The sequence below is a fragment of the Mauremys reevesii genome, linkage group 8 (assembly GCF_016161935.1).
Source record: "Mauremys reevesii isolate NIE-2019 linkage group 8, ASM1616193v1, whole genome shotgun sequence".
Lineage (NCBI taxonomy): Eukaryota > Metazoa > Chordata > Testudines > Geoemydidae > Mauremys > Mauremys reevesii.
In genome coordinates this window covers 44,098,965-44,243,143 of record NC_052630.1, presented here as the reverse complement: position 1 = coordinate 44,243,143, position 144,179 = coordinate 44,098,965, and the positions used below count along the sequence as shown (strand labels likewise).

General features: G+C 46.3%; 2 protein-coding genes and 1 long non-coding RNA gene across 4 annotated transcripts in view; 1 reads left to right on the top strand and 2 right to left on the bottom strand.

Moving 5' to 3' along the window:
* The window catches only part of TNFSF18 (TNF superfamily member 18), a 12,575-nt gene extending 6,570 nt beyond the window's left edge, over positions 1 to 6,005 (bottom strand). The window contains exon 1 of the mRNA XM_039483412.1: positions 5,767 to 6,005. Within this exon, the coding sequence (XP_039339346.1) occupies positions 5,767 to 5,916 (150 nt within the window). The 5' untranslated portion in view covers positions 5,917 to 6,005. The remainder of the gene's footprint in view (positions 1 to 5,766) is intronic.
* A 51,587-nt stretch (positions 6,006 to 57,592) lies between these two features.
* Positions 57,593 to 73,257, bottom strand: TNFSF4 (TNF superfamily member 4). Of its 2 annotated transcripts, none has more exons than XM_039483267.1 (4): positions 73,046 to 73,257; positions 68,658 to 69,150; positions 60,641 to 60,677; positions 57,593 to 59,354 (listed from the first exon to the last, which is right to left on the bottom strand). In XM_039483267.1, exons 2-4 carry the CDS (start codon positions 68,823 to 68,825, stop codon positions 58,993 to 58,995), a joined length of 567 nt encoding a protein of 188 aa, XP_039339201.1. In that variant the 5' UTR covers positions 68,826 to 69,150; positions 73,046 to 73,257; the 3' UTR covers positions 57,593 to 58,992. The 2 variants fall into 2 exon arrangements, with proteins under 2 accessions (XP_039339201.1, XP_039339200.1); XM_039483266.1 differs by having other exon boundaries at positions 68,658 to 68,846.
* LOC120369693 lies at positions 72,912 to 113,763 on the top strand. Its single transcript, XR_005583342.1, has 2 exons — positions 72,912 to 74,787; positions 113,537 to 113,763. It is a non-coding gene; the product is annotated as an uncharacterized LOC120369693 (long non-coding RNA).
* Positions 113,764 to 144,179: the final 30,416 nt, after the last annotated feature.

Below are 144,179 nucleotides of genomic sequence, written 5' to 3'. Positions count from 1 at the left end.
GCAGTGGCAGGGACATCTGAGCCCTTTAAATCCCAGCTGCGGCCGGGAATCAAAGGGCTCTGGGCTGCCCGCAGCCCCAGGGAGCTCTGAGCCCTTTAAATCTCAGCTGCGGCCAGGATTCAAAGGGCTCGGGACTGAAGCTTTGAGCCCTTTAAATCCCCAGGCCAGCCACCGGAGCCGCGGCCAGGATTCAAAGGGCTCTGGGCTGCCTGCAGCGGCGGGCAGCCCAGACCCCTTTCAATCCCCGCCGTGGAAGTCGGTGCGGTCCAGCACAGCATACTGGCTCTTGCCGGTACGCCGTACCAGACCGGACTGGCTTACTTTCACCTCTGGCTAATACATAGCTGAGCCTTTCCTTCCATGCTGCCAGAGAAATGCCCACCATCCAGGGATAATTCTATTAACTGACTCAGCTGCCCAAAAGATTGGGGTGGTCAGAACACTTTAGCTCAAAACACACAGATGACACTTTGCCCTTCTCTAGCACCTTCCATTGAAGGCCTCAAAGCCCTGTGACTAATCCTCCCACCTCCTGGCTCTCTCCAGAGCTAAAGTGATTCATGTGAAGTCACCAGGGCTGGCCTTATGGGTGGGCGACATGGGCGACCAATCAGGGTGCCATGGTCAAGAGGGTGCCATGCCCAGGCAGGGTAAGAGGTGAATGCCTGCTGGCTGGGCTCTGCTCCCCAGTTGTGGGTGGTTTTGCTGGCACATGTGGTGTCCCGGCTCGGTGGAGGGGGCAGGCAGGGTGGGCCAGCTCCAGCCAGGGGAGAGGGGCTGAAATTGCAGGGTGTGTTGCTATAACTTGTGGCTGGGGAGGGTCTGCCCTGGGGGCAAGCTGCAGGAGCTCTGGTGGGCCTGGGGCAGTGCTCTGCAGGGCAGGCTTTGCCCTTGGGGCTGGGAGATCTGCTTCCACCTGCTTCTCCTGCAATCACTCTGGGCTGCCTGGCACAACCTGCCCACCAGGGTAGCCATTCATCCGCCCCTAATGCCCATGAAGCAGGGGCAGATGGGGCACGCCTGGGCTGGTGACGAACGCTCCTGGGGCTGCAGAGTGGTATCCGAAGTTGGGTGGCATTGAGAAGTGGAGGCAGTGGCGCTCCCTGGACGAGTTCCCAGCAGCCGAGCTGGATGCATGCCGGCCTGGGCTTCAATTTGTGCCTCACAGTGCTGCCATTCCCCCTGTGCTTCACATGGCCGCCAACCTGGCATTCTTACCACTGGTGCCAGAAGCTCAGGTGCTACAGCGAGCCAGCACTGAGGCTGCCCGTGCCATTTGCAGCGGTCTCTGCTGTAGGTGCACAGTCCCTACCGTGACTTACAAGCTTCTCCAGTAAACTTCAGGTGTGTGACTGGACTTTGTTTAAACTCAAAGGAAGTTCACCCAAGGCACCATTTTCCCTAAGGCCAGCCCTAGATGTCACAAATGACATCATCAGCGGGACTAGAACTCTGCCCTCTTGCCTCCTCCTTCATTTTGAGCTCTCAGCCATGCTTCGTCCCCAGGATTGCAAGAAGGGCATTTTATTCTTTCAGCTTGTGAAAGCGTTTGCAGATGGGAGCAGGAGGAGTACGCCCAGCTTACCCACTCTGTTAAGGACCAGATTGCAAACTCTTCACTCACATTGTCTTTAATGGAGCTACTCCTGTGAGTAATGGCTCGACACTGTGAGTAAGGGGCTCGCTATCTAGCCCTATATAACAAATCTGTACCAATGTTCACGCAATGGCAAATACCAAACTAGCAAACTTGTCCTACCCTTGCAGATGGATCAATTCAATCAGTTGGTCTTCCCCATCCCTAACTACAGTGCAAAGAAAAGCTTTTGTTTATTCAGACAATGCTCTCTCTGCAGTGGGAAAGAAAGGGGAAGGAGGTAGAACTCTTACGGGATGGGGTGTGCATTACTTTGCCAGTATCACGTGTAATTTACTGTCAGCGGTATGCAATTTTGAGCACAGTGCATGTCATGAGGCTCCTGTGTTATGCCTCCAAAATAGAATGGCAGGAAGGGGAAGAGGGAGAACTTAAAAGAAAAAAAAAGTTGCACCAAGATAATTTTTTCCCTAAATGCTTTGCAAATTTCTGTTCTGACAGGTTGTGCTCCTGTGAGGTGCTGAGCACCCTCTAGCCCCATGGGAATTGAGGGTGCTCTGCATTTTGAAGGAGTGATCAGCACCTTACAGGGTGGCTCCCTAGTGTAACTCATGATATACACCACCAGCCACAGTCATCATATTTCCTGGCAGTTTTTGATGCTGAGTATCTAAATAGGGAACTTCTTCCCCCATTCCTGGAGCTATAGCTGAAGACAGGCTGCAGCCCAGCTGGATACTGGAAACACAACATCCAGAGCAAGGGTTTGGATTCTCCAAGAGCGAGTGTTCACCTTTCAGGAAGGAAAGTAAAATTCCATTAAAAATATCAATGGGCTGTGCGGGGAGGGAAGGGGATCTTTAACCTTCACCTCCCACGCACAGAACACTGTGAAGAGAAGCTAGAGATGGAGGAGATCTCTTAGGCTACATTCAGTCTTGAGATAAGCACATGCAACTCCATTGACTTGAACTGGGCCCCTTGACCTCCCCAATGCCAGGGCAGGATTGTCTGCTCCACTGCTTTGTCCAGTCTAGTTGCAAATGTTTCAAGTGACATGTTTCATGCTATTCCACAGTGTCAGAGATCTCCCCAAAGGAAAGTTTCTTCTGATAGTCAACCTATTCCTTTGCTCAGTACCATCCTTTTCCTCCTAGCTATACATCTCTCTACCCTCTTCTACTGCCTTAAAAATTCCTCCCTCTCTTTGGTGTTTGAACCCTTTGGATATTGGCCGACAGTTGGCATGTGGCCCCTTAGTTGTTCTGTGGTCAAGCTATAAATACAAAGACAACTACATTACATAAATGTTAGGTTCAAAGTCAAGCACTGAAAAGTTAGGAAATACCAGATTTATGGTGCCTGTGCAACCTGTGCATTGAACAAGACAGGGGTCCTGTGGAAAAAGTAGTAATGTGATTGTGTAATTAAAGCTATCATAACACATGCATACAAGGGGCTGAATTAAAGCTGCAGCCAATAAGGTCAATTTTAGAAAATGCTCAGTGCATCCTGCAAGGTGCTGAGCATACTCTGCTGCCATGTGGGTGCAGTCATGCCACCACAGAACTAGTACAATGCAATAGAAAATTAGTGACTTCTATTGAGAGTGGAAGGTGTTAGCACTTTACACAATCAGGCTCTATGAGGTTGAGGCATGCTGAACCACAGGGCTGCCCAGAGGAGGGGGGAAGTGGGGCAATTTGCCCCAGGCCCCGGGCCCCGCAGGGGCCTCCACAAGAGTGGCTGAAGCTTCCCCCCTACCCCCGCCATCCTCCATCCCTCCGGCACCTCAGCACACACGTCCAGAGCTCCGGGCTGAGCGGCAGGAGCTCCGGTCCCACTGGAACTCACAGCCCTGCCCCCTTACCACGCAGCTCTGAGTGGGGAGGAGTTCAGGCCCAGCCGGAGGCACGCGGCTGCAGCGCTGTCCAGGACCACTCCTGGACACACGCGCTGAGGCTCCGGGAGAGGGGATAAGCGGCCGGGGCCGGAGGGGTTGGATAAGGGGCAGGGTGTCCCGGGCAGTCCTTTTACCTCTGTACTATAGTTACACTGTTGAGGTTTGCATCGATGTAGCTAATGCCCAGTCAGTGTTTCCATCACAATCAAGGTTTCAATGAGGGTGTTAATAGAATTTCTCTGCCTTGAAATTTGATATGAAAAGATACAGGGACTAGATAGCCATGGAGGTTGCTGGACTTGCCTTTTCATCTCTTGAGACCCAGGACCAGCTGGTGCGCAGGAGTGCGTTCTTGGGGGATTATTAATGTTGCAACAGAACCTAGAGAGCTCAGGTAAGATCAGGGCCCCATGATGCTAGGCACTGTACAGACACCCTGCCCCACAACACTTCTGATCTGAATGGACAAGACCAACAAAGAAAGATTTATTTCCATTTTAGAGATGGGGAACTGAGGCCTGGGCTATAAAATGATTTGCCTCAGGTGATACAGAAAGTCTGTGACAGGCAGAACTGAGCACACATCGCGCAAACTCCAAACCAGCTTCTTAACCTCAAAACCATGCTTTCTTTCTGGGGGCTCTCTGTTAATATTCCAAAGCTAAAACAAAGCTGAGGTGCTTTTCCCTGCCACTGCAGTCATTTACTCTCTCTCTGCATGTGATAAAGCATCGCTGCCAGAGATGACTCAACCCTGGGGCTCATAAAATACTTCTCCAGATCAAATACTTTGCTTGTGGAATGGAGCTGATTGGACCAAGCATTTGGAGTTTAAACAGAGCAACCCACCCAGTCCTAGGACCTAGAGCTGGTCAGAAATATTCCGGTGAAGTGTTTCTTTGAAGTTTAACATTTGTTGAAATACAAGTATTTTATGGAGTTGGTTTGGTTTCAGTTAAACCTGCCTGGTTTTCTGCCAGGTCACCTGCTTGGCTCCTAGCAATCCACCTGCTAGACTGGCTCAGAATCCAGGGCTCCATCCTCCCTATTGAAATCCTCTGCAAAATAGAATTTCCTTCTCCGCACAGCTCAACAAGGGACCGGGGTGGGTTGGATAAGGGGCAGGGAGTCCCAGGGAGAGTCAGGGTACAGGGAGGGGACAGAGGTTCGGGGCGGGCGGCGGTCAGGGGATGGGAAGGGGGATTGGATCATGGGCATTTGGGGGTCTGTCAGGACTCGGCGTGGGGTAGGGGTTGGGGCAATCAGGGGACAGGGAGCAGGGGGGGTTGGTGGGAGGAGTCTTGGGGGGGCAGTCAGGGGATAAGGTGCAGGATGGTTCGGGATTCGGAGGGGGGCAGTCAGGGATCAGGAAGTGGATGGGGGTTGGATTTTTTTTAAGCAGAATATTTTTATTGTTTCTTTAAACAATCAAACACAGCAAGCAGCAAATATTTGGCCACACACTTCTGAAACCCCAAACCATGTTCAGGTTTTGGCAGACTAATTTCAGCTTTTCAATTAAAGAAAACCACAACAAATTTTGAAGGAAAGCAGACATTGTCCGTGATTTTTTCTGCTTTTTAAAAAACCCTAGTTTTCGATCCAAAAAAAGTTTTGATGGAAAATATTTGTCCAACGCTTTTAATGAGCTTTAGTGCCTTTTAGCACTAGCTGATGCTGAGAACCACTGATACCTTGTAAAGGTGACTCGAAAAGAAGTTCTCTCAAAACTGGGTTTGTGCCAAGATGCGGAAGGTTTTTAAATGTTGTTTTTCCCAGGGCCGCCGGGGAGCGGGGGGCGGGGGGAGTGGGGCAGGGTCCCCCATGAGAATACAGTATTCTATAGTATTGCAACTTTTTTCTATGGAAGAAGCCCCCAATATTGCTTTGCCCCAGGCCTCCTGAATCCTCTGGGTGGCCCTGCTGAACCAATGGACTCCTAGTCTAGCCCTTCCTTTAATAGGTATTGCCAGATAATCATAAACAATAATAATGCACAACAACAGTGGGCATAGTAGGAGAGGACAGATGAGAAGAAAACACTGACTTTTTATCATTTTTAAATGAAAGCAATAGGAATGAAACAGTTTCCCAAAAGAAGCGGTTAAAGCGCTTGAGCAGTTGAAAGCAGTCCTGACAAAGCATTGGCTCCAAGAAGGAACAGAACTAAAGGTTGCAATTATCCAATTCTATTAAGATATCAGTCATAATGAAAATAATTAATACTAATATACTATACTCGCTGGCATTTTTGCGCTCTCCTTACCTGGCTATGACGGCACAGAAAGCAGACTATCAAAAGTGGAACCACAACCAGTATTAAAAGAGCCAAAGTGCAAAGGTTCATCCGATTGCATCCTGAATTGTTTGTGTCCTTGGGAATATTCCCATTCTGCAGGAAATTTGATGTTTCCATGTTGCTTAGCTCTCAAACTGCTAGAGATGAGACAGCTCAAAACCAAACAGCAGCAGCAACATTTAAAAAATACTGCAAGAATTCCTGAGTTCTTGACACCAAGAATGAGCAGCCCTGGACAGAATATATACACAGGGGATAAGATGGAAAAGGGAGGAGCTTATGCATGTGTTTCATCACTGTGTATCTGCAGAAAGCAATTAGCCAGCATTTCCTCATGAAACTGATGTAGACAATGGAACTCTCATTTGGCTCCAGGCCCAGAATGTGAAGGCGGCTTTGAAATGAAACTCAGCCAGCAAATTGCAAACACTTATGAAACCCCCCCCCCCAACATTTTCAGACAAGGAGCTAAGTTCACAAAGCTCTTCGAAAGAACAAGAGGAAGGGCAAGTTATGAAATGCACAAATCCCAGCATTTGCAATATATTGCACGGAGTCTGACTGTTTTTCTCTCCACAAGGATTTGTTTTACAAGAGAGAGTTTTGGTGTCTGGATTAAAATCGTTTCTCAATTCCAATGCTAAAAAACTGAATGGTATTGACAGAAAGCAGCTTTCCAGTACTCTGAGGGATTTATTATTTGTATAGTAAACACAGAACTAGTCGAGATTTCAAAGCAATGACAGAATATGAGCCACATTTCCAAAATTGGCCACCAAAATTGCACCCAAAAAGATTGGCAATTCACCTTTTGGAGCCACCAACCCTATATTATATTTTCATTTGAAAACAGTGACTTGTGCATGTAGTTCCCTGCTTTGCACACTGGAAAGGATCAAAAAAAGAAGAATGCAATTTAATTTCATACAGCTCCATTGCACCCATTTGAAAATTGTAAATTACTTTTGGTTTGCAGGACTTGAAGTTGATCAATTTATTTTTCAAATACATTTGCATTTTTACCCATTTCCAAACATTTTAAATTTTCAAACAGAAAAATTAAAACAAAAATATTCTACATTTTTGGTTTTTGAAAATGACAGGAAAAATATCATGTTAGTCATTTTTAAAAGGGAAAAAAGAAAGAAAAAAGGAAAAACAAGAAATGGGGTAGGGAAGAAAAGAAAGAAAAAAGAAAAGAAGGAAAAAGTGAAATGCACAAAATGAAAATAAATGTTAAAATATCAACCAATAGAATACAATTTGGTTTCCAGATTTTTAATAGAAGGAAAAGAATTGAGACTTTTTTATTTTAAAAAGCCATTTTTGACCAAAAAACCCCAATCATTTAAATAACTTCAACCAGCCCCATTGCACCCATTTTGCCAGTGTAACAGGGACACAGACAAATTTTATTCACACATTTTAGGCATCCACTTCTGCAATTCCCCCACCCCCTACCCCTCCCCTTTGCTACCACAGTGCATTCGGAAATGACAGCTACATAAAACAAAATACAGCAGAATCTCTCTGGTTTGCATTGATCTGGAGATTCATTGAAGATTATTCAAATTTGCAAAGTAGAGCAAGCCCTGCCCCCAAAAAATCAGCCAAAACAACAACCAAACAATCAAGGATGCTGCATTAAAACACACTTTGTGGGGCTATTTCTCATTTACAATAATTCCCTTTATACCACTTTGGCATCATAAACGGGACTTAAAATAAGTGTACGTGTAATTTACATTCATCTTAAGGTAGGGCGACCAGATGTCCCAATTTTATAGGGACAGTCTCGATATTTAGGGGGTTATCTTATATACGCCCCTATTACCCCCTACCCCGTCCCGATTTTCACACTTGCTGTCTGATCACCCTATCTTAAGGTCCCTTTGCACTGCCACAAAGAGTTGCCCAAATCTGGCCGAGTGCATTTTAAATAATTTGGAATATTACACTTTGTAACTCATGCTAGCAGTCCACTTTCTATTATAAATATGTATTGGATTGGTAGACTTCATGTGCACTTACTAGAAATGGGTCATTGCCACAGAAATTCAGCTCTAGCTTTCAAGCACCACTCAGTTTGTAGTTACTGTTTTATGGAAATGTCCTGTAGATTTTAACAAGGTTAAAAGCCATGAGAGTTCTATTGAGAAAAGGGTCTAAAGAAATTACTGTGAAACACCACAGAGTCTCCAGCTGTTACCTAATTTTTTCATATGTAAAAAATGCTCTTTAAGTATCACCTGCCTGATTCCCATAATGAGGACTTAAGTGATGGCATATGAACAGGCAGAGTAAATATAAATGTCTTTTACAATGTGATCCTCTCCTCATGTGATACTACAATAGATATAGTCCCACCCTGTTAATTAGCCGCCATTGATGGACCACCAATTTGCAGGTGTAATGAGCAGGAGGCTGCTTAATTCCTTTCCCAGTAGAGCTAAACCTTTGGAGGATGGAAAGGAAATAAGATAGAGACAATAGTCTGAGAGACTAACAGAACAGGGGAAAGAGAGAAAAGGAGAGGACCTGTCATACTTATGGCAGTTCCTGCTGAGAGGAGGGACCAGGGCCGCCCAGAGGGGGGGGGCAAAGGGGGCAATTTGCCCCGGGCCCCGGGCTCCGCAGGGGCCCCCAAGAGAAGAGCGGAGGCTCCCGCCTCCGCCCCTCTCCTGGAGCCTCAGCGCATCAAGCGCCGAGACTCCGGCCGAGCCCCTGAGCCCCGCCCCGAGCCGCATGGTGAGGAGGCGGGGCCGGGAGCTCCAACGGGGCCTGAGCCCCGCCCCGCTCAGAGCGGCGTGGGGAAGGGCCGGGCAGCTGCCTCCGCTCGGCGTGGGGTTCACAGCCCCGCCCCCTCACCACGCGGCTCTGAGCGGGACGGAGCTCAGGCCCCGCGGGCGACGCGCTCGGTAAGGGGCCGGGGCCGCGGCCGCGAGAAGCCGGGGCCGCTGCCGGCCTGGCGGGCGGGCGGGCGAAGCCGGGGCCGGGCGGCGGCCGCGGCCGGGCGGGCAGGCGGGAGCAGCCGGGGCCGGGGCCGCGGCCGGGCGGGCGAGGCCGGGGCCGCGGCCGGGGCCGGGGCCGGGGGGGAGAAGTGGGACCCGCCGCCGAAACACAGCCCGGTCTTCGGCGGCGGGGGACCCCTTCTGTTCCGGGACCCGCCGCTGAAGTGCTCCAAAGACTTCGGGGCACTTCGGCGGCGGGTCCCGGAACGGAAGGGCCCCCCGCCGCCGAAGACCCCGGGCCCCCGGAATTCTCTGGGCGGCCCTGGGAGGGACACTGATTTTCAGGGAAACAACTGAGAAAGTGAAGCAGTTATGAACTAAGTGAGGCTGTTGCAAGAATAGCACTAGCAACCTTTACACTTTTTAACATAGACTTTCACTACCAACGCTAGTGCCACTCCCCATACCTGTGGTTAGGTGACAGGAAGAGTAAAATGGTTGGATTTACAGGTGTTTGTTTCCCCACTTTCTTAAATAAACAGCACATAGTTTAAGCTGCCCCTCCGATAGTTGCTGAGTATCCATCCCAGAAGATGAGACGGGTGCTACCTTCCAAGATGCAGGACTAATGGATATAATTCCCCAAGCTAGGGATGTCAAGGTCACAAAGCCTTAATATGTGCCACAGACTATAGATAGGGCTTCACACTGGGCTGGGGGTCACCCTCTGGCCTATCAAACATTGGGATAGAGTGACCCATTAGTCCCTAGGGTTCCAACATGCCAGCTGAGATACCCTGTTAGCAACACAAAACACTGCCAGACCCCAGATCAGCCCCTTCAGTTCTGTCTCCACACTCTTAAGTTCGCCTCCCTTTTAACCTCCATCTCCAGTTCACAAAAAAAAGAACCAAGCAATCTTCATTTTGAACCAACGCAATGCAGAGTTCTCGTGAAATCACACCAGCTATGCCAGTGGACTTCTTAGTGGATTATATTGTCACAGTACCATTGAGTAGCTAATCAGAATGAATAAATATTTGCAACTTGCAAGAAAGTATTTTATTGTTTGCTGAATTATGTACAGTGACTCACTATTGAACCACCAGGCACAAAGTACAGTAGAATGACATTCACAGGATATAATGTACTAAAGAACATTTACAAGGAATCTAAAGATAAGTACACTAGCCGTGCCCCACCACACACTGAAAAAACACCGCGCGTTGGAAGAATGGTATTAATATTGCAAAGTCAGGTCAGGCACTCAAAAATTAAGGAATGCCAGAATTACAGATATTAATTAATTAAGCGCAGAGAGGTATTGTAGAGATAAATATTATTATACCCATTTTACTGGTGGGAAAACTGAGGCAGAGACTGAGTAGTTTGTCCAAAGTCATAGGATAAGTAAGTGAAAGAGGGAGAGACATAAGGGCTGAGCTCAAAAATTCTGATTCACTGTCTCCTTCTTTAAGTCACTAAACACATTCTCTCCCAAAATAGTTAGCATGGGCCATTTATTGTTTCTATTGACATGGTTATGTATCTGTATCATTGTGATATTGGACGATTTTGTAATGGTCTGTCCCTTTAAAGCCGCCCTACAACAGTAAACAGACCTGAACAAGTCTGTGAGCGTGAGTCACCAGAGCATGAATGTACAGTGTGTGGAGCAGGATGTGGGGAGTCTGCCAAACAAATAGCACTGGACTGTTCCTCTGTGCAGATGTGTTACTTCAAGACAGTCATAACAACAGAGAGAGTGACCACATGTGCAAGTGCCTCTGGGACAGAGTGAGCTGGTGGGATACGAATGGTGGACTGGAAGACTGCGTCAGCATGTGGGGTTGGCATGTATGGCAGGGCGTGGGCCGGAAAGAGTGGGAGCGGGTGGGGTGTGTGAATGTTAGGGGATTGCACATGTGCTGGGGGAAGTGAGTGGGGAAGTTCTGGGGAAGTGGGGGAGTGGATATGCATGTCGAGGAAGCAGATGTGCTCAAGAAAGTGGAGGGAGTAGATATAGGAGTGGAGGTGTGCTGTGAAATGCAGGTGAGAATGGAAGAAGCTTGGGAAAGCAGGTTGGGAAGGGAAGTTTTGTATGTGGGCTGGGGAATGTGTCAGCCTGCAGAGGAGGAGTCCTTTGTGGGCTGGCCTCACATCAGTGCCCGATAAACACAATGACCGCACAATGGTGAGCTTGGCACTTTGTACCTCAGAGAATGCCAGTGCATAAATACAGCTATGTGACTTTCACAGTCAGTAGAGGCTGCTGTGTAGTTTTGATTGCACGTTCATAAACTCCATTGTTATTCCCGCCTCTCTCCCATTGATCCATGGGTCTGCGTGTAGTAGTGCGTCACTCCAGAGGCAGTGGTGTTGTTTTGTTTTACTGGGGATTAATTTTGAAACTTGTGAATAATGAAGACTCCCTAGCAGCACTGAGTTAAAACTCAGTGTCAAAGACTGGACCAGGTTTTTCTCATGTAAACAAAAAGCAACTGTAGCTCCATTTTCTGTTTGTTTTCTTCCTCATTTCTTGGCACTTCTCAAAATAGCACCGAAAGCTAAATGGCTCCAGCTCTGGGAATATGATTGTGAGGTGAAGAATGAGACTGCCAGTGACTGGATGCTTTAGCTGTGCTAGGCCTTTCCCCTTTCATTACTTGTCTGTTCCCAAGGGAGGGAAATGAATTAATGCAAAACATGCCTATTAAGGAGGAAGGTTGGAACCCCCATGAGTAGGGTGACCAGATGTCCCAATTTTATAGGGACAGTCCCGATTTTTGGGTCTTTTTCTTATATAAGCTCCTATTAGCCCTCACCCCCGTCTCGATTTTTCACATTTGCTGTCTGGTCACCCTACCCATGAGCCAGCCTGGGAAGGAAGGAGGCATAAGATGAGATTTCTGTTAAGCAGCATCACAGATTTTTAGATGCCTAGGCAGAGTTTGACTTGTGTATTTGGGCAGGCAGAGGGCTTAACAAGTGTAGCTCTGACTTTTGAGTTTGCCAGTTATTAGTGGCACTTAAATTACAGTGTACTTGAAATCACAAATACAGTTTATATGTATTATTTAATCAGGCTTCATTTTTTGTTTTAATTTAATTATTTGACACATTTAGTAGCTACCACCAAAAAAAAAAAAAAAGCCCGAGAGCTTCCATGTAATTGTGAATCACGTCTCCCTGGTTTTAGAGATACATAAACAGTGTCTTAATATAGAAATACTGTCTTTATCTTAATGTAGATGCAATCTTCTTTCCCTTTGGTTAGGACCAGGAGTAGCTCAACTTTCCTTACAGAAGTAACCCTCCTGAAGTAAATGCCTGCTACTCCCTAAACATCACTCTAGTTAGTAGTTGTTATGTAACAGAAGTAATACACCAAGCCTGCTTCCCCTACAGAAAACTATTCACAAAATGTTCTCCAGTGAAATGCCTTTCTTTGAAGGGGAACTTTTTCCTGTCAAGCCAGTGAGGAATTGTTTTCTATCTGAATAAGCTAATTTACTTTTTCCTGCAGTCTTTAATATTTGGAAAATATGGTAATGAATGCATTTCAATTGATCAGTTTTTCCATGTGTAACCCTTCTGCCCATCTGAGTTGGCAGTGACAAGGACCAGGTTTAGTATCTAGGGGTTCCGTTTCAATAACACAATGCAAAACTGTCTCGAGCCCCCACCCAGTGACCTGGGACAATTGCATACCACCCCCTGGGTGTCTCTAAGAGGCAATACTTCCCCTCTCACAAGCTGAGTGTAGCAAAATCCTTTTAATAAAAAAGGGAAACAATGTGGCATTATGTTGGGGAAACACCACAAACAGGATTCATAACACAAACCATGAGCAAAAGACCCCCCCCCCCAGTTTGGCAGTGTCCTTTTCCCCTCAGGGTCTTAAGTTCAGCAACCCAAAAAATCACCCAAAAGTCCAACAACCCAAAAGTCTCTGTCCCTGGTCAGTGCAGTCCCAGAGTTCAAAAGTTTATCAGCAGAGTTTTACCTCCCAGCCAGGGGGTGCGGGGGCGGCACGCGGCAAGGCCAAATGCCCTGCCTCTCCATGGGGTTCTGCTGCAGCCTTCACCGTGAGCCGCTCCAGTTGTCCCACAAACTGCTCTGCTCCACCAGCTGTCCCGTGAGCTGTTCCAGTCATCCCACAAACTGATCTGCTCTACCAGCTGCTCAGCAACATATCTTCAACCCCCCCAGAACTCAGTGATTTCAGCTCTCAGTAATTTTAGCTCTTTAGTGATTTCAGCTTGTAGTAGGGGAGCCTCAGTGCTGGTGCACCACTGGCCCAAAGTGAATTCAACTGAGCAGCCTGTAACTAGACTCCAAAGGGAATTAAAGTTAGCTCTGATACTCTTAAGAGGAGAGGAAGAGAAAATGATAGTACAATTAGTATTTCAGGCCCACAAAGAGAGCCCATACCATCAGGTACAAATACCTGTCCTCCACCTCTTTCAATTCACTGGGTTGTGGAACCCATGTCCCTTGTCTAGCGAGTGCTACTTAGTTGATGGTGAGTCTCTCTGTCATAAAACAGTTTCTTTGTCCTTGATTCACACAATCAGAGTAACATCACTTTATTCTTCCTGTCCCAATAACAGAGAAACTGGGGATCCCACAGCAGCCAAAGTGACCATTTGGGCTCATGCTAGGCGGGGTGGGTGTGCCTATGCAAACAAGATCAGCCCCTGAAGTTCTTTTCGACAACTCACCACAATTCACCATCAGATGTCAGGGTAGAGCTCATCCTGTCTCTGCTTACATGTGCACACTTGCTATCTCTACATCCCCACCTACCCACCCACCCATCCTCATTTCAGAAATGCTGACATTGAACACAGATGACAGTTTAGGAATAACAGGTTCAAACCATCAAAGATCTTAATGACTAAGGCTCAGCACAGGACAAAGGGGTGTTGGTGAAATGGAAATATATTTTTTACTAATAGAGGTTTTTTGCATTGTTACCAAATGACAAAACGCGCCTTATTTTATTTTATCTGAAAGAGCACAGGGGAAAAATAATACTTTTTAGGTCAGTCCAAGTGAAGTTAGTTCATAGTTAAAAACCTTTCTTATTAGCTCACAGTTGATTTGATTAGGCTTTGGCAGGTGAGCCCTTCAAACTCCCAAAAGGGGTCTCTTTTTGTGGTCACAAGTTCACAACAGCCTCAGCGCAGAAACTAACACAGTCTTATGGGCCTCAATAGGCCTGGCCCTTCCAAACCTTCCCTAAGGATTGGCCCTCCTGTCCATTGGCTGGATCAAGAGGAAGGCCCTGAGCCAGTTTAAACCCCGGCTATTTATCCAAATAACCTTTCGTTGTCTGTTGGCTCCTGGAGAATTCAATTTGAACTAATATATGTGAGCATCTCCAGGGGGGCTTCAAAGGGCTGAGAACCAGAGGAATTACATTAGCATCTGCTATCAGAGGGGTAGCCGTGTTAGTCTGGATCTGTAAAAGCAGCAAAGAATCCTGTGGCATCTTATAGACTAACAGACGTTTTGCAGCATGAGCTTTCGTGGGTGAATAACCACTTCGTCGGATGCATCTGCCTCCTCCTAGAGGAGTGACAAGCAATTCCACAATAACAGGTACACACTTCCATTTGTAATACAATGGACCCCAAAGATATTAAGCCAAATTCAATAAGGTTTAATTTAATTCAATACAATTTATCTTAATTCCGTAAGGTTTGTCCAGGGTATGGCAGGCTAGCGTTGGTCTGTCACAATGAGTCGATGTGATAAATTTTGGATAGAGATCCAGATCCCAAGTCCAGGGACATTCATATGGAAGTGGAGTCGGGATTGGTTCAGGTCCATCTGCAGTTTGACATAGTCCACCGCTATCCCAGCATTGGCAATGGATGCTGAAAAGCAAGACTCCCCAGAATTTATCTATAAATATCTACCCAGTTCTGCTCAGAGAGACACTATGATTTCTCTGAAACATCTCGGAGGAAACAGGAGCCTGAAACGTATCTTAAAACAAGGTATATTTGATATTTCTGAGCCATTGGCTGGAACCTGCCATCTTGCTAGTCAAAGTACCCTTGCAAAGGTCATGTGTGACAATGGCTGGATGGGAAGTCAACATAATAGACTGCAAAGCAATCTTGCAAAGCCTGTCTTCATGTGTATTTATTTCTTCACTTATGTAAATACCTTACAATGTAGTGTGTGGAAAACACACCTTATAGGAGATTTAAAAGTTGCTCAATCTATTTAGCGCGTCTAATAGAAGGTTCTGAGACAACTAGATGATGGTCTACAATTACCTACATGGGGAGAAGATGGCTGATATTAGAGAGCTTTCTAATCTAGCAAAAGAAGAACAATAGTTGGAAGCTGGAGGGGCATGCTGGCAGCACAGGGCTAGGCAGGCTAGTGTGTGTCTGGCAGCTGCAGGTTTGTAAACGGTGCCCTCCTGCTGGGCTGCGCAGAGCAGGGCTGCTCCCACCACGCTGTGCCTCACTGCCTTCACTGTGGAGACTGACCATCCCGCCCGACCCTGCACCTTGCCCCATGGGGGCCCACAAATATGTTTAACAGAAAGTTAATCCAGGCCTGCCGTTGCTAGTTATAAATTACCCATACAGCACTTCCTATGCAATCCTAGTCTATTATTAAGGTGAAAGCACTACAGAGAAAACATATTTAAAACAATAAATGAACCAATATATGCAGCCTTTTTTTATGATGATTAAATCAGGATGGGAACTTTATATACTCTACTGCATCCTGCTAGGGTCTGATTCTCATTTACTCTCCACTTATGTCCTTTAACTGGTCTCATCTCCTCCTCTGTGGATCAGGCACAGACGGGGGACACATAATGCCTAGTGAACAGCGGGTGGCCTCTGCACGCAGCATTCTCCTAACCCCTTTTGATGCAAGGTAACAAACTGGAGAATTAGGCCATTTTACTGAAGTTTTCTGTCAGAATATGTGCAATTCCTCAGGCACAAATTGCAAACTGTTATTTCCAGCCATCTCTTCAGACAGCCTCTTTGTAAAAGAGTCTTAGGAACAGAAGTAATTTTCTTTTGTGGCCAACTAGAAAAAGCATCAGCCATGATTTGCCTATTCCAGTCCACATAATCAGTGTGCATGTTTTACCAGATCCAAGTGACTCACTACTACAGATGACATGTTGCAGGCATAGTTGCTGGCATGTTTAGAGTCGCTGCTGCATAGCTCTCATTGACTAACTTCCCTTTCTACAGAAAACTGGTCTAAATCTGGCCAACAAAACCTATTGTTTTCTCGATGCCTTTGTGCTGGTCATGTTGTTCAGGCACATCATTACAGATGCACTTGTTGGCATGTATGCCCCAAGTCTCACCCAACTTAACTTTTCTAAAGAAATAAGGGCAAAGCTTCTCATCCGCAGTATGATTTGGCCATCTGGTAAAAGTATATTGTATTATGGGCATAAGCTGGACTTAAATGTTGCGTAGGCCTTGAGCTAGCCATCTGCACAGGGGTGAATTTCACCTGAGCTGAATGTATATGGGCCATGGTGGAGATGACTTGACAGGGCTCCGTGTCTGAGTGCAGCTCTTCACGCTCCAGCTTAGTTTCTAGGCAACTGCGCCCAGGGCATTTCACTTTCAGAACTTGTAACTTTGTCCCTTTTGCAGAATGTTTGCTTGTGGGAAGGGGTGGGAGTGGGTTGACATATTTTCAAATGCTACAAGTGTCTGTAGGTTTGAGGGGATGGAAGAATCTTGAAAACTCTGCAGGGGGTTTCAACCCCAACTTGAAGCAGTAAAGGGAGAGAAGTGATTTGTTGCTAGGGTTCCTTTGAGAGACCCAGAACTTCGTCCATTCAAATCTAACCTGCTTGCAAAGTCCATGTCATTTCTATGTGTGTGCTTTTTCTTTTTCTCCAATGAAATGCTTTTTTTTCCTCTAAAAAGTAATGCCAACTGTCCAGCCCACATGAACTCCCCAACAATAACAAACCAATATTCATAGCCCCTGTGCCCATGTGAAGCCTATCATAAACTTTGGAGCCTCCCCTCCTAATGGAAGAGTTGGAAAGAAGCAGGAGTCGGAGTCTCCATAATGAATCACTGACAAGAGGGACTTCCCTGCAATGGAAAGAAAAGGAGATAATCAGAGATTTTTTTCCCAGCCAGCCAGAGTATTTGGTTCTTTCATTGGCCTGCTGGTGAGCGTCATAGTCACACTAAAAAGAATTCCTGGCTTTAATGGCTTCATCGATCTTTGTTTCTGTCAAAATATGTTACTAATTAGCCTCAATGCCATACCTTCACTCATACAGTCCCGGGATATTTAGGACAATATTTTCAAATGTGAGCGTATATAGTTAAGCACCTAAAGTGAATAGGAGCTGCTAGTATTTAATGCCTCTGGACATCACGCTGCATTTATGTAGGTGCCTACCTATTGATATAGATGCATAATTTTAGACACCCAGATATGAAAACTGTTATGGCTTTATTGCTATGTATGGAAGGTCTGAACCGAAACCCACTGAAATCAACGGGAATGTTACCATTGACTTCCATATGATTTGGATAGGGCCATGTAAAAGAGGAAGATTCTTCCAGATTTGCATCAGGGCTAACGAGCTCATGGACATCACAGGAAGTGGGACTGGTGCTACAATAGGTGGTACTCCTGCCTCTGAGTCAGTTCTGGACCACTTTACTGACTTTCAGATGACAGATTAAAACTGATATCCTGAGCATTTGTGGTCATTAAAATTCCCATGGTAATTTTTGCAAGAGCTGAGTGCTAACCTCAATGTAATGGCCAAATTCCAATCTGAGTAAATTCTGACTCCCTAAATTCCCCTTTGCAGTTTCACGTGGATACAGCATTCTTCTCTGGCCGTTCTAAGCTGTTATGTGGTTTCACTATATGCTACTGTTGGCAAAGCAGCTGTTTCATATATTCATAGATTTGAAGACAAGAAGGGACTGTTATGATTAGCTGGTCTGACTTTCTGCATAGCCCAGTCCAGAGAATTTCACCGAATGATTCCTGAACCAAACCCGGTAACACGTGGTTGGACTAGAATCTCTTTTAGAAAGATGTTCAGTCTCCATTTAAAACTTTCAAGTGATGGAGAATCCTCCCTGCCCCTAGGTGAGCTGCCCCAATGGTAAATTACCCTTCATGTTAAACACTTGCATCTTACTTCCATTTTGAATTTCCTAGCTTCAACTTCTAGAAACTGGATCTTGTTATGCCTGGAGTAGATCAGAGGTGGCTTCTGAAGTGGCTGCATTTCAGGGATGGAGAATCCTTGTATAATTAATAAAAATGTATTACTTTACATTTGTAAAATGCTTTGGGAGCATTTGGGCTGAAAGGTACCCTGTAAATACTAGGTGATAAAGATGGCAAAGGTTGTTGTTATACTGCATGAATGACTTAGGCCCTGATCCAGCAAAACAATAAGCACATATTTATAACCAACAGAATCTCTTAGCCGAAGACAGTTTTATGGTCACAAATGTAATTGCTTTGGAAATGTGCAGGAATTTTATTCCAGTGCATCACAAGATGTTTCTGTACTTTTAGTTTACAAAACCATTTAATTTACACACCTATTGTGTGCGGATTAAGTGGATTCAGTTTTGAGCATAAGCACATCACTTCTGAATTTGCCATTTTCATGATAGCAACATACTATCTGCTCCCTTGACTCAGATCTAGTCCATCAAATCCTGTATCCTCCCTCTAGTAGCAAGCAATAAATGGTGCTTGAATGCACCACAGTGCACTTTACCAGTTGTACACTTCTGTAACTAAAGTCGTGAAAAATTCCTTCCTGCAGATGATAGGCTTATGTCCTGAAACATGAGCTTTGGTTACCCTAATCAACTTGGTCACTATAAATGTTCGTTAGTGATCTTAAAGTTATGCCCTTTAAAATTCCAGCCTCAGGCCCCAGCAGCCTATGCACTGTGGAGAGAAGTATTTCCTTTGGTTCTTAATTCCCTGCCTTTCGATTTCATTGAATGTCCCCTTATTCACACGCTGTGAGACTTGAAGATCATGGGTTTGTAATTAGGACTCAAACGTGGCTGTTTCTGCTTCTGCCAGGCTTCCTACTGCTCAGGAGGATGTGAAACTCACTGTTATTTCTGCTCCCCACCCCCAAGCAGGCATGGGGAAGGTGGTATAGAACCTCCTGAGTGAGCCTTTTCTCGTTCTGCTACATGCAAGAACTCCAGCAGCCACCCTCTTCTCTCTAGTTATCTCAATACCTTTGATACTCACAGTCCCATAGTATCTGAATGGGACACCCTGGCACCCCAATATACACCACTCTCATGTAATTAGGGTATGTTTTGCACAAAGTATGCCTTGGGAGGTATCATTCTGAAAGTCTTGATCTGCTAGACATTAATATCTCGTTGGATTGTGTGTGTTATCATTGTATGTGTTACTGAAACATGTTGTGAGGTTGAAAGCACCCACAAGCAGCCTTTCTGGTACAACAGTAAAACGGTCAAACAATGTTAATGGCTTATTGAGGAAATGCACACAAGCACAAGGATTACCCCAGGAACTGCCTTCAACAGAAACCTCTCAGAGATAGCACTACACAATGGGAACTGCTTGAGCCAGGTCACAGCAAAAGAGCTTTCCAGCAAGTGGGAAGAAGATATAAAAGAGGGAAAATGACATCATGTGTGGACCTCACTCTCCCTACAGCAACACACCTGAAAACACCTGAGGAATAAAGACTGAACTGGGGGAAGTGATGGTCCCAGGCTAAAGGGATTTCTAGCCTGTGTATGAAAACCTGGGAAACCCAAGCTGCAAAGCCAAGGCAGCTTGTGCCTTAAGAATCAGCCAGCCCATTTATTACTCAGGGTGAGAATTTGCTAATTCATATCCTGCCTATCTAGTGTGTTAAGCTCAGTTTGCGGTTTTGTTTATTTACCAGGTAATCTGTTTTGATCTGGTTGTTATCACTTATAATCGATCCTTTTGTAATTAATAAACGTATTTTATGTTTTAATTCAAACCAGTGTGTGTTTGACTAAGGTGTCTGGGGAAAATCCCAGCTTGAAGTGTGCATGGTCCTCTTCACGTTGATGGAGAGGTGGACCAGGTATTAAACCCGTATGTTGGCTGGATTTGACAGGGCAGGACGGTGCTGCTCTGGGGTCCTAGGCTGGGAAGCTGGTGGTTAGAAAGCTGCATGCGTCCCTACCTGTGACTGTGAATGCTGGTGGAAGCGCAGGCTAGAGGGCTCTGCAACTTGTCATAGCAGCACACTGTGAGAGGGAGCCCAGGCTGGTGGGTCAGAGGGCTCAGTAGTATCCCAGTTCCAAGTGGCACCTGGGGGGAACCCATCACACTGAGCACCTCACAATCTTTGTATTGTATTTGTCCTCACAGTCCCCCTGGGAGGGAGGGCAGTGCTATTATCCCCATTGAACAGGTGGGACCCTGAGGCCCAGAGACCATACGTGACTTGCCCAAGGTCACCCAGGGAGTATGTGGTGGAGCAGGGAGTTAAATCCAGGACTTTAAAGACCTAGACTAGTGCTCTAACTGCTAGACCACCTTTCCTCTCCCTGCTGCTACAAGGAAGGTGTTTGAATCCAGCAGTGCTTATCTGCGTTCTGCTGCTAGGGAACAGGGACACTCAACCAGAACTCTGCTGTTGTGGGGTGATGAGGAGCCCCAGTCACACTCCTCTTCTCTGGCTGCTGTCTCTCCGGGTGTTTTATAAAATTTTCAATGGTCCAGAGGCTCAGCTGGTTTAAATTGGTGACACTCCATTCACTCCAGTAGGACTAGGTTGATTTACACCAGGTGAGGATCTGACCAAATAAAACATTTGAGACTTTCACAAACTCCTAGATTCTGCTGGGCTCTGGATAAATAATCCTAGTTCTTCCCATCTCTTGCCATGTCTTCAATGGCATCTCCTGGACAGCACCGGGGCTGAATGGCCTTTTATAACTGCATTTATAATGAGCTGGATTTTCTCCCCTTTGCGTCACTCAGGCAGCCCAGAGGAGCCAAAAATCTGTTCATAGCTGCCCAATTTCCCTGGGATCAGGGAACCGTCAGCTAGCATAACCCTGGCAGAGCCAGCTCAGACACCCACTACTGCCCAAACATGGGGGCATACTGAGGGAGGCAGGGGTGCTGCTGCTGGTGGGGTGGGGTAGGGTGCAGCTGCACTGCTCTGGTTCTTAGTTGGTGAGTGGTCCCATAACAGCAGCTGAGGAATCCGGAAGCCATAATTGCCCCTCCTGCTGTTCTCCTGTGTGGAGTAGATCTCAGCTCTACTACTAGTCTGAGCGAGTCTGGCCTCATGCTCGAACCCCCTCAGTTGACTTTCTCAGGAACATTTTGTACACTGGCTGTGCTTGTGGTGTCGAAGGGTCAGCGGTTCCAGGCTGCAGAACAGAGCAGTCCTGTCAGAGCTCTTCCCTCTGCTGCTGCCCCCTCTTAACACTAGAGATATATCAATTTAGTCAGATAATCCTACTCCTCCCCCTCTTCCTTCCCCCTGCCTTCCCCGCTGCCCCAAAGCACTGTAATCTCAGAGCTGATAGTCACCTTCCTCCTTTGTCTTTCCACACCATCTTCCTTTCCTGGTGCCCACTAAGGTGGTGATAGCAGATGTAAAATCGCGAATCATCACTTGATGCTCCCCCTCTGCTTTCCAGTACACCATATCATCTTCTCCTTCCTCCCCAAACCCAGTTCCCCCCCACTCTTTTTCCATGCGTTTGCCCTCTGTGATCCTAGATCTTAAAATTCCAAGGCCCAGATGCTCAGCTGGTGTCAATGGGTGTAGGTCCATTAAAGACAACACAGCACTTCTGATTCACGCAGCAGACCAGTGCAAACTCGGACAACAAAGCTACGCTGGATATAAGTGGTACCTAGGGCTTGTGCTGGCAATTTTTATAAAGAAGAATTTCACCCAGCGGTGAGCAAAGACACTACAAAGCGATGTCAGCATAGTTATGTCAGCTAGACATGGGAACACAATCTCATCCCCTCCCTGACAGCTTCACCAGCAAAATCCCTGGTGTAAACACAGCTATGCCTATAGAAGGGGCTCGTCTGTCGGCATAGCTAATGTCATTCAGGGAAGTGGTGTAGCTAAGCCGACAGAAAAACTCCATTTGGAGGCACACTCTGTGTCTGCACTGGGGGGTTGTGCTGGCGGCTGGTCTGTAGTGTAGATGTGGGTGCTGCAATCCCCTCCAGACCCCACTAGACAAAATCCCCCAATGCTTGCCCCTTCTTCCTAAGTTGAGAAGGATCTGAGCTGGAGTGGGCTGGCTTGCTAGGAGCCATCATGCTGCCTGCCCCTTCAACTAGTTTATGCAAAACCTACTCAGCCTGTCCTGAGTTACCTGCTCAAGGCTGGATCAAAATTCTCCCCACTCTCCCCTATTCCAGCTCCCAAGCCTCAGTTTAACACTGCCCCGAAGTGCAGCGACTTTCCCAGAGCTGAAAAGGAACTTGACAAAGGTAAATTAAACTATGCACAGCTCTTGGAGCTACCCTAAGCCCCAGTGTGTATGGGACAGGGCAGTGTTTTGAACCCGTAGCTGGAACAGGAGACCCTCCCTCCCCTTTAGGAAGAGAGCGTGGGCTCTGGCCTAGCAGGGGAGCCAGGAGCTGCTTTAATGTGGGAGCCAACTTGACATGTGTATGAAGCAGCATGAGGAGCCAAGGGGCAGGCAGCATGATGGCTCCTAGCAAGCCAGCCCACTCCAGCTCAGATCCTTCTCAACTTAGGAAGAAGGGGCAAGCATTGGGGGATTTTGTCTAGTGGGGTCTGGAGGGGATTGCAGCACCTAGCACGATGGTCCACAGGCATTACTGTAATAAATGAGATTGCTAATAAGCACCTGCAGCACAGTCTAACTGCACCCTGGCAATAATCAGTTATGTAATCACTGGTTACCTGGTAGATTCTGAGCATACTGAAGTGTACAAATTTCACACTGCTAGGCACACTCTTGCTATGTGGGTGTCATGTGACTAAAAGGCAAGTTCTTAAGGAATGGGTTTGCTTTACATTGTTTTTCATCCCTGGTACAAAATAAACATTAACAGGATGAAACTGTCCAGTCTGTTTTGTCTGCCTTGAGCTGTCTAGTCTGTTCTGAGCAGTGCAGATTTATGACAAGTATTATTCTCCAGTAAACATAGTTTTGGCTAGATGGTGTATGCGTGTCTCAGAGGGACAGACAATACTTTGAGTGTTGTGTGACATTCCCCTCTGGTGTTATCTAAGTCACTCCAATCCTTGACTCTGGGAGCCAGCCTTACCCTGCTCTGCTGTGAGAACAACCCTCCTCGCCCCCACCCAGGCTGTTCACGCACAGCCTCTGGCATGTAAGCTGCTCCCAGCTACTTGCAACCGAATGACACTAGCCAATATCTCCTGTCACAGACAACCCTAAGAACCTCCACCTTGCAGTTATGCCTGCTGGATGCTGCAAGCTTATATGAGTTTGTCAATTTAACAAAGAAATTGATATGTACCAGGCTTGTTATCCCAAGGGGAGTCTGACACACTTCAATCCAAACGCACTGCTTCAGATAGAACAAACAAACAGATTTATTAGCTATAAAGATAGATTTTAAGTGATTATAAGTCAAAGCATAACAAGTCAGATTTGGTCAAATGAAATAAAAGCAAAACACATTCTAAGCTGATCTTAACACTTCTAATGTCCTTAAAAACTTAGATGCGTCTCACCACAGGCTGGCTGGTTACTTTTCAATCAGGTTCTCCCCTTTGATCAGCATTTCTGTTGCTTGGTGGTGTGTCTGTAGATGTAGGTGGAAGAGAGAGAGCATGGCAAAATGTCTCTCCCTTTTATCATGTCCTTTCTTTCCTCTTGGCTTTTCCCCCACCCCTTCAGAGTCAGTATCGCAGTCCCAAACTGACCAAAGGAACGGGGGTGACTCCCTCGAGGGTCTAACAGATTCTTTTGTTGCTGCCTAAGCCAGTGTCCATGTTCCTGTGAAGCTGAGCTGGGTTTGTCCCATCCATGCCCTGACAAGGTGTGAACTGCCTCTCTGTTCTTGGAGAGTTTTTGCCTGGGCTTGCTTTAAGCCATATGGGCAGTATAATGCCATTTTCAGCCTCATAACTATATACATGAAATTATAACCTATAAGCTCACTATAACATCACTGTAACAATTACTATAACAACCATGCTCAGTGCATTATGTTCTTATGTCTGCATAGTGGACTGTTATGTCCACAGTATACACATAGAGAAGTTAGATAAAAACATCAAATACTTTTGCTGGAAGGTTGCAGTGTAACACAACTTTATTTCTTAGAATTCAGAATGATAAGAACCCCAAAACAGAGAGACACAAAACAGGCTGCTCCCTAAAACAGAGAGGCTCAGCTCATGCCACCTTGCTTCAGGCTGTCTGTTTGCAGAACTGATTGCTGCTAGGCCCACCCAGCTGCACATTACTCCTTGTTACTTTTATTATTGTCACCTAGGCCAAAAATAAACAGAAGAAATCATCAGTAAGCCAGATCCTCGGCCGGTGTAAATCTCTGTTCCGCTGTAGTCAATGGGCTAGATCTCCAGCTCGTATAAACTGGTGTCGCTCCACTGAACTCAATGGGACTTAAGCATGTGCTTAAAGTTATGCAGTTTCCTGGCTGACATAATTCCAGGTAACCCTGTTTGGGAGTGACAGGTATAGTAGCTCCAGTTCAATGTGGAGGCCATCTTAATTGTGGTTATGGGAATCTAGGAGAAGGTTTTTGGTCCATACAGAGCTGCTGACATTTTGGCCTTGCTAAAGTGGCTGCTATGTATTTCTCTGCCAATAATTTAATTTTATTAGTATGGAGGTGGGAGGTACACCTGCAGTTATGCATTTTCCAAAAATACATGGTGTACCATTTCCACCATACCTGGAGCATCTAACAGTTATGTCATACGCCCATAGGAACCAGCTGCTCCATCAGCTCGTCAATCCTAAAACCTTTACATTTTAAAGAACATGACAGCGAAGGCCTTGGGCCCTAATCTAGCCTAACTTTGTGCACAGGAGGCCTGATCCCAAGGTCATTGAAGTCAACTAGAAGATTCCCATTGACTTTAGTAGGCTTTGGGTCAGGTCCATGGGACTGCTCGTGGGCTTAAGAACATGGTTAGGTGCCTTCCTTGATTGCAACCACCTTCTTCCTACTGTGAGTGTCTCAGGCTACATATGTACAAGACATGTGGCAGAACTGCTTCTGCACTAAGAAATTCAGAATAGTTTGAAATGGAGGGAGGGGCTCCAGAAGGGCACTATGGGAACTGCCAAGGCATACAACTGGCCCTGAGTGTGAGCTGTGGCTCTGTGATTCTCTGGCACAGGCCTCACTCAGCCATGTGTTGTGGGTGGCACCTGCCAACTTGGCCTCTCACCTGCTTGCCGGCCAAACCAATTTAAGGGAGCACATTTTTACAAGGGTTTGGGGGAATGACTGGGATTTTCCAGTGGCCTGAGATCACTTGTGCATCCTGGGGGCGGAGAGAAGATGGGGCCAGACACTGCCTTATTTGGCCATTTTAGAAGAGCTTTCCATCACACAACAAGCACCCACTCAGCCTGACCTTTCCCCACCTGTTCCTGATTCTGCTAACTACCTCATATTGCAGCACTGTGAGCTGCAGGACATGAAGAAATCCCACACTGACCTTTCTCCTCCTACACAGGAGACGGGGAAAGAGGCAAAGCCCTCTCCAGACACTACCCTTTTAGACTTGATAGGGCACCATTTTCCTTTGGGAAAGCTGACAGAGCAACAGCTTTCTCATCATGTGGGGTCACTGGAATGAGCTTCAGCGTGAGTATTATATGGCCAATGGACTCAGATCAATTCAAAAAGCAATAATTGCAAAGATCAGTCCAAACCAGACCCTCTGATCTAACGTTCCCTACCCTCTCCCCTCCCTTGGGAAGCCCCCACCCACTTTGAGAAGCTTGGATTTGACTCTCTCAGTGCCAGCCTCTCACTTTACAAGGTGTAAAGTGGACCCCAGCAAACATGGATCCTACCCCTGAGCTGAATATAGATCAGGCCCATCTCTAACCATTTGGGAAACATCACCAGGCCATAAAGACTTAGAGTCACTTAGAAGAGGCCTATGTGGTCCCCCTAACCCCAAGATTGGATTACTGTCTATCCTTATCAAGACAGCCATGTTCCCAGGCCTCATCACAACATGGCCACATCCCAACCACATGCCACTGATTCTGTCTTTGTTCTGTTTTGGTGAGGTTTCTTCCTCTTATGGTTTCTCATCACTTGCAGCTTGGCTCCTGTTCATTGACATCATGGCAGAAAAGGGAAGAGGTGAGAAAAGGACACAGAAAATAAAGTGCTTAAATAGCACTCACCAGTCACAGTCTGCTCCAGCAAATGGGAGGCAAAAGAGAAGAAATGTGAGAACTGAACATGCAGGAAAGGGCGAAGTGCCTCCCACTGCCCCCTTCTCTCTCCTGCTGAAGAGAAACTGGCCAGCTCTATGGCTCGAAGTTTTCTCCCCCACCTTCCTAAAACTTACACTTCACCCCTCCTTGATACTGACTAATCCCAACCCACCACATTCTCAAACAAAAGCTGCAATAGGCATCAAAGGGTCATCTATGCAACCTAGGCCCTTTCCCCAAAGGCACATTACACCCTCCAGTGCCCCCCTGGGCTCCTCACTTATTTGAAATACCCCTGAGGAAAAATTGTCCCTCTACCTTCTCCCACCATGACACCCCCTTGCTCTATCTGTCCCAATGGGTCCCCCATGGGATGACCCCTTTCCATCTCCTCCAGTTGTGTCTTCTTTCTCTTACACTTTACCTCTCTTCTACCCAACAGGACTGACCTCTGTGGTTTTGTCTGCATTCCAGCAGCTCTTTTCCAGCTGCTCATCAGCCACAGCTCCCCTGCTCCCTACTGGCTGCCTCTCTCCCTTGGAGGAACCAGAACTAGGAGTGTCTGAGGCTGAGTGAAGCAGGGGAGTGGGCTGCTGAGATATTGCAACAGTGCTGGGACACTGGCTGGGATAGCCATCCCCTAGGAGGGGTTTATACACCAGGGGCTCATGGTTACAGGAGTGCTGGGAGGTATCAGGCATTTCATGCCATCATGCACTCAGGGCCTGATTCACCCCTGCTTTGCTCCAGTTTTATGTCAGTATAATGCCATTGAAATCACCCCCCTCACCCAGGACAAGATTTTCACATGTGCCTAGTGATTTTGGGTGGCCAACCTGGGCCTGATTTTCTGAAAGTTCCCTAAATTTCTGGGCGCTTTAGAAAATCTTGACTACAATGCACCTTTGCTGTGAACTGTCCCCTTGAACTCAGAATACCCAACAGGCGTTTTACCTGTGTGGAACGCTACTTTGAAGAATTTCACATGAGACCACATTGAAACCTCTGCACTCAACCAAGTGGGAGTTCACTATCTGAACCATAGAGTAACGACCAATGAAGGCAGCTTGGCTAGCCAATGAACTGCAGTCAGAGAGCTCAGGTATGTGGTGAGCTCTGCAATTTCAGCTCTTGGACAGCACCAGGTAAGACCACAAAACTCATTCAAGTAATACAAAGCTCCCTAATTAGTGTCCTAAATTCTGTCCCATGAGAATGGACTCCCAGCATTTCAGGCTAAATTATAGCTGTGTTAAGCGGGTGTCCTAGCAGGTGAAAATGAGGCTGCTGGATCAGGAGTTGCAGAGGGTTGAGAGAGAGTAAGCGAGGACTGGCCTGCCTTCCAAGGTCTGTGAGTGAGAGATCATTTTCCAGAACAGGTTGTAGATCATTGATGATGTGCTGAAGAGATTTTAGCTGGGAGCTGTACGTGATGACCAGTGGTGTTCTGAAATTTTCCTCGTTGGGCCTGTCCTGTAGTAGGTGACTTTGGGTACCCATCTCGCTCTGTCAATCTGTTTCCTCACTTCCCCGAGTAGGTATTGTAGTTTTAAGAATGCTTGATGTGCTCCAGCACATCAACAATCTACAACCTATCTGGGAAAATGATCCCTCACTTTCACAGGCCTTGGGAGACAAGCCAGTCCTCCCTTATAGACAGCCCCCCCAACCTCAAGCAAATACTCACCAGCAACTGCACACCACACCACAAACACACTAACCCAGGAACCAATCCCTGTAACAAACCCCGCTGCCCATTCTGTCCCCATAGCTACTCTAGTGACACTATCATAGGACCCAACCACATCAGCCACAACATCAGGGGCTCATTTATCTGCACATCTACTAATGTGATATATGCCATCATGTGCCAGCAATGTCCCTCTGCCATGTACATTGGCCAAATGGGACAGTCTCTATGTAAAAGAATAAATGGACACAAATCGGACCTCAAGAATGGTAACATACAAAAGCCAGTAGGAGAACACTTCAAATCTCCCTCGACATTCAACAACAGATTTAAAAGTAGCCATCCTTGAACAAAAAAACTTCAAAAAACAGACTTCAAAGAGAAACTGCAGAACTACAATTAATTTGCAAACTTAACACCATTAATTTGGGCTTGAATAGAAACTGAGAGTGGCTGGCTCACTACAAAAGCAATTTTCCCTCTCTTGTTATTGATGCCTCTTCCTCAATTATTGAGAGTGGACCACATCCACCCTGACTGAATTGGCCTTGTTATCACTGGTTCTCCACTTGTAAGGTAACTCCTTTTTCATGTGCCAGTATTTCTATATATGGTCATTTTCACTTCATGCATCTGAAGAGGTGGTTTTTTACCCACAAAAGCTTATGCCCAAATAAATCTGTTAGTCTTTAAGGTGCCACCAGACCAGGGGCGGCTCTAGACACCAGCGCGCCAAGCAGGCGCTTGGGGCGGCCGTTTCCCGGGGGGCGGCATTTGGCTCCGGTGGAGCTCCCGCAGGCATGCCCGCGGCAGGTCCACCGGAGCCCGGGACGAGCGGACCTGCCGCAGGCATGACTGCAGCGGGTCCCGTCTTCCTGCGGCTCCGGTTGAGCTCCCGCAGGCATGACTGCGGCAGGTCCGCTCGTCCCGGGCTCCGGTGGACCTGCCGCAGGCATGCCGGCAGGAGCTCAACCGGAGCCGCGGGAAGAAGGGACCCGCCGCGGGACCGGGGAAGGGCGGCGCAGCGCTCCGCGCTGCTTGGGGCAGCCTGATTTGTAGAGCCGCCCCTGCACCAGACTCCTCATTTTTGTGGATACAGACTAACATGGCTGCCCCTCTAATAATAAAAGTAAACCTTGTGAACCAAGTGTAGATGCTAGACACCCATGTATGGAATGATGAGACTATGTAGTTGGCTTTTTTAATTTAGCAAAGACCAACACCAAAATTCCTTTTTAATGTGAAATTAAAAAGTACACGTAGCCCTTCTGGAGGCATTTGGATTGATGCCAGTAAACACATAAAACACAATGCAACAGAAAGGTGAGAGACCAGTAGAGGGAAAAACAGAACTCTAATTTCATCCTGTTCAGCTGTTTCACTTTCCCTCCCTGCTGTTTTAAGAAAGCAAAGTGCTGTATGTTTACTGAGACTCTGGTATCTTCCTTCCCTCTTATATGGCTGGAAGAGTTCCCAGCTTAGCAGGAAATCAAAAGAATATCTGGAGTGTGGAAACTCTTGGCAGGGGTTCTCCCCTGCGCAGAAGCCAATACGCTTGCATCACCAGTTCCGTTTCAACAAAACCCTTCTTTATCTACTCATTTGCAAAGCCTCTTGAATCAGCATCCTCCCTTGCATCAGCAGCTGGCAGCAAGCCCTGCTCTGCCTCTTCTCTAGCCATAAAAGAGGAACTTTGGAACTTGAGTGGCACTGTTCCAAGTGTTTGAACTCCAGTGCCTGAATTCTGGCCTGGCCCGCCCAGGAGAAATCTGAGCTTGGGAAAAACCGCAGTGTTGTACTCCCTATTAACACAAGAACTAGGGGTCACCCAGTGGAATTAACTGGCAGCAGGTTTAAAATCGAATATCAGGAAGTACTTCACCCAACGCAGTCAAGCTGTGGAACTCCTTGCCAGGGGATGTTGTGAAGCAAAGACTGTAACAGGGTTCAAATGAGAATTAGAAAAGTTCTTGGAGCACAGGTCTGTCAATCCATGCAACCTTAACTTGGCCCCTGGAAGCATTCATTATGTTACAGTCTTTAATTACATGAGCACATACTATTTTTTTCCCCCCACAGGATCCCTCCCTCATTCAGTGCACGGTAGGCACTGCTCACTGTATGGGTAGCTATTCAGTGTTTTATTTTATCCTCCTTATTCGATGCATGAGTTCTTGCACTACTTGCTGCACACCATCCAAATCCTGTCCTGAACACAGAATTTTTAATTTACTCATGAACTTTTCCATCATCCTCTCTTAGTAGTGTCTTAGTTCTCTGCAAACATTAATAAATGTGAGTTGGTGTTATCTCCATTTTACATGCGGGGAAATGAAGCACAGAGATTAAAGCTAGAATTGCCAAAGGTGAACTGATTGAGCATGTTCAGAACACAGCTCCCATTGCCCTCAGTGGTAGTTGTGAGTGCTCAGCACTTCTGCAAATCAGATCTCAGAATCTCATGCAACAGACCCAGAAAATGAAGAACACACAGCAGCCAGCTGTGACAATGTGGAAGTGACTTGCCAAGCATCACATACAAATTCTATTGCAGAGACAGGGACAGAATCAAATTATCCAGGCCAGCATTCAACTGCCTTAACCCTGAGACAAGCCTCTCTTCCTGCTATTCTCTGCTTCATCATTCACTACATACCTTCTAAACTCTATAACAAATGAAGCAGGGGTCCTGTAGAAGACAGTCTCCTTCTCTACACAGCCCTGATTTATTCCCTAGCATTGTCCATCTTGTGACAGGGATCTGGTGGAAAAAAAACCTGTGATGCTGTAATTAAAGACAGTATCATAATGCATATACACAAAGGGGCCAAATTAAGATTGCACAGGTAGGAGCTGTAAAGGGAGGGAGCATGCTCAGTGCAGATGGAATCTTGGGAGTAACTAGCTGCTAAACTCTAACAAGTCTCTATTGAGCATGTGCGAACTGAAATTTCTCAGAGGTATATAACTTGCATAAATTTGGGCAGATTTTTAAGGAACAGCAAAAGGCACTTCCCTTACACCAGGGCAATGCCCTGCCAAATTTCAACTCCAGACTGAAAAGCATGGGTGCACTAGAGCTTCTCACAGAAACAGCTGTAAGAATATTTTTAACTTGGGCAAAACAATGTATTTATCTCTAATCTCATTCTTGGAAATAACAATCGTTTTAGCAGAAATTTTCCATAAAAGTTCAGCCTGAGGCAGACTCCCAGCAGTTTGCCAAAGTTATAAGTAACTGAAATGGGGTTCTCTGATGGAAAGTGTTGGGCAACCTTAACTCTAGGTGTTGCCACCTACATGTGTGTCTATATGCATAAATACTCCCAGGATACAGCTCATGTACACACAGAGAGAGCGTATACAACACATATGGGCAGATAAACAAATAGAGCAGTTCAACATAGTTACAAATGGCTAATTCACCTATTATTTATAGATAGCTTTCTAGTGGGGCCAAGAGGAGAAGACAAACCAAAAAGCTTGTAGTCTGTTACACGGGATTGTTGCACTATCCCAAGTGCCTCTGAAAACCGTTCTTGCTAACTTAGCAGCAGCTGCTGTAGTCTCTGTACAATACAGGTCGTTTTTATACAGAGGCTCATGAGCTGGCTCTGCTACCAAATACTTCATCATTCCTTGTAATGGGTCGTGTTGCTAGAGCTCCCTTTTCACGCTTAGCGGAGAGGTTTCAATACTACCGCTGGAGGGAGGGGGTATGGCTTGGGAAACCCTGCAATGGAAACTAGGCTGGGGATTGCCAGGGTCCTAGCAGGGAGAGTCCCCCACCCTCTGGTCCTTGGCCCCTCCTCCTTTAGCCCTTCTCCCCCCGGCAGAATTCCCTCCATAGGAACTATGCTGTCATTAGCTCCTTCTGCTCCTGCCTGGACTGTTCTTTCCCTTCTGCCCAACCCATGGCCCTTTGGAGGAAGGATCCATGGCTGAAGCCTTTTCTCCTCCCACAAACACTACACTCTCCTTTTCTCTGGCCCATAAAGCAGTGTTTCTTATATCTGAAACCTCTAAAATATATGCAGTTCTTTCACAAGAGCTGGCAGGCTGTAATGGAGCTCTTTAAAATCCTTTGCACCTTGGACTGGCTTACTCATAGTTTTTGCACCAATTACTAGCCACCAATAAAAACTGATTTAAGACACTCTTAACCCAGTTTATGATCATCCATATGAGGGAGTTACACCAGTTTAGTTTTTGCCAGTTTAAGCAACTTAGTTACATCAGTGTAAAAAACTGTTTGTCAGCAAGCCCTTGGGATTAAAAACTCTGGATACTATGGGAATGGTTGCCTGGAAATACACATTATTAGTGTGATCATAAAATATCTGGCCCCGTTTCTTGTGTTTTCTGCAAAGCTCCTCGCCTGGCTGTGAGTGGTAGAAAATTACAATGTTTAAGCAGCCCACCAAGCTAAACTCCAAACATCTTACAAGTCCTCCCTACACACAAAAGTTGTACCACTGTAACGATACTGGCAAAGTTCAAGCAGTACAACACCCCCAAGTTGGATGATCTTACACCAGTACAGGGTACATCTACACTGCAGTTAACCTGGGCTCTTACCCAGGTTTTAGTCCAAACTCCCTACCATGCACATAGAAAACCTCTGCTCCAGATTTGCAAGTGCTTTAAGCCCAGGCTAGCTGACCCAGCTGAGGGTGTGGATTAGAGCCCTGGCTCTCCTGTATCTTGGACTGGAACCCACTTTGTAGTGAGGATACAGGCAAAACCCCTCTCAAGTGCCAATAGTACTCCAAAGCCTTCCCACAATTCCCCCTGAAGTGCCGACAAGTTCTCCCATGATTGACTGGGAAAGAATCCCAGAGTGTCTTAGCACAGAGAACCCTGGGATATGCCCCCAGATACTCCTGGCTGAGTGCAGAAGCAGTAAGACACAGTAACGCTGGTCTGGCTTTGCAGTGGGGACACTCACACCAAGGATTGGCACCTGGTTTGCCTATCACCTGGTCTAACTATGCAGTTTAAACATAGCCATAAAGGTGCCTGATACCAGTATACTAACACTATACTGTTACCAAAACAAGATTGGGCTTTTCAATAAGTAGAGAGAGACCACAAGTACCCAAGTCTGATTGGTATTTACTAATCATCATCACAGTACATAACAGAAAAGCACTTACATTACCAAGTATGGGGTACCAAAGCTTGCAGCCAATGACAAATCTCACAGTGCTGTCTGGTTCAACTCTTTGCCTTCTGCTGAACTTTATTATAGGTACCTTGTTTATAGTTTTGCTTTAGGCTGGTTCCTCTTTTCATATGCAGCCTTATCCTTATTTTTAGCACATTTCCTAACTTCTCGTTGCATTTCATAAACTTCCAACTGCAAGATCAGTGCTGGGCACTTATTCATTGTTTATCCCAGGTATACATAGAGATACACATTTCCAATTAATACATTACATTTGTCAGCTTAGTATCTGTTAGTCTTGTGATCAGTATGTTTGGCGAAAAATCGCTTACTAAGCTAAACAACAGGGCATCATGTGAGATGTTATCTTGTGCAAACTGACATTTCTTGTGTCTTGCAATTATTTAACAGCATTTTTAAAGCTTCTTGGAAGTTTAGTTTACCAACAGGCCCAAGGCCTAAGATGAATTTGGCCTATCAACAGTTATTCCTGGATGGGAAGGGGAATAAGATATACTGGTATAAGACACTTTCATATTAGTATACCTGCTGCCAAACTACTTTTTATTTTTTTGGAGGGGGGCGGCACAGCAGGGAATCACCCTGTAGCAATGCAGTACTTACCCCTGCAGCACCTCCTGCTGGTCATCTTGGGAATTAGCTCTCCAAGCCATTGGAGCACCCTCTGCAGGCCAGTGTTTCACTACCACTTGCCCCCCCCATGTCCCTCCCAGACATGGTGCCCTATTATCTAGGGTGTAGCCCCCTGGCCATATACCCCTCAGTCTCAGGGCATCCCCTCCCCAGGAACCCCGACCCACTATCCTCACCTTGCCTGAGTCTGGGCTACTGCCAATCCTCATCTAGCCCCCACTCCCTGGGGCAGACTGCAGTGTATGAGCCACTCATCACTGGCAAGGAGGGTTTGGACCTGCTGCCTCCAGCTACCCATGGGCTGCCCCTGCAACCCAGTACCTAATAGGCTTTACCAGGCCTGCAGCTTTCCTAGGCCAGAGCTCCGCAGCTCCCTTGGCCTTTCCCCAGCCCTGATCCACTCCAGACACCTGGTTAAGCTCCCTGCAGCCAGGCCCTTCTCTCTCTGAACACAGAGGGAGACTGCCTGCTTGAGTGCCTGGCTCAAGCCTTTATAGGGCCAGCTGGGCCCTGATTGGGGCATGGCCCCTGCTTCCTCCCAATCAGCCCAGGCATCTTGCCCTTCCACAGCCCTCCTCCAGGGCTGTTTTAAACCCCTCCGGGCAGGAGCAGGTAACCACCCTGCTACACCCCCCCTTACCAACATAGTTATACTGGTACAAAAACTGTGTGTAGCCCAGGCCTGACTGTCCCTTTGTAGCTGTTATTTCCACGCGATGAGCTGTTCCATAGGTGGTTCTCCATCTTTACAGTGGGGATATTGGTACTTTCCTGCCTCACACAGGTGTGACGATGGAAAATACATTTTAAAAAAAGATGAGGTGCTCAGACTCTACAATATGGGGCCTGGGTTGTTTCAGAACTGGCACCTCTTTCTCGTACTCACCACAAAGAGGAGTTCCCACTCATCCTACCCAGCCTCAAACAGCTGTCCATATAAGATCGTACATCATGCCTGTCACTGCAGAACCTGAGCCCCTCCCAAGAAGTAAAGTCATTAAGTCTATCAATCTCTGTCTCTCTCTCTCTCTCTCCCCTTCTTCCTAGCAGATAGGAGTATGGGCTCTGGTTCAATTGTTGGGGTTGGTGTGAACCAAAGATACGCACTAGATTTGTCCCTGCAAAAGAACACCGGGGAAGCAGTTTGTGCATCTCCTATTCAGGAACAGTGGAAGCCCTTGCAGCCCACCAAGGACTAAGTTGCACCCTTGCTTCAGTCGTCCCTAAAGTGCTCTGTAGGGGTACAGAATCCCTGGGATGCAGGCTTACCCCAGCCACACCTCTTCCACTCCTGATCTGCCCAACCCTGCTTCTGGCTTTGCCCTCGGAATGTCCCCTGCGCCAGGGTTTCTGTGGACATGGCAGGGGTGATCTTGTACCTGAGCTTGGGGTATTTCCCAGGAGGTCTTTTGCCTGTGGGCTGACACACACCAGTGAATCTGGGTATCTAAGTTCTGACACAGGAAGATGACTAATGATTATTTTTATCCCTTATGTGGTGAACTCTGTAGACAGGGTGTCTGCTTATCTTATCTCACAACTAAGTAAACCAATACGGTGTCCCTAACCTTCTCTGCCTACCTTCTTCCCAACTGCTGTGCCACACACATCATACTGAACACATGGAGACAGATTCAATGGCCAAAGGAGCCTGCCTGCTTGAAATCTATGTATGCCATGTTGTCATAGCTGTGTCGGCCCCAGGATATTACAGAGACAAGGTGGGGGAGGGAATAACTTTTATTGAACCAATTTCTGTCAGTGAGAGAGACAAGCTTTCCAGTCTGGGAAAAGTAGTCTGAGTGTCACAGCTAAATACCAGGTCAAACAGATAGTTTAGCATAAGTAGTTTGTATATCTTATAAAGGACATTCAAGGAGAAGTGGCCTGTTAACACCCCTGTAGTTATAGGACAAAAAGGGAGGTTAGTGTGTTACAGATTGTTGTAATAAGTCATAAATCCAGTGTCTTTATTAAGACCATGATTTTTAGTGTCTAGCAAGTTATGAATGTCAGCTCCCAGCCTCCTTTTTTGAAAGTGCTGTGCAGGTCAGTTATAGAGGGATCACTCTGTGAAAAGTGTTCATGCCCAGGTGATGAAGTGTTTTGTCTTTTGTTATTTTTCTGTGTGGATTCATGTGAGAGCACAGCTATTGTCTGGTTTTGCCCACATAATTGTTACTGGGGAATTTAGGGGACTGGACGAGGTACACCACATGTGACAAGTATGAACTTTGCTAGACACTAAAAATCATGGTCTTAATAAAGACACTGGATTTATGGCTTATTCCAACAATCTGCAACACCCTAAGCCCCCTTGTGTTTTATGGCTATAGGGGTATTAAAGGGCCCTTCACATGAATGATGCCTTAAAATATGTGCTAACTATTTATGCTAAACAACCTGTTCGAGCCTGTATTTAGCTGTGACCCTCTGAATACCTTTCCCAGATCTGCAGAAGATCTCTGTGTAGCTCGAAAACATGTCTTTCTCACCAACAGAAGTTGATCCATTAAAAGATATTGCCTCCCCCAGCATGAAATCTAATCAGCTTCAAAAAACGAATTGAAAACAGTTTCAGGGGGAAAGTGGCTGACTATACAGGGAAAACTCAGAAACTGGCTTCACAAAGTGCAGTCAGCTGCCCAGAATAAATATGTGGATTTTCTTCTCTAATCTCTTCCAGTTTTCTTAATATTTAGTGTTTCTTGTAACAATTGTCAGGTAGGTAAAATATTCTCAGATGTCATTTTTCAAGTGCATAGTTTCCCTTAAAAGGGCAAGGGATATTTTTAGAACACGTGTTTGTGCCCATTTTTGGCATCTTTATGATAGTTAAAGAAGTTCATAGAGTGGAAGGCCAGAAGAAACCATTCTGATTTGCTTGTCTGGCCTCTGACATAACAGGCCAGAGGATTTCATTTAGTAATTCCTGCCTCCATCCCAATAAAACTGGTGGTTGAACTGCAGCATATCGATGGAGAGTTCTGAAAGATGTAGAGTTTTCCAAGTATTCTTTTTTCCTCGTTGTTTTGTACTTGGTAAATATCAGGAATGGCTGGTCTGGCCTTCTCTGATTTGGCGGAGAACTTCCTGGGTGTCTCGGAGATTGTGTATTGTGAGTTTTCATACTTCAGTTGAAGGGCTGAGGACAGTGAATCGTTAGCAACGACATCCTTCCTCCAAAATGGTGATTCGTTCTTGGAGTTACATTAAGAACATAAGAACATAAGAAAGGCCGTACCGGGTCAGACCAAAGGTCCATCTAGCCCAATATCTGTCTACCGACAGTGGCCAATGCCAGGTGCCCCTGAGGGAGTGAATCTAACAGGCAATGATCAAGTGATCTCTCTCCTGCCATCCATCTCCATCCTCTGACGAACAGAGGCTAGGGACACCATTCTTACCCATCCTGGCTAATAGCCATTTATGGACTTAGCCACCATGAATTTATCCAGTCCCCTTTTAAACATTGTTATAGTCCTAGCCTTCACAACCTCCTCAGGTAAGGAGTTCCACAAGTTGACTGTGCGCTGCGTGAAGAAGAACTTCCTTTTATTTGTTTTAAACCTGCTGCCTATTAATTTCATTTGGTGACCCCTAGTTCTTGTATTATGGGAATAAGTAAATAACTTTTCCTTATCCACTTTCTCAACATCACTCATGATTTTATATACCTCTATCATGTCCCCCCTTAGTCTTCTCTTTTCCAAACTGAAGAGTCCTAGCCTCTTTAATCTTTCCTCATATGGGACCCTCTAAACCCCTAATCATTTTAGTTGCTCTTTTCTGAACCTTTTCTAGTGCTAGAATATCTTTTTTGAGGTGAGGAGACCACATCTGTACACAGTATTCGAGGTGTGGGCGTACCATGGATTTATATAAGGGCAATAATATATTCTCAGTCTTATTCTCTATCCCCTTTTTAATGATTCCTAACATCCTGTTTGCTTTTTTGACCGCCTCTGCACACTGCGTGGACATCTTCAGAGAACTATCCATGAGAACTATCCATTGGACCCTGCTTTAGATGTGTGCGACATAAAAGCTCTCTGTATATCACTGAATTCATTTGCAAACACACATACAGGAGAACAATGTCATTCCCCGGTTCATGCAGCTGTTTCACTCTCATGCCTTTGCTTAGAGGAAGTGAGAGACAGATGTGGGCTCAGTGTCATGTAGCCTCTCTCCTCCCCATTTTCATAACTAGCAGAGATCTCAGTTTATCAGGATTCAGCAAAGAATCTGGGCTAGGAAACTTTGAGTGAGGTTCTTTCCCAGCTCAGTTGCTGTTGAACTTGTGTCACTAGCTGACATCCGGTGCCACCCTCTTTAATTATTAACAGTTTAGGAAACCTGTCCTGACAGCCTCCCCTGGCAATAAGCACTTTTACTATTATGGTTGTTAAAGTGAAACCTAACTGCTAAATTCAGCTAGCCAGCATGTTTCAGGCAGCCCCAATCTGTCAACAGGAAACATGGCTTTGGGATCGCAGAGCAGCATTATATGTTCCCTGGGGCTGGACGAAAGGAGAGGAGATGGAAGGCAGAAGGAGAGGAGGAGCAGACAGAAGGGATGTGTGTTTTACGTTGACTGCTAGCACATGAGATTGGTCTCTAGGATAGGCTGCAAACACTGCAACTTCTGGGCATTCCCAGAGGATGATGCAGTGTGGTCTATCTCTTACAGGACATCCCCAGGGGCAGGAAACCAAGTAAATCCCCAGCTACCACTGGTTCATTTGATGGCTTTGACAAGTCACTTAATGCCTCTGTGCTTCAGTTTCTGCAGCAATAGGAGCAATGCATGTAGAGCACTTGCTGCTCTGGGCTCCTCGCAGGCACCCCCAAACAAGGGGACAGATGGCGTTGGGGTTTCTAGCATCTAGCAGTGGGAGGAAAGGGTTGGTACCAGGAGGTGGGTCATGAAAAGAAATGAGGTGTGTGTGTGTTGGGGACTTTTTGCATTTCTCCACCTCCTTCAGGTTTCTTGTGGGTGAGAGAGAGGCAGTATAGCTGGAGCTCCCCCTCCCCCACCTCCCACCATGGGTTTAGTGGCACTCAGGATATGCAGCTCTAACTGTGGACATATGCACATGTTGCTTATCCAGTGCCTGGTGAAGTCAGTAGGAGTCTTCCATTGACATCAATGGGCTTTGGATCACACCCAAAGATTCTGCTCTGAAAAGTGACTGTCAGAGGGCATTGCGGGGCTCCATATCTACAGACCCTGAATGCTTTAAGATCAAAGCTGCTCAGTTTACAAGTCTGTAAGATTTATTTCCTACCTGCCCGCTGGCTTCTTTCTAGCTTATGCAACACAAACACTAAAGACTCTGCTATTGGTACTTTTTAACAATTCTGGCGATGACACATTCGCTAGTCTCAAATCCAGGTCACCAGAGTTGGCTCTGTTGTAAGAGTAAACAGTGGCATACGTGTATTTTGGTCTGTGTTGACTCTTCTCAAGAGTTCCCATGCATTTTGGTCAGTAAAGGAGGCAGTCCCAACTCGGAATACGCACAGGAGGGACGTCTGTTGAATAAGAAGGTGCCGCTTTTTTCAGAAGAGAAGCGCATTTTAAAAGAAGCTTGGTACATTCGGGCAGTCTCTGTTCAGAAGAAGCTCAGCACTGGAATAGGAGGAACATTTCAAATTCAAGTTTCCCGCAGCACCCATTGGCCAGGAACAGAGCTGTGGACAGTCAACATCAGCATCGTGTCTCATGGCCCCGCAGTCAGATTACCCTGATGGGCCGCATGCAGCCTGCCCGCTGCAGGTTGCCCGCCACTGGCATAAACTGTGTTGTCTCTCCAGCATTAATAGTCTTAGTAGGTACTTCTAAAATTGGCTTTGACAGTGACTGGCTTATAAGGTTTTCTGCATATTGATGCAGTCCAGAGGCTTAGTATTTTGCTGCCTTTTCACATAAGTTGTCAGAACTGGTTTGCTGATCAGTCTGGCAAACCAAGCTCCTCCACTTTTACTATATAAAAACTATATAAATCCATCCCACCTCTTGAATACTGCATGTAGTTCCGGTTGCCCCATCTCAAAGAAAGATAGATTGGAGGTGGAAAAGGTACAGAGAAGGGCAACTAAAATGATTAGGGGTATGGAACAGCTTCCATATGAGGAGAGATTAATAAGACTGGGATTTTTCATCTTGGAAAAGAGATGATGAAGAGGTGATATGATGGAGGTCTATAAAATCATGACTGGTGTAGAGAAAGTACATAAGGAAGTGTTATTTACTCCTTCTCATAACACAAGGACTAGGGGTCACCAAATGAAATTAATACACAGCTAGAGTGACCAGATGTCCCGATTTTATAGGGACAGTCCCAATTTTTGGGTCTTTTTCTTATATAGGCTCCTATTACCCTCCCCCATCCCGATTTTTCACATTTGCTGTCTGGTCACCCTATACACAGCAGTTTAAAAACAAACAAAAGGAAGTATTTTTTCACACGGTGCACAGTCAATCTGTGGAACTGTTTTACCAAGGGATGTTGTGAAGGACAAAACTATAACAGGGTTCAAAAAAGAACTAGATAAGTTAATGGAGGATAGGTCCCTCAATGGCTATTAGCAGGATGGACAGGGATGCAACATCATGGTCTGAGTGTCCCTAGCCTCTGTTTGCCAGAAGCTGGGGGTGGACAACAGGTGATGGCTTACTCAATAATTGCTCTGTTCTGTTCAATCCCTTTGAAGCACCTGGTATTGGCCACTATCAGAAGACAGGATACTGGGCTAGATGGACCATTGGTCTGACCCAGTACGGCTTTTCTTATGTAAAAAGTAATTATAATATGATAAAAATGTTGAATACAGAAACTCCCCAAGATAACGACCTCTCAAGATAACAACCATGGCAAATAATGCATTTTTAAAATCTTGGCCAATTAGGAAATGTATATTTATGTGTGTTTCCCAGTCACAAATCTAGCATTCTGGAGCAAAGTCAGTACAATGTAGTCCAATAAACAAATGTTCCTTTGACATGCCCCTCCCTTATTCCTCCACTGCACCCCACTCATCCTTGTCCTCGGTCAGTGTCCCGCCGCTGCTGCTTTCCCGGAAGGAAACAATTTTTTTACAGGCTGCCCCCTTTTCCCAGATCTTCATCCCTGTCCTCCTCCCGCTGCAACCCCTGCCCAGCCCGGGGCCCCCTCTCCCCTCAGCTCCCCCATTCCTTGCCCCTGGTGCCCCGTCCTTGCTCCAACTCCTAACGGGGGCAAGGGACCTTGCACAGCAGCATCCATGTCCTTCCTCCCAGCTCCAGCCTGGGCTAGAATAGCGGCCACGCTGTCCCTCCAAGTCCTGGGAGCATCAGGCAGCTTAACACTAGTGAGGGATATGCCCCTTCCAACAGCAGCTGCTGTCCCATCAAGTGTGCAGGCTTTAGGGGTCAGGGGGGCCTTAATACTGCTCCCCCACCTTTACTCATCCCTCACTGCTATAACAGGGAGAGCAGTAAAGAGCTATTGCATCACCAGCACTCACAAGTTTTCTTTAGCTGAAAGAGGTCACAGGACTTTGCAAAAAGAGAGAAGTGCCCGGTTTTCCCCTCAAAAGGATAATTACTAAAGGCAAAGTGGTAATATATTTTATGAGGGAGGCCGTGGAAAATTCAGTCCTCTACCCCATCTGTTCCTTGGCGTTGAACATTTAATAACTTTCAGGAGAGAGAGGAGGAAGCAGAGAAGAGGCGGGGGCAGGGCCTTGGGAAAGGGGGTGAAATCGGGGCATATCCCCTCCAGTCCCCTGCTGTGAACTGCTCAGGGCAGGGGGCTGGGAGCACCCCCACAATCCCAGCCCACATCCCCAGCCCTGACCCCTGCACCCCACTCACAAACTCCCAGCTCCCTGCCCTGACTCCTGCACCTCCACACGTACCCCATGTCCTGACTCCTGCACCCCCTCACACACTTCCAACCCCCAGTCCTGACTCCTGTATCCCCCACACACATAACCAGCCCCCACACCCCATGCCCTGGCTCCTGCACCCCCCCACATCCCCACGCCCACCCCTCGCACCAAATGGGAGCTGCCCCAGGTAAGTGCTCCACACCCCAACCTCCTGCCCCAACCCTGAGACCCCTCCCTCATTCTAGCTCCTAGCCAGACTCTGCACCCCAACCCCCAGCCTGCTCCTGCACCCTAACTCCCTCCCAGACCCTGCACCCCCACCCTCAGCTCAGTGCAGAGAGAGGCGAAGAGAATGGGCTAGAACCAGGGAGAAGGTAGGTACCCACCCTATGTGGGCAGGGGTGGGGGGGATCCTGTTTACCCCCTCCCCAGCCCTGCTGCGCTTGCAGTTTACTCCCAGCCCCTCCCTTGCTCCAACGAACAACCCTAGCTCCCGCCCCACTGTGTTTTTGCCCCCAGTCCCTGCCTTGCTCCAGTCAGCAGGGACTAAAAAATCCTCCCCCCATGCCCCACTGTGCTCATCTCACCCCTGGCCCCTCCCTCGCTCCAGCTGGGGACCAATTCTCCCCTCCACACACACACCATGCCCAGCTGTCAAGGTGGATAAAAATCAATGACTTTAAAAAAATTCAGATTTTTTAAATTTAAATAGTTTTTTCCCCTCAAAAATCCGAACTAAAGATAGTTTTAATTAAGATACATTATATCATGGAATAGGGATTATAAATTCTGATTCTATAGTATGAGACAATATATTCATGTAATGTTTAAGAAAAGTTTTGTATATGAGTCCAATAGTTCACGGCTTGTTATGCAGACAAAACTACACAGAATCGTTTCAGAGGGCAAGGCAAAGATGCCACATTTATTATGATAACAATTTGATCTATAACCAGTAGCTAATACCTTAGTACTTTTACACACACACACACACACACACACACACACACACACACACACACACACACACACACACACACATCAGCTGTTCTGCAGCTGCTGTATAGTTACCAGTCCTGAACATAGCTTGAGTCAGTCTTGATTTCGCAGCTTGGGTTCGTAGCTCGTGGCGGCTAATTGGCCAGGAAAGCCGGGCACATGGAAGGGCTGGGTCTGCCCTCCCATGTTGGCAGCAGAATGTTACCCTTCCAAGTCTTCCATCTCACCCATCCTTTTTGTAGGCTTTAGTTTGAATCCAGAGTCTATAGGCCTTGCTGTGTCACGCTGCCTCTGGGTTCGGTGTGATTGATCACCCGTCAGTTGCAGACGTGACTTTCAGCCTCGGACCTGTCTTTGATCTTCCTTCTATTGGACCTTTGTTCTTTTCTTTTTAGGGTGGACTCTTCTTACTTTGTTAGGGCTCTTGTCTGCATCTTCAGCCGTTGGTGTTTGAACTCTGTTTCATCAGGACAGGCTGGCGCTGGAAGTTGATTCCATCATAAACATAAACTGTTGAGCAATAGTCAACATGGTTTCTGTAAAGTGAAATCGTGTCTTACTAATCTATTAGTAAACATAAACTGTTGAGCAATAGTCAACATGGTTGCTGTAAAGGGAAATCGTGTCTTACTAATCTATTAGAGTTCTTTGAACGGGTCAACAAACATGTGGACAAGGGGGATCTGGTGGACATAGTGTACGTAGATTTCCAGAAAGCCTTTGACAAGGTCCCTCACCAAAGGCTCTTACGTAAATTAAGCAGTCATGGGATAAAAGGGAAGGTCCTTTCATGGATTGAGAACTGGTTAAAGGACAGGGAACAAAGGGTAGAAATTAATGGTAAATTCTCAGAATGGAGAGGGGTAACTAGTGGTGTTCCCCAAGGGTCAGTCCTAGGACCAATCCTATTCAATTTATTCATAAATGATCTGGAGAAAGGGGTAAACAGTGAGGTGGCAAAGTTTGCAGATGATACTAAATTTCTCAAGATAGTTAAGACCAAAGCAGATTGTGAAGAACTTCAAAAAGATCTCACAAAACTAAGTGATTGGGCAACAAAATGGCAAATGAAATTTAATGTGGATAAATGTAAAGTAATGCACATTGGAAAAAATAACCCCAACTATACATAGAACATGATGGGGGCTAATTTAGCTACAATGAGTCAGGAAAAAGATCTTGGAGTCATCGTGGATAGTTCTCTGAAGATGTCCACGCAGTGTGCAGAGGCGGTCAAAAAAGCAAACAGGATGTTAGGAATCATTAAAAAGGGGATAGAGGATAAGACTGAGAATATATTATTGCCCTTATATAAATCCATGGTACGCCCACATCTCGAATACTGTGTACAGATGTGGTCTCCTCACCTCAAAAAAGATATTCTAGCACTAGAAAAGGTTCAGAAAAGGGCAACTAAAATGATTAGGGGTTTGGAGAGGGTCCCATACGAGGAAAGATTAAGGAGGCTAGGACTCTTCAGCTTGGAAAAGAGAAGACTAAGGGGAGATATGATAGAGGTATATAAAATCATGAGTGATGTTGAGAAAGTGGATAAGGAAAAGTTATTTACTTATTCCCATAATACAAGAACTAGGGGTCACCAAATGAAATTAATAGGCAGCAGGTTTAAAACAAATAAAAGGAAGTTCTTCTTCATGCAGCACACAGTCAACTTGTGGAACTCCTTACCTGAGGAGGTTGTGAAGGCTAGGACTATAACAATGTTTAAAAGGGGACTGGATAAATTCATGGTGGCTAAGTCCATAAATGGCTATTAGCTAGGATGGGTAAGAATGGTATCCCTAGCCTCTGTTCGTCAGAGGATGGAGATGGATGGCAGGAGAGAGATCACTTGATCATTGCCTGTTAGGTTCACTCCCTCTGGGGCACCTGGCATTGGCCACTGTCGGTAGACAGATACTGGGCTAGATGGACCTTTGGTCTGACCCGGTACGGCCATTCTTATGTTCTTATGTTCTTATCCATACATACCTCATTCACGCATCCGAACTAAACTAATAAGATTACAGCAGGGTTTTGCAAAAATGAAGGTTGCAGCAAGCTTTTACAAAATTAAGTAAGTGTTGTAAAATGGAGTTTGACTTACAATATGGCAAACAGTGAACAGAAATAGACAAGTGTAGTGAATGGCAGTGAACAAAAGTTACAATGTAGGCAAGTGTAGTGAATGGCAAACAATGAACAGAAGTTACAATACTGAAACAGTGTAAGTCTCAGGCTAGGTCTACAGTGCTGGGGGACAGGGTGGGAGTCGACCTAAGATAGGCAACTTCAGCTACACTAATAGCATAGCTGAAGTCAGCGTATCTTAGGTCGATTTACCTGGCTGTGAGGACGGCTGCGAGTCGACCGCTGCCACTCCCCCGTCAACTCCGCCTCTGCCTCTCGTGCACGATGGAGTTCTGGAGTTGACGGCAGAGCGATTGGGGATCGAGTTTATAGCATCTACACTAGACGTTATAAATCGATCCCCAATAGATCAATCACTACCCGCCGGATCGGCGGGTGGTGTAGACATACCCTCAGTGATTTAAGTAGGAATTGGATTGACAGTGAAACTTACAAGGGCAACTGGCTGAACAGCTATGGCTCTTAACAAGCATCTTAATTGTCAATTAGCCCGTTATTGGGATAACCAGTTTTTTGAATGAATGTTTCATTCATAAAACTTTACTTATGAAGTTACATTAATAAAGTGAACAATTAAAAACAATTTCATTCATCAGTTCTACAGGCTTAGGGATCCAGTCTTATGGGATTCCACAGACTTCTGTATAGATTATTTAGCTTAATTCTTCTATCTCCCCATGGGACTCAGTGCTCAGTCTAGAAGATACCATCAGAGATGCTTAGTTTTGCAGTTCTCAAACTGTGGATTTATGTCTCCAGAGGTAACATGCTGGTTAACAGCAAAAATGTTTTAAAATAAATAAATAATATATAGCCGTGAGAAATAACAGACCTCAACTCTATTGTTCCTTTGCACATTTGTGTACACAGGATCAACCCCTTAGCTCTCTTTAAAAATGAAAAGTTTCAAAAAGTTCAATGAATAGAAGATTGTTGGGGGCAGAATAGATCTGGACAGGGAGAAGTCTGGAGATAAATGTGAGAAGTGAGGGACATGTTTTTTGTTAAAATATTATGTTTGCTGTTGAAGAAAAAAATCCAGAATACTTAACGTTGTTGTTTTAGTTAAATAAAACAATTTAAATGTCTTTCTGGTGATGTTCTCCTCCTAATACAGCCTGGCAAGAAAATCCTCCAAATATTAATGATTAACCTCTTGAACTGGAGATAGTTCACCTCCCAATGACTTCATAAATATCTGCTTTAATTACCTTTGGTAAATGAAATAACCAAACAATCATTCATTTTCTGATATAGCTATAAAACTCATCTGAAAAGTTTTCAAAATTAATCACAGTTTAAAAATGTATAGTGTGTACCTTCTAAAAATGAAACCTACGTCTCTGAGTTGTGAAGAATATGTTTTAAGGTTATAACAACCAACAAGAATGTTGAAATGTAGAAACCCATGATTAAATTGAGTCTTCCTAACTAGTGATTTAAATCAAATCCACCCTGCCCGCTGTGCTCTTGCCCCTGGCCTCTTCATTCCCCAGGGAGGCCCACAAATGTGTTTGGCACCGGGCCCACAAAAAGTTAATCCGGCCCTGTCTGAGAGTTGGTGTCTTGAGGTTCCACCCAGCTCTCAGTGATTTCAGCTCTCAGTGGGGGAACCTCACTGCTAGTGCGGGCTGGGCGGGGTCTTCCACAGAAACTCTGTCTTGCAGCAGATCTAAGCACTTAGACCTGATTATCAGTGATTTCAGCTCTAGCGGTTACCTAATAAAGCAAAAAAAAAAATACACCTCTCAGTGGAGCCTCATCAGCTCTTTAAACAGGGGAGGGGGCAGGTCAAATAACACCTGGGACTCATAGGCAGAGCCCACACCACGAAGCAAAAACACTTATCCCCACCCACCGTCTCTCTCTCTCTCTCTCTCCCCACTGGGCTCTGCCATCCAAACCCCTTGCTTAGCAAGTGCCGTTCAGCTGAGGGTGACCAGTGCTTAATTTGTAATGAAAGAAGTGCCAGGCTGAAGCAGGTTTTTTACTTTCATTACTGATGTGACAAGCCCAGAGGTGCCGGGGCTATGAACTGCCAAGCCTAGAGGTGCTGGGGCTCAGACTTGGCAAAAATTAAGCACTGAGGGTGACCCCTTCAATCAGAACAGGCTAAACACAGTTCTGCTGCCCTTTACTCATACAGTGAGGATAACAACATTTCATTATCCCTGCATTCAAGTGATTTGTAACCGAGCACCAGCCAAAATTGATCACTTGGGCTACACAGCTCTGTCTGCTGGATACCTAGACAGGATAGGAGTATTCATGTAAATATAGTCTGGTCCTGAAGCCTTTCCCTGCAGCCCCCCAGCTCATCACTAGCTGTCAGGGGAGAGCATCAGAGGGGTAGCCGTGTTAGTCTGGATCTGTAAAAGCAGCAAAGAATCCTGTGGCACCTTATAGACTAACAGACGTTTTGCAGCATGAGCTTTCCTGAGTGAATACCCACTTCGTCGGATGCAAGTGCCTTGCATCCGACGAAGTGGGTATTCACCCACGAAACCTCATGCTGCAAAACGTCTGTTAGTCTATAAGATGCCACAGGAGTCTTTGCTGCTTGTCAGGGGAGAGCTCATTCAGACCTTGTTTACAAATCATAATTTGAAATTATGATGTTGGCCAACATCGCCAAAATGAATGCACTTACATTGTCAGAAAATACAGCAGCTGTGTGAGGAAGCTAGTCTTTGTTCATACTTTTCAAACCTATTATGCTTTTTCAGGTACAAGTATTTTATCACATACTATATATGCTTTTGAAGTGTGTATTAATGTTTTGATTTCAATTCAAATTTCCAACCACTCACTACATTGGCAACACTGCATGTAACTATTTGACCACTGTGGGGGTGTTGGGGAAATTCAGGGGAGGTGTAGATGTAGGGAAATCCCTGGAATACGCCCCCAGTGACCCAGCAGCAGGAACTTCATAGGACACCGCTATGTGCTTGTGTGAGTAGAAGCACAGACATAAAGAGGGGACCATTTTCACTCCACTCCTTCCACCAGCCCCTGATGAACTGCATCAGACTGAATAGTGTGACTGTCCGGATGTAGGCAAGCTTTACACTGCACAGCTCTCTAGCACGTTCAGGGTCAGGTTCTCAACCGCTGTAAACTGAGCTGGCTGAGGCTCTGGCTCCTCATACAGAGAGAGGGAAACACCTTGCTAATACTGCCTTGGTCATGGCGTGAAATGAGTTAGCAGTGATACTGTTCAAACCTTCTTTCAAAGGTAAAGCAAACCCACCCCTTTGCACTGCCAGTAAAGCAGCAGGAATGTTGCTTATTTAAAGCCAACAATGTGAGTGATTGCTAAGAACACACAAGAAACCAGTTCCACCCTTGCTGGTTTTCCATTTGCTCCAAGACTTGACATGGATGAAAAACTCACTGAAACAGGGTGGTGATATAAAATTCCTCGAAGCTGGGGCATGTCCACTCTGAGAGCTAGCTGGAGGTTCTGCTATTGGTGGAGAGGGAGGCCCAGCATGAGCTTGTCTGCCATTTGCAGATGCAGAGCCTTCCCGTAGGGGAGGGAATTTTCCAGGTTGTGCATCAGGACCAATGCCTTGAGAGAGCCAAACAATGCCGTTATGTGCAGTGCAATGCTGTGGTTGCGGCTGCATTAGAGGAGGAGAGTGGGGTGGAAGAGGAAGGAACAGATACAGGAAATGGATGGGCTCCACACCATGCCTGGGGGAGCTCTGCTGAATCCCCAGCCCACAGACTGCATCCGCTGGTAAGTCCCTACAGAGGAAGCAGCAAACCCCACTCTATGAACCCAGCTGCAGTGGCTCGCTGGTGCGTAAGAGGACCGGGCTATGGCCCCATCTCCTCACAATCCCCTGTGGGTGTCTTGTTCCCTAGGGGGCACTAGGAGGATGTGGTGGTTTGGGGAAGTGCAGCAGCTGCAGTTGTATTGAGCTACATTGCAAGGGCACAATGTATCTTGCTTAGGTACTTGAATGGCCTCCATTCCCATAGTATGTGAGCACCTCCCACTCTGTGATGTATTTACAGCACCCCTGGGAGGCAGGGCAGGGCTAGCATCCTCCCTTGACAAAGGGGTAACTGAGGCACAGAGAGGCTTATCCAGGGTCACACAGGGAATCTGTGTCATAGCAGGGAGCTGAGCCCATGCTAGGTCCCAGGCTAAAACGTCAGTCACTGGACCCTCCCTCCTCTCAGTGCAAGAGCAGTAAAGTTTTCTGGCATTTTGCCCAAAGTTTGTGCCCCCCCCCCCAGAGCAGCCAGGCTCAATGTAGCACCTGGTCAGTGTTTAGCCGAACAGAGCCCTAGTGTTGCTGTGACTCATCTAAGATTCCTCCCAGTGGTGGTTGCTGAATTTCACCATAGAGCGTGCGGCTCATTGCCAGTATGTTTTGGAGGGCTGCATGGCCTCGCAGGGGAGAGGAAGTCGCACGGCTTGGACGTATAAAGAGCACTTCATTTTTACTGGCATAGAGATAAACCTTTGCAAAACACTCCTAGATTATCCAGGAGCTTCAGAAAGAAATCAAGCCATTTTAGCACAAAAATTATTGAAATGGAGCTAATTGTGCTTTACAACCTGCTACAGCTTAGTGGGAATCTTGGAACCAGGAGTAAAGTCTCACAACACTAAGGGCAAAGTGATTGCAGTATTTACATGTGTATGCAATATGAACCTGCTTCAAAAGCCATAGCAGTCAGTGGGAGTCCTTTCAATGGTCCAGTCCTTTATCGTGACTTCTGCAGAGCCACTACGGGGATCTGTATCCCTATTGAGCATGATTCTCTTGACTCAGAGGCTAGGTCGAAGATTCGCTTGAGGAGAGAAGTTCTTAGACCTTCAAATGATGTAGTTCAGCTTTCCTCTGGGGACTGTCCCTCTAGTTCGTCGCCAACCAGTGGGGATCTGCAGAAGGATGTCGGTGAAGGACAAGGCAAGGTTGCTTACTAAGTCATGGGATTTCCTGGAATATATTGGTTGAAATTTTCAAAGCCATCTAGGGGATGTAGGTGTCTCCCATGTCATGTCGCCCATTCATTTCAATGTAGTGTTAATTTGAATAGAAGGTTTTGTCTATAGGCCCTGGATGTCTTTGAAAATCTCAGCCATAGTCCCTGCAGATGCACTCTGATCTCTCCCCGCCTCCCTTCTCCCTTGGAACACATTAATAGTCATTTCCATGCAGGTGGAGAGGAGCTGAGTGATGATGGTGGTGGGCTGAGCCTTTTACGCCCTTGGTTCCTAGAATACTTGTGGGTGGGTGACATCAGCACACTGCTAGGGCTTTTTCACTCCTAGGAAAGAACCTCTGGCCCTGAGCCAAAGGCCTGGTGCATCTCTGCACAGTATGGGTCTCCAGAGGCAAACTTAATGAGCCCCAGTTACTTGGGGCCAGATTCGGACACCCTTACTCCTGTGAGGCACACCTTCCTCTGTTGGGGCTGCCTGTGCCATAAGCAACAAGAAATGCAGGAGACAGGCAGCACTGTAGGAAGGAGATCTATAGTGAGTGTGCTGAGAGGCCACTGTTACATCTGTGGGTCTGCTGCTTAGTGGGAGCAGCCTACACCAGGCTTGCTTGCCTCAGCCCGGGTGTCACACCAAACTAGGACCCACCTGACCCTCTCTCTCCAGTTCCACTCATCACACTACATCTCTCCCATTTTATAAACAAATTAATAACAAATAATGAACTAACTCTGAATGCCACAAAGCACCCACATGCCAGAGGCTACTAAAGTGGTGAATTAGCTACTGGGCCAATGGGGCCAGTGCTTTGGGGCTCCAGCCAATTGGTGGCCCTGGAAACATGGGCACCCCCCATACCCTGACCTTGCTCCGTAGCAGGAGTGCCAGGTGGGCGGAGCTGGGTAGGGAGGAACCCCTGCACCCCAACCCCACTCCCCGGCAGGAGCACCGGGCAGGCGGAGCCCCGGCCACCCCCTAGAGCTGGGCCCAGGAGCAAGGCCATGGCTCTGGGAGGGGGGGACATGGACAAGAGTAAGGGGGCTGAGGCTGGGCATGGGGCCACAGCTGGGGGCAAGCGTGGAGCCCTGGGTGCAGGGTCAGCAGCCAGGACCCTGGATATGGGGCCAGGAGCAAAGCCCCATGTAAAACCTAGTTCCTGCACCTACACAGAGCCACAGTGTGTGTGTGGGGTGGAATGGGGAAGCCTGTGGGTGGAAAGGGTGGGGCCACGGGGGGAAGGGGTGAAATGGGGGTGGGACTGAAGATGGAAGGGGTGGGGAGGGGCTCCCCACTTGCTCTTGCCCAGGCCCCACAAAGCCTCTGGTTACTAGCACTCAGCCTAGTCAGAGCCACTGCTCTATCATGGACTCAAGTAAACATGTCATTGCAGAGATAATGTGGTTTCTTCAGCAGGGAATTGGACATGGATCTCAGTACTATGTCTCTACCATCCATTTCTTCCTCTGGCAACCTGCATCCCTGCAGGGCTGGTCTCAGGATTAGTCTTTGTCTCGACACCTGTGGCACCTCAGCAGACTCACATTGGGTTGCTTCCTGTTTTCCCCACCAGGGCTGCCCAGAGGGAGGGTGGGGGCAAGTGGGGCAATTTGCCCCAGGCCCCTGGGCCCCGCAGGGGCCCCCACAAGAATATAGTATTCTATAGTATTGCAACTTTTTTTCTTATGGAAGGGGCCCCTGAAATTGCTTTGCCCTAGGCCCCCTGAATCCCATGGGTGGCCCTGTTCCCCACTGTGTCTGTTGGCTCACTGATGTCTGCAGTTTATCATAGCACTTTTCCCTCCTGAGCGGTGACCTCATATGAGCTGGGAGCCATTGTGTTACTCATGATTCATTGAGTCTACCCAGCCCAAAGACTCCGAGACTGTAAGATCAGAAGGGACCATTGTGATCATCTAGTCTAACCTCCTGCACATTGCAGGCCACAGAACCTCACCCACCCACTCTTGTAATAGGCCCCTAACCTCTGGCTGAGTTACTGAAGTCGTCAAATCATGATTTAAAGGCTTAAATTTACAGAGAATTCACAAATTCCTCTAGTTCAAACCAGCAAGTCACCTGTGCCTCATGCTGCAGAGGAAGGTGAAAATCCCCCGTAGTCTCTGCCAATCTGACCTGGGAAAATTCCTTCCCAACCCCAAATCTGGTGATCAGTTAGACCCTGAGCATGTGGACAAAACCCACCAACCAGAAACCTGAGAAAGAATTCTCTGTAGTAACTCAGAGTCCTCCCCATCTAGTGTCCCATCTCCGGTCGTTGGTGATACTTGCTAATAGCAGATATGGATGGGCCATATGCCAGTGTAGGCACTCCATAAACTTATCCAGTCTGGTCTTGAAACAAGTTCAATTTTTTGCCCCCACTACCCCCTAGGGAGGCTGTTCCAGAACATCGCTCCTGTCATGGTTAGACCCCTTTGTCAAATTTCAAGCCTAAACTTATTGATGGCCAGTTTATAGCCATATGTTCTTGTGCCAAACTGGCCCTTAACTTTCCTGTGTCTTTCCAATGGTATCAATTCACTCACATCTCTTGCGGGATACCCACTGCTGCAGTGACTTCGGTGGGATTATGTCTAGTGTTAAGTACTATTGTCAAGGTGTCACCCTCACTCTGAACTTTAGGGTACAGATGTGGGGACCTGCATGAGATAACCCCTAAGCTTATTTACCTGCTTAGATCTAGTTGCTGCCAGTACCAAATAGTTTAAACAAACATTTATGGGAGAGTCATTTGGAAACTCTGTCTTCTCCCCAAATATTTCCCCAGTCTTTATCCCCACTTTCCTGGCAGGATTGAGACTGGTTCACCTCCTACCAATTCCTGGTGAGCCCAGATCCAAAAAACCCTTGGATCTTAAAACAAGGAAAAATCAATCAGATTATTTAAAAGAAGACTTTTAATTAAAGGAAAAGGGTGAAAGGAATACCTCTGTGAGTGTAGCATGCAAGCTACTCTCACAGGCATCAGATTCAAAACACCCTCTGGGCAAAAACCTTAGTTACACATAGACACCCAGTTTGATTCTCCCTCTTATGCAAAATGAAGTCACAAAAGAAAATAAACATAATCTAATACATTCCTTCTCTAAACACTTACTACTTTTAAGAAATGTTAGATGGCTGATTCCTGGATCCTTCACTCCGGCACAAACTTTTCTGAGCAGACAAAAGACTGATTTCCCTAGACTCATAGAAGATTAGGGTTGGAAGGGACCTCAAAAGATCACACAGTCCAACCCACTGCTCAAAGCAGGACTAATCCCCAGACAGATTTTTACCCCAGTTCCCTAAATGGCCCCCTCAAAGACTGAACTCACAACCCTGGGTTTAGTAGGCCAATGCTCAAACCACCAAGCTATCCCTCCCTCTTTAAAAACATTTTGTCCCCCATTGGTTCCTCTGGTCAGGTGTCAGCTAGGCTTTGTGAACTTCTTAACCCTTTACAGGTAAAAGAGGAATTAACCCTTAATTGTCTGTTTATGTACTATGATTTGTGAATAAGGGCATCAGCCTTACTTACTCACTTCTTAGCACTCTACTTGTGAATAGATCTGAACATACCGCAGGCTGGAGCTGAACATCGCTTGTGCTCTAAGGCCTAGAAAGCCATTCACTCATTCTGGAGAGCACTTACTCCCACTAATGTCAATAGTGTTACTCATGGGAGTAAATGCTCACTCTTTATTTCCCCCTTCTGATGTTTTTCTTTGGCAAAGAGAGATGCCTGATCATCCTTGCAAGAATTCTTTCATGCTGGAATTCACAGATGGGTCCTTGCTATGTTATTGCTAAACTCCTCTATTCTGCATCCCAAGGTTTAACTGAGCAGCATTCAATGTTAATCTAGCTACCATCGGGGATATTTACTTTTAAATCATGGAATCCATAACTCCTACGACAGATTAAAAGCAAGCACCTTCCAGGCCCACTCCTGCTGCCATTGGAATCAATTATCGTAAATATAATTTGTATTATTTGGGAGAAAGCCGGTGACTCAAAGAATTGCCATGCTGGCCTGGATATTGTGGGTGGTTCATTTCAGAACCACGGCAGTCAGAGTTGGAAAAGGTGTAATAAATCGTTACATCCATCCACCCCCAGCCACCATAGGGTTATATCCTTTTACATCACATTAGACAATTCTCCCTTCAGATGCCTGAACATGGTTAGTAGGGATAGTCTTTAGTTGCCACTTGACTGTGTTATCTTGATTGGCTTCTGTTTACACTTGCTGGATTGATTACTCTTTACTAAATAGTCTTCGGCTCTCTCTCTTTTGCTAAGGGCTGCCCAAGGGCTATGACTCATGACCACCGATGAAATACAAGTGGCCCTTGAAAACCACAAACAACATCCACTGAGATTGGTAACAGTTTCTAGTAGAAAAGGAAATGACTTTTTAAAGGGCAAAGGCCATGTAAAGGGGAGATTAGAAATGGCTGGCTAATCAACCCCGACACAAGGCAAAAGCCCTTTTCTATTCCATTCCATTCTATATAGGTTCTTATACTGTGCACATCACTGTAGTATTTGGGCATCACCAGTCGTGCATTAAGTAATGTGACTAACATCTCCTCTGTTAGGAGATCTGTGCCCTGGAAATCTCGCTTGGAATGACTGACAGTACAACAGCAGATTTATTCAGAAGCTAATTTCAGGAACAATGGGAACAGATCAGGCTGCCATCAGTTTGCCCCTCTCAGACCCTGTGCTGTAGTCACTTCGGGGGAGGGGGTAGAGAGTACAACCTCTGATTATTAGTATTACTTATTATTAGTTGTATTACCATAGTGCCTTGGAGGCCCTCCCAACTGAGATTGTGCTAGGTGCTGTACAAACACAGAGTGAGAGCTAGATCCTGCCCTGCGGCGCTTAAAGTTGAAACAGACAAGGAAGATAAAGCGAGCGCTGTCCAAAGTCACCAAGGAGTCCATGGTAGAGCCAGCAATAAACCCAGATTTCCTCCATCCGAACCCAAAGCCTTAATCACAACCCCATCTTCCATCTCTCAGTCGTAACCGCCACCCAACTACAGGGCTCGTGCCAGACCGTAAGACAGCTGAGCTATACAGCTGGGGTAGATCTGTAAACCAGGGTCATTGTGGGAACTGTGATGGAAGAAGCTGATGCTGCTTGAAAATAGCAGCCCAGTCAACAGTTATTACTTGGTTGACTGTATCCTGGAAAGCAGCGGCTCGGAAAAGGACTTGGGGTAACAGTAGATAACAAGCTGACCATACACTACCAGTGCATTGCTGTGGCTAAGAGGTCTATGGCTACTGATGGATGCATAAGCAAGAGACTATAAAGTAGGAGTTGGGAGGTGATACCACCTCTATATACAGGGCTGACGAGATTGTTACTGGAATACTGTGTCCAGTTCTGGTGTCCACACTTCAGAAAGGATGTTGGCAAATCAGAAGAGGTTCAGAACCAATCTACAAGAGTGATGTGAGGTCTGGAAGTCTGCTGTACCCCCAGGGACACAAGAGGCACAAGCTATTTATCTTTCCAAAGAGATGGTTAAGAGTGACTTGATCGTGGTCTGGAAGTACCTGCATCAGGAGATGATTTCTAATTGTACAGGGCTCTTTAATTTTGCAAAGGCCTAACAAGAGCCAGTGGTTGGAATCTGGAGGTAGTTATATTACAGCTAGAAATAGGGTGCCTGTTTTTAATAGTGAGGGGAATTAGTCCACTGAACAGTTTAGCAAGGGATGTGATGGATCGTGAAATCTTTAACTCAAGATTGGATGTCTCTTTCTACAAAAGATACTCTAGCTCAACCGCAAGAATGCGGCTTAGTGCCAGAATTACTGAGTGACATTCTCTGGCCTGTGCAATGCGGGAGGTTAGGTTAGATGACCCTTTGGGCCTTAAAATTTATGAACCTATGAATTATTTGGGTGCAAATTCACATACAGGCCTGTGCACATTTGTTGATGCCTAGTTCACACAAATCCGCCCGTGCGTGCAGGCTGCAGCTGTGCCCACACGTATCGGTAGGAAACTGTGGTTTGCACACACTTGGGGACCCATGTTGGTGAAAAAGCATGTGTGGCCCAAGTTGTGGCCCTGTGTGAAAACATACAGCAGAATGAATATACTCCCCAGCATTGCTCCACCCAGGACCATTCACCTCTAATCCCCCCTCCCCCCAACAAAGGGAAATGCAGGCCAACTGGTGACAGAGGAATGTTTTATTATTTGTCAGTAATGGAAACACATTCTCACTTGGCCCAAGTTCTGAGGAAGGAGACAAGAGAAGATGCTCAGGTGGCTATTAGGCTGGCAGCGGACTCCAGGCACAGTGCAACTGGTACAGTATCTGTGAGGTGAAACAATGAGGAAAGCCACAATACCCCTCTGTCCTGCCCCTAGGCACCCTCTGCTATAAATCCTGAGAGATGAGGAGGGCAGCAGCTTCCTGGGGGTTCCACTGGGCTGCTTGTCTGGACAGCAGGAAGGCTGACGGGGGTTCTGAGAGTAGGAGACTCCTCACAGCTCAACAGGGGCATGAAGGTCTCCCCGCTCAGGTAACAAATGAAAAGTCTCCCTGGGGACTGAATGACTGACTAGCTAGCCAGCTGGTAGAGGTTAGCGCAGCTGAACCTGCCCAAGAGCTGCGCAGGAGAAAGGTCATTCTGCTTTGCTAGTGTATGTACTGGCCTAGTGCTTACTAGCCAGTGTCACCTGTAGGACAAAGGTGGTGAGAACTGCATTGTAAACCCAAGCTGAAAAAACGGACTCTTCTACACATGAACCTGCCCCGAGGATTTGGATTTGGTTGGCACCCTGTAGTGGCTGGGAGCTTTAGCAGTTCATAGAGCCATATGGCCTTTCATGATGGGAAGAGGGACAGAAAGCCTCACTGGGGCGGGGGTGAGGGTTGCAGGAGATGGGTCAGTGGAGGAGAGGATTGACTGAGGCTGGGTCAGTTCTACATTCACTGCAGTGCCTGTGTGCAGCATATACAGCACATCCCATACAAAAGCAATGGTAGGCAGATGTTATGGTTGCATAGCTAAGCACTCTAGTCAGTTGTACATGCAATCATAACTCTACCTCCTAACCCAACTGTATTATAATGCCTTCTCTAATTAAAAGATTGCATACTATTTCTCAGGTGATGCAATATATCCTATGTTTTTTCTACAAACTTAGATACATTGCCTACTCATAATATTCGCATCATTCTTTTTATATTTACACTACTCATTTGTCATTCCAGTCCCCTAAAATGTAGCAAAGCTTTTGAATGCCATTTAATGATTTGGAGGCCCTGTTCCCAGTACACTTATTGGGAAATCTGATCCAGCTCCCATTAGGCAGCTTTGAAAACCCAGCCTGTATCTTTATTGACGTAGAGGTTTTACAAGGTGCAGTCCTTTCTTCCTACAAAATGTATTTTAGTAGTTTTGTCAGCATCTATATACAGCAACCCAAACTTCCATTCAGGAGATGAAATTAACTTAGCTGCAAATTTAATTAGCATATATATACACACACCCTAGTTCATTTTCACTCTTGCTCTATATTGCTATACTTACATTGGGTAAGTCCAATCTAGTATATACTTTTCATGCAAATGAATTACACAAACTCTGTTGTCCGGCGTCCACAAAGCACTAGAAGATGTTACAAATGTGTATCTAAAGTTGTAGAAAATGTGTATGATATGCAGTATTATTTGAGAAATAGTATGAGATCAGATGTTTAAAGACTTTATTGTTATAGGTATACATGCAAAAGAGCTGGGTTCAGGTTGTGCATGTAACATTAACTGTGGCATTCCCTGATACTGTATATCAGTGATTAGCCGTACAGTCTTAACATTCTCTTAACAGCTGTTGCTTAAATGGAATTTCCTAGGGTGGGTTTGTTTGTTTTTTAATTAAGATGAAAGGTGGGGGAGAAGGTGCTCCGCTTGCCAGGACTTGAAAGTTCTCCTGGCTTGCAACTAAGGCAATAAATAGCATGTGTTCATTCCATAGCTGGAAATATTTGGCTCGACACCACGAGAATGCCCAGCCCTGCTCGACACCTTAGGAAATCTGCAGGATCTGCACAGCCACCAAGGTGCATCCTAGGCAGGCTTCCTCATGTGAATCAAGCCTGAAATATGTATTTGTTTTCACACTTTTGTGTCAGTTGCTCTGCAGACAAATTGTTCCTTCAAACCCACCATAAAGGAATTGTTTTGTATTTCTGTGCCAGGTTTCTGTATGTGTCCAAGTCACATACTACACTTAGCCCTGGAAAGATTGTCCTTGTCTTCCAAATTCACTACCTCTAAAGAGATTAGGGACCATGGGCCTATTAAAGTCAACAGCAGTCTACTTCTTGCCTTCAGTGGGTATGGGATCAGGCTCTGCATGAGTGTCTGAATAAATGACAGAGTCACTGAGGGCATATATCCAAATCTTTGTGTGTATTTGTGAGTAAATGTGCATATTAGAGATGGGCTCACCCTACCCAAGAACTTCAGGGGTGTGTGTGTGTGTGTGTGTGTGTGTGTGCACGTGCACATACGCACGTGTGCATATGACATATGGTGCCACTGAGTTTGCAGATTATTAGACACTGCCAGCATTTTAATTTGTCTCTTTCTTTTTAAAAAGCCATTTGTAACAGTCTCTCACTTGTCCATTCCAGCCTTCTTCTCTCACTTCCAAACACTTTTATTTTTTCATTTCCTGAGTCTTTCAGGGCACATTTATCTGGATCACCACAGGGGACACCTTGCCTGCCATCTCTTCATCTTTTCCTTCACAACGAGGCAAAGGTTGTGTGGTGGGTCCCTGGAGTCTCCAACTCGCCCAGGTGGCTTCAAGACAAACCAGGTCCCTTCTTGATTGAAGTGACTGTTTTCAGCAAATGTACACGGCATTTCAATTATATACAAATATTATCAAATAAATAGAGAATCCAGGATTCCTCTGACTCTGAGACAAGCACTGGTAATTTTCAGTGGCGTCCTCTTCATTCTTCTTGAGGACACTGTACATTTCTCCCATTTCAGCTAACAAAATAGCTGTGGTAAGCCCCAAAGAGAGGAACAGGACATGTGCTGTATAAAGACCATTTGCACATTGGCTTGTTTGCACTAGCCATGAGAACTCTCTCACTCAGACATACCACAAGCCCCTGAGAGGCGAGGCCATGGTAAGTTTTTTGAACATATACAGCCTATTGGACATAACCCTCCCATGAGTTTAGGTGCTGGGTTCCAATTCCCAGTTTTATTTGATTGCAGGGGCATTACTTTACATTTTATACGCGTCTGGTAAGCAGTCTGAGCGAGGAGTCAGTAAGAAGAGGCCCAGTGTCAAATCTTTGTAGTTGGCATCTCTGTTGGCCTCCAAGTAGACTTCATCCTTAAACCGCATCTCGGACACCGTCACCGAATCTATTACCTCTTCTGTGACCTTCACACACAAGATGGATGCATCGGACCGCTTGTACACCTTAAGGCTCAATGAGGCATTCCTCTGGGACACTGCCTTGATAGTTCCCTTCAGGGAAACCAGGTAGAAGCCATCACAGTAGATCGGGATGGAGAGGTTTCTGACGTTCATGGTGCCCCGATTCCAAGAGATATTGATGCGTTTCTCCTTGGGGACGTAATCTGGAGTGGAAGAAGCAAACAGAAACCCATGGAGATGTGAGTCCCTCAAACCGTCTTGGAAGAGGATGATTTTTTGTGGCTTGGGCATAGGAAGAAACAGAGTAGAGAAATCACAAAGGAAATAGGGAGAACTAGAAATGGGGTGGAATGAAGAGGGATGCAGAGTGGGAGGAAGGTCTAGGGCAAAGGCTCTGCAGCTTTGTTCTGTGGCACACAGACAACCGGCTTGGCACTGGCTCTTCTTGTTTCCACGTGAGAGGAACAGATCTGATGAAGGGGAGAGATGAAATGAAGCGCCTGAGAGTGGGAGGGAAGTGATGGGAGAGGACCACAAGATGCTCAGTAACACGATGGCCCTTTTCTTGGTCTGGCAGTGTAAAGGAGCCTTCCAAAGGGGTGTAAAATGGCCTCAGTGTGAATGAGAATCTTAGCCCTTCTCTGTGAAGGTGAGGTTCACACTGTGAAAATGTAGTAGCAGCAGTGAATATGGATATTACAGTAACATCCAGAGGGCCATGTGGGGATTGGGGCCCTAATGTGTAGGGCCCTGTACAAGCCTTGCCCTGATGTTCAAAAATCCCTGGTCTAGAGAGAGCAAAAGTGACAAGGGGAGCTAGAGAGTGCAGAAAAGTGAGCGGGGGAGCTGGAAAGGGTGGGGATGAATGTAATATATTTGAAGGACCAGGGAATGTAAAGCAGAGGAGTGCAAACCCCACATCCAAGGAAACTACTTCATTTGCATATTCATTTGCATAAATATTTTAAAGGCTAATAAAGGCACACAGCTTTATTGTCTCCTGTTTCTCTCTTCTGTGGCCAAGGATTGGCATTGCTGGCTTTTGGGATTCTAGTCCTGGAGTTCACCATTAAAGACCTGCCCCTGGACCATCATTCCACCACTGTCAATGGAAAAGCTCCCATTGACATCAGCCGCCTTTAGATCAGGCCCTGCCCTGCCCTGGAGAGGAAAACCCACGGCAGCAGTTCAGGACACTTACATGCTGCACTCAGCACTGAGAATCCCGCCATCTAAAGCGGTGTCTCACCTGAGCCAGATGGGTGACAGGAAGCAAGGAGACTGAGTCTCTGGGCACTCACCACTTATGTGGTAAAATGAGGCAGAGCCGGCGAAAAATGTCATTTATTTCCCACACACATTTTCTTCAATTTATTTTTGGTGAAATTTCCCACCATTTTATTTCTTTCCGGCTGGTGGGGGGGGATGTTTCAATGAGAAAATGAAATAGAAACTTGAAAAAAATCAGTTATAATAAACAAATACACACCTGTGGCTGCAACTTCGATCCACTGGGATTTTGGAGTCTGAAAAGCAACAAAACAAAAAAACAGATTAATAATCTCTACAAAGTCAGGGAGAACTTTCCAGATCTCCTTGCAGATGTGCGGTGAGGGGAGAAAGAGCTTTTCGCAGTGTTGTTTATGGCAAGTCTCACAATATTTGGTGTTTCTCTTAAACCCCAGCTCCTGGAATCCTGTGATTACATGAGAATCTTAGCTTTTGTGTTATTTTATTAAAAAAAAATAAGTTTCTAGCTCTCCAGGATGCAGGGGACATTCCCACCAGCAGCCAAGGAAGCCTGACCAGTCAGGCTGGGAGCTGTCCAGAACCCCAGCCCAGCCCCCCTTGATGTTCCTGCTATCCTGCAATGTGATGGAGTGCATGCTGACCCTTGCAGATGTAAGCAGCTCTGGGCATTGCACTCCCAGGCATTGTGCCTCTCCTTGGCTTCTGGCTCATAGCTGGATCTGCTGGGGTGTTTTCTGGCTAGAACCAAATTTAATTACACTAATAATGCTGAGCCCTCATTGACCACTGTTTCATCAGTGGATTTTAAAGTGCTTTACAAAGGAGGTCAGCATCATTATCCCAATTTTACAGATGGGGAAACTGAGGCACAGAGCAGGGAAGTGACTTGGGCTAAGGTCACCCAGCAAGCCAGTGACAGAGCCAGAAATAGAACCAAGGTATCCTGAGTCCCAGGCCAGTGCTCTGTCCACTAGGCCACACTCCCTCCCACACTGGGAGTATTTGCAAAAGAGTGAGCACACTCTCTCCTTCCCCAGGCCCAAGCGTTTCTACCCACAGCCCCATCAGAGCACAGAGGCTGGGGTACTGGGGAAACAACAAGCTTTTCCTGCCAAGAGCACCTGGGGTTGGTACAGTGCCTGAAAATTTTGTTCATTCAGCTCCCCTTCCACACACACAAACCTCAGCACAGCAGGAGGCGAGCAGGCCTCACAGCTCAGCTGGGACTAAACAGGCCATTTCACCCCAGTGGAGGCCAGCCAGGAGCTGTGTTTGAAAGCCACTGGCAGTGCCAGGTCTTGTTTCTGGTGTAGCCGGGGCCAGCAGGCCCTTGTCTCCAGCTGTGGAGGGAGCAGCTCCATTCTTGCTAACAGGACTGATTACCCCTTGGGTAGCTCCATTTCCCCACTGTGGCCCAGGATCCAGCCCGGCCCCAGCGCTATCCTGGAATCAGGGCCAGCGTTGGGGAGCCTTGTTTTCCTGCTGCTCTGGTGATGCTGCACCCACCGGAGGCTGCAGCTGCGATCTAGAAAGCAGCAGCACCCTGACACATGCAAATGCAACTGGTGCTTGCTGGTTTCATCATCTGGAGCAGTGGGTGTGGGTGTGAGTGTGAATGTGAGTCTCTTTCACTTTCATTTTCATTTCCTGGTAACTTCGCTCCCTGTGCCTCTCTCCTCCCAGCCACTGACTCCTCGCTCTTGTTTGCCCTCTTTCCCGTTGTGGGACAGCCCTTGCCTGAACAGCTGTATCCCAGGGCATGGTGGGCTGCCTGCAGAGAGCTGGAGTACCAGACCCTGCTGTTTGTGAGGGCAGGGAACACACAGATTTGATGTCAGCTCTTAGAAGCTTTTGCTTTTAAAATGTGGCCCCCGATCCTCTAGCTATCACTCATGCAAATCTTCAGTGCCGGAGTAAAGACTGCAGGATCTCCTCCTTGAATTATAATTTTTAAGACTACGCATTTTATTGTGATCCAAACCTCACTGAAGACGAGCAACGGTTTTGGACCTTTCAACTATTGTAATTTAAAAAGCATTTAGTTAATCTTTTAAAAGGACACTGTGGCTTAAAAGTAATAATGTAAAAAAAAACCAAAACAGTCTGTCCTTGTAATATTACTGCAGCTATGGATTACTACAGTGGAAAACATGTTAAAAGGTTGAATTTATTATTAGCCATTTGTGCTATTTGTTTGCTTCTGATAAGGCTTTCAGTCAAGACAGTTTCATGTTGATTCCTAGTCAGTTTCACTTTCAGCTCTGATGGGCAGGTTTTATAGATTGTAATATAAAATGATAACCTTGTGATAGGAGTTTTTTTAAGTAGCCTATAGAATAGTGAATTATTATTCCTGGTATGACATTCCATAAGATGGTTAAAAAAGAAGCAGCATGCCAACCCCAACATCCAAAAATCATGAGATTGGCTGAAAATTATTAGATTTTTAAAAATAATTAATTTTTATTTTCCTTCTGTTTTTCAGTTTTTAGGGTTCATATCTTTAGGCTTCCCCCCACAATCCTGAGAGCTAGAAATTTATTTTAAAAAAAAAAAAGAAAGAAAGCTGAACTACTCACATGATCACCGGACTCCAGCAGCTAGGGCTTTAAGAAAATTACCAAGTATCATGGAACTCGTGCTAAAATCATGAGTTGGCAATTATCAGATAGTTTCTATTAAATTATATGGGCCAGATCCTCAGCTAGTGTAAATTGGTGTAGCTCCATTGGTGTAACTTCAATGGCGCTACATCACTTTACACTCACTGAGGTGCTGGTCATATAGGTTTTTAGAGCTCTATCTATAGATGTCTGTTCCATTCCTATCTATCCCCATTGGTTTCATCCTTATTAAATCTGTAGGATATTTCAGTTGGGGAGGTTTTCCACACACTGATGAAATGTTGCAAATTTCCAACATTGTAGGTGACTGTTTAAATCCAAATAAATCCAAACTAAAAGCTGTTTTCATCAGAAGTTTAAATAATATTTTTTTAAATCCTTTGAAACATTCCTCATTATTGGGGCTGGTCAGACTATGCATTGTAAATAAATTATGGGATGAATTTAGCCCTTTCTCTTATTCACAGGCCATTTGAGACTCAGTAGATGTATTTGTGACCCTGCATTTGCCAAATGGCTTGGCTGAACAATTTTTAACCTCTGAGGGGCTTGCAAACTATTCCTCTTTGCTATTTGTTATTTGTGGCATGCGAGTCATCACCTCAGTCACACGGTGGTTCTGCTCCTTGACTGAATCACTGAAACTTTTGTAGAAAGGAGCACAACAAATACAGGTGGTGAATAGTAAATAACAAATCATGAGCAGCAAAGAGTTTTATTGCCATGAGTATGTTCATATGAGGGGGAATTCACCCCATGCACAGGGCAGAACAAAGCTCGTGCACCATCTCACTACATTGCTGCCATCCTCCCTTGTGTTTTATCACCAGGAGGAGCCACTTTACACTGCAATTGGCAGCCTCTTGGGCTGAGGTCCTTGTGCGGCTGGAACTACTCAGGGGAGGAAAGTTATCCAATTGCCTCAGGGCCTGCAGGATTGGGCACTAGTGTTAGACCAGAGGCAGTGGGGTGAAGCTAGATAAGGACACCAGCGATAAGATCACAGAGTCTTGACCTTGCACCATAGAAGTCAAAGAGAGTTTTGTCTCTGACTTCACTGGAAGGAGAATCAAGCCCTTAGGGGCTGAGCGCTCTGGCCCCAGACCTGCGAAGGACTTAAACATATGCTTGACTTCAAGTGTGTGAGTTTAGTACTCCCATTGAGTTCAGTGGGGTTTGGAACATGCCAATATGGAATGTGCACATCTTGATGGCCCAATAAAAAGTTCAGATAGATAGATTTATACTTTATATTAATTGACTTGGGCATTGCAAAACAAGTGAGCCAAACTCATTGTCAATGCAGTAGCATACCAATAAGACAGGCAAAACATCAGTATTATACATTATCATTTGAGATCTGCACCCCAAAGCTCAGACCCATCTTTGATCTTAACCACGGGGGACCCAAAGCTGCAGTCTCCTGACAGCCACAAGTCCTGGGAGTTTTGCCTGGTTAAAAAATGCAAGGTCAGGCTCAGGCTTGTATTTTTTTTTCACTTTACCCTTTCCTTGGGTTTTCTATGACAGGAACGGGCTGATCAGATGGAGGATGCACTGTGAGAACTCATTGATTTGTATGCATCTGATTGAGTCATTCTGATTTGTTATAGGAACAAATCATTCTGCTCACTCCAGGCACTTGGACAGTTGTCCAAAGAATTTAATACACAAGAAAATACACAACTAAAATTTCAATTTGAACTCCATGCCTGTGACAAAACCAAAGGGATCAACGTGGGGGAGAGATTGCTTCCTATAGCTGTGTGTACAGTCAGCTTGTATGCTGCAGCACTGGTCTCAGAGATATGAAGACGTCTGTTGATCCAACCTTGGGAGTTCGGGTGTGACACTGGCACCCTCTAGTGTTACTTAATACCAGTCTCTCATTGTTTCAAATCTAAGTGCCCGATCCCACAAACACTTAAGTACATGCATAGTTTTACTTGCATGAGTCGCCTTATTGACTTCAATGGGACGACTCACATGAGCACTTACACAATTAAGGATTGGGCCCCAAACATATTATTTTAAAGGGTTTCACTCAGTTGCTGATGTAGACTGAAATGTGATGGGATGCTTTCAGCTCGGGCACTATATTATTTTAATTCTACCTTATTTTATGTTTTACAAACTATGTGTGACATTAATATTTTACACCTGCATAGCCACATTCATCTCAGGCTCTCAAAGCACATTACAAACATTAATTACCCAACATTAAATTCTGAAAGGCTGGGGAGTGGGGATCCATGAGCCCATTTATAGAATCTGTAGGGACGCAATAAATAAATAAGCAGAAGCTAGCAATTCCTGACCCATTCTTTTTCTGTTTTGCCCATATGACTGTGTACAGAAAAGGATTTAAGGAGGCAGCACTCCATAACTATTGGCACCCAGTATGGTCACCTTGAGAAGTTGCTGTGTTACCAGTGCACCTCAGTTAAAGAATTCCATGCAGTAGTCACACAATAATTTAAGCCTGTTTAGAGTCCCCTAAATATTGCTTTCTATGAGACACTATGTAAGCAGATTCCCATGGACCTTTCATTGTGGTCATGTTTGTATTGTTTATTGTATTCATGGAGTAGCACTGCATGGCAGGTGTCCCCCTAGGAATGGTGTGTGTATCACACAAGGCAATCATAAACACACTGATTTTAAAGTAAGCAGGAACCATTATGATAATCTAACCTGCCGTCCTACATAAAACAAGCCATAGAACCATCCGTCCCCCCACTGATTCCTGTACCCAGCCTGATAAGGTGGTCGAGCTAGAGTGAGAGCTAATTAGAACTGGATCACATCATTTCATCACAGAATCATGGCTATTCTGTAACTCTGTCCTGTTCCTGGCTATGCTGAGCCCATGGGTAATGCCTCTACTTACTGTACTTACACCTCCCTCAGTACTGATATACATTAGCACAAGAGTGCTGCAACAAAGCTTCATGAGCAGGCTTTTAATGTGCAACACCGTGAAGGTCATTCGTCTGCCCAAATCGACCACCCTGGGAGCATCACAAGCATTGGCTGGATGCGTGGATCACAATGCCTGTGATCAGGTCTTTGGATTAGGTCTAGCCACATTGGTGCCGTCTCCAGGGGTAACCCCAGCGAGGATGGGAAGTCACAAGTATTGCAGGTGCAGAGATTCTGCCTGACTGCAGCATGCTTATCATTTGGAAATTACCCCTGAAGCTCATGCTTCAAGCACCAGAGCAGTGCACTATGAGGTAGGTGCTTTGGGCATTCCCAGCTGCACTGGTACAACCGCAGCTGAAAGGGGGACTGTGTGAATGGGTATGCACTAAACTACTGCAAGGATAAGCCGGACAACCAATATTTCATCCTTCTGTAGGGCTTGATCTAATGTCAATGGGAACACTCCCTTTGATTTCAACAGGTGTTGGATCAGACCCATAATATAGATGTGTCCTTGGGTTATGGAACATCCTTAGTAGCAAACCATCCTATAGGTCATGGACCATTTTGCTGGGGTGGAGGAACAGGGTGTGCATATTTCCTTTAAACAAAGCAGTAGGCTCTTACAAGCCAGCAGTCTAGAGCGCAGATCAGCTTTCAGTGAACACAGTCTAAATGTTTGTGTGGATGATGTAATATATTCCATGACTGTGTCACATTAATCAATGTAAGGTTATTCTGCAGTTGTTTGGACATTGAATCCAACAGCATAAAGGTACGCGATTGTACAATAACTATAAAATAGCAATCAAAACTATGGTTATCAGAAACACATGATCTCTTTCCTGCAATTAGGTTACATCTGGGCTCTCTGCCTCTGGCAAACATTATGCAGTCTTCCTGAGACAAGGCCCAGCTTCCTGGCTAGGCTCCAGCACAGTTCTTACTGCACCTGCCAGGCTGAGAATCTATTATAATCTTCTTCCTAATTTTCCCCAGCAGATTAAATCAGCGCATCTGTGTTGTGTTTCTGGGTGTTCTTAACTAGCTGCTGTGCAGTCACCTCCATGCAGAATTCAAAAGACCTGCTGGGTTCCTGGGCAATGCATGATGCTGTCTATACAGGAGACCATGATTATCTATTTAAAACAGTGGGACCTGTTTTTGTTTTTGTTTTTTAATTGTGCTCAGCGAGTGTGCATTTAAAATTCAAAGAGTCATCCAGCAACTTTGCCAAGGAACTGCCTCTTTAACAACTCATTCAAGTCTAGGTTCTGGTGAGGAATGGCAAGTCCAGGCATGCGCTATGTCTGCTGCACATTCACTGCTGTCTTGTTGTCATAAAGCTCACATGTGCCACGAGCACCAACCTTCTCAGTTTGTACTAAAATATTACAGAACTAAGAGGCGCTAAGAGGCAATGCCAGAATGACGTGTATTGTAATATATAATGCAATGCTGTTTCATTAGCTGAGCAAAATAAATTGCCTTTCCCAATTGCCCCAAAGTGGGAGACTCTCTTCAAGAGAGAGGGAGAGAATGGAGAAGAGAGGAGAGAGAAATCAACGATTCAGTTCACACATAGCATCTGCTGTGTGCAAAGGATGAAATGGGCTGGGAGAGATTTTTGATAGTCTCTGGTCTCTGTTAAATGACTCATAAATTCAGTGGAACTGTTTTTGACATGCACCTGGCATAGAAAAGATGGATTTCACTTCAGTAGCAAGAGATATCAAGCATTAAAGCCATTTTACCCAGAATGTGGTTTATAGATCTGGTTCATTTTACCTACAAAGTTAAGTGGGAGGAAAGAACAAACACTGTAAGGTGAAGCATAACATAGTGAACACAAGCACCTGGGGAACATGTGGGAGGAGAAGCAGCTACTGCATGATCTGCACTGAAATAACAACAAAAAAGTGCTGAGGACCCAGAGACTGTCAGCAATGAGAAACAAAGAAAATCTTTGCTACAACTTTCCCAAAAGCAGTCCCAGCAGCAGGCTAGTTCTTGTTTTGAGTTTGGAGTTTAGTTCAAAATAAAGGAAACTCTCTAAACACACATTTTCATTTATATCTATAATTACATCCAAGGCTTAATGTAAAGAACTTGATAGATGACTCCTGGGAACACAGAATTGTGTTCTACAGCTTTTGCAAAAGTTGCAACAAAACATTCTCTCTTTCTTATATAGCTATAGAGAATAGATTAAAGCAGTACATGAGACGTTTACAAATAGACAGAACCTGATTCTCCCACTGTTATGCCCGTTAAGCAGCAGTTATTCACCCAAGTAGTACAATGGAGTCGACTGTAACTACTCCCATGTGTAATTGATACTCAACATGAGTAAGGCCAGCACAATTGGGCCCATAACAATCAGCGAGGTAGTAATTCAATATATTTTTTTCATGTGACCAAAATTTACTCAGGGGAACCAAGTCGTTTGGTCCTTACTCGGGCAGAACTCCCAATGAGGCCAGTTTATTGACTCTGTCACTGGGCCAGCAATTTTGCATGCACCCGGCAGTCTGTAAGAACATACTTTGTGGTGGGTGGCGCAGAAAAAAGGGCTTATAGGTAGGCAAGAGTTAAGAATTGGGTTTTCTGCTTGCCACTATGCAAGGTGATGACCCTAAATGCTTTCTTTATACACAGAGCTTTACAGTGCGGAAGAAGGCAATGACGTTTATCATATGGTCTTACCGTAGGGGGATGCAGGAAACCAAGACCAAAGTAGACCAAGCAGGAGAGCAATACTATCCACTGGGCCACTGCAGACACCAGCTGCAGCCTGTTCCTTCTGACCTGTCTCCTCTCCAGCTCCAGCTGCTCTTCCAGCCTTTGGGCCTCCATCTCCAGCATCCCTTCCATCCCAGCCTCCCTGCCACCAACCTGCCAGCAGAATTGGATGAAAGAAAAAGCCCTCCCCTGCTTCTGCACAAAGGGCAAATCTCTCGAAGGGAATGAAGCAGAAGCAGTAGGTGTGTTGTCCCAAAATGAAATGAACAAAGTGTCTTCAGGAGTGGCTCAGGGTTTTATACACACACACAGAGCAGCAGCAGCAGGCGGGGAACTTCTTTGTGACTAATCTGAATTTCCCCTTTTCTTTCTTTCTTTTCTTTCTTTCTTTTTTTTTTTTTTTGGGTGAATGTGGGGGCTGATTTTGTGGCATCCCAGTTCGGTTTTGAGTAAGGACCTGTGAAAATGCATGTGTTTATGTCCTTAATCACTACATCTACAAGGTCTTTTGCTAGGTGATGATTCAAATGATCATCAACTTCAGCTAGCCCCTGCAGCCTTCTTCAGATAAAACTCCCATTCAGACCAATGGTAGTTTTGCAGGATTTACATCCCTGTTGCTTAGCAATACATACAACACTGGTGTAGCCCATCTGCTGCAGAGAGGAGAGGAATAAAAGGGGACATGAGTCAGGACAAAGGAAATATTTTCTGTACACCCGCTGCACAATTAGCCCGTGGAACTCACTGCCACAAGATACCACAGAGCCCAGGAGCTTAGTGGGATTATAAATGGGTGTTATGGATAATATGCATCCGTACATGCATCCGACGAAGTGGGTATTCACCCACGACAGCTCATGCTCCAAAATGTCTGTTAGTCTATAAGGTGCCACAAGACTCTTTGCTGCTTTTATGGATAATATGAACATCCAGAGTTAGAGTAGGTAACAAAAATAACCAAGAGTTTTGGGAGCAGCATAGACACCTCCTGCTTCAGGCCTAAGCCACCCACTATGGGCTGCTCTACACTGAACACTTACATCAGCATAGCTACGTTGTGTCGACCTAACCCCCAGTGTAGCCATTCTTCCGTAGCCCAAGCTACCACCTCTCGGGGAGGTGGATTAACTACAGCACTAGGAGAAGCCCTCCCATCACTGCAGCACTACAGCAGCACAGTTGTAAGTATTTTAAGTGTAGCCATACCCTAACTAATGGGGGTTGTGAAGATGTTTCCTTTGGGTACAGGCAATCCCATAGCTGCCTACTGCAAGGTTCTCACCCCTCCTCTGCAGCAGTTAGAGCTGGCCACGCCTGGAGCCAGGGTGCTGCGTTAGCTGGACCACAGGTCTGATGCAGTTCCTATGTATCTGTGCCCAAATGAGTGTGTTTAATCTCCCCTCCTCCAGTTTAGATCGCCAGCTTTCTGAGGCAGGGACTGTCTCTTTTGCTTATTTTAGCACCTTTTTGGGGGATCCTCCAAACTAACTCATCAATATTGGTTTTCATTTGAGGCACTGCATTTTCAGGCAGATTCTCAGCCATCAAATCAGTGTAACTCCACTGGAACCCATAGCTATTTGCAAGAACCGAGGATTTGGACCTAACACGATTGTACGAGCCTGTTTCAGGGATGAGCAGCCAAGGGGCTCCCCCCAGAATGGCCTCTGTTCACCTTTGTCTAGCCCCATGTGCCCAGGAGCACATGTGCTGCAAAAAAGGCAGAGAAAGAGGCGTCAGGCAGCTGTTCATGTGTTTTCCTAGTTCACCAAAGACACTTCCTCGTTAGCATAACCACAGGTGGGAGGCAGCTTGACCACCAGTCAAGCAAACTCACATGGAGATCCTTTTCCTGGAAGTGGTTAGACTGTGTTCCTGAAAAATAGTCTGGGGAGACTAAGAGCTACCACTAGTCCACAACAAAACAGCTATTTTCAGAAACAAAAAAAACCGACATGAAACCATGTCACTAGCACAGAACGTTTTCGGGTTTCTGTTAGTTCTTTTCGCTTGCGGAGTTCTGTGAAGCTTCATTCTCTCATTTTTTGCTTTATTCTGTGACGCTTCCCCTGGGCTTGCTGGTGCCCAAGCAAACAGTTGGCAGTGTCTTTCGTTCGGAGTCCAGGTGACAAGCCCAGGAAGCAAACAGAAACAGCCTCCTGGCTATAAAAGTATTTTGGGTAAATGGTGGGACAGTTTGGGGACGATCTCTGTGTCCATTTATAAATTCCGTTTTGTTTTGTGCATAGAAGTTATGATCGTAACCCTCAGCGTGGAGCAGAGTATCTGTTGTGTACCAAGAAAGGGCCCCTGAGTAGGCAGGCTACATTTGCGATGCTGAAACAGGCCCATAAAGGGGCCATCAACCCTGAATAGGTCTGCTCTGGTGGGGTTGCTATTGGCAGAGTCATTGACTTTGAACAACTCTCTGCCCAGCAACGGGCAGCAAGTTGGAGCATCGAAAATCCCCCAAGACAGAAAAGGTGTCAGATGCTGCTTTCAAAGATACGTACCCTGTAAGCAAAGGGAGCCAGGCCATTGCCAGGAACAGAGCACACTGACCAAACTGGGGACTTGCCAGAGCAGTGAGGACTCTGATGGAGGACTGTGTTCAGGCGGTTGTTGTTCCTTACAGATCTGTGGCTCCTCTGCTGGCTGATGAGATGTCTACACTGGCTCTGGAGGTGCAATTTCCAGTATGGTAGACATACTTCGATGGAACTAGTGTGCTAAAATGGCAGTGTAGCTTCAGCAGCCCGAGCAGCAGGCAGAGCTAGCTGCCCAAGTATCTACCTAAGGTCTCAGATGGGATTGTACTCGGGGTGGCTAGCCCCTCCCACTGCTCACACGGCCACGGCTACTCTGATATTTATAGCATACTAACTCAACAGAAGTGATACCTCAAGCTCCAGTGCAGACATACCCTAAGAATGAACTGGGTGCATTTAAGAAATGTCTTTGCTAAGCCTGTGTTCCTTGTGCTCCCCAAGGGTTAAACTCTGAACCAGAGCCATAAGCGCTGGAGCACCCATGAAAAAGAATTAGTGGGTGCTAAGCTGTTCCGCGGCATGCAGGAAGCACTGGGGAGAAAGGGGGAGGAGTGAAGATGGGGCGGGAAGAGGTGGGGTGGGGCCTTGGGCGAAGTGGTGGAGTGGGGGCAGGGCCTGGGGCTGAGCAGGGGTTGAGCACCCTTGGACAAATGAAGAAGCTGGCGCCTGTGACCAGAGCTTCCAGAGCAAGATGGAACTTTGGAGAACGTGCATAAGTGACTGGGGAAATATAGGAGGTTTCAGCTTCAGGGGCCAGGGCAGCTAGACTGCAGAGTCCCTCATCCCAGGAAGGGCACCAGACAAGAGCGCTGACCTGGGTGAGTGCTGTAGTGCTATCGTGCTAGAAGCCATGACTGAACTCAGGCCAGACCCATCTGGGTTGGAAGCACATGGGGGTCTAAGAGTTGGGTCCAATTACAGCAATCTGGTGACTGTCCACCAGGGGGACTCAGCCAGGTCTGTGACACAGGCAGGGTGCCCACAGTGCGCACCACATCTGGGGAAGAACAAGACACTGATGGGCACACCAGGAAGGATCCAACAGAGAACACAGCAGCATTGGTCCAGAGCAAACACATCCAGCATTGCTCACCAGGGTGCTGTGCACAACTAGCTCAGCCAGCAGATGCTATTGTAACACCGACAGACCCTGGTCATCAGTGGACGGGATCGAACCTGGGACCTCTAGAACTGAGTGCATGAGCCTCTACTGCATGAGCTAAAAGCCATATGGCTGTTAGCTAAGGTTGTAGAGCAGATTCATTTTATCTCTCTCTCTAAGTGGTCTGGGTGCCACTAGATGGGACAGAACACCACACCCAAAAGGTGTGTGGGTTACACTAGCAAGAGCATTTTGAAGAGACAGAAATTCACCCGCACGCAGCCATGTGTGAAGGTGCTGGCTGTGGAGATGCTGTGGCGGGTAAGGACTTCAGGGCATCTGCTGCTCCCACTGCTGCGGCTCCGAGGTGGACAGGACCCAGTCAGTCCTTCTTCCCTAAGAGGGCTGTGCCAAAGCTGTGTCTTGCTGTGTGGGAGATGGTTTGTGATGCCTGAGCTGGTGGGAAGACACCCCTCACACCGCAGACACATAGGCCTGTGATCAGACCACAGCTGCCTCTCACAGCACACTGGCTCAGCAGCAGCCGCCCTGACAGTCAAGGAGGAGAACAACAGCTGGCAGCAACTGGGAGCTATTACTGGGGAGTGGGTGGAGCCCTGATCCCAGTGGCTTTGTGGCTACAGGTAGCAGGGTCAGGGTCACAAAGGCAGTGCATGGCAGGGGGCTGGGACTCACACCTTGTCTTGCCCACTGACTCAGCCTTGTTGAGAATGCCTGGATAGGGACGGGGAATGATCTGTGGCCACTTCAGCTGGTCTTGCCCAGCTGTAAAAGAGTCATCTTGTTCCCAGATGAAGCAGGAGGTGGTGACCACATGCTAGCCTGGTTGTATGAGCATAGAGCTACCACTATGCAAGATTTCTGTGTCCAGAGATCTGCACAGGTGCAGTCAGACACCAACCTGCAGATGACCATCAACACAGAAGCAGTGTGACATCTCATGGCACTCTGATGAGGCCATAAAGCTTGGGATGACAGAGGGCTCAGCCAGGTTACACCCGCAGTCTGCCTCCTGGAGAAGAAACTGAGTCTAATGCAGACCACATGCCACCAGAAGGACATCACTGCGGTATTCCTGGTAGAGAACATGTTATCTCTGGTAACTGCCACATAAAAGCCATTAGAGGGAAAGCACATTTCCTTGTGGCCATGTACCTTGACCTCTGATTCAAATCCACCATGGGTTCCTCCCTCTCCCCTCCCGCCCCCCGCCCCGGAGCTAGGGAGGCAGACCTCAGCCAATTACAGCATCGGCTGACAGATCTGGGGGCTGAAGTATGGGCACCCAGCATTCCCAGAGATGGGGAAACCAGAGTATTGCCAACACAGCAGCAGAAGCAAAACGTCCTTGCTGGTGGTGTCAGGGACACTCTTGAGGACTATGGACTTGTCCCTTGTGCTTCTGAGGAGCCTGCTGCTGTGAATACATAGCGGATGGGTGCGGGATACGCCATGATCCCATGCTGATGGCTGCACCTCCATTTGTCTGCTCCACTGGCAGTTGAGGAGGCATAGGTCTGGCCAGCGCTGTATCAGCTGGAAGTGAACCACCCATCACGTACAGCTAGCAGTGTCTGCTCAGAGCCCTGTGCAGCACAGCCAGAGCAAGAGTGGCTGACAGGTACACCTGACCAAGTACACTGTGCCTGAGCAAGTGGCTATCAGCTGCCTTCCTGCTGAACAGCAGCCCATGGGTGAGGAAGAAGAGGAATGCATGTAGGGGGTACGTCAGAACCAGCTGGCTGAATCTACCACCTGTGCCCTCCATACTCTGCTGCCTACAGAGGAACCAGCATGCAGGCTAAAATTGTTCCCGTCAATGAGCGACTGCGGATTCAGTCAGTCAAAGGTATCAGACTTTTCATTGTTTCAATGAGGAACCAAAGACAGAGAGCAGGGCCGTGGTCAGCAATCTTCTCACCACTTGTCTGCCTTCCTGGAGCACCAGGCCATGCACTGCATCAGTAAAAAGAACAGGAGTACTTGAGGCATCTTAGAGACTAACTAATTTATTTGAGAGCTTGCATCAGTGATTTTCAACCTGTGGTCAGCAGATCCCAGAGTCCACAGACAATGTCTAAGATTTACAAAGGGGTCCACAGCTGCCTTTGAAATTTTTTAGGGGTCTGCAAATGAAAAAAGGTTGCAAACCACTGCACTATATCAAACACCTGCGCATGGGGGCGCTCTGCCTCTCACCCTTCTCCCTCTGTCTGTAGGGGTGGAACTACTTGCTGCTGTTGGGTTCTCTTTTGGAACAGTGGGAGTTGCCAAGGGAACCTTCAAATTCCATACTTAGCAGCACACATGTGGCTGTGGTCATGGTTCATTCATTGTTTGCTGTGTATCTGAACTGTTCAGCCTCTGCTTCCCCACTTTGGACCTTGTGCTGACCTCATTACTCACTGAGTGTTCCCAGGTAATGTGGGTGGAGGTGGGCGGGGGTGTATGTCTGAAATCAGTTTGTCATCTCTGTGCTTTCCCAAGTGTTTCACAAGCCAGGCTGATGTCAGTGCTTGTGGCACAGTAGTTGGGTACTCAGAGGCTGCACTTGGAGTGACGTATCTGGCATTATAGCAGTTAAAGGAAAGGGGATTGCTAATTTACCAGGGACCATTGTGGACAGGGGCAACTAACCTTGTGCTGTCCTTCCTAGTTTTAAAGGCTTTAATGTCCATATGCTGACTTGCCCATGAAATCCAGGAGTGACACAACAAAGCAGAGATGTTACAGCTTCAGCTAAGAACCAGGGGCTTGCACAGCTATGTTTATTTTCCCCCATGATTTTTGTTGCTGTGGTCCTGGCAGCGTGTCATGGCACAGGGCGGTCTCTTGTGTCTGTTGCATTGGTCATTGGCATTGAGATCATCTGGGGAGTGAGGCTGAGGTGAGGAGACGGGGGGTATGCCCACACTGGAGCTGGAAGGTGTAATTTCTAACTCGAGCAGACATACCCGTGCTAGCTGCAATCTAGCTCACATGCTAAAAATAGAGTGTAGCCGTGGCAGCATGAGGGAGGGGCTAGACAGCCCAAGTATGATCCCATCCAAGACCCTAAGTATGTACTCGGGTGATTAGATCCTCATGCCACTGTGGCTACACTGCTATTTTCAGCACTCTAGTTGCATCAGAGCTAGCAGGAGTATGGCTCATTGAGCTGGAAATGCAACTTCTAACTCTGATGGAGACATACCTTGTGAGGGAGGGTCCAGGAAGGGTTTGGAGAAAAGAGTCTTTTAGCATGTTTTTAAACACCACTTAGCACCTGGTGAAGACAAAGACAATGTTCTGCCATTTATTGCAATCGAGTGACATCTGGGACGAATTTACCCATGTACTTTGAAATAGTTTCGTCCCTTGTTTAAAGTCTGCTCATTGATGCTGTCACTGGTTTTGGACCTTATACAGTTCATTTCATTGGTTTATCTAAAGAATGTACGTTTCTGTTCACCTTTAATGCAGACATGTTTGAACTGAGAAAATTCTGAATCACAACAGACCCAATGTCCACCCAGCTCAATGTCCTGATGGTGGCCAGTGGCAAAACCTTAGAAAAGGTGTGAAATTTGCAGAGTACATTGAACTGTGCAGAGTTGTTATTAATCATATTTATTACTGTAGTGCCCAAGGACCAACTGAGAAGAGAGCCCCATGGTGCTCGGTGCTGTACAAACACAGTCGTAGGCAGTTCCTGCCCTGCATAACATCTAGGGAAGATTTTTTTCTTGACATTAAGCTGGCAGTTAGCTTATTCTCTGAAGCATGAAGATATAGTAGAGATGGCCTGGACCCAGCAGCCATGGAATGTGGGGGATGTTTGAAATCTGAACAGAAGCCTTGATTCATATTTTGCAAATACCCTCTGGGGCTGATTCTGATTTCAGCAGTGAATCACTAGTAGTAGCTCAGTTGACCTCAGTAGAGTGACAGCAACGTAAAAGCAATGGCAGTGAGGTCAGAATCAGGTCCCATATCCAAAACAAAATCTCTGACCTGAGCATACGAAATCCAAATCAGGATCCAGATCTGAGTTTTGCAGCTCCATTGCTCAGAGTAGTGATGCCATGAACATTTGAGTCTCATCAAGCATGCACATGAGTCCAGTCCCACTCTGAAGGGATTTTGATTTATACCAGAGCTGCCCAGAGGATTCAGGAAGCCTGAGGCAAAGCAATATTGGGGGCTCCTTCCATAGAAAAAAGTTGCAATACTATAGAATACTCTATTCTCATCGGGGCCCCTGTGGGGCCCTGGTTAAAATAAACATTTAAAAACCTTCCACAGCTCAGCACAAACCCAGTTTTGAGAAAACTTCTTTTCAAGTCACCTTTACAAGGTATCACTGGTTCTCAGCATCAGCTAGTGCTAAAAGACACTAAAGCTCATTAAAAGGGTTGGACAAATATTTTCCGCCAAAACTTTTTTTGGATCAAAAACTAGGGGTTTTTAAAAAGCAGAAAAAATCATGGATAAAGTCTGCTTTCCTTCAAAATTTGTTGTCATTTTTTTAATTGAAAAGCTGAAATTAGTCTGCCAAAACCTGAACATGATTTGGGGTTTCAGAAGTGTGTGGCCAAATATTGGTTGCTTGCTGTATTTGATTGTTTAAAGAAACAATAAAAAAAATTCTGCTTAAAAAAATCCAAAATTTTTGAACCACCTCAGCTTGTGACCGAAAGCCTGTGGCCATCCAATCAGAGATTTTTCCAGGTTTCTGATACTCTGCTGGCTTCCTTGACTCATATCTGTCTCCATAACTTTGGGTTCATTTAGGTTAGAACATAAGAACATAAGAATGGCCGTACTGGGTCAGACCAAAGGTCCATCCAGCCCAGTATCCTGTCTACTGACAGTGGCCAATGCCAAGTGTCCCAGAGGGAGTGAACCTAACAGGTAATGATCAAGTGATGTCTCTCCTGCCATCCATCTCCACCCTCTGAAAAACAGAAGCTAGGGACACCATTCCTTAACCATCCTGGCTAATAGCCATTAATGGACTTAACCTCCATGAATTTATCTGTTTCCTAGAGACTAGCTCCATGGGGTCCCTCACAAACTGGAGACGGTTACTGTGGGTTTGTCTTTAGTATAGCTTGTGTACATACTCCACGAACTGAGCATTTGAGCTTGTTCCAGAATCTGGGATGAGCCTATGTTGTGAAAACTGAAATGCTCAAAATAGCACATGCCTGTGAATGGACACAGGGTGCTAAAATTAAATTAACCCAGGGGGTCTCAAACTGGGAGTCGGGACCCCTCAGAGGGTCACAAAGTTATTACTGGGGGTCGCAAGCTGTCAGCCTCCACCTCAACCCCGCTTTGCCTCCAGCATTTATAATGGTGTTAAATATATAAAAAAGTGTTTTTAATTTATAGGGGGGGGTCGCACTCAGAGGTTTGCTATGTGAAAAGGGTCACCAGTACAAAAGTTTGATAACCACTGAATTAACCCCTCTGGAGCCTCGGGGAATGAAGGGGAGGGGAGTCTCCCTTGGTAGGGTTGGGAAGGAGGTAGGTGGTGTAAGACATTGCTCTTCTTATGTGATCCCTCCCCCATGGCTCTCTTGGCTCTATCACTGTTAATATAAAGTGGCTAATTTTAAATGAAGCTACCCTCCCCTGACAGGAATCTCCCTATGGCACTGAAATTAAATGTAGGGAAAAGGGACAAGATAACAGCTTGGCTCTTGGTGTTAAATAGCTGTCCTCAAGCCTCAAACTGCTGAATGAGCTTTACTGTAGGGAAGGCTGTGCCTCCCCAAACAGCCTGGCCCTGCCCCCTATCCACTTCCTGCCCCCCGACTGCCCCCCTCAGAATCCCGATCCATCCTGCACCTTGTCCCCTGACTGCCCCCCCGAGACCCCTTTCACCAACGCCCCCGCTCCCTGTCCCCTGACTGCCCCGACCCCTATCCACCCCGCCGCCAAGTCCTGACAAACCCCCGAATGCCCACAATCCAATCCCCCCTTCCCCATCCCCTGACCGCCGCCCCCCCGAACCTCTGCCCCCTCCCTGTTCCCTGACTGTCCCCGGGACTCCCTGCCCCTTATCTAACCCCCCCGGTCCCTTGTTGAGCTGTGTGGAGAAGGAAATTCTATTTTGCAGAGGATTTCAATAGGGAGGATGGAGCCCTGGATTCTGAGCCAGTCTGGCAGGTGGATTGCTAGGAGCCAAGCAGGTGACCTGGCAGAAAACCAGGCAGGTTTAATTGAAACCAAACCAACTCCACAAAACACTTGTATTTCAACAAATGCTAAACTTCAAAGAAACACTTCACCGGAATATTTCTGACCAGCTCTAGGTCCTAGGACTGGGTGGGTTGCTCTGTTTAAACTCCAAATGCTTGGTCCAATCTGCTCCATTCCACATGCCAAGTATTTGATCTGGAGAAGTATTTTATGAGCCCCAGGGTTGAGTCATCTTTGGCAGCGATGCTTTATCACATGCAGAGAGAGAGTAAATGTCTGCAGTGGCAGGGAAAAGCACCTCAGCTTTGTTTTAGCTTTGGAATATTAACAGAGAGCCCCCAGAAAGAAAGCATGGTTTTGTGGTTAAGAAGCTGGTTTGGAGTTTGCGCGATGTGTGCTCAGTTCTGCCTGTCACAGACTTTCTGTATCACCTGAGGCAAGTCATTTTATAGCCCAGGCCTCAGTTCCCCATCTCTAAAATGGAAATAAATCTTTCTTTGTTGGTCTTGTCCATTCAGATCAGAAGTGTTGTGGGGCAGGGTGTCTGTACAGTGCCTAGCATCATGGGGCTCTGATCTTACCTGAGCTCTCTAGGTTCTGTTGCAACATTAATAACCCCCAAGAACGCACTCCTGCGCACCAGCTGGTCCTGGGTCTCAAGAGATGAAAAGGCAAGTCCAGCAACCTCCATGGCTATCTAGTCCCTGTATCTTTTCATATCAAATTTCAAGGCAGAGAAATTCTATTAACACCCTTATTGAAACCTTGATTGTGATGGAAACACTGACTGGGCATTAGCTACATCGATGCAAACCTCAACAGTGTAACTATAGTACAGAGGTAAAAGGACTGCCCGGGACACCCTGCCCCTTATCCAACCCCTCTGGTCCCGTTTACCCCCTCTCCCGGAGCCTCAGCGTGTGCGTCCAGGAGCGGCCCTGGACAGCGCTGTGAGTTCCAGTGGGACTGGAGCTCCCACCGCTCAGCCCAGAGCTCGCAGCCCGCCCCCTTATCATGGGCTCTGTGCGGGGAGGAGCTCAGGCCCCGCCGGAGGCACACGGCTGCAGCGCTGTCCAGGGCCACTCCTGGACGTGTGCGCTGAGGTGCCAGAGGGATGGGGGATGGCAGGGGCGGGGGGGAGCCTCAGCCACTCTCGTGGGGGCCCCTGCGGGGCCCAGGCCTGGGGCAAATTGCCCCACTTGCCCCCCCCCCTCTGGGCGGCCCTGATTTATACAGATAGCACAATACCAAGAAATACAGTTCCCCAAAAAGATAATGATTCCTGATACAGTCCTGATTGTAATGTGCAAATACAACCCAACGTTACATTTATCCTCTATGCACCACAGCTTCATCTGTATACAGCCGTGAGCCACTGCCCCTCAAACCCATACCCCAGAGCTAAACACCCCACCCTCTGTACTATGGCGAAAAAGCAGGGCACTGGAGGCTTGAGATGTGGTCTCCTTCCCTCATCTCCAATTCTCTAAGACCCTCCCTGTTTGAGGGGAAGATTTGATGGAAGCCCCATGATGTCAATCCCATGTGTTTTCTTGGAGCTTTGACAACCTGATCCTCTGGTAGCTTGATCATTCTCTTCTTTATCCCCCTCCTCAGCACTGAAAGCATCTTTTTCAGAGGGAGGGGTAACGGCCAAAGCAAAAATTAATCCATGGTGTCATCAAAGATGCAACATCAGTGTCCAGACGGACAATCCTCATGCCCTGGTCCTGGTGAATCTGGGGCTGTTGGTGAATGAGCAGCATTTGTCTCACCAGCGCAAAAATACTCACAAGCAGGACAGTCAATGCAAAATAAGTATGAGAGAAAGGAGGAGAAACCCACCACAATATCAGGTTCTGCAGGTCTGGGCTCTGGAATGCATTAGCAGAAGCATGTGATTTCAGCATTGTGGTGAGCTAGCCCAAGATGACATGGAATTGCACTGTTGTGTGTCCAAGAATTGTCCTTGCTGCTTTATGGCTTGAAAGATCTATCATTTGGTGTCTGACAGCAAATAGGACATAGAACCACCACATCGCTAATTGACTAGCCATTGTCATTAGCAGCATAATCACAGACGCAGTTCCAATCCTCCTCTCTCTCTTTTCTAGGAGGCTGCACTAGAAAGAATTTTTCTTTATTTCCCCAAACCACAAAACTGTAGAGGTGCACAAAATGCTCCCAACTACATACTTCCTAACAGAGCTATGGAGCCAAAGGGCTCATATGCTCTGCCTGAAATAAATAACCAAAGGTTTTTAAAAGCCCCAGTCAATAAGCAACCCCACTGTTGGTAAATAACATTGTGTGACGAGTTCAGCAAACAGGGATCCTAACTTATTCAGCTAAGGACAAGTGGTGGTCACTAAGTGTTCTACTTTGGATGTCCTCAGCATGCAGTTGACCAGCCAGGAAAGAGGGAAAACATTCTGATTCAGACACTGATTTCAGATCTCTTCTGAAAAGAGATTTCACTTTTGTTAAGGATTTAGGGTTGACATTTCCAATTGCTTCTCTTGCAAAATAAACTCACCAGCCTCACTACACTGCAGGCCTTTGACTTCAATGGGGCCCTATTTCACCAACAGACTGCTGGGATTGGCACTAATCTGTTAAAATCAGGGGACTCCCTTAAAATGTGCGACCCAACTATATAACCTGCAGCCTTGCAAAGTGAAAATTTGTACTAGACCAGTGGTTCTCAAACTTTTGTACTGGTGACCCCTTTCACATAGCAAGCCTCTGAGTGTGACCCCTGTTATAAATTAAAAACACTTTTTTCTATGTTTAACACAATTATAAATGCTGGAGACAAAGTGGGGTGGAGGCTGACAGCTTGTGACCTCCCCAACACACATAATAACCTCGTGACCCCCTGAGGGGTCACGACCCCCAGTTTGAGAACACCTGTACTAGACTGTAGACATTACTGAGTTCCAGGACACTATGGGTGGAGTGAATGCAAGACTGTCTTTATTTCCTATTTACACAGACCTCCTTTCTATATGACAACCATGAACAGTGAGTCTAAACATTCACAACTAAACTTTCTGAAAAGGGAAGGGTGAGAACACATTCTGCATGAACAACATGTAACAGGAATGAAATAGGAACACAAAACAAGAAGAAACAGCCCCATGAAGGATGGGGTAGATGGCCCAAACCTTCAATTCTGCCCTTTTAAGCCATTTGGCCACTAGGCCTTTGACTTCCTTGAATTCTCAAGATCTTATGTAATCCTCCAGGAATGCAGGAGGCCATCCGTCTCCAGTCAATATCTGCTCTCAGGGAGAGGCTGTGGAGGACGTGCTGGTAATTCCCCATGGATGGGGGGCGAGGGGGTAGGGTGTTGTTCACAGGTTCAGTCTTGAAGTAGCAATCCAAGTGTATTGGCAGTCCACCTGGTGACGCAACAAGATGAAACCAGTTTCAATGGATGATTCCAACTGACACGCCACTACACTGCTCCTTTTTCTTGAGAATCTTTCACCCAAATGCGATTCAGAAATCTAAAGTATTTGATGCTATGGTCCCTATCAGAGTCCCTCTTCTGAGGGGTTTTATATTGATGTTCCTGTAGTCTGTAGTCTAGCCAACAAGGGTATAGTGGGAAGAAGGGGCAGTTGGGATAGTGGATCTCAACTTCCTTCCCATCAGAAATTCCAGAGTCCGGAATTTTGCACTGCTTGCATCCGAAGAAGTGGGTATTCACCCACGAAAGCTCATGCTGCAAAACGTCTGTTAGTCTATAAGGTGCCACAGGATTCTTTGCTGCTTCTATAGAGTCCGGAAGTCATGTGCTAGAGGTGTTGATTGGTATGCCCAACAGGGCGAGATGAGGAGCTGAGGATTTAGAAAGAAGATGTTTTATTGTCTTTACAGCATGTTCTGTTTCCCCATGATGCTGCAAGAACATTGGGTCGGATGTGACACGAGTGGAGCCACAGCTCTCTGCAAACCTCTTAGGGTTTGTCTACACTGCAATAAAAGACCCAGAGCCGGGAGGCTCAGAGCCTGAATCAATGACATGGGTTTCCAGGGCTCACAACTGCGGGAATCTGAATCCCAGCAAGGGGGAGAGTGTCAGACCCCAGGCTCCAGCCTGCTGTTTTTAGCCCTGTAGCTGCCACGGGTTTTTTACTGCAGTGCAGATGTATCTTTAAAGGTCTCAGAGGAGAGCTGAGGCCTATAGTCAGAGATGACTTGCTCTGGAATCCCGAAATGGGCAAAGCTGGGTTTTATCCTTTCCACCACTGCTCTTGGTGTGGTGGTGTGCAAACTGCCAACTTCAGTGAACCTTAAGAAATAATCCATCATCAGAAGACAGGTTGTATTATCCAGCTAGAAGAGATCAGGCCTGACTGCTGCCCTGTCTGGTAGAGCAGACGATAGGAATGGTTCTCATGTGAGCATGAGTAGCACACTTACCAACTCTTGGCTATGCCCAGGCCACCAGGCAGGTTAGCTGTCTCCCTGAATTTTGTAATGGCCTTGGGTCTCTCAGGCAGGGATGTTCTGTTGCACTGATGTAGAGATAATGAGGTTCGACCCCTTCAACAACCAACCTTGCTTTATGATAACAGCTCCCAGAAACCGCCCAGCATGGTTTAATAGAGGTTTCTGACTTTTCCTGATTTCTCCAGCTCTCTTTACAGTGAGTCATGACTCAGCTCAGTAATTCATCGGCCCCGTTTCTTTCTCAGTTCTCTCAGGCATTTTTCTGTGACTGGTAAAGCAGTAAGTACTGCATCTATTAAACCTGCCTTGAGCAGCCCCCCATTTGCTTTCTTGCTGAGTCTGGGATCAGGGCCTCTGGGATCAGGTTCTTCCCATAAGCAATCAAGAACTGAAACCTCATGAGTATCATTCAAAAACATTGCATCATAGATGATAACTGGCTTTTTTTAACCTAGACAAGCAACTAGCAATTTGTGGTCAGTTTCCATGTGAAATTTTGTGCCCACTAGAAAGTCTCTGAAACATTCCCATGCCCATGTAGTGGCTAGGGCTCCTTCTCTCTGTGCTTAGTGCTGTTCTGTATCAATGAGTGCTCATGGGGCATATACTACTGGGCGCCACCATGAAGGTGATTGATCCCGATTGAGCCCATCAGATGAGGCATCAGCTGAAAGTGGTGGTTTTATCTGACTTACATAGGGCCAAAACTGGTGGAGTGCTCAGTTCTTGCTTTGTTTCTCTGGATACCTGGCTCTGTTAAGTTCCCCAATACCAGACATTTTGTGGACTCATGAGATATCACAGTGGCTTTGACCTCTTTACTAGATGAGGTAGGAATTTTCCCACATGTGTCATCATGCCTATACTGTACTTCACTGTCACTCTGATGCTTCATTATCTGGGTTATCACTTTCACTTTCTCTGGATCTGGTCTTACCCCTACTCCATCAATGATCTAACCTATAAACTTGATTCTGTCTTTTGAGAATTCACACTTGTCATTAAGTGTTAGGCCTGCTTTCTCCAGTCTTTCCAGGACTGCAAAGAGACATTGGTCATGTTGGATTTGAGTTGATCCATTGATAAGGATATCATCCATTTGGCAGAGAGCCCCTTCCAAGTCCTCCAGGAATTGAGACATATTTCTTTGGAAGTGTTCCAAAAGAGATGATGTCACAGAATCATAGAATCTCAGGGTCGGAAGGGACCTCAGGAGGTCATCTAGTCCAACCCCCTGCTCAAAGCAGGACCAAACCCAACTAAATCATCCCAGCCAGGGCTTTGTCAAGCCTGACCTTAAAAACCTCTAAGGAAGGAGATTTCACCACCTCCCCAGGTAACCCATTCCAGTGCTTCACCACCCTCCTAGTGAAAAAGTTTTTCCTAATATCCAACCTAAACCTCCCCCACTGCAATTTGAGACCATTACTCCTTGTTCTGTCGTGGTACCACTGAGAACAGTCTAGATCCATCCTCTTTGGAACTCCCTTTCAGGTAGTTGAAAGCAGCTATCACCTCATTCTTCTCTTCTGCAGACTAAACAATCCCAGTTCCCTCAACCTCTCCTCATAAGTCATGTGCTCCAGCCCTCTAATCATTTTTGTTGCCCTTCGCTGGACTCTTTCCAATTTTTCCACATCCTTCATGTAGTGTAGGGGGACCAGACATCCCGATAAAATCGGGACTGTCCCAATATTTAGTTGTTTGTCCCATGTCCTGACCAATGTACGGTCGGGACGCCATTTGTCCTGATATTTTGGCTCTGGGCTGGAGGAGTACACTGGTGAGCACTCAGTTGGGGTCCCAGCAGTGCTTATTTGGGGTGGATCCCAGGAAACGGTGGAATGCAGGACCCTGCGGCCCCTAGGCACAGAGTGGCCAGGGGAGTCTCTGCGTGCTGCACCTACCACAAGCGCTGGCTCCACTGTGGCCAATGGAAGCTGCAGGCGGGGACAGGATGCAGACCCACTCTGGCTGCCCTGACCCTGGGGCGCTGCGTGCTACTCATGCTCCCAAGTAAGTCCCGCCTCCGCAGCTTCCAGCCAATGGCAGCTGGAGCCAGTGCTTGTGGCAGGCACAGCATGTGGAGTGGAGACCCCACTGGCTGCCGCTGACCTTAGGAGCTAGAGAAACCTGCCAGGTGCTTCCCAGTGAGTGGGAACCATCTCCCAGGGGCTGCAGCTGGGGCCCTGTGCCTGAAGGTGGGAACCGAGGCTGTGTGCTTGTGGCAGGGGCCAGGGCCATGTGCCCCCAACCCATGGCTTGCAGCAGTCTGGAGCGGGGCCGTGAGCTGCCCACCTGTGGCGGGGATGCAGCCAGAGCCAGGGCCCTGAACCCCCGACCCACAGTGGGGCTGTGCCCAGAGCCAGGGCCCTGTGCCCCCAACCTGTGGTGGGGCTGCGCTTGGAGCCGGGGCCCTATGACCCCGACGGGGCTGTGCCAGAGCCAGGGCCATGCACCCCTGACAGGCGACTTCCTCAGACTTTGTATCCCCCTTCCCCCATGGCTCCAGTGGGAGAGGGGGTGTGGGGGGGGTGATCCTGTGGCTGCTCCCCCCATCTGATCACCCTATTGTAATGTGGGGCCCAAAACTGGACACATACTCCAGATGTGGCCTCACCAGTGACGAATAGAGGGGAATTATCACGTCCCTCAATCTGCTGGCAAAACTCCTACTTATACAGCCCAAAATGCCATTAGCCTTCTTGGCAACAAGGGCACACTGTTGACTCATATCCAGCTTCTCGTTCACTGTAACCCCTAGGCCCTTTTCTGCAGAACTGCTGCCTAGCCATTCGGTCCCTAGTCTGTAGCAGTGTATGGGATTCTTCTGCCCTAAGTGCAGGACTCTGCACTTGTCCTTGTTGAACCTCATCAGGTTTCTTTTGGCCCAATCCTCTAATTTGTCTAAGTCACTCTGGATCCTACCCCTACCCTCCAGCGTATCTACGACTCCTCCCAGTTTAGTGTCATCTGCAAACTTGCTGAGGGTGCAGTCCATGCCATCCTCCAGATCATTAATGAAGATATTGAACAAAACCAGCCTCAGGACCGACCCTTGGGGCACTCGGCTTGATATCGGCTGCCAATTAGACATTGAGCTGTTGATCACTACCCGTTGAGCCTGATGATCTAGCCAACTTTCTATCCATCTTATAGTCCATTCATCCAGCCCATGCTTCTTTAACTTGCTGGCAAGAATACTGTGGGAGACCATATCAAAAGCTTTGCTAAAGTCAAGGAATAACATGTCCACTGCTTTCCCCTCATCCACAGAGCCAGTTATCTCACCATAGAAGGCAATTAGGTTAGTCAGGCATGACTTGCCCTTGGTGAATCCATGCTGACTGTTCCTGATCACTTTTCTCTCCTCAAAGTGCTTCAAAATTGATTCCTTGAGGACCTGCTCCATGATTTTTCCAGGGACTGAGGTGGGGCTGACTGGTCTGTAGTTCCCCGGATCCTCCTTCTTCCCTTTTTTAAAGATGGGCACCACATTAGCATTTTTCCAGTCATCCAGCAGCTCCTCCGATCGCCATGAGTTTCCTTTAGTACCCTTGGATGTAGCGCATCTGGCCCCATGGACTTGTGCTCGTCCAGCTTTTCTAAATAGTCCTGAACCACTTCTTTCTCCACAGAGGGCTGGTCACCTCTTCCGCATACTGTGCTGCCCAGTCAGGGGCGGCTCTACAAAGTAGGCTGCCCCAAGCAGCGCGGAGCGCTGCGCCGCCCTTCCCCAGTCCCGCGGCGGGTCCCCTCTTCCCGCGGCTCTGGCATCCTGGGGAGGGCGGCATTTGGCTCCGGTGGAGCTCCCGCCGGCATGCCTGCGGCAGGTCCACCGGAGCCCGGGACGAGCGGACCTGCCGCAGTCATGCCTGCGGGAGCTCAACCGGAGCCGCGGGAAGACGGGACCCGCCGCAGTCATGCCTGCGGCAGGTCCCGGGCTCCGGTGGACCTGCCGCAGGCATGCCGGCGGGAGCTCCACCGGAGCCAAATGCCGCCCTCCCCAGGATGCCGCCCCAAGCGGGCGCTTGGCCCGCTGGTGCCTAGAGCCGCCCCTGTGCCCAGTGCAGTAGTCTGGGAGCTGACCTTGCTTGTGAAGACAGGCAAAAAAAGCATTGAGTACATTAGCTTTTTCCACATCTTCTGTCACTAGGTTGCCTCCCCCATTCAGTAAGGGGCCCACACTTTCCCTGACCTTCTTGTTGCTAACGTACCTGTAGAAACTCTTCTTGTTACTCTTAACATCCCTTGCTAGCTGCAAATCCATTGTGATTTGGCCTTCCTGATTTCACTCCTGCATGCCTGAGCAATATTTTTATATTCCTCCCTGGTCATTTGTCCAAGCTTCCACTTCTTGTAAGCTTCTTTTTTGTGTTTAAGGTCAGCAAGGATTTCACTGTTAAGCCAAGCTGGTCGCCTGCCATATTTACTATTCTTTCTACACATCGTGATGGTTTGCTCCTGCAACTTCAATAAGGATTCTTTAAAATACCACCAGATCTCCTAGACTCCTTCCCCCCTCATGTTATTCTCCCAGGGGATCCTGCCCATTAGTTCCCTGAGGGAGTCAAAGTCTTCTTTTCTGAAGTACAGGGGTCTGTATTCCGCTGCTCTCCTTTCTTCCTTTTGTCAGGATCCTGAACTCAACCATCTCATGGTCCCTGCCTCCCATCCACTTTGGCTTCCCCCCTACTAATTCTGGTAGTCGATTGAAACAAAACCTTCCAAAGGGTGTGATGAAGTTCATCTGTAGTGGAGATTGTGTAGCAAGTGCCAGAACCCAGATGGGACATCCAATTTTGAGAAGACTTTTACTTCAACACATGGGAGTACTTGTCACTCTCTACAGATATCCTCATTGTGCTTGGTAAGGTCTACACAGATCCAAACCGTGTTGTTTGGTTTTGGGACCACTAGGACTGCACACCATTCAGCTAGGGTGTCTCTTCTGGAAATGACACCATCTTCTCCATGCAGCTGAGCTCTGTTTGCACCCTGGGCAGTGAAGGGACAGAGACATTCCTAGGTATCGACAGAGCAAATGGCTTTGCATTTGGTATGAGTTTAATGTGGTATTTCACCTCTAGTTTCTCCTGACTTGGAATAATTTGGTGAACCTCTTTCTGATCTTGGGTTCTAAGTCTATGGTGACTGGTTCTATCCTTATAACCAGGCCTAGGGCTGTGATTGCTAGGTGTCCAGGTAGAGCAGTGCATAGGCCATCTACAAAATAGAACTCTTGGGATGTAATCTCATCTACTATTTTTAGAGTGGCTACAAATTTTCCTTTCATGTTTAAGGGGACTATCCTGGGCCTTTCAATATCCTTTTTCCCTCTTGATGTGTTCCTGCTTTCATCCTTCTATAAGTAATTCTGGAATCACTATTACATCAGCATGTTTTGAAGTCTATTTTATATTTTCTGAAGATGATCATGGAGATCCATGGTAGTTCTTTTTGATCCTCTAATATAGCTGTAAGTTGTGCGATCCCAGTATTTTTAGGTCTTCCTTAAAGACAGATCTACTGTGCATATAGGCCAACATGCTGTCACACAATATCCTCTTTTTAGAGGTTTCCTGAATGTGGTGTCCCTTTCTGGACAAAGCAGCTTGCTGTGAGGTTTGTCGCACTGTGGGAATTCTTTCATGCTCTTGTATTCCTCTTCTTTACTCTATGTTAGCATAGCCCTCTCTGGGTCCCTTTGTGCTCGTTCTGACCTAGGTAGGAAATGTTTCTTGGCATCCGGAGATATTTTCCTCTCCTTGCCTGTGACTTCTACAGTGGGCGCCTCCTCAAAGTTATTCCTGAGAAGAGTCTATTGCTTCTTTATGCACTAAATTTGGAGGACTATATTCTTGGCTGTCTCTCAAGCAAGGTTAGGATCATTTTGGAGTCTTTATGATGGTTAGCTGTTCCTCAGCTCTACAATGAGCCTGGCTCTGATGAGTTCTTCACTCATCTCCCCATAGCCGCAGGGTTGGATTAGGTTATACAGGGCTGTTATGAAATCATTCATTGACACCCCCTTCTCACATTGGCAAAATGAAGTCATGCATGCTAAATCACATTGTGGCCTGGCATTAAAAACTCATCCAGTTCTACTTTAGCTGTATTGCACTGTTTCAAGTGAGGCTTCTGGAAAGGATAATGTCCTCCACTACAGGTCCAATTTATAAAGCAGGGTATTCACTTCTTTCACCTCTGATTGCTGATCTGAACCAGCTAGATGCCTGGCAGATCCTCTGGAAGCTGCTTACTGAGAGTGGCCGTTCCTCAGGGGGCCAGAAATCAAATTCTGCTGGGGATGGTATTTGGAGAAAGGCTAGGTCAGATGTAGCTATGTCCGCTGTTTTACCAGACTAGAAGATTGCCGCCTCATCCCCTTTTTCCTTTGTGTGGAGTGAGGTGGTGTGATTCCTTCAGGAAGCAACCTGGTGTTGCTGTGTGCCTCACCTGAGCTGCAGTGTCCTTACTTTCCTATCCTCATCCCCTGTTGTAGCCTAGATTCCCCATAGCAGTTCTCTCTTGGCTCGTGGCTAGTTCTGTGCAGATGTGTGGGTGCTCTGGCTGCGCTGGAGGGCTTTCTTGTCTGTTGTCCTTTCCCCATTTCCCTTTTTGCAGGGATATGCTCTGACCTGTGGGATCTATTCAGTCCCACACTGACTCCATATAAAAACATGAGAGGCCCAGGACACCATGGTTGGGGTGAATGCAATACAAGACTGTTTCTACTGCCTGTTTACACAGACCTTCCCTCCTTGCTTTGTGCCCCCTACTGGTCACCCTGAATAGTGGCCCTAAATGTTCACAACTAACACCACGTCGCCATCCATAATTTGGGCACAAAAGATTCCAAAACTAGACACAATGATGCCAAACAAGCCACTCACCCCAGGAGAGATGTCAAGCCCTAAGTGTGTGTAAGGGTAAGTTTGTTTTTTTTTAAAAATCCCATTAAATCGGCATTTGTGACTAATGGCTCATGAAAAATCTTAACCATATTATTTATTATTATTATTTGTACTGTGGTAGTACCTATATGCCCTCATCAGGGATCATGGCCCCCATTGTGCTAGGTGCTGTACATACATATAATGCAAAGATGGCTTCTGTTCCAAAGGGCATACAAGCATCTAAGCTACATGGTGAGAGCCAACAGGAGCCAACAGACAGAGGGAGTACAAAGTAGATGATTATGATCAGTGTAATAAGCAGCGGTTACCTCGCCTTTGTCTTGGAGGTGACGCCTTTGCTTTAGACTATATATTCATCTGTATCATTTGTAATGTGCTTTGGGATGGATGGAAGACACAATAGAAATAGATCATCACATATGCTGCCAATAAAAATAAGAAGGAACTGGTCACTGATCTAAGCTGATCAGGAATGTTAGCAATGACGTAGGAAAATAAATTTTTCTTGCCTAAGTAGGCAGATAAGGAAGTCAAAACACCACTGGCTGATGCCATTGTATGTTTGTCTTAAAGTTATTTAATCACTAATCTCCAACAGGCCTGCAGGGATTTCCTTGTGTTCTGCCGTTATTATAACAGCTCATTCTTTCCAGGGTGGCTGACTTGGTTCAGCCAAACCATGATGTCTGGAGTATGCACTGATGTGGCAGATTGCCATTTCCGTCACATTAATCTTGCAGTAATAACTCTAATTCTCTCTTCTTCAATATATCCATTACACAACAGGCTTTCATTCCAAGATCATACAACTTTGGAGTGGCACATACACTGTGTATGTATGATGTGGTGGTAGTGAAACTGCACACTTTTCTGTATGGATTCTATTGAAACACACTGTATAGAGCTGGCTACACATTTTTCATTGACATTTTTTTTTGGGGGGGGACATTAATTCCTTTTTGATTAAATGGATATTTTTGTCTAAAGATTTTCACTTTTATTCTATTTTTTTGGCAGGGTGTGTATGTTGTGATAAAAAAAGTTTTTGATTGTCAGCAGTTGAAAATCAAAGATTTGAAATGAGGGGGGGGGGTTAATCAGAAAAACAAAACTTGGTATTTTTCTATTGCCTAATTTTCAGGTTTTATATTTTTGATGACCCCTCCCCCCCAAAAAAAATCCCAAGAAGATTGGTGACAAAACCAAAATATTGTAATTAAAATTTTTCAAGGGGAGAAAAAATCATTTCCCGACCAGCAAGAATTCTGCACAGTTGAACCAAAAAGTAATGTGGGCCCAATTCTTGAGTGTGTTAAATTTGCCTTGTGCTGGCTTCTCCTGGCCAGCAGTGCTGAGGATGTGCCCAGGAGAAAGAAGATGTGGATGTGATGCAGCTGTGTCCCTGGCTACAGGAATGGTCACTCGAGGACAAGGGGTAGCTGGGATACAGTAGAGCAGTCTGTGACATTGTATGCCACGTTTTATGAAATATGCTAATGAGTGTAATATAATGTAACTGGAATATGCTTTTTGAAAGGTGTCATTACAAAGCTTATAATCTACAGAGTGTGTTCATCCTATTTATATGAATTCTTGTATCTAAAACTAGAAATATGAAGTATTACTCTGAGGGCCTATTGTAATTATGCAAAGTGTGGGCCATTAATGGTGGCTTAGGATCTTGATGGCTCCCATTGACTAGGACAATTGGTTGTGAATGGGTTTATTTACCTGCATGCCTTCCTGTGTACCTGACTTGGGTTATGAAGAATGAGGTCTTACAGTGCCATGTGACCATGTCACATGATACTGGAATCCATCTTAAACCTGGTGCTTTTCCATTTAGAAGGAGGGGTGGGGACCCAGAGAGACAAAGGATTCCCACCTTGTGCCAAAGCTATGAAAGGGGGTGGAGCAGGACAAAAGGGCTGCCAGTCATGAGAAGTCCCCTAGTTACCACCTGAGCTGGAACTAACAAGGATTGTACCAGGGGACAGGATTGGCCCCAGACTAAGAAGGAGTCTAGTCTGTGAAAGAAGCTTATTGGAACATCTCCAAGGGTGAGATTTACCTGTATACAGTTTCTTACATGTATTAGGCTTAGACTTGCGTATTTTGCTTTATTTTGCTTGGTAACTTACTTTGTTCTGTCTCTTATTATTTGAAACCACTTAAATCCTACTTTTTATACTTAATCAAATCACTTTTGTTTATTAATTAACCCACAGTAAGTGATTAATACCTGGGAGAGCAAACAGCATTGCATATCTCTCTATCAGTGTTATAGAGGGCAGACAATTTATGAGTTTACCCTGTATAAGCTTTATACAGAGTAAAACAGATTTATTTGGGGTTTGGATACCATTGGGAACTGGGTGTCCAGATGCTGGAGACAAGAGTACTTGCTGAGCTGTTTTCAGTTAGTCTGCAGCTTTGCGGGTGTGGTTCAGACCCTGGGTCTGTGTTGCAGCAGGCTAGTGTGTCTGGCTCAACAAGACTGGGTTCTGGAGTCCCAAGCTGACAGGGAAAATGGGCTCAAAGGTAGTTTCAGCACATCAGGTGACAGTGCCAAGGGGGTCTCTGTGACCAAACCCATCACACAGTCTGAATGCCATAGCCTGCTTTCACTGCATGTCAGGGAACAGGTTGTCACCAGTGGCACTGGCATCAGGGGAAGGTAGACATGGCTGTAGGCTACCTTTGCAACCTCCCTCTGGTCTTGCGCCAAGCACAGCTTAGTTGGACCATAGAATCTGCCCCATGTGTTTAAACTGGTGACGGAACCAGGTTTAAACCCTGCCCCTTACCTTGGGGAAAGCCATCCAGATAATAACTCTGCAGTTCAGGCCCCTGTGTAAATTACACTGCACTCTCTCCTGTATCCTTCAATGCACATCCTTGTATAGGGTAGCGTTTCATGTTATACTGCTATGCAGTCCCATAATGGAAAGAATTTCCTGCTGTGCAAAAATGGGAGTTAGTGGCAGGATATTAACAGAGTCATTTTGCAGTGGTGGAGATGGAATGGTCATTAAGGAATCAGGGCAGGGGTAGGGAATAGTTGCTCTGGGAGTTTATTATTGGAAAAATACCTGCCAGTTAATATGATCTGGTGCTCTCCAGAGAGAATGGAGATGAGCTCCAGCTGACACTGTACATTTTCATCCCCCTCTCCCATCTGTTTAGTCACCCCAAGGGAGAGTTTAACCTGCTTTGAAGACCTCATCTTGTGTGATTAAAACCCAACCCTTAACATGGTGCTCTCAGGATTCTGCTCTGTGCCTGACAGGGCCTGCTGAGCAAGTACATTTTCACTTTACAGATAGGAAACAAAGATGCAGAGGCAAAATCACTCCCCCAAGTTTACGGTCCAGGTCAGTGACAGAGCGCTGCTGGGCCCTAGTCCAGTGCCTTAATCAAAGACTGGCTTCCTTCTACAGTCCATTGCAGAGTTCTAGTGTTGTTCCATTTGCAGCCATTAAGGATGCTGATCAGTAGGAAAGAGAGCTAGAGTCACAGAGTTAAAAGCCAGAAGGGACCACCAGATCATCTAGGTTGATCGCCTGTACAGCACAGGCCACCAACATTGCCCAGTCCCTGCACACTAAACTCAACAACCAAAACGAGACCAAAATATTATAGCCCACAGGAGACTGGACTATTATGTACCCGAAACCCCTGTAATGGCAGGAAGTGAGATATAACTAGCTAATTCTGGCAAGTGAACCACACCCACACAATGCCAAGATAGGCAAGGGTGAAAGTAATATTACATTCTTACCGGTACTGGGGCCAGGCTACAGGGCCCCAGAAGAGGCAGGGCCTCGGGTGGAAGGGGTGGGGCTAGGGGGGGTCAGCCTCCCCCAGCCTGCCCATCCACGTTGCCTGGCCTGCACTGCCCGGGGCTCTGGCGGCGATTTAAAAGTGCCTGGGGCTGTTAGCCGGGAGCCCTGGGCCCTTTTAAATCACTGGCCCCAGGGCAGTGATGTTAAAGCACTGCCGTGGCAGCACTTTAAGGAGGTTCTTTTGCTGCAGCAGCACTTTAACGTCAGCTGGGTATGGGCTGGTACTGCCTTCTTACTGGTATGCTGTACTGGCCCATACCGACCCACTTTTACCCCTGAAGATAGGTGAAAAAAACCCTGAAAACACTGGCAATCTGACCTGGATGAAATTCCTTCCCGATCCCACCTGTGACGATCAGTGAGACCCTGAGCATGTGAGCAAGAACCATGCAGCCAAGCACCTGAAAAAGAGAATGCCCAGTGCCACCTCAGAGCCTTGGTCCTCCCTGGCCAGTGTCCCATCTCCAGCTCTGGCAGTCCCTGATGCTTCAGAGGAAGGCGATTTAAAAAAAAAAGACACAATACATGGGGAGCAGAGGAAGGGGGTGGAATCTCATTGTTACAGGCTGATAATGTAATTTAAAGTTGGCCATTGCTAAGCCATCTCTTCTTTAGGGTTGCACAAAGTGGGCCTACATAGGTTTGGGCATTTTTTTCTGTCATATAAATGTGCAGGTTGTTTGGTTTAGTGAGCTCTGAGAATTTGCAAAGGGAGCATTGTGGTTATATGACGAAAGCACAATAAAGTCATCTGACTCCAGCTAATTAGGCAACCATTTTGTAAAGATTTGATTCATATGCACTAATCAGTGTTATTGGCCTGTGATTTGCAGAGGAGAGAGATCTGTAATTGTTAGAGTGTCACATGATGAGAACATTAAATAGGCAGGAAACAGTTACTTTTAACTGTATCATTAAAAACTCCTCCCAGTGATGGAGTTGTAGAGAGCCTCATTCTCCATTCAGGGGCGGCTCTAGACATTTCGCCGCCCCAAGCACGGCGGCATGCCACGGGGGGCGCTCTGCCGGTCGCCGGTCCCGCAGTTCCGGTGGACCTCCCACAGGCTTGCCTGCGGAGGTTCCGCTGCTCCGGCAGCTCCACCGAAGCCGCGGGACCAGCGGACCCTCTGCAGGCAAGCCTCCGAAGGCAGCCTGCCTGCTGCCCTCCCGGCGACCGGCGGAGCGCCCCCTGCGTCATGACACCCCAAGCACGCGCTTGGCGTGCTGGGGCCTGGAGCCGCCCCGTCTCCATTACCTTTCTCTATATGCCGGGCAACATGACCAAATCAGAAGCCTTCACTCACTGGTGGCAGCATCTTACACTCACTCCCATAAATGACTTCACGTTGTGTGCGACAGTAGGCAGTCGAGCCCATAATCTTTAGTGGTGTATAGCATTCTGCAGGTAAAATGTCCAGTTCCCTTAGAGTCACAGCATTTAAGGTCAGAAGGAGCCACCAGATCCTCTGGCATATCACAGGTCACCAGCCCTACCCAGAACCTAAACAGAAACTAACCCCAACAACCAAAATGAGGCCAAAGTATTACAGCCCACAGAAGCCTAGACTATTACATGCCACAGGCAGAGAGTAGGAGGGACCAAGGTGCACCAAGTGCCCGTGGCCCCCACAATGGCAGAGAAAGGATTAAGTGAAATATACTCAGATAATGCTGGCAAGCAACCAATGCCCACACACTGGCGAGAAAGGCAAAACCCAAACACTCAGTTTGCTAATCTGACCTGGAGGGGAATTCCTTCCTGACCCCACATATAGCGATCAGTCCTGTCACTTTCCCATTATTTAATTGACTAATAACCTAATTTCTTATGTGTCCTTGGCTATCTCCATTTAATATTTCCTTCCGCTCTAGGAATCAGTGGAACCGATTGACTGATTTGAGAGGCTCTCTAGTTGAGTCACTTTTGTCTTCTTTCCCAGGATTGATCAACTTGATAAAAAGTTCCTGGTGTCTCTATCTCTTGAAGATTTTAACAACTATTCATCATCTGGTTTAATTGCAATATGGGCCTGTTTTGGGGGGGAGGGGTGTTTGCTCATAACCATTAAGCCAGTTCATCACCTGGTGTAAATCAGCATAGCTCCACTGATTCTGGGGATTTCTATTAGCTGAGGATCTGGCCCAAATGGTGAGATAATCTGCTAGCAAAGAAGATTTACAGTGCTTTTCCCAGTGCAAAATAGACACATGGGGTGGAATCCTGAACTCATTGAAGTCAGTGGCAAAACTCTGGCTGGCTTCAATGGAGCCAGGATTTCATCACTGGACCTCATCCACGCATACAGTTTTGCAGCGGCCAGTATTACCAGGGAGAGGAAAGTGACACCTGACCTTTGTCCTGCTCCTTATGAATACTATTTGGCTCACCCCCAGCAGGAGCCTTCACTGCCCTATCTCAGTCATCCTCTTCCAGCACCTCCTCCTCCGGCCAGCAAAACTCACACCCCTCTGTGCTCACGTCAGGGGATGCGTCCTGTAACCGCACTGAACTTTTATCTGGGAACTGTTGATCAATGAGCCACTTCATTGTTTCCTCTTTTTCCTCTATGAAATACCGCACTGGTCCCAATAACTGCTTTGCCACTGCTTTCCCCCACTTCATCCCTTCCTTGTAATTTTGTACTAACACTCTCTGCCCAGGGCAGAAACTGGGGGGGAGGTTTATTTTGTCTTTCATCAAGTGCCCTCAGAAAGTATGGGCTAGTAAATTAAATCTGGCACATAACCGATGTCTTAAAACAATGCCACTGGAGTGGTCTGGGTGGCAGACTCTGGGATAGAACTGGCTTTGTAGTTTTCTTTCAGTGCCTGCACACTGTCTGGCACATGGTGTACCACACATCAAACCAACATATACCCAGTTTGTTCCCATTAGCGGGGGCCATTTCCTTCAGTTACAATGAACTCTGACAGTAAACAGAGACCTTTAGCAGTCCAAAGACAGGGAGCACGTTCGTTTCTCTTAATCTTGCCCCAGGAACTGTTTATTTGTGCACCCCTTCAGAAATCATGGACTGCGCCACTCCTCTATTTCCGTTTCCAATATCATGTCCTTCACTTTGCTAGTCACACAACCGGGGAATGATCTGGCTGGTCATTTTCCACCACAGATAGTAAACACTGTGATGGTGACAAATGTCATATTAGCGCCCCAATTTTTTTGGTGTCGGGGGGAATAAGTTGGGAGGGTTTATAGTAAATGGAAAGAAAAGTGAAGGGTGAGGAGACATTGAAGGGAAGGGGGTGAGGGCGACAGGGCATGGGAGGGGAGGATGTTAAGAGGGCGGTGTGGAGTGAGGCTGAGGTGAACAGTCAGCAGGAGTGGGTGGGAGGGGACTGGAGCAAACAGCCCATCAGCACAGGGCACAGAATATGAGTTACTATCTTCTCTCAGGGTATGGCTACTCTATACGGCAGTCAGGAGGTGTGATTGCAGCTTATGTAGCTTATCTACCTGAGCTAGCTTCGGTTTTTTCAGATATGTGATTGATGGTTACTCCAGTTGGACCAAAGCTGGATCCAGTAACAATAGCAGTGAGCTGGAGCAGCATGGGCGGTAGCTAGCTGCTCAGGTATGTAACCAGGGTTCTGGACAGGAGACCAGACCGTGCCACTCTCCCTGCCCCCAGGGCTACACTGCTGTGACTACTCGAGCTAGTTTTGATCTAGCTATGTCTAGATCAAAGCTAGCTTGGGTGTGTGTACACTAGTTGCACTCAAACTTCCTGAATGCAGGGTAGACAAGCCCCCAGTGATCATTTCAGCTCTTAACCCAAGGGATATAAACACTGTGCACTTTCAGAGCTGAGCTGGTTGAGTTTCCTAGGTTCTTCTCGTTCAAGGAAGTGTGCACAGTTCACAGTCATTGCACAAGGATTTTTTATTTGCTTTAGGTTTGGGGCATGAACTGCCTTTGGCCCCGCTGTCTCTTTCTCATGCCACTTTTAGTAACTTGTGTAGAAGAAGAAATCAAGGCCGCATGTTTTTCTAAAATGTATGCTCCAGTTCAACCACAGCGACAGGACTTGAAACAGGAATTTATTATGCTTATGTTATGCAGTGGGTCAGAGTAGAGGATCTCGGGGGTCCCTTAACCCATCTAGGTGAATGGAAGTCTTTACATTGACATCAGTGGTCTTTGGATCAAGCCCTACATCATCTATTCTTGACTGTGAAGGTTCGCATTCTGCTATCTTCTCTGTGGACACTGCTATGTTTCTATCATTTTGAGCAGTGCATGCTCATTGTGCAGCATATCCAGCAGGTGTGATGCTGAGGCTGAGTGCTTCTTATAGTTACTTATTCGAATTACCATTAAAAGGTTGAAGGGAACTGAGTTACGCAAACCTCGCCTCCTTTTTCTTTGCTACTTCTCCTTCTGCCATAAATGACACCCATATACAAACTTTGAGATAAGAGGAGAATTCACAGGTTCACCACTAACTGGATTCATTGTTTCCTTGAAGAAAACCTTGAGTCCATGTGAAAAAACTGTCTGACTTGTGTTTAAAAATGCATCCCTCTGGGAAGAGATCTGTTTACCACTAAGCCAGTTTATCAACATACAAGTTTATGAGATTTCTGAATATGTCTACTAGAAGCCAAGCCAGGAGAGAAATCTGAGTAAATGATACAGCAAGGACCAAGTGGTGCCTCTTTAGAGGGATTGCCCTGAGAGAAGAGAAGGTGCATCATCTGAGTGGTTTTTGGCAACATGTACCTCAAGTTTTTGATGTGACGCAGTTGTTGGTATGCATGCATGGGTCAGAGTTAAGGTTGCTTGTCAGTTTTGATTTCTAATTTATCCTTACATGTGAATGTAGTGACTGAAAATAGAATATACGAGAGAAGTGATTTCTAAAGTTGTGAACCAACTTTAACACAAGATTTCCTGTAGTTTTGTATTTGTGTTATTTAGTAACAGATTCACAGAGTTTAAGGCAGAAACCATCAAGTCATCTAATCTGGCCTCAGGTACAACACAGACCATTATATTTCACCCAGTTACTCCTATATTGAGCGCAATAGCTTGTGTTTGAGTAAAGCCTAATTTGTGCTTGGCTAAAGGCTGTCTTCCGGAAAGCCAACCACTCAATCTGAAGACATCAAGCGATACAGCATCCACTATGGTTAATTCCCGTCACTGTTAGATAACTGCGCCTTACTTGAATTTGTCTGACTTCAGCTTCCAGCCACTGGTTCTTGTTACGCCTTTCTCTGTTATATTAAAGAGCCCTTGATACCCACTATTTTCTCGCTGGGAAGGTGCTTATCCGCTGTAATCAAGTCACCCCTCAGTCTTCTTTTTGCTAAACTAAACGGACTGAGCTCTTTAAGTCTCTCACTATCAGGCATTTTCTCCAGTCCTTGAATGATTTTTGTGGCTCTTTTCTGCACCCTTTCCATTTTTTCAACATCCTTCAGAAAATGTGAACACCAGAACTGGATGCGGTGTTTCAGTATCGGTCTCACCAATGCTGTACACAGAGATAAAATCACCTCCCGGCTCCTACCCACTGCTCCCCTGTTTATACAGCCAAGGATCGTACTAGCGGTTTTTGCCACAGCGTCGCCCTGGGAGCTCCTGTTGAATTGCTTGTCCACTGTGATGCCTGAATTCTTTTCAGAGGCACTGCTTGCCAGGAGACAGTCTCTCTGCTGCAGGACTGACCTGCATACTTTGCTCCTAGATGTATAACTTTGTATTTGACTGAATTAAAACAAATTTTGTTTGAACAGGTCCCGTTTACTAAGCAATCCAGATCACTCTGTATGACTCTCCTGCCCTTATCGTTGTTTGCTATTCTGCCAATCTTTGTGTAGGTCGTAAATTTTATCAGCCGTGATTTCATATTTACCTCTAGATCATTGATGAAAAATGTTAAACAGCATCAGGCCTAATAGAGATTCCGGCGGAACCCGACTAGAAATACCTCCCGTCAGAGATGATTCTTCGCGGACAATTAGTTTTTGAGATCTGTTAGCCAGCTCTCAATCCATTTGATGTGTGCTTTATATATATATATATATATATATATTGCATATTGCTAACTTTTTAATCAGAATATTGTGCAGTTCAAAGCCTAAGTGTATTACATCTACCCGGCTACCTTTATCAACCAAATTTATAATCTCATCAAAGACTAAAATCAGGTTTGTATGACAAGACCTATTTTCCATAAAACTATGTTGAATGGTGTTAATTCTATTCTTATCCTTTAACTCTTTATGAATTGAATAGCTTATCAGCTTTCCCATTATTTTGCTGACTGATTTCAGACAAATCAACCTATAGATTGCCGCGTCATCTTGCTTGGCCCTTTTGACTCTTGGCACCACACAATACTCTTTCAGTCTTCTGGAATTTTCCCATTATTACAAGATTTGTTGTAATAAAGGCAATACAGCTGTTATAGGACTCGTGAGTGCAGGGGTCTGCTGATTTTAAAATGTTTATCCCCAGTAGATGTTGTTTAATATCCTCCTCAGTTACTAATGGACTGGAAAGTACTTCATCCTCCTCCTGTAATACAAGTATCTTTCCAAACATGGAACAGAAATATTTATTGGCCCCTTTTGCCTTTTCTTCATCACCATTAACAGTTTTACCATCTCCAGCCAACAATGGCCCTATACTATTGTTAGGATTTATGTTGTTCCTAATATACTTAAAAACTCCTATTGTCCTTGGTCCTGCCCTCCATGGATTTTTCCCTGATGTCTTTAGCTTCTCATATCAATTTTCTATGCTTTATAACTTCTAATTATTATTGACTGCTAGGTGTTTCTCCTTTTTTCCATTTGTTCTATATTTCTTTTCTATTTCTCATTGCTGCCTTTACTTTGCCAGTGAATCAGGATGGGCTGTTGGCCAAAGCCATCCTCTCTTGATTGTGGAATCTTAAAAAACTCCCAATTTTCATTCAAATTTTTTCTGTCTGTTTTTCCTCCTGGTGAATTTCACTCATAATTTTCCTCAGCTTTGGAATATTAGCGCTTTTGAAGAACCAGATTTATATATTACTGGTCAGGACCGTCCTCTTCCCATATTGAACGTAATCAGGTTATGGTCTGTAGGCTACCACCAACTTCTAGTCCAGTGATCAGTTACTCTTTAGCCATTATAATGAGCTCCACAATCGAGTTACCTTCTCTGCTAGAAAATTATCACCTTTAGTTTTTACTAACTCTACAGATGTTTTACTACTGGCTGCATGAGACCTTTGGCCTGGCTACCAAACTGCAGTGCCCCATAACAACACAATTTTTGGTTCCACCCATTACAGACAGGTGCTTAAGGAGTAACTCACCCTGCTCTTTCGTTTGATTGACTATCTGTGACAGATGCCCTCAACAGAACCCCCTGCTGGGTTTCGTTAGTGCACATAATCCATATGCAGCACACTGAATGCATGTGCATGAATAGACATGAACAACATTAACACTCCAGGCTCACACCAGTTTTCTGGTGGAATTTCCCTGATCTCTTTTGTAGGGTGCAAATGAAGATTTCCTAACACAGTGAACACACTGACGCAGGTGTAAGGAGTGTAATGGAAGATTTTACTAAGAAAATACCCAGGGACTCAAACTGAACCTGAACCTGAAAACTGGGTCAGAGAGATTTTCTAAGTTGAACTGGAAATGAACCTGGACTGAAAACCTCTCAGTCGCATTGAACCCAAATTGGAAGCAAACACAAAAAACAAAACCAGTAACCAGTTCAAAACAACAGGTTCAATAATCAGGAGCTGAGGGAGGGTCTCTCTCTGCTCCAGCCCTACAGAGAGAAGGGCAGAGGCTACACTTCCCAGGAAGCGACTGGAGGAGATGAGAAGAGAGGGATTCTGGGATTGGTAGGTATCCTGTATGCCCATCCCCTCTCCAGCTCCTCCCTCCTCCCGCTTCCCACTGAGTGCTAGTGGCCAGTAACTCAGCCCTCAGCCCTGGTTGGTGAGGCAGGAGGAGTGAGGGTCACAGGCCCTTTGTTTGGGCTTGAGGCTGCTCTTCCACTGTGTTCCTGGCTTTTCCCTCTGGCACTGAAGGTTCCTTCCGGCTCCCACTCCACCAGCCATCCTGCACAGGCTCAGTTATTCTGCTTTGCTGGGGGAGGGGTGGTGCTGATGGAGGGAAGGGCCTGAAGGAAAGGGAGGGCTGAAAGAGAAAAGGAGTGACTCGGTGGGGGAGGGAAGGGGGCTGAAAGAAGGAGGAAGGAGGGACAGGGACTGATGAGGGAGGGAAGAGGGAGCAGTTCTGTAACAGTTCTTCTCTGACGAATAACCATCCCATTCCCCCATCATCTTCCTGGCTGGATGGGCCTAGAACTTCTCCCCTCTATCCACTAGGCCAGAAGAAAATTTTTCCAGAATAGGATTATTGCACATTGCTTGATATTTATATTTTAAGTTTTGCATTTCCATGGCATAGAATCTTTTACTAACATAGGCAAAGAAATAGTAGTGAATAGAAAACTTAGCCCTGTTGTTTTCCTTGTTTGGGGTTCCTTTATTTCAAAGTTAGGTGCTTAATTAATAACTTTCTCTTTCATTCTTAATCTTACAAGAATGCTGGGATGTTTTCAGTTGCCTTTAAATCTTTGATCTGATTGGCTTAAACAAGCCGAACCCACTGAACACAGCCCATTGCTCTGGCCATGTTGCTGGCCCAGGTGCTGAACCACTCCAGCCCCAAACTGAGGTTGTTCCTATCCAGTCCCTCATGTGTATCCTTGATAACCATCTCCACCAGGGAACATAGGCCCTACCCTCATTTCTCTTCCACTGCTCATCGTGATGCACTGGTGGTGTGACCATCATGCTACATGTTCAATGGGAAGACCAAAAAAACATACTATTCAATTATTATTTTCTTACAAGCTTCAAGCAACTGTGCTTGGGGGGGGCCAGTAGGCGGGGGAATGGATGTCAAAAAATCCTGCAAGGAAGTTCTTCTCATTTGACCCAGCCAAGAATATTTCTACTTGTAAAGTTGATGAGTGCAGGACTGTTATGACTGAAATACCTGCATCAATTTAGAGCAACAGATACAAAGACATCACCCAGATGAGTGTACTGTCCTTACTGTACTGTGGCTAACATGGTCAAATCTGTCAAGTGCATGATTGCAGATCAGGGAGAAGAGGAAAAAGAAGATGAAACTGGTGATGAGCGTGAAAAAGAAAAGGAAAATAATGAGGACTTTTGTGGAAAAGAGACTCCTGGAGATGTTACACAATAAGACCAGCTTCAGAAGAAACAGAATTAAACATGGTAAATACTAATGGTATTACTCTATGAGGAGTTCTCCATTCTGCTCATACCTTGCAACTTGCTGTTGCAGATGCTATTAAAGAATGCTCTGTGAACCATATAGTTGCAAAAGCATGTTTGGTTTGGCAAAGGCTTAGGAACCCAACAGTTATGGTGATTATGAAAAAGCTTAATTTTAAAAAGTGAATCCAAAATTGTCCAACTACATGGCAACTTAGAACTCAAGGATACTTGCAGGGTTATGGTGGCCACTTCTACAACCCAAGACATTTATATGAGTGATGAGAAATGGAAGGCCACTAAAAATATTATGGAGGCACTAATGCCTTCTAAATTAACAACAAAGGCACTTCAATCAGAAAAATTTACTCTGGGTGATTTTTACAAAGCCTGGCTAAAAGGCCAACTTGACACGTCAAAGGTGTCTTCTGCAGCTTTCATTGAAACACTGTTGGCCTCAATGAAAAACTGTAAGAAAATGTCACTGGACAATGATGCATTTTGATCCTGTATTTACCTTGACCCCAGGTACAAATGGCTTCTCTCATATGAGGACAAAGAAAGAAGTAAAATTCATCTAATTCAAATGTGGACTAATTGGGAATTACTAAAATCTGATATTCCAAATGTTGAACTGACTGATTTTTTCAGTCTGGATAGTCAGATAACAACCTTGAGTTCCTCTTCAAAGCATTTGAGAAGTCCAAGAAGCCAGAGACAAATTTTGGCTGAAGCAAGGTCAAAAAACATCATAGTCCCTTCCTATGTTATTTTTTTGATGAGCCTCATTTCAATAAAAGTGAAAATATTCTTCACTATTGGGAGCAGCAAAAAATAACAAGACCTGAGCTATATCAGTTGGCTAACATGTTTGCTGTTCCTGCTAGGCATGTCAGCACAGAAAAGAGATTTTTCTGGGCTGAAATTCATTTTTATCATCATAGCTGTCAAGTATGACTGACAGAGTTCTGGAGGATGTTATACTGGTGCATGTAAATAAACAATTTTTCTCCAGTGAAAGAAATATTTGTATTTGTATTCTTTTGGTAGGAGTTACAATGCAAGCATAAGAGTATGTGACATTAGTCTGCAAGAAATGTATCTGAACCAATTCAAACAGGTTACAAATGGTTGAACTGGTTACCAAACCATCCTTCTAAGTTAGTGTCTGAACCGGCACCAAACTGGAGAGTTAGGAAATACTGATGAACCTGAATTAGACCTGAACCAAAATTTTTAACAGTTTGACTCTTGTTTAAATAGTTACTTCTGGGAGAGATGGAAAAAAGCCATATTCAAATCCCTCTTTTGCCACCAATCAACAAGAAGATCAAACTTATTTTGGCCTTCTCTAGTGAAAGAAGACTTCTGGGGAATTTCCTCGTAGAAACCTAGTTTGCATAGTGACAGGATGCTCTGAAAATTCTCTCTATTTGCAGCCATAAATAATTTAAGACAGAGCTGAAATGGAGATGAACCATAGACTTCCCATTACATAGGTTGGATAGGGCTGTTGGGAAACTGAGCTCCCAATTTGCCATGGTAGTAATTGGGGAATATGGGCAGTCATTAAAGAAGCAAAAAACAACAACCTGTGCCTGCGATATCACCCCCTCCTGGGCAGATTGGACCTACTTCTGACAGAGAGCTGGATGCTCCATCTCTCTTACGCTTTAGCAGTCCTTGTATCGTTATCTTGGCTGTAAAGCTTTTACTGTGTTGAATTGAGTGCAGATGCACGTGACTCTAGGTTTGCAGAGTGCAGTGTGTTTCTCAGTGGGGGTGGGTGAGTATGCTTGCCTGGTTGAGTAAACGGGGTAGGTGGAGGTGCCTTGCGGGGAAGGAGGGTATAAAACCATGAGGAAGGTCCCAAAGGGCCAGGACAGAAACAAAAGGATCCCATAAATCAGGTGCAGTCCTGATTAAACACATTCCATGTTAGCCAAAATGCCTTCTCTGTCAGTATCCCATTCATTCGCATACTCTTTTAGGGCCTGATCCAAATCCCATGTAAAACTCCCATTGACCTCAATGGGCTTCAGATCTGGCTCTCAGGCCCAGAGCCTCAAAGCTGTTCAGGTGCCTAACTCCCAATGTGAAATCAAGGGTGCCTAAATACCTTTTAGGATGTGTACTTACAAAAGGAAAAAAATGCATAATGTCAATAGTCTGGTTCATCTTTAATAATCCAAATCCAGTAGGTAAATGTCTTGGCATAATCTTTAGAAGTTATGGTAAAAAAATCTAACCAAACACTTTATTGGGTAACTGTTCAATCCAACACAAAGCACTGGAGTCATTATCACTGTTGATACATGTGTTAAATATGAACTTGTATATGTTTCTGTTTCTACACTAAGAAACCGGAGGGACCCAAAGAAATGTTAGAAAACCAGTGATCATTTTTTAAAATTGGGTCATTTAAAAATATTTCTAAACTTTATATCTTAATTTAAATCACTTGAAGCTTTCCAAATAATTAAATCTGGGTCACATCAGTCAGAGCCATAATTTTAGAAAGGAAAATGTTTTTATTGCAATAAGTCTCACTTTACCTTCTATATGGAATTGCAATCAACACCTCCAGAATTTTGTTCTCCCTATGGACAGAACGTACTAGTGAATTTATATCTAGTGGAAGAACTGCTTAGATATTGTGCCTCATTCACTGCTTCTTTGGCCCTTGTGTAGTAATTTATACTTGCACAAAAAGGTGAAAAGCACCACCAATTCAGGCTGCTTTACACTCTTTTTTTGCACAAATGCAAATGACTAGACATGGGGTAGAAGGAAGTGGACAATCAAGCTTTATAAATGTATTTTTAACTTAAGTGCCATTTTAAAAATTATCATTATTTTCTTGTAGCACCTCATGTCCCTAGTCATGGACCTGAACCCTGTTGTGATAGGCATTGTACAAACACAGAACAAAAGTCAGACCCTACCCCAATGGGTTCCCAATCTCAGTACACATATTTCTAGGGCTATAGCCCAGAGTTCTTTTAATGAGCAGGTCAAATGAACTTTGTAATGTAATACTTTAATATAATTAGCATGTGAGATCTTTCTCTGCTTCTGTACAATTGTCCCATGTTTATAATGCAAATAGAGAAGCACCATTTGCCAGGTGTTGAGTGATGGGTGTTTGTGGGATGATTGTGTCTGATGGCTGGAGCAAGCCACCTTGAATATTCTCTGCCTGCGTGGGTGTAGATATAAATAGCTAGTTAGAGCTGCATATGAATATTTTCAACCCTTTTTCCTTTTATATCTAAAATGCAGAGGGAAATAAGCTCATATTGAGAACTGGGTATGACTAACTCAAAAGGTCTGGGGTTTTGTTCTTTCTTCTCTGTATTACATGTGATACAATTCACACTGTGTCGTGGTTTGAACTGTCCGGTGACTTGAATTCACTTTGTTTCCAGAGCGCAGCCAAAAGCAGTTCCAAGGAGTTGTTCATTTTCTTTTGAAAGCCTGAGGTTAGCTCTAACTCACGCTGGCTGCCACGAGCCATAAGGGGCTGCAATGACCGATTGTAGGTACATCCTGGCCATTGGGGAATAACAGAATCTACACCGGCCAGGGATTCCCGCCTTGCGCTGGGTTGATTCTTTCAGGATCAGCTATACCGGCTGCATAGCTAGAATCCATTAGAGGTACAACACAGAGGAGTCATGCTGCACCAGAGGAGCCAGCTTTTGTGCATCGTTCAAATCAGTGCCTGTGCTGTGCACACATAGCTCTTACTCATTTATAGTGGGCCCAATCCTGCAGCCCTCACTCCTGCCAAGAGTTCTTATACAAACCATCCTGTCGGGCCTGATTCCACTGGCACTAAGGCCCCTTTGGCACTGCAGAATGGCCTGATGTAAATAGAATTTACTCCCACTCTACAGCCCGTTACGCTGCTAAACTGATGTAAATGTCAATGTGAATCAGGCCCATTGAACCCAGCTGGGCCCAGGATTTCAGAATCGAGCCCTCTGCCTGTGGGTGTGCACAAAGACCTGTTTGCAAGCGCACGTCTTGTGGGCACTGCTCATTTCAGGGGCATGCTTTAGCCACAGCTCTACGGGCAAAGTATAAAACATACAAGAGAAAAATAAAGCACTCGGCATTAAATTGCCTGCCCCTCTGGCTCCTCCAGAAGACGTGGAAAGGCAGGTCTTCCCAGCACTGCCAGGACCTTTAGAGAGCCGAGTATGTGTCCATTGCCCTGCCTGCAGCTCCTTCCTATTCGTGAGGGTTTCAGCGCTAGCCCCTCTACCGATTGCTGCAATGCAGCATAGCATCGTACAGGGAGAGAGGGTGCTTCTCAGATAAACAGGTCCTAATCCATTGGGGGGTTTATGAGGTAAGGCCAAGACCTCAAAGTCGTCAGCCAGTGCAAAGCACAGAGAACATGTGTGACGTGCTCTCTGTGTGAAGCTCAGCTGAACACCAAAGCAGGCTTCAGCTTCTGGCTGGTCTCAGGATGTCACTTCACTTTACACTGGCATGTGTTCCTACAATCCAGGCCTGGTATCTATAGCATGGGCCCCAACCAAAACAAACAGGAGAACTCAGGTCTACCTCTGCTACCTGGGCATCCAGGTTCAGCTGAGCCTCTCAGAGTCTGTATACACAGCAACTAGCCACCTGTGGCTGGCCTGTGGCTGGCCTGTGCCAGCCAACTCAGGCTGTGGGCCAGTTTCATTGCTGTGTAGACTTATGAGCTCAGGCTGTAGGACCCTATGAGGTGGGAGTGTCCCAGAGCTCTGGCCTGAGCCTGGAGGTCTACACAGCAATGAAACAGCTCCGCAGCCCGAGCCCCATGAACCTGAGTCAGCTGGCACAGACCAGCCGCAGGTATTTCTTTGCTGCGTAGACAGACCCTAACAAGAGCCCTTCATTGTGAACCTGTGTCACAAACAGTGGTCACACCCACTCAGTCATAGGCACTGATAGCATCTTTGCCATCTCTTCTGGTTGGTTCCCCCCACTGAAGGTGCTGGAAGGAGGGATGCTGCTGCATCCCCTGGCTTGAAGAGGTTTCCATTATATCCAGGGTTTACAGTTTGGTTCAATGGCTCTCAGCACGCCCATTATACAAATTGTTTCAGCACCCCTGGCCCCTTCCCCCACTACTGCTCCCCAACGCTAAAGTCAACTCACCCTGAATCCCCACCCTTATGCAGGGCTGCCCAGTGAAATCTGGCCCAGGGTCTGTGACGGAGCGATTCTGGCGGGACCCAACTGAGAGTGCCAAATCAGGACCAATTGCTCAAACAGGGCAGTTACAGCCCTAGGCTGGGGTTTTTCCACCTCTAAGGCAAACCAAACCAGCCAGACAAAAAGGACTTTGGTCTCACCCCACTGGCTAACCACAAGTCACACAAGCAATTTCCTTAGACACTCCAGTCTCCCAGTATCACCACCAGTGCACTCGTCCTGGGGATGAATGGTTATGAAAACCAACACCCCAATAAAAGAAAAAGGTTCTCTCAATCCCAAAGGACCAAGCCCCAGACCCAGGTCAATATGCACATCAGATCTTACCCACAAATACGCTGTTGCCAATCCTTTAGAATCTAAAATCTAAAGGTTTATTTACAAAGGGAAAAAGGTAGAGAAGAGAGGTAGAATTGGTTAAATGGAATCAATTACATACAGTAATGGCAAAGTTCTTAGTTCAGGCTTGCAGCAGTGCTGGAGTAAACTGCAGGTTCAGATTAAGTCTCTGGAACATCCCCCGCTGGGATGGGTCCTCAGTCCCCGGTGTAGAGCTTCAGTTTGTAGCAAAGTTCCTCCAGAGGTCAGAAGCAGGATTGAAGACCAGATGGAGATGAGGCATTAGCCTTATATAGACTTTTCCAGGTGTAAGAATCCCTTTGTCTTCACTGTGGAAATTTACAGCAAAATGGAGCCTGGAGTCACATGGGCCAGTCCCTGCATACTTTGCTGAGTCACAAGGCGTGTCTGCCTTCTCTCCATGGGTCAATTGTGTAGCTGATGGCCTTTAATGGGCCATCAAGCCAGCTAGGCAGGGCTGACATCAGCTTGTCTGGGACACTTCCCAGAGGCAGAGCATAATACAGAATCTAGACATTACAGAGCCAATACTTATAACTTCAACTACAAAATGATACACAGACATACAGACAGCATAATCATAACCAGCAACCCAGAACCTGGTCTTAGACACCTTATATGACCCCCTTTACTTAGGATTTGGTGCCACTACAGGACCTTGGTTGCAACCCATGTTCTATATGGTCCCCATTTATATCAATAACGTCACACCCCCAACGCAAAATTGATGCAGGAAGGGATGACAAAACATCGCTGACTGCATCCCAAGAGCCCCCTTTCCTTGGGTCTGTCTCACTACAGCTAGTGTTGGGCTAGAGGCCGTACCAGTGTATAACCGAAATGGTTTATCAAAGTCATGTTCAATAACATGAATGGATCTCTTTACAAACTTAAGGTATAACTTGGTTAGCTTTTGCAGCATGGTTCCTGTATGTTTCATGTGATCTTGCCAAGAGCTAAAGAAAACAGCTACTTTATCCATACCAGCTTTGGCCAATGTTTTGAACCCAATTAACATTAAACCAATGTAGATATTGATGTTGTTCATAGTACAGGACTCTTGGCATTTAGCCATGAAAGCAATATGGTAGTGTGCCTTAGTTTCCCCTTTCATACAGCACATCAGGTCTGGAATGTATTTTCCCCTGTGAAAAGTTCCAACACTGTTTACATGCATTAACTGTGAAACATCAGTATAGCAAGGCCCTTTAACATAAAGTGTGTTTTCATGTATTCCTTTCAACATGTTTAAGGGATTTTCCAAAAGATTAGGCACATTGTACATTGTTACAGTTCTTGGCAATAGCAACACATTAGTTACAAAATTTAGCATTAGTAATAACAACAAATTCATTGCAAGTGTCCATTTACAATCATATTTGTCATGCCACACCCTTGGCTCGATACCATTGGAGATTGGGCATTTTAGGGTTAACCTGTGGCTTCCCTTTGCAAAATTGAGTCTTCTCTTTCCTTTTGGATTAAACCCTGATTTCTCTTGCTTAACCGAATTCACTGGCTGATGGGGTGGGCCCTCTGTGCTAACAGCTATTAGCGATTCTTTCTTCTCCCTGCCAGCCAAGTAATTTGCATTAACACAGACACTAGCTTTTAACTCTTTAGCTGCAGTAAACTGCTTGCACAGGCTACCATGAGGATTCCTTTCCCTAGGAGCTTTTCTAAGCAGCAATTCACCCCTCACAGAAATTCTGCCCTTCCCCTCTTCACCTAGAGCTCGCTCTAAAGGAACACTTCCCTGAGCAACCACAGATGCTTTCTGGGTCTCACCTACATTCAGAATAACCTGAGGCCCATCAGGCGGATTTCTACACAATCCCCTTTTAGGCACACCTACAGACTTTCTAGACAACAGGTTAGAAGCAGTCTCCTTCCCTTGGCCATGAACAAGTTTAGGAATCTTTTCCTTCTTGCTACAAGTTGTTAAACTGTCAGTAGGTAACACACTTAAATCACCTTCATGCTCTCCTTGTGCCCTGGCTAGGGTATTACCCTGATCAGACAGAGTTGCTGCACCCTTTTCCAACCACACATTAGCAACTGGCAAACTACAAGCACCAGAACTGTCTGGTCTTTGGGACCTTGCTATGACACTAACTGGATGCAACCTAGTTACAGTGCCATTCTCCCCAGCAGACACAAACTCAGGACTATTCCCTTCCTGGGCTTTAGCTGTATTTACAACCAACTCCGAGACAACTGAATCACCCTCAACCATCACAGGCTGACAAGCACCTTCTGTCTGCTCCACAGACACAGAAGAGCCGGAGACACATTCTCCTTCACCAGACACACAGCTTGGGATTACACTTCCCTTGTCCCAGCACACAGGGCTGTTCACAGACAACTGCTTGGAGACTGGGGTAGCTTCCTTCATAGGCAAGTCAATACTCCTGACAGAGACAGGCACATTCCCTCCACTGTCACATTTCTCCACACAGGAAACAGGTAAGGGATATGGACACTTATTTTCCACTATCCCTCCCTTCCCAAACTGCTGATTAGACAAAGCCACCAGCTCACAAGGCTGCCTAGGCTCCTTCAAACTTTCCCTACCAGGCACATTGCCTCTCCCAACAGATAAGCTGCTGCTCTTTTCACTACACTGAGCTACTTTTAGCAAATCACAGTTACCCATCTCAGGTTTACTTCTACAAGCTGCACTAGCCACCAATTCATTACCCATTACAAATTTACCCTCTCCTTCCTCAGTTAGGGATTTAACCTGAGAAACATTTTCCTCCCCAATGAGATCTTTCTGCTCTTGATCTAACTCCAGATTTCCTTCTGAGACATCAGACAGACATTCAGAAACTTCATTCCCAGAAATACTGCTTTTTTGCACAGACAAACCTTTGGAGCAACCCTCCTCAGGCAAATCATTGCCCACAATAGACACAGGTTTAAGATCATTCCTCTCCTGTGACTGGCTACCTGGACTGAACAAAGCTGTAACATTCTCCCCAATTAAAAGATCTTTAGGCAATAACTTCCTGACGCCAGCTATCACTTCATGCTGAGCCCCATTCCACTCAAGGTGGATTCTAGCTAAAGGCACACGGACAGTAAACTCACAGAGGATCACAACATTCACACTCTGATTTGGTAAATAATCTTCCTCTTTGACCAGATCTGCTTTAACAAGAGTGATGTTAGAAGCCATAATTTGCCCTAAACAGCTTTTACCATTGACTTTTACACACTCTATGAATTTTCCAATACCATTCCCATCCATAGCACTGGCACAATTTATGGGGCCACCCCCTACTGAACACACAGTAACAGCATTGACATAAAAGGTGGCATTGTTGGGGTACATTTGGTTACCCCCAGACAACTGCTCAGAGTTATACAACATACCAACATTGTTACAAACTGGACTTTCAAGAGGATACAGTCTCTGCTGTTCTTCCATTGCTTTTTTGACTTGAAGTTGGAGTCTAGCTGTCTCCTGTTGCATCTGTCGAGTTTTCTCCTCAGCAGCCAGTAACTCCAGACGCCTCTTACGAGCTTTTTCTTCCCTCTTAGCAACTTCTTTCTTTCTCTCATCAGCCTCTTTCTCCATTCGAATTTTTGCCAGTTCTTGCTCATAATCAAACTGCAGGCTGTCTCTCAAGGCTTGCAGTTTCCTTGCTTTTCCTGATGCTTTCTGTCTCATGGTCACTGATCTTTAACCAACCAAACTCTCAATCCCAAAGTTAAAATTTGGATAGCGTGGGGTTCTGACCCAAAGCTTAATTGACCTGGTTCTGTGGATCCTGCCGACTACGCCACTGTGACGGAGCGATTCTGGCGGGACCCAACTGAGAGTGCCAAATCAGGACCAATTGCTCAAACAGGGCAGTTACAGCCCTAGGCTGGGGTTTTTCCACCTCTAAGGCAAACCAAACCAGCCAGACAAAAGGACTTTGGTCTCACCCCACTGGCTAACCACAAGTCACACAAGCAATTTCCTTAGACACTCCAGTCTCCCAGTATCACCACCAGTGCACTCGTCCTGGGGATGAATGGTTATGAAAACCAACACCCCAATAAAAGAAAAAGGTTCTCTCAATCCCAAAGGACCAAGCCCCAGACCCAGGTCAATATGCACATCAGATCTTACCCACAAATACGCTGTTGCCAATCCTTTAGAATCTAAAATCTAAAGGTTTATTTACAAAGGGAAAAAGGTAGAGAAGAGAGGTAGAATTGGTTAAATGGAATCAATTACATACAGTAATGGCAAAGTTCTTAGTTCAGGCTTGCAGCAGTGCTGGAGTAAACTGCAGGTTCAGATTAAGTCTCTGGAACATCCCCCGCTGGGATGGGTCCTCAGTCCCCGGTGTAGAGCTTCAGTTTGTAGCAAAGTTCCTCCAGAGGTCAGAAGCAGGATTGAAGACCAGATGGAGATGAGGCATTAGCCTTATATAGACTTTTCCAGGTGTAAGAATCCCTTTGTCTTCACTGTGGAAATTTACAGCAAAATGGAGCCTGGAGTCACATGGGCCAGTCCCTGCATACTTTGCTGAGTCACAAGGCGTGTCTGCCTTCTCTCCATGGGTCAATTGTGTAGCTGATGGCCTTTAATGGGCCATCAAGCCAGCTAGGCAGGGCTGACATCAGCTTGTCTGGGACACTTCCCAGAGGCAGAGCATAATACAGAATCTAGACATTACAGAGCCAATACTTATAACTTCAACTACAAAATGATACACAGACATACAGACAGCATAATCATAACCAGCAACCCAGAACCTGGTCTTAGACACCTTATATGACCCCCTTTACTTAGGATTTGGTGCCACTACAGGACCTTGGTTGCAACCCATGTTCTATATGGTCCCCATTTATATCAATAACGTCACAGAGTCTCTATCCTTATTGTCAAGGTGCTCAATGGCTAAAAAGTCACCTGAAGCTCTGAGAAGAAGCCCGTGGTGGCCAGCCCTGCTCCGCTGAGCTCTGGAGAGTATAAGAACTGGAATAGACCAGAACAGACTGTAAGCCGTGAGGACACTTGCTCAACCAGGTGACCTTGAATGGAATGTCGACGTAAACTGCTTGCTGATCTCATGTGACTGGATTTCAAGTACAAATGTCACTAACTCTTTCTGTGGATTGAGAATGCAGCTGTTTTTTTTTCTGCAGATGTTTCCATGTCATAGGAATCATGACGATCTCCCCAAAACAGGAAATCATCATGATTTTCTTATAAAGTATGTATAGTCTTGGTGCTCCACGACCTCACTGGTATGTTATCTGGTTAAGAGCTTTCATTCATTCATTACCCATTAAGTATTCTCTTCCTCTTCCTTTTTGTGTGTGTGTAGTGTGGGGTTTTTTTTTTAATAATGGCCTCGGCATGGAATTTTGCATGAGTGTTATTCTTCAGTGTGTTTAATTATCAGCTTGTGAGAATGGATTTATCTTGAGTTCTCAGGTTTCTGAGTCACCATAAACAAAAAGCTCTTGTGATGCTTTTAACTGAAGACATTAAAAAAATCACAAATGCTTGCCACATTCCATCAGGGCTGTTACAGCTCAGTGACTGCAAAGGGAACTCTCAAGCTTCCAGCTGTTTTTTTTAAACACAGCTGCTCCCCACCGCTAGCCCTGTGCTAAATGGGTGGATTCTCCATCACTAACCATTTTAAAATCAAGATTGGCTGTTTTTCTTAAAGATCTGCTCTAGGAATTATTTTGGGGCAGTTCTCTGGCCTGTGTTATACAGGAGGTCAGACTAGTTGATCACATCAGCCTTGAAATCTATGAATGAATTATTCCATACCCTGGCCTGCTACTTCCCAAGCTCCCAAGCCCAAGGGATGGGTTGAGAACCATCAGCTGCCAGAGGCAGTTCAAACTAGAGATGCTGGCTGATCCTCTTGAAAGTTAAATGAACTATGTGTGGTTTTTGTAATCAATCCCATCTCACTCTGCTCCTCCAGATGCTGCCTTTGGACTCCGAGAGCCATGGGCAAGTTCTGAATTAGTCTGTTTGAATGTTACATAACCCTCAACCCTTTGAACTCTGGCTCTTTGACATCTGTGAGCCCAGCTGACTAGTTGCAATGGAACAAGTGTGCTTTATTCTGGTTAGGGATGAATACAGACCTAGCCTGTGAAGGATCTCATCCTCCAGCTGAGAGAGCCACGTGAACGAGTGAGCATGGGGGAGTTTGGCGGGTATGGGAATCAGACATCTAAATTAGACCACTAAAAGCCCCCATCATCTACTGAAAGAAAGGTTAGCCTTGGTCTTAGTCCACAGTCACAGGGCATAAGCTCCAGTGTAATGGTGGAGGTAAAGAGCCATCAGCAGATGAGGTGGGGGGGGGCTATCCCAGTTATTACAGGTGCAGAATGGACGACTACTTACCTTGTGGCCAAGAGGCATCTGTCTGCAGCTGGTGAAAGCAGCTCAGGGCCTCCAGGGCCTCTGCGTGGCATCCTGAGGCCAGAGTTGCTGAATTGGATATTAAGAGAAACAGAACAGCATATAGGGTAATTATTGAGCCGGCTCACCCTAGAACTGACTACCCCAATCCATCAGCTGAGGAAGTCAGTCACATGATGGAAGGGCATCTAGGTAGAATGGAGGGTCCTCCCCCACCCCCTTGGATGGCACCCACTGTTCTGGCCACGGCATGCACACAAAGAAGTTAGATAGCAATATAAATTCTCCTGTTAGAAGGCTGAAGCGTTACACGACTATATTTCTTAGAACTGAGAATGATAAGACACAAGAACCCCAAAACAGAGGGAGATAAAGCAGGCTGCTCCCTAAAGCAGCGAGACATAACTCATCCTGCCTCACTCCAGCCTACTGATTCTGATTGCACACTTCCCTACAGAGCTCCCTGCCAGCAAGCAGGACCAGGAAGCTCCTGAGAATTTAAAGAGATAGATCACAATTTTAACACAATTTTCAAAACACACCACACACACCTTCTGACTGGGATAAAGGAAACTGACAATTAATTCCTCATGCAGTAAAGAGGGCACTCCAGGGATGGGTTGTAGCTGAGTGATAAAGACAGGTTAGGGGACAGGATCATTAGAAAGTTTGATAGCAGATTATGGGGTGACAGCAAGAATACACCAAAAATATTATAATGCCATTACAAAACTCAATGGCACTGCCTCATCAGGAATACTGCATTCACTTCCAGTTGTCCTACCGCAAAAAAAGATCTGACAGAAATGGGGGATTCAGACACAGGCAAATGGCATCATCAGAGGCATGGTGAAACACCCATGGAAAGAGGATGAAAAGAAAGGAACTGGTTACTTTGGAGAGGAGATGAATAAGAGAGCAGGTGATAATTCTACACATAATAGCGAGTGGTGTAGCGAATGCAGATCAGAAGCTTCAATTCACCTTGTCTCATAATGTGGGTCTATGAAGCAGCACTGGAGAGGTGGCAAATTCAAAACTGACCAAAGCAAAGACCATTTCACACAAAGCACCATTAGTCTGTGGAACTCATTGCCACATAATATCATTAAAGCTGGGAGTTTAGCAGGGTTATTAAAAGGATTGGCCCTTTATATGGCTAATAAGAATATTCAGAGGTTACAAGTCATAATTAATTATAGAGGCTTGGAAGGGATCTAAACTCTCCTGTTGGAGGGGAAATACCAGCCTTTAACTCATAGGAAGTAATTTCCCACATGGAAAAATTATTGTGTAACTGCTACCATGGGCTTTCTTGTACCTTTTATTTTAAGCAGCTGGTAGGCATATGGAACAGCTTCTGTATGAGGAGAGATTAATAAAACTGGGACTTTTCAGCTTGGAAAAGAAATGACTAAGGGAGAATATGATTGAGATCTATAAAATCATGACTGGTGTGGAGAAAGTAAATAAGGAAGTGTTATTTACTCCTTCTGATAACACAAGAACTAGGCGTCACCAAGTGAAATTAATAGGCAGCAGGTTTAAAATATACAAAAGGATGTATTTCTTCACACAATGCACTCCTTGCCAGAGAATGTTGTGAAGGCCAAGACTATAACAGGGTTCAATAAAGAAATAGATAAATTCATGGAGGATAGATCCATCAATGGCTATTAGCCAGGCTGGGCAGGGATGATGTCCTTAGCCTCTGTTTGCCAGAAGCTGGGAATGGGCGACAGGAGGTGGATCACTCAATGATTGCCTGTTCTGTTCATTCCCTCTGGAGCACCTCACATTGGCCACTGTCGGTAGACAGGATACTGGGCTAGAGGGACCTTTGGTCTGACCCAGTATGGCTGTTCTTATGATACTGGTGGCCACTGTTTAGAGGCAAGACGCTGGACTAGAAGGACCCTGATCTGAATGGATATTCCTATGCAGAGCATTTCTGCTGCAGAGGACAAAAAGGGCACACAGGGATTCATTCCACCCTCCAGCCCTGCAGTCATTTGTTTCTGGGCAGCCCTCCCTCTGGCCCCTCTGGCCCAGTGCTATCTCCAAGACACTAGCTAAACAATTGCTCCTAGGCAGCATCCTCTAGGGGATCAGTCATAGTCTAAGTGCAAATGTGTGAATCCTGTTAAAAGATAAGGGTTTTCATGGAACTAGAACCCCGCCTGGGCTGTCTTTCAGCTTTGTGAGGCTCCAAGCAACACCGAGGCTGGCAGAGGTGGGTGACATTTGGCAGTCAGTTGCTCCATGGTGGTAGGGGTATGCCCACCTTAACAATTCGGATGGGCCTGAGATGTGCGTTTCTGAGTTTAGGGAGAATCCCAAAACATCCACTGGTTTTACTTCTGCTTCAGACCTGCTCTGGTTCCCTGGGGGACTCACACTGAGCTCACTATAAAAAAAACAATGCTGAACCTCTGGAATGTCCCTGCCAAAGGAGGATAACCTGTAACCTTTGTCCAGAGTCCACCTCATCCAGAAATGAGTATGAGCCACCGCCTCCATTCTCTCTGTACACTCAGTTCTAGATCAAGGGACAAAGGTGACCAGTTCTTCCTGGAATGTAAAATGACTCCGCTCCTTTGATAGTAACATTGAAACCTGAGGGGGATCATTAATGGACAAGAGAGAGACAAAAATTTCCACTAGACACCTGCCTCTCTCAACTGACCACAGCGTGAAGGCTCATGTGATTTCAGTACCATTTTGCTGGCTATTCTTACACATGGAAGTAGTCCCATTGAAGTCATTTGGACTTAATCACAAGGTGGATTAAATGCTTTTGTAAATCAAGTCTGTAAATTTTGCCATTGCTTTTCTGTGTGTGAATTTTCTGTGAGCAGGTTGCAACATTCTCCCTTGCATTCCCTGCTCAAAACTATTTGCAGTTTATTCCACAAATTTTGGTCAAAATTATTTGTAAGTGTTACATTCAAATAGAATGCTCCGAATTAGCAGTGATGGCAGAGGCTGGGCAGCTATAGTTTCTGCTCTCTGATTTATGGATGATTTATGTAACTAGCTAGCAAACTGGCATCAACTGCCAGTTGCATGTTTGACTGTAATATACACATGCCGCGTTCTACGCTGTGTTCGTTCCCATTAAGTGTGATTCATGAGTTTTACAATCCAATTTACAAATACAATTTATTTTGTGGCAAATATTCCAAGAACGCGAGCTAAACATTCACCACACGTGGCTCTTGTAACTGAAAACTGATCTGTGAAGGTGGAGCCCTGTTTCTACAGAGCCCCAATGGGCTCTGCTCATGTGGCTCAGCTGACAGGATCAGGGCCTTGTCCGTCATTTTTTATTGACCCCATGGTGATAAACTGAAATGTGGTCTGTGTACTTGTCTCTGCAAACCACCTCTTACAGTTTATCCATTGCTAAATGATTGTAAACCTACTCTTTCATATGTTCAATGACTGTTTCTGCATAAATATAAAACTATTTCCTTGTTTTAATCCATGAGTTTAAAATCCAGGATTGCCCACCCCGAACGTTTGAACATCATGAGGCAGGCCCCAAAAAATCATGAGACTGGTCCCCAAATCGGGGAGATTTTGTTAAAAAGACTTTATCGTGCCTCGTGGTCTGTCTTCTCCTTTCTGAACTCCCCCTGCCTGCCCTCAGTGTGTGACAGTGTCAGGGTTGCTGTCTCTCACACATGGACAATGAGGAACTGGAGTTGCTGCAGAACTCTCGCTAGAAAACCCAACTGAGATTGAAACTTTCAGTTTCTTTCCTAACCCAAAATCCCAATTAGCTAATGCTATGCCCCCCCAGCTGCATATCTGCCTGTCCCCAGCCAATCAAGTATAGAAGCATCTGTCCAACCCCATGTCATTTCTGTGCCCTTCATCCTCACATCAATTAATTTTGTGTCTCTCCAACTCTCACATCTGCCCCACCCTACAGAGCTACATCAATTCTGTACCCCAACCCCACCTCTGCTCCTCCTGCAGCTGCAGGGTCTTTTCACCTCCCTCCCCTCCTGTGAAAATGGTACTGCTTCTCCCGCGGCCCCCTCCCCTCATCAAAAACTTATGTTGGCTCCTGAGGGGAGCAGGTGAACACTCTGTCCTGGAGCACGTGGGAAAGGCTGCTGGGCAGGGTGGACAAGCATATGGCAAGACGAGCTCCAGCAGATGCCAAAATGCCCTCAGGAGGGTACACCAGGCCAGGCCATTCTTACAGTAAATTAGTTCATTTTAACCGTTAATGTTTTGACTTATTTTGCTCATTTAAAATGCTTTCGGCAGACATTTGCCAGTGTTGAAATGGAAGGTACTACTTCAATTTGAATTGTATTGCTGTCATATAACGAATACTGAACCTTATTGTTTCTGTAGATGTACAGGCAGTGTCTATACATTGTGTGGATGCAGCCCACATAACACATAGACAGCTGCAAATGCAGCCCACAGTGGTGAATAGATTGAGAACCACTGCTCTAGCACGTCACCTCGTGCCATGATCTAGGTCTCCAGCTGCCGAGGCCTGACCAGACTCAGGGCATGGCTGCCCCTTCCCCTTTCATGGTTGGTTTTCCCCCATCCAGGTGGTCTCAGGACAGTGTATGCTGTTTCCACTTGTCTCAATATGATGTGAAATTAAGTTCAGCTATCCTTGAGAATACATCCTAATAATTAATAGCCCATGGTTCAGCTATCAGAGCAGAATTCTTAAGACCCTATAGACGACTGCTGTTACTGCTTTGACCTATACCTGAAACAAGGCATGTCCGTCATTGCTTGGGAAGCAGCAGCATTGACTGCCCTCTGCTGGATGTTCAGGCTCCACTCAACCAGGCTCCACTCAACAACCAGCAACAAATCTTGCTACCTCCTGATTTGAATCAGATTCAGAGCAATGACCTAGAGATGAAACTCCAAAACCCCTTTACCGGGGCTGGGAGCCAGCCAGTCTCCCTGCTAGTCTCATATCGAGTGTTCGCTGTGCATGCACTTCCCTGACAATAGATAACAATCAGTTTCATTCTCAGAACTTCAACGATCCCGCCAAGGAAAGTGATCAACTGCAGCAATCTGCAACTGACCCATGGAGACTAAAATAAGAAACCATTTTCCTTTTACAGTACTCACGGGCCGACAACAGCCCAGGATGTATCTATATCTCCCTGTTGCTTTGACTCAACTAGGTCAACCGAACTCAGTAAATGAGTGAGGGTGAATCAAGTCCTTTCTTCATGGGGTTGGTGGTTGCTTTTGTTTAACCTGTAATGGTCGTCTTATCTGTTTGAGATTCCACCTGCCCTGGCTGGGGGGTGATTGCATATTCTGCTAATCTGAACTCTAGGAGCCATCCCAGCGATTTCTAAAGTACCCTGTCTCTGTGCTATCTAAGCCACCATCCAATCACTGATGATTTTCAAACTAGCCTGCTGAGTTTTTTTCCCATTTCCCAGACCTCATGCCCAAATCTCGCTCCCTGTTAGTGTTACATTTCCTCTGCTATTCTAAAACCATCACCTGTGCCCCAAGCTGCTGAGCAAAAATAAAAAACCAACCTGCCAATGTGCGGAGCAAAAACTGCCAGCCAATCAGATTGGAGCCAAAAGGCGAGCAGCACAACAGTGTGGCACTTCTTGGAAACTGGCACCCAGGATGACTGCCCTGTGTGCCCACCCCAGAATAAGCTCTGATGGCCAACTGTTGACTATCCCCTCCTTAACCTGTTCATTCTTGGATTTCTCTGCTGGGTGCCACTTAGTGCCCATTATGATATTTATTGAAATTTAATTGGTCTAAGCCCACCAACTTCTTTCAGATTCATGCTCTTCCTGTAGCTTGTGGTGTCAAAATACCTTACAGTATTTAGTGTCTGGGGGAAAATAATCCCAGAAAAGTTCAGCTGCTAACATAGAAGACTCATCTGAGTACTGACGGGATATCATGCAGTCATGACACTACAGCCCTGCGATACCATCAGTACTGGTATGACTAGTTTAGAATATAAGATGGAAAAAGAAAATACATCAGCCAGAAACACCCCACCCCTATGTTATTTTTTAGATAATTTGGGTGTCCTGGATGTACAAAGAGTTTGTCATGAATGGAATGAGGTGGTAATGACTCCCCCATATGGCTGGAAAGGTTGTTAGTAGGAATAATTCCATATCTTTCCTTGTCATGTATTTTTAACACCCTTCTCCTTTTGTCCAACCACCTTTGTTATCCATTTTGTTGGCAGTATGGGTTGGAAAGTTTCTTCTACCCTTTCCACCACTTCCAGGACCCCTAGCTATCATTTTTGGACAAGTGTATTTTTGGTACCATCGGACAATTTGAAAAAACAAACAAGACTTATTTTAAATGTTATTTAGTTCATCCTTACTGAAGGTATTAAAGCTAAATGAATAAATACAGATTTCATGCCGTTTGCTCATTTTAAGGAGAAAATATGCTTTTTATACCATTAGTAAATGGTTGTACAAAGTCTTAATGACACAGGAATAAAGAAGAATTGCAAATACCTATAATATAATATATATATATATATGCATGCATTTTCTTAATTTTTAGAACAAAAATTTTATGCAGTTAATATAATGCCAAATAAAATTGGTTAAACAATGGCGCAAAGGCTGCAAAGCATTAGCGAGCAAGAGAGAAAATATAACTTTAGATTTAGTTACATTGTACAAGAAACAATTGCTCTGTGGCCATCTTTCAGAGATGAACAAGAATGTTTTCAGAAAGCAGTGAGACGAGAAAAATATCTCCAGTTGATTTCCTTTAAGTTAGGTTGAGTGTATGTCTTGTACGAAAACATGCAGGGGCCAGAGGGAGGGCTGCCCAGAAATAAATGACATTCTGTGTTTTTTAAAACTTTCTTCGACATCTCTGAAAGGTGGCTGTAGAACAACTGTACATTGTAACTAACTCTGTGGTTATATTTTCTCTCTCTGCAAATACTTTGCAGCCTTCAGGCAATAGCTTAATAAACCTCATTTATAATGGTCTGGTAATAGTTTTGCTAAAAATGAAGAAAATGCATGATTTGCCCTTCTCCTTTATTCCTCTGTTACTAAGACTTAATACAAAATTTTAATCAATGTTAGAATTGTACTAACTGAATAAAAATTATATTTCCCTCTTAAAATTGGGAAAAGGCATGAAATCTATAGTTATTCATATAGTCTGAAAGCTTTCAGGAGCGATAAATTATGTAACTTTTCTTTTAAATCTCATTTTTTTTCTTCAAAGTCGCTGACAGCACCAAAAATGCACATGTCCAAAAAGATAGCTGGGGTCCTGAAAGGAGCGTAGAGAGTTAACGGGCTTTGAAACACATATGGCCAACTCACTGGACAAAACCAGGGTGCGACATGCTGCCCTGTGAAAAACACATGATGAGAAAAGGTATAGAGTTATTACTACTGTGGTTAACCCTCGAATTGCAAAGCATCTCAGATTTGGCATGAAATCCTGACCCGCTAAAGTCAATGGGAGTTTTGCAATTGACCTCAGGGGGTCCAGGATTTCACACAGAGATTTCAAGGCCAGAAAGCAGCATTACAATCATCTAATGTAACTCCCTGCATAATGCAGGTCAGGAATTTCCCCCAGTGCTTGCTGCATCAAGCCCATAACTTCTGGCTTGAGACACACAAGCCTCAAAATGTCAAGAGATGCAAATCCACCACATCGCTACATAAATTATTCCAGTGTTTCCTTACCCTCACAGTTAGGAACATAGGATTTTCCATGCTGGATCAGATCCAAGGTCCATCTACTCCAGTCTCCTCTCTCTGACAGTGGCCAGCCCCAGATGATTCAGAGAAGGTCTGAGAACCCTGTGGTTCATCTGACCCCCACATTAGGTCTCACCTTGGTAATTAGAGGTTGACCATGAAGTAGGAGATTTAATATTCCTTCCCAAATGTCTCTTATCATTAATTATAACTCTGGATCATCTTGATAGCCATGTAACAATCCAATCGCTTTTTGAATCTTGCTAATTTATTGGATTGATCTTAATCTCTTTTTAAGATTTTAATGATCTCTGTATGAGTAACAAACAGGCAAGAACCATGCTATCTCTGCCATCTTCATACCAAAGCCAGTGCTCCAGACATTACCCCAATGTGTCGGGTTGTGCAGCTAATACATAAAAAGAAGAGACCAAATGCATACTTTATGCACTGATCGGGAATAAGCTTTGCAGAGGATACCAAATGAGGAGGAGATGCTAATACCAGGAGGACAGAGAAATAATGCAAAAGGAGCTGTCGAGATCAGAAACTTAGATCAAAAATAACAACATGAGACTGAGCTGAAGGAATGCAAGCTAGTATATCAGTGGGTGACTCAAACCAGGGATAGTCAATGGGAGAGAGAAACTATGAAACCTAGTCATCAGTATTGCTGCAGCAGAGGTGGATGTGATAATGGGGAAGCAAATTAGGCATGAGTTTGTAATCCAATGTGGCCCCAATTCAGCAAGGTAATTAAACCTAAATTTTAAGTGCATGAGCAGTTTCACTGTCAACAGGGCTACTCTCACCCTTGCTGACTTGGGGCTCAGACAAGCAAAAGAGGCTAGTGCAGTTTTGGGCTGTTACCCAGAGGCTATACATGATGTGATAAAAACAGAGAATTTTTTACTCTTAAATAGCCCCAAAGTCACCCAATAGACCAGGCTAGGAATAGAACCAGTGTCCTGCATGACAGTTTAGTGCTCTATCCGTTAGGAAACACTACCTCCCTCTAAGGACAACACCTTTCTTGGCACCTTGTTAAAAAATTAAATAGGTATCGTTAGCAAAGAGGCCTAAGAGTCTATGAATATTTGAAACTAATAAATATGAAGAAAAGGGAGGAATTTATCTGGGGGGAGATGAGGAGTTAATGCTAGAAGTGATGGGATCACACCTGGAGAGGCTGCTCATCAAGAACTCGCTGAGACCTAGTTGCATTGGGTTGTTAGCTGCCACAGATTGTGAGAAAGCTAGGAAATCCCCTGGTATGGGCTCGACAAAATTAGAACATGGACTGTAGGGAGTAACTGCTGTGGTGGGGGAGGGGATCCTACCAGATCTTCCCCAGCTCTAACAGCAACAATTTCATGTCTCAAACAGATGCAATTTTTCAACTCATTCTATTATGTGTACAAGGCCCTTGAGCCTCTCCCTGCTTTCTCTGCCCAGGGGTTAAGCCTAAAGATTAGAGACTTATGGTTGCCAACTCTGACTGAAGCTATTCTGGGAGATTTCTTTCCCCAACATGACGTAGTGTCCTTTTCTTAAAATATCCTATTAAAATCTCCTGGATTGCTTTCAATAGTCACCGGGAGATCAATGCTGATTCCGGGAGACTCCAGGCCAGTCCTGGAGAGTTGGAAACCCTATAGAGACTAGATACTGGTGTCTAGTTCATTTGCGTCCAGCTGGATGACACTGGGCTTGCTTCCTTTGGGGGACATTTTTTGGAGTCTATGGAGGCTTACAGCCTTTTGGAGAGCTAATGAGGGTCTCCATTGGAAATGATGGGCAGTGCATTCAGGGGCTGGGCCTGTTTGGCTGCTGGTTTTAAAAAAGAATTATGTTATGGTAGGTAGGGCACAATTTATTTCTCCCCATTTCCATCTCAGTTTGCGTTCCCTGGTACCTCCGGGGGAGCTGAAGGGGAACTAGCTTTGCATGGTCGCCTATTTCTGAGGTGTTGCATTGGATTCAGGACAATGGGCCACATGCACCAATGTGGGGGCAGGAAGGTATAAATTACGCTGCTCTGTGGCAGCTAATTCCCCAACATGCTTTGCCCTGAGAGAGGGCAGAGGCGGGGCAGCTCCTATAGGGGTTTCACTCTAGGAGAGATGAGTTTATGGCCAGGATCTGCATCACGAGAGACTGCACTGATACAGCATTGACCTGGCCGTGCCCTCTTCCCACCCGCTTGTTGGGCTACACCTGCTGAGCCACTTGACACCACCAAGAGCCTGGGCAGAAGTCAGCACAACCTGAGGCTAGCTGCCAAACAAAGGGGCAACAGTCCCAGGGGCCTGCCCTGGCTGGGGAAAACCAGTCTGATGCAGAGGGAAAACTTCATATATAGGCCCTGGGAAAAAGGCCATTGAGCAATGTGGTAATTTGGTCCAGATGCACACCGGAAGGGAAATGAGCTTTGAAACAAGGGCATTTCACAGAGGGTGGGGGCAGGGCGAATCCCATTGTAGAAAGAAAACAGAGATGAGTCTGGGTCTAAAAAAAGACGCCCCAGCTTCCTAAAAGAATGTAAGGGCATAGAGTTTAAGGCCAGAGGAGACCACCAGGCCACCAGCACCACCCAGCCCCAGCACACTAAACCCAACAACCGAACTTAGACTGAAGGATTACAGCCCACAGGAGACTGGACTATTGTGTGTCCCAGGCAGAGAACAGGAGGGACTGAGGTGCACCAGTGCTTGAGGCCCTCGCAATGGCAGGGAAATGAGGAAGTGAGATAGACCCAGATAATCTTGGCAAGTGACACGCACCCACACTCTGCCGAGGAAGGCAAAAAAACCCCAAGGTCACAGCCAGTCAGACCTGGGGGAAATTCCTTCCTGACCCCACACGTGGTGAGCAGTTAGAACCTGAGCTTGTGAGCAAGAACCAGCCAGCCAAGCACCCAAGAGAAAGGATGCTCAGTGTCACCTCAGAGCCTGGCCCTCCCTGTCCAATGTCCCATCTCCATCCGTGGCCATCCTTGTGAGGAAGCTGGGTCAGTTCCCTTCCTGTAACACAAGGGGTCATGCCATCTATCTTAGCTTGTAGTGCCATGTACAATTACTCCAAGTACATGTGTAGGCTGTTTGGCATTATATCACCTGAAGCTGCACCTGCATGGTAATAAGCAGCTGGCACAGGTGGTGTATTGCACTCAGGTCCCATCTAAGCGTGGGAGAATTGTGGAATTCCATCCCCAACTCAATGAGGGCATGAGAAGGGGCTCTCAGAGAGATGAGGTGCATACAGAAAGGGGCCAGAGATGCAAACAGCCCCATAACTGTGACATGTATGATGTGGTTACTATTGGTTAAATATATTACCATTTATTCTGCTTATGCAACAATAGTTCCAGTTAAAAACAAAGGCCAAGATTTTCCAAACTGGGTACCTAAAGTCAGGTGCCTAAAAATCCTAATCCAGTTTTGAAAATCTCATTTTAAATCCATATATAGGCAGCTAAATAACCAGCCAGATTTTCAAAAGCACTGGGCACCAGCAGCTCCCCCTGATGTTATTTCTAAGGGGGAGGCAGTTGGATGCTGAATTGTCAGGCTTGCCACTAGCACTCGCAGAGCGTCTAGGTTCTCCGCTTATCAAAACCCTGTGCTGACTGAAAAGTGAGCATGCCAGCCGGCAGGGTGTGTGGTCATGTGTCCATTACATTACCCTGAGCCCCTTCCACCCCGTTGGCAGGATGTAGGCAGTTTCATTAGGACTGTAGCAGGAAGCCAGCCATAATGGGGCTGGGAAAGATTTTAGGCAGAAGCTCTACAGTGAATCAGAGAGAGAGAGAAGTGTTAGGTATATCCATGCTCTACTTTGACTCATAGAGTTCCTTGTTCAGGGTTGGAAGAAAGTGACTAATTCTTTGCATTGGTCCCCAGTGATTCCTGTTCTGGGTCAAGTGTGCCCCATTGAGAAAGAGAGTGTTAATAACAATCATGAGTTTTCTGCAAAAAGAATTCAAATTGTCCAATGCGCTCAAATGAGCGAAAGTTTCTTGGGCCTGGCACAGAGAGGCACTTTGTTAAGACAATATTTATTTAATAAAATCAACGGTGAAAAGCTATTAATTACGGCTGGGATTACCAAAGGAACTGAAGGGATTCAGACACCCGACTCCCTTTGACTTTCCAAACGCTCCAAGGCCCTTTTGAAAATCCCCTCCTGTATCAGGCCTATAGATTGCTATGATTTATTATTTGCCGTAGCAGCCTGAGACTGCAGCTCCATTGTGAGGGGCACTGTATATCCATAGAACACGAAGACAGCCCCTTCCCTAAAGACCTTCTCTCTCTAGTTGTAGGAGTCACCCAAGCCACATGTTCTTCAGTGCTTCTGCCTCGACCCTTCCCCAGCCCAGTCCTGCCTGGCTTCCTTCTAGAGGTTTAAAGAACCGGGTCAGGATTTTCCAAAGTGACCAGTGATTCTGGGTTCCCAACCTGAGACACCTTAGAGGGGCCTGATTTGGAGGAAGTGCTGAGCACTGGCCCTCCAAAAACTAGGCCTCATTAAGGAATCTCAAATTAGACACCTTAAATCCAAAGCACCCCAAATCACTAGCCCCTTTGGAAAGTCTTGGCTACCGTACATATATTCCCTTAACTGGAAATGCCATACTCATGCTCACTCTTTGACTTCCTGCTGTAATGCTTTCGGGAATAAAAACATCAAAGGTTTCTTCGGAAGCAAGCAGAAGTGATCAATGTTTCAGTGGGGATGTATTCAGATCATGAATCACAACAGGAAAATACTTGATTATCAGCCAAGCAGGGGTACAGGGAGTTTGCCTATTCCCTTAACAGGGCAGAAGATAGCTATTTATGTTGCTTTATACAGGATGGCCCTGATCTTGCATGGGGATCCACAAACACAGACTCTACTCCTGGGTGATGTACCATTGACTTGAGTTTTGGCTGCATAAGGACTCCATAGGAACCTTTATTGATGCTCAACCTGACTAGTTAAATACTTTACCCTGAATGCTAATGTGACATGTGAAATTATGGTGGCTTATTTTCCTGGAGAAGTCTATATATAAGTATAAGCAGCAAAGAGTCCTGTGGCACCTTATAGACTAACAGACGTTTTGCAGCATGAGCTTTCGTGGGTGAATACCCACTTCTTCACTGCTTGCATCCGAAGAAGTGGGTATTCACCCACGAAAGCTCATGCTGCAAAACGTCTGTTAGTCTATAAGGTGCCACAGGACTCTTTGCTGCTTCTACAGAACCAGACTAACACGGCTACCCCTCTGATATATATAAGTATATGGCTACACCCTCGCTGACTGCATTGGTAACCAGGCACTTCGTTGGCACCCATATAGATGTTCCAGCCACTTGAATATACAGGTGGGGGGAACAGTTGATTTTTTTTCTTATTATTTTTTTTTTTGGTTTGTTGGCAGTTCTGAAACAAATTGAGGGGAAAAATTGGTTTGGGTGAAGCCAAATCCAGAAAATGTTACACACTTTGGCATGACTTAAATGGGTGAGGGGTGGCAGGAGTCTCTCCCTTATAACCTTAGCCCAGTGGTTAGAGCATACAGCTGGGATGTGGGAGAGTGAGATTCGATTCCTCTCTCTGGCGGGTGGGAAGAAGGGATTTGAAGGCCACTTCACTGTCAGAACTGGCTCTAACTTTTTTGCCACCCCAAGCAAAACAAAAAAGCGCCATCCTGCCATAACACTCCCCTTTGCGAGCGCCGTGACGCCGAACCCCCCACCCCAGCACCACGCCGTGGAACCCCCCGCCGCCCCGAGCGCCATGCCACCGAAGCCTCCAGCCCCCCTAGCGCCACGCCGCCCAAACCCCTGCCCCCGAGCACCGCGCCGCCCAAGCTCCCCCCACCCCCACCGAGCGCCTCGCCACTGAAACACACACCCCCTCCGTGCGCTGCCCGGCCGAAACAAAAACAAACAAACAAAACAAACCCTCCAGTGCTGCCCCGCCAAAACAAAACAAAAAAACAAAAAAAAAAACCCTGAGCGCCGCCCCGCCTCAAGGTGCTGCCCCAAGCACGTGCTTGGTCGGCTGGTGCCTGGAGCCAGCCCTGTTCACTCTAGCATTCCCAGCATCCTCAAACACTCTGGGGAGGCAAGGAGATGTTGTTATTCCCTCTTGGCAGATGGGGAACTAACAGAGAAAAAACCAAGGGCCAGGCGCCTAGTTTCCATTGAAGTCAATGTGAGTTAGGTGCCTAAATACCTCTGAAGATCTGGGCCTACGTGACTAGTTCAGGGTTGCACAAGCAGTTTGTTGCACAGCTAGGAAATTAACCCAGACTTCCTGAGTCTTGAATCACAAAGCCATGCTTCTTCCTCCCTTACAGAAATATGTTTGTGGCGGGGGCTGGAGTGAAGGCAGGGATTCCTGTGCTATGTAACTTATGCCACATGATGCATATGCACTTTCACTGGGGAATATTGTTTGCTGTAGCCATGTCTATATGGTGTATGACCTTGGAGTAAACAACAAGATAGAATCTGCATAAATGCCATGACAACATGTGGCACAAACAACTATCTCTGTTCTTTGGGGATTTTACACGTTTCATTTCCTTCTGTTTTCCACGAAAGCAGGCATTATGGGAACCAACATAAGATTTGTTAAAGGGAGGTGAAACACACTGGCAGTGTTTGGAGCTGGATTACATGGAGGACAGGGCTCAGAGTTTGGGGTTCAGTATGGGCTAGGGTTCCATTCTGGATTCAGTGAGACTGAAATCTCATAATCTAGTTTCATTGACTTCCGCCCGAAATTGAGTAAATCTCACCAGACCAACTGTTCTTGAGAGGTTTAACCCACCATGGAACACATCTGACCCAGGTCTGGAAAAAGAGCCTGTTCTGCTTTTTGGATCACCCCTGGAACCTAAACGATAAGTGGGTAGAATTCAGAGCTGGGGATTCCACTCTGAACTCACCCTAACCCTCCAAAAATTGAGAAAGGGGACGGTCAGATTGGAAGTTCCACCTCCAGGTTAGGTCTATCTGTAATTAGGATCTGACTGATAAAATATGCCATGTTCATCACAATTACAGTCTGTTATGGGGTGAACCCCCAGCATGGGTGAGAAAGGATTACAGGCCAGTTTGGCACATTCACGCCATCTGGGCGGTAATTAGATTATCACTTGTCAATCAAAGAGGGCAGGACTAAAGAAGGATCAGGTAATAACTCAGACACCTGGGCTTTATTGATAGGATTCAGCAGTACTTCCATCTGGGGGAGAAGTCGCAGGGAGCAGCCAGGCTGGCTGGCTGAGGTTGGGCAGAACAGTGCATGAGAGCAGAGCTGCAGAAAGGCAGCGGAACCCCAGGAAAGCATTGAGCGCAGGGCCTAGAGGATAGTTTGGTTCTCTGGGACTTTGCATGACACTTAGACATTTTCTTGTTACCCTGGAAGGGGTCTGAAGTAGCTCCTTCTCAGCTAGAGGCCTGAGTGGTGCACAAAGACAGATGGCCTGAAGGGGGAGCTGTAGATGAAAAGCCCTGCAACCTCATGCCCAGACACAAGGGGGTGCTCTCAAGGGTGCGGCCCCACCACTGCAGAGTCCAAATGCAAAGATGACTTACATATACATCTATTAAGAACTGGATTTCATGAGAGCATCAAGAACAGTGAAAGTGACCTGTATGCAGTTTAGGAAGATACATCATTTATATCAGCCCCATCTGAGATGTCTAGTTCCTCTGTTGAGCTATTCTGCTGTCCGATGCTTGAATGCTACAGTTAGTCACTGAATGTAGTTCGCATTCAAGCTGGTAGGAAATTTTTTTACTAACCACGTCAATATGTCAAAATCCTGACTGTTCACATAACAGGTTTGGTTGCAGTGAATCTCCCAACCCAAAACAGTTTGGGCAGGGGGGGAGTTTAGAATTTCTTCAGGATTTGTTTTGGGACTTTCAAAATGAAAAATGACAATACAAAATGATAGACTTGTAGGACTGGAAGGAACCTCGAGGGGTCATCTAGTCCAGTCACCTTCACTTATGGTAAACAAAATTACTTTGTTTTAAAAATGTAAGTGAATTAGGCTGAAAAGCAAAATTGAAAGTTTCAAAATTATTGAACCAAAGCATTTCAATTGACCTAACACAAAAAAAATTGTTTTGTGAAAATCTGACCTTTTGTCCCAGTTTGGGACAGTAAATATATATTCAAAAACATTTCCTCCCCAGTTCTACTCTGCGTGCTGAGGTCAACTGAAGGAGGCCTGAGTTGAAAAGAGTTTGTGTGACAGGGAACTAGGGACAGGAACAGAAGCTCTGAAGGGAAAATCCCTAGGCACAGTAAGACAAAAATAATGTTTGCTCTGAGATGTCAGCTGTGTTGCTATTTCACTTAACAATCAAGGCAAACCCCTGAGGGGGAGGGGAGGGATATGTCCCGTGTGTTTATATGCTATAGCATGTTGGGACCTGCCTGTTTATAGATCCATACACAATGGCCAAGTTTTGCTGTCAGTTCCACTGGCATACAGCTTGAATGTCTTTACATCTTGCATGTAGCTGTGAGGCTGGCAGTACCTTTCTGTGGTGGGGTGATGATTCACCGGTGCGGTGCCTCCTGCTGGTTATCCCAGGAATTTGCTCTCCCAGTCCAGAGCTCCCTCTGCAGGCCAGTGTCTCACCTGCTATTGGCCCCCCGTGTCCCTCCCAGACCCCGGTGCCCTTTCTCTCAGGGTTCTGCCCTCTGCAGTACACCCACAGTTTCTGGGTCTCCCCACCCAGGGGAGCCCCCAACCTCCTATCCCCACCTTGCCTCAGTGACTACTGCCAGTCATCAACTAGCAGTCTGCAGTCTATAAACCACTCATCATCGGCAAGGGGGATTGGACCAGCTAACCTTGGCCTATTCCTAGGCCACCCCTCTGAAGCCCTAATACCTTTTTGTGTGCCCTTAACTTGGCCTGCAGCCTGGGGCTTTGCTAGGCTGGAGCTCCCCAGCTCCCGCTGCCCTTCCCCAGCCCTGCTCCACCTCAGGTACCCTGCTAGTACCTTTTGTGTGCCCTTAACTAGGCCGGTAGCCCGGGGTTTTGCTAGGCTGGAGCTCCCTTTGCCCTTCCCCAGCAGTGCTCCAACTTAGGTACCCTCCTCAGCTTCCCAGGCAACCAGGTCCTTCTCTCTCAGACAGCTAGAGAGAGTCTGTCTTTAGCTCCTGGCCCACTGCGCTCTTATAAGGGCCAGCTGGGCCCTGATTGAATTGGCCACTGCTGTGGCTGCTTCCTTAATCAGCCCAGCTTTTCCAGTTGCAGCCCTCTCTAGGGCTGATTTTAACCCCTATTTACTGGGGTGGGGCAGCTGCCCCACCATACTTCCCCAGACCTGAAGAAGCGCTCTATGTGGCTTGAAAGCTTGTCTCTCTCACCAACAGAAGTTGATCCAATAAAAGATATTAGGTCAGACTATATGATCATAATGGTCCCTTCTGACCTTAAAGTCTATGAGTCTATATTCCCTCCCACATCTTGTCTCCCTAATATCCTGGGACCAACACAGCTATAACAACACTGCATACATGTCTTTCCTGAAGTCAGTGGATTGGTGGAACTGAGAACACAATCTATCCCAGTGGCATAGCCAGGTTCTAACATCAGGGGGCATGAACACATAAAAAAGGCACCACACAACATATCAAATTACTAATTACATCCACTCCCTCCCACTTCCTGCCCCCCTCAGAATCCCCAACAGCCCCCTGCTCCTTGTCCCCTAACTGTCACCCAGGACCCCACCCCCTACCTAAGCCTACCTGCCCCTTGTCCCCTGACTGCCCCCTCCTGAGACCCCCCCCAACTGCCCCCACAGGACCCTACCTCCTACCTGTCCCCTGACTGCCCCGACACCCCTGCCCCCAGACAGACTGCCAGGACTCCCATGCCTATCCAACCACTCCCCACCCCCTGACAGGACCCCCAATATACACCAAGACACACCCCATAATCCAAAGTGTGTGGGGGGGAGCAAGGGACCACGCAGAGCTCCTGCCATTGAGGGTACATGGGTAGCTGTTTCTGCCCTTGCACCTGGCTTTAGTGTTTAGCCAGAAGCCTTTGGGAGCAGGCAGAGGGATACTGCTATCAAAGGCAGTGCTTGCTTTTTAGAGTCTGATCCAAACAGACTTAGCAGAGAACGCAACAATAGCTCTGCCTCTACCATCCCAGCACAGAGCCCATAAACAAGAGAGGCAGAGACGTGCTTAATACAGTGCATGGGGTGGGGAGGGAGTACAGACAAAGGGACGAGGCATGGAGAAAAACCGCAGAGAGGAGAGAAGGAGAAAGTGAGGAAGAAGGAGAAGCCAGGAGGCTGTGTCTCTGGAGGGAAGGCCCGGGGGAGGGGCGTTCGGATGCAGCATGTTAATGAGACCCTTGCAAACACAAGGGAAAGAAGCAGGGAAGGGATTGCAGAGGACAAGCAGGGCTACTCACTCAGTCTCCCCTGTGGGGCCCTGTGGGATTGGGTAGCAGGGCCCAGGAAATGAAAATCTCTTAACCACACAGAATTGTTAACTGCTCCCAAATCCTTTGCCATGGCTGCAAGCTTAGAAGAGCTTAAGCTGTGAGATGCATGATCCTCCTCAATAAATCTCTCTTGTGCGGTGCCTCAAGCAGGTTTTCAGTGTATGACCCAGACAAAAAGCCCAGCAGAGAAAGCTTGCAACTTTCCCAGCTCTTTCAGCAATGTTTGGGGCCTTTAAATCACTCCGGCTGCATCTTCCAAATGAAATGCATTAATAATACAGCTCAGGCAAGCAGGCTGGGTGCTGTGCAGGCTGCCTGGGCTATCTGATAGTACGTCACACTGAAGGCTGGCTTTTATATGCTTGTGTTTTGCTGTTGAGAGGATGTCTGGGCATCTTTCCACCTCCAGCCCCCAACCCATCTAACCCCCCCTTGCTCCCTGACTGCCCCAGCCCCTCTCCCCACCTCCAGAAAGTCCCCCTCCCCGAACCATCCAACCCTCCCCCTGCTCCCTGACTGGCCCCCGGGACTCCCCTTACTACCACGCAGCTCAAGCCACTGGCTGCCTCTGGAGCCAAAGTTAAACATGCTGCCAGCACACAACCCCTCCCCCACAGCGTGCTGAGGCAGCGGGAGGGGGGGGGAAGCGGGGGGGGGGCAGGGAGAGGTCTGGCTGCTGGAGGCCCAATGAGAGCCTCTCAATCAGGCCCAGGCGGCCAATCAGCAGTGCTGCACTCTGCATGGGGGGGAAGGGAACGGGGGAAAATCCTGGACCTTTCTACTTTATTACAAATTCCTACTAAGACGCCACTTTTGGAGAATGTGCTCAGTGGGGGAGCGGCCGCTCCCCCTGCTCCCCCCTAGCTACGCTCCTCCCTCAAGGTTTTGACATCAATCCTGTATTCCTGCAGCAAGGGTGATATTTGCACAATCACCCAGCCATGGTTTGTCCTTTGGAGGAAAGTACTAGGGGCAATGGTGAATACTCTTATGTTGACAGATCTTAATGGCTGTCATCGGTGGTGGTCTTAGACCTCAAGACAATCACAGACCCCATTACAGCCACTGGGTGTCAAACATTCTCTTCCAGGCTCAAGAGAAGGAGCAATCTGTTTCTTTAACAAAGAGAGATGCTGCATGCAAGTGAAGTTGAACAAGTAAAACTTTATTAAATCCTGTGGACTGCTCTGTCCCTGTGGCTGAGTTGTTTCCAGCCTGACTCCTCTTTTCCCCATTTCCTTGGTGTTCTCTCAATAACAGTCCCAGGGAACATGGACTCTCTGGCTTCAATTCTGTTGATCATGATATGCAATCAAGCCCTTTCGTGTGCATCTGTGCAACCTAGTGGTCTTCTCATTATGTCCCCAGTGACACGGGTGAAGCCACATTACTTTGAAGGGGCTAGGGTGAGAATTGTAACTGAGTGATTGTGGGGTTGTAACAGATGTAACTGTTTGGAATGTGGATGACATGCAAGAAAGAATAGAACCCAGCTTGCTTACTTTGCTCTGCTGGCTCTTCCAGGCTAAATGGTGTAAATGGTGTAGGCACTAAAGTGAGCTGATGTGACTCCTGTGAACAAAGAATCTACTGAGTCTGAAGGTGCCATTTTTCTATAGTCACTCGTCAAAGCAGAGCCATACTTGAAGCAGAGCCATATCTAGGGGGTGCTTTGTAATTCAGATCTGCATTTTGTACCAGAAACACCCCACAGCAGCTGTCCCAAGCAAACATGACAAAACCACATTTTGACAGGAAGAATCCCTTTCGAAGGCCTTTTCACAGTGGACGAAAGCAATGCACAGTGGGAGTTTGTATTCCCTCGCTCTTTCTAGGAGCTGGCTAAGGGTAAATATATGGTCGATAGTGCTGAAATTTCTTCGAAACACTGCCTGCTCTCTCAGCTATTGTTCATCTGCGAAAGTCGGTTCGTTATCACTTTTGTAAAGAGTTTATAGATATGAGAGAGCAGGAATATAGGGCAATAGTTCTTAAGATTTTCTCAATCCCCCTTCTTGTACAGCAAGATGATATTCAGCTCCTTCCAGCTGGATGGTATTTTTCCTTCTTCGAGATATCAACTGAATCTTAAAGCGAGGGCCCTCCAAAGTTTTTCGCTTCATGCAGAAATAATTTCTGACGTTATTCCATCTTTGTCTGGAGCTTTTTCCTTCTTCATCTGGCGTAGTGAGCTTCGGACTTCGCTGACTATTATTGGGGGGACGTGTTCTTCTGACTCTTGGAGCATTGGGAGAGGAACGTTGATTCTTGATTTGAACAGTTCTGTATAGAAGTCCTTGCAGACCTCCTCCATCCCTGCTCTGTGAATTACTGTCTCTCCATCCTTGTTCTTCAATGCTGTTATACTCAATCTATACTGCCCAATTCCCGCTTGCATGTCCTGAGGCTCTTGCATGTTTTAAGGAGCTTTTCTTTCCGGAAGTTCTCAAAGTCATCCTTCAGTTTTTGCCGTATAAGCTTGCACAGAATGGAGTACTCAAGGTTGTTATCCGAGCTCCTTTTCATATTTCTCCGCTTCTCTAACAAGCTTTTCGTTTCATTCAAGATTCTTCCCTTTGCCGTCTTCATCTTTTCAATTTTAGCTGCTTTTATGCAACATCTCAGCTTGTCAGCAAAGATACTATAGTCCTCGTCACACTTTTCTGTCTGGCTCCAATCAAACCCAGAAATCGCTTTCTTCATATTTGCTTCATCGAATGTCTTCGGGCGCTGTTTCCTGTTTGCCATCTGTAAAGCTTTAGTTTCCACTACTTCGTCAAAAATCAACTTCACTCTAAGCAGGCGATGGTCACTGCTGGTGTTGAAGGGCTGCACCACAGAAACGTCTTGAACGATGCACCTTTTATTGACTAAAAAATAGTCAATTTCATTCTGACTCTTCGCATTTGGCACAATCCACGTCCACCTTTTTGCAATCTTCTTTTTGTACCAGGTGTTTGCCACGTATAGTTCTTTCATTTCTGCCATCGTTACCAGCCTGTCTCCTCTTTCATTTCTTTTGCCGCTGCCATATCTCCCTATGAACTTTTACCAGCTTTCCCTCGCCCAACCTTAGCATTGAAATCTCCCATCATAACAGTATAAGTGGACTTTTGCGTGAGGGCGCTTTCGAGCTCTTGGTAGAATTCTTCAACTTCTTCATCCTCACTTGCACTTGTGGGAGCGTAGGCCTGGATGACCTTGAGGATAGCTTTTGGCTCCATCTAAGATGCAGCACACCAATACGTGATGATATTAGCTGGCATGATATGACTTTTGAAACCCAATCCTTACTGACGATTAATTCAACTCCTCCAACGTTTCTAGTGCCATCTCCCTTTCCGAGCCTCACAGTGCTTCTATCCTTCCAGTTGACTTCCAACTCCTTCTTTGTCGGGTTTCACAGATACTGAGGATATTGCATCTTATCCTTTTCTTCTCCTCCATCAGATGGTTTAACATTTCCTCTCTCGCCAGCGACCTACAATTGTAAGTACACACAGCAAGTGTTGTCCTTTTCCATGTTGGCCTAGCACCTTACATTTTTAGCAACCTCTCATCGCTCAGTTTCCACTCCACCACTGAAGAACCGTTTGATAACATGCAGGGAACTAAGACTCATTTACTCGTTTTGTTTTAGCCATTAACTTTAAGCCATCCCACTGGCTAGGCAGCCATACGTACCTCCTCAGGCTTAGATAGCCTTCAACCTCGAAGGAGAAGGAAAAACGCTCTTTCCTCTGATAAAGCAATCCCCCTCCTTGGATTGGATAGTCCAACATCTTTGTAGCATGGTTAAACCTATCAGGGCATACGCCCCTCTACCATAGTTGTCAGACGGCCAGGGTCACCGCTGCACCATGATGAGGCGCTGAGGTAGGATTTTGCAGCGGGTAGAAAGGGGAGAGCAAAATGAAGTGTCAGGCTGATGTCTCCTTGCTACAAGAACAGCATTCAGAGACACATTCCTGCATCGGGAAGCCTATTTTGTTAGGTTGTCTGGTTTGAATAATACTCGAGAGGGATATTGTGGCATCTCTTTGTATCTATTTCATTGATGAATTGCTCCAATATAAACATACAATAAAGACTCGCATTCACCAGAATCTCTTCATTGCAGACAGTCCCAGAGTGCTCTAGCTATAGGACTCACTCCGCCCCTGAAATACAGCCATGGCTGCCTTACGAGGTAAACAGGCCAACATTGCACACTGCATAACAGTGCTGAGAGAGGATTTATGGACAGGGGCAGATCCCTATGCTTTTGAGGCAGTAAAGAGTCTTGTGGCACCTTATAGACTAACAGACGTTTGGGAGCATGAGCTTTCGTAGGTGAATATCCACTTCGTCGGATGCATGTATGCTTTTGAGAAGTCTTTAATCTCCACGCAGAGGGAAGGTTCTCTCTGAATGACATACAGTCAATTTATCCAGCTCCCTTCACCATTGTGTCTCAGCACCTCACACACCTTCAGTTAATTCTCTCTAACCATGTGCCTGAAAGGGAAGGAAGGAATATCCACATTCTCCAGATTAAGAACAGAAGCACAGAGACTAAGGCTATGGCTACACTTGCACTTTGGGGAATAACGTACAGCGCTGGGAGCCGCGCTCCCAGCGCTGGGGCTTTGACCACACTGGCGCTTTGCAACGCCACAATTTGCAGCGCTGGAGAGGGTGTGTTTTCACACCCTGCTGCAGCGCTGCAAATTTGCAAGTGTAGCCATGGCCTAAAGGTGGCTTGTTCAGAAAGCCTCAGGACTGGCCTAATTCTGCATCTGTTTAAGTCAACAGGCCAGTGCTGAGCACTTCAGAAAATCTGCTGCTTACCGGCCTTAGGCCACATGGGAAGTGGGTGGCACCTGAGCCCAGCTCTCAGCACAGGACCTTAGCCACAAGACCCCTCAACTCATCCCACTGAGGTCACACGTCCACGGTGGAAGAGGCTGGGTGTAACAATGCTGGTTCTGGCGGGACCCAACTGAGAGTGCCAATTCAGGACAAATTGCTTAAAACAGGGCAGTTACAGCCCAAGGCTGGGGGGTTTTCACCTCTAAGGCAAACCAAACCAGCCAGACAAAGAGGACTTTGCTCTCACCCCACTGGCTAACCACAAGTTACACAAGCAATTCCCTTAGACACTCCAGTTTCCCAGTATCACTACTAGTGCCACTTGTCATGCGGATGAATGGTTATGAAAACCAACACCCCAGTAAAAGAAAAAAGGTTCTCTTGATCCCAAAGAACCAAGCCCCAGACCCAGGTCAATATACAGATCAGATCTTACCCACAAATCATGCTGTTGCCAATCCTTTAGAATCTAAAATCTAAAGGTTTATTCATAAAAGGAAAAAGATATAGATGAGAGCTAGAATTGGTTAAATGAAATCAATTACATGCAGTAATGTTAAAGTTCTTGGTTCAGGCTTGTAGCAGTGATGAAATAAACTGCAGGTTTAAATCAAGTCTCTGGAGTACATCCACAGCTGGGATGGGTCAGTCAGTCCTTTGTTCAAAGCTTCTGTTTGTAGCAAAGTCCCTCCAGAGGTAAGAAGCAGGATTGAAGACAAGATGGAGATGAGGCATCAGCCTTTTATAGGCTTTTCCAGGTGTAAGAACACTTCTTTGTTCTTACTGTGGAAAATTACAGCAAAATGGAGTCTGGAGTCACATGAGCAAGTTCCCTGCATACTTTGCTGAGTTACAAGGCGTATCTGCCTTCTCTCAGTGGGTCAGTTGTGTAGCTGATGGTCCTTAATGGGCCATCAAGCAGGCTAGGCAGAGCTAACACCAACTTGTCTGGGATGTCACCCAGAAGCATAGCAAAGGTTTGAAATACAGACAGTATAGAGCCACTATTCATAACTTCAACTACAAAATTGATACACACATATAGACAGCATATTTATAACCAGCAACCTATAACATGGTCTTAGACACCTCATTTGACCCCCTTTATACAAGATTTGGTGCCACTACAAGACTTTGGTTGCAACCATGTTCTATATGGTCCCAGTTCAAATCAATAACGTGACACTGGGCTCAAGGCCTAGCTCTGCCACAGACTTCCAGTGTGACTCCAGGCAAATTGCTCAGGGTGAGGTTTGCCAAAGCACTCAGCACTGGCCTGTTGATTCTGTACCAATGGGCTTGTACACCACAGACCTCATGCTTAGCCAGTCAGCCATGTCCCTTGATGCTGTGATGCTACATCTTCTAATGCTTAACCTCACTTCTCCCTGCCCCACCTACCTAGTCTCCCTCCACCACCTAATGGGAAAGGAAGCGAGTCTGGTCCTCTGGATCAAATCCCTTCTACATGCCTGGAGGCAGCTTTCATGTCTTCCCTACATCTTCCCTCTAGAATGAGCATACCCAGACATGCCCTTCAAAAAGAAAACCCCCAGAATCTTCTGCACGTTTCCCTTCCTGCTTTCATTTTGAAAGAGTGTCTATAATCTTTCATCCTCTGCCAGCAACAGGAAGCCCGATTGCCTCTGCAGTCTGGCCAAGGCACACCACAAACTGGCAGAGCAGCTCATTTTTTAGCAACAGGCACCCTTGATGCAATCTCTCTCCTGACAAGTCAGATCTTTCAACTAGGCACAGAGAGCTGCAGCCCAGAGCCAAATTTTCCAACTGTCAGGGGTTTTCTGACCAAGGCTTCTGGTTCAGTGCTTCATAAAGCTAGGGGTCATCTGCAAAGTTCAGAGCCCAGCTCCCTAAAGTTCTGTTCTCTGCATTTAACTCTACCCACTTCCATTTGTCAACTGGTGGAAAATAAGTGTATGAGAAAATGTTGCTGCTTCTACCAAGTGAAGCCCCTGCCCAACAAGGCACCTAGGCTGAGATTTTCAAGTAACCTGCGGGAATTTTGCTGCCCCAGGCCCACTGATTTTTCAACAGGCCTTTTTGCGACACCCATTCTTAAGTACTTGCTGAACTTTTCTGGGAGACAACTCGTCTGTGTAGTCAGTGGGACTGTTCATGTGCTAAAGGTTAAGCACGTGCTTAACTGCTTTGCTGAAGCAAGGTCTGAGTCAGTGAGCATGTGTAACGCTGACAGACCCTGGTCATTGACGGATGGGATTGAACCTAGCACCACTAGAGCTGAGTGCATGAGCCTCTCTCTTCCCCCCCAAAAGAACACCACACCCAGGAGGTGTGTGGATTACACATGTATGCACCAGTGTGTGTATGCAAAAAGTGGTAAATAAAACACAACAGGACTTGGTGGGAAAGCAATGTTTGTTGTAGTGCTACAGTGTTTTAAGGGAGGCACGATTGTAATAAGTTACTCTAAAGGAAATGCACTGGTGAATCAATATCTGCCGGCCCAGTGGGAGAAGCGGAGTTCAAGCTGTAATTCCCCTGGAGCATGGAAACTCATGCTTTAAAACATTGAACATTTTTGGCTTGAGGATCTGGCCTGCGGGAGATGGAGTGCACGGATGATGGACACCACTTTCACACAGGTTTAGAGCTGTGGTTCTTGTAAAGTTTCAGATCAAGTCTGTGGGCTAGAACCTCAGCTGCTGCAAATCCACATTGTTTACACGAGCTGAGGATTTGGCCCTACAGAAACAAAAGCTTCGCTTGCAGAATGATTGGAAGAAGTTAAAAGAATAAAGAGGGGGAGGAAAACCAGTAGACCAGAAAGAAGTTGGAACATGAACCCATTGTCTTAGAATAAGTCATGTTTACTACTCAAGGGAAAGGCAAGGACCAGACTGTTTTGAAATGAGACTGGAAGGCGGAACGAGATTGTGGTAGCTAGCAGTTGCACATTGGGTCCCAGTGGATGGAGTAGGTGGCCACTTCTTTCCGTTTAAGATCATAAAGAAAGGAAAACATCTGCTTTGTTTTGCATACTCTCTCTGATGAATTGCCAAGGCTCAGTGTCATCTATTACCAGCTTCTGTTATGTATAGAAATGAGCTCATGCTGCAAAATACGGATTCAGCTATAATATATCAGGGCACGAAGTGATCAACCCTTAGGACCTATCCTCAGCAACAATATGGGCTACCACAAGCACATCAGTGCTGTCCTTTTCTGGCTACACTGGCTTCTCAAAGAACATTGAATCAAGCCCTGGGTCCTTATCTTCCAGGTGCTCAGTGGCCTTGGCCCAGGGTATCTAAAAGATGGCCTAAAGCTCCCGGACGAGGACCCTGGTTGACAGCTCTGCGGTTCAGGTACTTTCTACAATAAGGGTAAAGCTTGTCTGTGCAGGAGACAGAGCTTTCTCAGGGGGTGGATTGGGACTGTGGAACAAACTCTCCCAGGGACTAAGGACCAGCACATCCATTCCTCTCCAAGAGCAAGGTACATGTCTTCAACCTGCCTTCACCCATCTAGAGATAGTGCAGAATATAAGAAAAACCATACCATGGACTCCTACCAAACCATTATACTGCACACACAATTCACCCCAGGGAAGAGGAGGAGAGAAAGAAGAAACCATGTGTGACAGCTGTCGGTCATGGTATTTAGTGCACCACTGGAAGGTGGTGAGTGTGGTACAAGACTCTGATGGGAATAGAATCCACATTTTTATGCCTTAAAATTCAGCTGTGTTTAGATCCAAGGGTTTGGCTCTCCCCATTACAGCGATAGGTGGTAGATGCAAAATTCATGTCTAGGTCTGGGTTCAGATTTCAAACACTTCCAAAGGTTGGGGCAGAAGAGTAGAGCCAAAGTTGTCAGTTGAACATATCCAGTAAAACATCTCTTTTGCCACCAGAAACAATACCGATACAAAGGGCTCCGTGTTTGTCACAGAGGTTGCGGAAGTCATGGATTCTGTAACTTCCTATGACCTCAGTGATTTCTGCAGCAGCCAGTGTGGCTGACCCCAGGGCCACCCGAGCAGCTGGTCAGATGGCCCTGGGGACAGCCACAGTGGCCACTGATGGAGCAGCCCCAGTCCCAGGGACAGCTGCACTGGCGGATGCTCTGGCGGCCCCTGGCAGCTGGCCCTGGGGACCGCCCGAGCAGCAGCCAATGCGGCTGACCCTGGGGACCACCTGAGCAGTGGTCCTGGGGGCAGTGGGAGCAGCCACAGCTCAGCGGCTCCCGGCAGCAATCCCGGGGTGGCCGGAGCAGCCTCTGGCCCCCTGAGGCTTCTCCCCACAACCTCTGGTGTCGTGGGGTCCTCCCCTCCCCACCCCCACGGCAGCACTACTCCCCCTAAGATTAAATCAGTGGAATTCATGGTATAAGTCATGGACAGGTCATGGGCAATAAAAAATATCACAGCCTGTGACCTGTCCATGACTTCTACTAAAAATACCCTGATTCAGTCGTAGCCTTACTGGACTAGCACTGGCTCAGGAGAGTGCTCATTAAGTTCTGAGTGGACTCCTGAGTGTGTGTATCTGTTGGATGGGATCAGAAGTGCTCAGCAATCCCTAGCCCTGTTCATTTGGAGCCAGGTGATCTAAGGGCCCTGCCCACTGTGTCTATCAAGTTCCAAGTGTCTATAAAGTAAAGACTAGCAACACCTGTGAAGTCCTACAGGGCCCAAGATTAGCACTTCATACATCCCCTTTCAACTGAGGATCTCAAAGCATTTCCCAGACATTAATCCTCTGTGATGGAATGCACCCCTGTGTTCCCACCCTACGTGCTATTACAATGAGCTTTGTACAAAATATGCCTTGGGAGATATCATTTGAAAACTAATAATTCGCTGGTCAATGATGTCATGGCAAAATGTGAGTAGTAATATTGTGTGTAAAGTTACGAACTGCCCCCAGACCCAGAGGGGCCTTGCATGTTGTGACTCCGCCTCCTGCTAAGCCCCAGAAATAGACGAGCAGGTTTAGAGCCTCATGTTTCCAAAGGGGCTTGGACTCCGCCTCCCGTCTGACTCAACAGAGAGACTCTGCCCGCAGCAGTTGGATTGAGCCCCCAGCGCTAGGGCGACAAAGGGAATGTAGGCGCTATAGTGGAATTCCCAGCCCTGAGTTAGGCACCCACCTAGGCTGCCCAGGCATCGTGTGGGGACAGTTAAGCACCTGAGACGGCAACGCTCAGAAGCCAGCAAGCAAAGGGAGCCGCCTAAGCTATCCAGAAGTGAAATACAGAGGAAGGGGTGGGGCTTAGGGCCCTGATCCACACAGCTACTTCAGTGCCTGACTCCCACTGAGCTGGGCCCTGGGCAGCTCGCTCCCCGTGGGATTCTCAGCCATGAGCCTCTTCTGCAGTTAGGTGCTGAATCCAGGGCAGCCCTTTCCTGCAAGCACACACCACTGAGAGAGAGAGCCCATCACCCCTTGTAACTATGTGGGCCAAGCCCCTCAGCCAATGACTGAGCATTTCACATCAAATGAAACAGGAGAGAGCCCACCCTGGAACACCCAGCAGCCTAGTGGTCAGGGAACTTTGCTGGAGTGGACGAGACCTAGGCACAGATTCCTGCTCCAAATCAGGCAAAGTGGGGACTCAAACTAGGATCTCCTGTGTCCCATGTGAATTCACAAACCCCTTGGTATCTGGGGTGTTTTAGAGGGGATGAACACAGGGCAGCCAGCCCTAAAAATTCCCAACCTGAGCTTGCCCTCAGCTGACTTTTGCACGGGTAAGGTGCATTCCTGCCAGATTAGGCCTGAATCTAGCCTTTTGTGACTACATCACCCACCCTCATAGACACAGGTGGATCTCCATGTTTCCCAAGGGTTCCTAGCACCAGAGGCAGAATATCTTCCCCTCTCCCCACCCCCCAGCCCCAGAATCCCACAGTTGGGTTTGGGACCCTGTTTCAAAAATGGTCTCTGGATTTTGTGACCCCCATCCCCACTCCACCCCCAAAAGACAAGAGCATGCTTTAGGGGGCAGCCTTTCAAGAGGAGTCCCCACATTTCACAACCCCACCTCCCACTGAGCCTGGGTTTGTTTGATCA

Bases quoted from the DNA above. Each gene is read 5' to 3' on its own strand.
- TNFSF4 (XM_039483267.1), bottom strand. From the start codon at position 68,825: ATGGAAGGGATGCTGGAGATGGAGGCCCAAAGGCTGGAAGAGCAGCTG. The intron at 60,678-68,657 runs GTAAGACCATAT...GTTGCTTTTCAG, and splicing joins GTTTCCTGCATCCCCCTACG to ACTCCAAAATCCCAGTGGAT. The intron at 59,355-60,640 runs GTGTGTATTTGT...CTTCCACTCCAG, and splicing joins GATCGAAGTTGCAGCCACAG to ATTACGTCCCCAAGGAGAAA.